General features: G+C 41.2%; 5 protein-coding genes across 13 annotated transcripts; 3 read left to right on the top strand and 2 right to left on the bottom strand.

The window, feature by feature from the left end:
- The first annotated feature begins 30,789 nt into the window (after nt 1-30,789).
- Nucleotides 30,790-31,690, top strand: LOC109408005 (nucleoside diphosphate kinase). The gene is made up of 2 exons (XM_019681216.3): nt 30,790-31,029; nt 31,146-31,690. The coding sequence occupies exons 1-2, from the start codon at nt 30,856-30,858 to the stop codon at nt 31,476-31,478; spliced, it is 507 nt and encodes a 168-aa protein (XP_019536761.1). The 5' UTR covers nt 30,790-30,855; the 3' UTR covers nt 31,479-31,690.
- Nucleotides 31,691-31,840: 150 nt separating this feature from the next.
- Nucleotides 31,841-38,126, top strand: LOC134288430 (uncharacterized). Its single transcript, XM_062853290.1, has 2 exons — nt 31,841-35,982; nt 37,428-38,126. Exons 1-2 carry the CDS (start codon nt 34,924-34,926, stop codon nt 37,470-37,472), a joined length of 1,104 nt encoding a protein of 367 aa, XP_062709274.1. The 5' UTR covers nt 31,841-34,923; the 3' UTR covers nt 37,473-38,126.
- Nucleotides 38,127-38,397: 271 nt separating this feature from the next.
- LOC134286838 (uncharacterized protein K02A2.6-like) lies at nt 38,398-42,145 on the bottom strand. The gene is made up of 2 exons (XM_062848523.1): nt 40,889-42,145; nt 38,398-40,755 (listed from the first exon to the last, which is right to left on the bottom strand). The coding sequence occupies exons 1-2, from the start codon at nt 42,143-42,145 to the stop codon at nt 38,398-38,400; spliced, it is 3,615 nt and encodes a 1,204-aa protein (XP_062704507.1).
- A 10,588-nt stretch (nt 42,146-52,733) lies between these two features.
- Nucleotides 52,734-93,476, top strand: LOC109408006 (oxidative stress-responsive serine-rich protein 1). Of its 4 annotated transcripts, none has more exons than XM_062853289.1 (3): nt 52,734-52,893; nt 74,980-75,456; nt 86,466-93,476. In XM_062853289.1, the coding sequence occupies exon 3, from the start codon at nt 86,466-86,468 to the stop codon at nt 87,537-87,539; it is 1,074 nt and encodes a 357-aa protein (XP_062709273.1). In that variant the 5' UTR covers nt 52,734-52,893; nt 74,980-75,456; the 3' UTR covers nt 87,540-93,476. The 4 variants fall into 4 exon arrangements, with proteins under 4 accessions (XP_062709273.1, XP_029735226.1, XP_062709272.1 ...); XM_029879365.2 differs by having other exon boundaries at nt 52,757-53,257; XM_029879366.2 differs by lacking the exon at nt 74,980-75,456 and having other exon boundaries at nt 52,745-52,893.
- Nucleotides 93,477-102,714: 9,238 nt separating this feature from the next.
- On the bottom strand, nt 102,715-122,404 carry LOC109408007 (uncharacterized). Of its 6 annotated transcripts, XR_003899082.2 has the most exons (7): nt 122,046-122,404; nt 120,975-121,109; nt 109,112-109,869; nt 108,125-108,756; nt 107,946-108,058; nt 107,506-107,687; nt 104,052-104,190 (listed from the first exon to the last, which is right to left on the bottom strand). XR_003899082.2 is itself a non-coding variant. In XM_029879359.2 (6 exons), exons 2-6 carry the CDS (start codon nt 121,105-121,107, stop codon nt 103,925-103,927), a joined length of 1,902 nt encoding a protein of 633 aa, XP_029735219.1. In that variant the 5' UTR covers nt 121,108-121,109; nt 122,046-122,404; the 3' UTR covers nt 102,715-103,924. The 6 variants fall into 6 exon arrangements, 5 of the variants coding, with proteins under 5 accessions (XP_029735219.1, XP_062709270.1, XP_029735221.1 ...); XM_029879359.2 differs by lacking the exon at nt 107,506-107,687 and having other exon boundaries at nt 102,715-104,190; XM_062853286.1 differs by lacking the exon at nt 107,506-107,687 and having other exon boundaries at nt 102,715-104,190; nt 122,081-122,404.
- Nucleotides 122,405-136,205: the final 13,801 nt, after the last annotated feature.

The following is a 136,205-nucleotide window of genomic DNA, read 5'->3' as shown; positions in this document are numbered from 1 at the left end:
CTTTAAACTTAAAACAATTTATATAAAATAACCATCATCTGGCTCAAGGGTTATTGAATGATGAGTTTACATGTTTTACAGCCAATTAGTCACATATGTCTGTATTAAGTTCAATATTTTCTGCGTATTAAGACACTTTCAAACGTCTGTTACCGTAGCTGTTTCGCACATGGAATAAATATTCGAATGAATGTTTATAGCTACCAAGTTTTCACTAAGCTCGATTTCGTCATCAAAATTTCTATTAATATTGAAATGTATGCATAAAACTGTACTTTTCCTGAAGTAATGTTTAGTATGAAAATTGCATACTTTCAGGCGTTTTCTTTGGATTTATTAAACTTCCAACTTAAATAATTAAAATTTAGTAAACTTGTATAAGTTTTGCATAGCTTTTCGCATTCTGAGGTGATTAATTCAAATGGAAAAAGTAATTTCAGCACTTACAATGGCATTTCACTGACTGATCAATTTCACCCTGAAACTAAAATTTCTAATATTTCATTTTTAATAATATTTATTGCAATAAAATGATTTGCAGTTAAAGTTTTAACCTCGTTGACTGATGAAAGCCATGGTCTTACTTGTTTCAAAGCATTGAGTTTAACCATAACGATAACTATTCAAGAATTAGAAATCAAAAACTGTGAAAAGTGTTAAATTTCACCCGAAATCACGGTACCTGTTGGAAACCTCAACAGGGAATACCTCTACACTAAGCCAAATAACCTTAAGATTTCCATAAGGCCCAACTTATGAAACGGCCTTTAAACAATTCATAATGATTCGGATGAATTTCATAAGGTCATACTATGACGTAAAATCGTCTCACAACTTGGCTTTTATTCATGTTTAGCAACATGGTGTTCTCAAGCGTCGGTAGCCGTGTGGATAAAACACGGGCTCGGTGATCCCGTGTTCATTGTTTGCCAAATGGTATGCGTTCATGAATCGAATCCAGTCTGCATCATTTTAAGATTTTTTTGTTCTTTTCATAAGTCAAACTTATGAAATTTGTCATAGCAAGCACAATCAATTTGCATGTCATCCATAAGAATTAGTTATAGCAAATTTTCATAAGGTATTTCGCTAGTTTTTTTTCGCTAAGTGTATTGTTCGGTTTATTCATCGCTTGATGAACCATCCCCTACGAATGGTTTCAAGCATATCATCGTATACTGCTCTTCAAAAGGCCCTCCGTTAATTGTTGACAGTGACGCTAATGCTCGCCATCTGGGCCAACTTGAGGGGCTACATTTTGATGGAATACTTAAGTAGTACAGATTACTTAACATAGGCAATCGCTCAACCTTCATGGTATCTGACAGAGAGGAAGTGTTAGGCATAACTCTTTGCTCTAGTGGAATTGGTCATGAGCTGACCAACTGACATGTTTCAGATGAATAACCTTTATCAGATCATCGCTACATCTTTTTTGATCATTTGACGGCTACTTCGCAAACTTACTGATTTGGTTGCGGCCAAATTTCATGGATACTAACCATCCATTGACACTCCAAGTGATTTAGATGATGCCGTTGATACTACAACGTCCTTCATTATAGAGCTTTTGAAGAAGCTGTGGTATGTGACGACCATAAGGATGCAGCTCTGATCTGATCAAGCTCAGAAAGAAGCTGTAGATTATCTACAGTAGATAGAATTGGAACAGACGACGATCAGAGGCTTTCATATGGCCTCCGCAAGGCCTACCACACAGCTCTTCGGTCTACTGAACGATCCGGCTCGAGAAACCTTTGTACACATGTTTCATTTCAACAAAATCCTTGTGAAATCTAAGGATTGTTTGCCAAATGGTATGCTAATTCAGTGCACACTTCCCCGGAAGGATGGATATTTCATCTTCAAATGAACCTCATGTCTTTTCTTGTAGTTATAATTATCTGGCTTCGGCTCGGAGTATTGTAACTATAGAATCGATTGAGTGGGCACTAAATAGCTTTGCTCCTTTCAAATCTCCTGGGGAAGATGGGATTTATCCTATTTTGCTTTTTTAGGATTTGATTATTTCAAACATGTTTTGAAAAAAACTACATGTTTGCAGTTTTGCTACAGGGTATAGGGGTTGTGTGCTAGTAGTGGACCCTGCGCCTATAGTGGACCCCCTTCAGAAAAACTGCCCAAATCAACTGTTTCCAGATAACTTCCACCGGGGGAACAACAATTACATTACTACACAGCAGTTCCTGGCAAACAAATGACCCAGTGGCCGCAACAATCGATTATTTTAACTATTTAATGAATGTAAACACTCAAAAGGGTCCACTATACGCACACTCCGGGAGGGTCCACTATAGGCACCGGCGGCGGCGTGACAGCTAACATGGAAATTAAATGGGGGGTCCACTATAGGCGCCAAGATATTTGTAAATAATCCTATAATGGACCCAGTTGGTGCCCATTATAGGCAACATCGATGCGTATTTTCAAATGCGTATTTCACTGGAATAATTTAATAATGTTGTATGTTTGACGGTCTTAACATAAAGAGGGGACGTGAAACTTGTTTAAAAAATCCACTTTGGAACAATCCACTGCCTAAACATAGCTAAAAAGCCACAGAAGTAAATTTCGATTGCTTAGGGGGTCCACTACTAGTACCCAAACCCTACTCCGAAATCTTGGCGAGATATTACTGTAAAGTTTATTTCGAAAGTGAGTCCTGCTCGTGCGTCGCATGAAGCATCAAAGCAGTATTTCAGACATATCAGTTTGACTTCTTTTCTTCTGAAATGCTTAGAATGCATTATAGATCATCACATCCGTGATGCTCATCTGGCCAACGTGCCTCTTCATGTGAGCCAACATGCTTACCAAATACCAAATAAATTACACAAGGCTGTTTACGATATCGAGAAGGCATTCGCTCAAAAGCAATCTTGTTTGGGTGTTTTCTTAGATATTGAGGGTGCCTTTGACACCAAAGGCTCAAAAACCGATATCTCTTCTCGACATTGCGTCTAGCAGGGATTAGTAAATTAAGTGTTTGTGGATGTCCCCAAGGGGGAGTCTTGTCATCGCTTTTGTGGAATCTCGTAGCAGATACGCTATTGAGGCAACTCAATAATAGCGGTTTTTCTACTTATGGTTTTGCCGATGACTACTTAACATTGTTAGTTGGTATGTGCATCAGCACCCTTTTCGAACTGAAAGCGTTCTTCAGGTAGTTGAGGGTTGGTGTCGCCAATATCAATATGGGCTTTCGGTTAATCTCAGTAAAACATCTATTGTTCTTTTCACGGAAAGACGAAACCGTAATGGCGTTCTATCTTTGCGTCTCTTGGACCAAGGTTGTTAACCGCTAAATTATCGACAGTTAACTCTTCGCAAACTCGATAACGATAAAGGTTGCTCGATAACGATAATCAAACGATAAATCAACGCGAAGATCAACGTACCTTCGATAATTTTGCGATAAATCTAGTTACCCTAGTGACGGCATCAACAACGGTTCAGATCGCGAAGAAAATTTTTCGGAGACGTTATCGAGTCGATAATTTCCACAGTTAACTGTATCGCCGATGACGTTTCCGCCTGAAGACGTTATCGTTATCGACGATAAACAATAACAAACGTTAACTTTATTGCCGATAACGATAATTTATCGATTAACAACCTTGTCTTGGACTCTGAAACCGTTGTTACTGAACAGGTAAAGAACGTTGGAGTTATTCTTGATTCCAAGCTTTCCTGGACACCTCTCATTGGGTTTAGAATCAAGAAAGCTTGTTTGGTATTCGGGCAATGCCGGCGAACCTTTGGTACATAACATCCATACTGGAACACAGTCTTCTTTCAGCCATATCTTTGAAGAAACCTCTGTTAGGGTATCAGATGGAATTCCTAGGGATATCCATGGAGAAAATCCTGAAAAAAAGTACTGGGGAAATATCTGGAGCAGTTCTAGGAGGAATCACAGCAGAAATGGATTGATAAATCCCAGCATCAAGTCCAGGAGAACTTCCAACAAGAATTTCTAAAGGAGCTACACCAAGAGATTTTCATATAGGAATGCCATGAGGTAACCCTGGAAAAATCCCTACAGGAACCCTCGGGAAATTCATTAAGGACGTCCAATTGGGAAATCTAATAGAGGAATCCTAGTGAAATCTCTAGAGGAATTCTTATATGACTAATAGCTGAAGGCATTCATAGAGGAAAATTTTAAGAAATTCCTAGAAGGATCCCTGAAGGAATCCTAAGACTAATTTCTGAAAAAATCCCTAGATTTATTCATCAGTCGATTCAGCTCCAGATGCACGTTCTCCTCCATTTGAAAAGTTTGTGCCGTCCGTAGATTTATTTACGGATGAATGCACGGAATAATTCATAGAAAAATTATTGCAGACATATCTGAATACATCACTAAAGAAGTTCCTCCTACAAGAAAACCAGCAAGAATTTCTGGAGGAATCCCAGTAGGAGTTCCTGAAGGAATCCCAAGAAAAGCTTCAGAAGGACCCAAGCAGGATAAAATAGCTGTAGAATATCGTACTCAGTTATGCAAAATCCAATACCTACAACCTAAATAACGTTTTAAAGATCCCTGCATTTAAAGTAAAATACCTAAAATAATAACTTGTGGGTTTCTAACAAATACCTCAATAATAACCGATGATTTTTCCATAAAAAATAGTTATTTTCCAAAAACTGAATAATACCTCAAGCGATCCTCAATACCAAACCAATAACTCGTTGAGGTATTTTTGATCAAAAACTGAATACCTGTACAATACCAAAATAAGCTATTTTTAATAACAGGATACCCTACCAATATCTTGTTTTGGTATGATACCTGATGTTAGTATCCTGCAGTTATGTTTCAGTTATTCGTTCCTGGTCGGGGAATGCCTGAATAAACCTTATATGGAAACATCTGGAACGATCGTTATAGAACCCTCGCAAGAATTCCTGAAAAAGTTTCCGGTGGAATTCTTGGAGAAACACCAGCAAAAATACTTACAAGAAATGGAGGAAAAAATATTGAAGGATTCGCAACCCGAAGGGTTTCTAATGGATACATCCCTGGAAGAATTCTGACAGGATGAAAATGCCCGGAACAAGAAGTTAATTGGTAGACTTGTAATCACAACAACCAGGCAATGTTCATTGTTTGTTCTGTTCAGGGGAAAATTGGGCGCTGTCCATAAACTACGTACTCATTTTTCGGCCATCTCAACCTTCTTGTGTAAAAATATTTTCATAACTTCCACACGATATACATATGCAAAATAGCCAGCAGGGAATCTCAGTTAATAATTAAGAAAGTTCTCATAAAACACTAAGCTTAGGAGCAGGCTTTGTCCCAGTTGGAACGCTACGCCAAGAGAGAACGAGTGAGAATCTTTCAGCAATTTAAAACGACATTGATTTAAGACATTGGCTAGGATTGGAAGCTGTAACAGCATAAATGTATTAGTTCAGCGTTTCTCAAACTGTGGGTCGCGACCCACTGGCGGGATACTTCAAGAAACTAGATTTTACCATGATTCAATTATTTTTTTCTATTATGACTCTCTGTCCGGATAATATTGAACATTGAACTACTGTCTGCTCTCTGAGTCCAACATACTGATATCGATTCCGAAACAATGAGTTTTCAATTCAAGTGATGAGACGACAAGCCAACGGCTGAAAAGTGAATTGAATTGATTTCAATCCAATCGAAAGGTGTAAGATTCTAGGAAAATTTTGATTTTTGTTCTAAAAAATTGCTTCTATGACAGATTTTAGAGTTTGACAATTGAGTTCAAGTTGTTGCTTGCAATTGGCTTCTTTAATGGTGTTGAGATAAATCCATATTCTGAATCTGCATGCCAAACTGAGCCGAAATCCAATTTTTCATGAATTTTGGTGCCCGGGAACGATTTGTCGAATCACTCCTCGTCGCATTTTGTACTGGGCGGAGTTGTCAAGCAGGTGATTTCAAAAAATCTCTTTGAACTTAATTTTAGGTACCAAAACAAAGTTCTAAAAATCTGTAAAAAAAATCATAGTTGCCCAGAAAAAGGTGCTCTTTAGTATAAATTCAAAAAATCAATACATTTTTCAAAATTTAAAAACCTAATTTGCATTTTTAGATAGATATATTTACACGCTAAGTTCAATAGTTTGAGTTTCAGTTTCAAATTTCTCAACAACACCAATAGCAACGAACGTTAATCAAACGAATATCCCATTTACTGCTTACTGCATTTGTTTTCATGGTTTGACAAGCTTTGCCATATGAAGTATAGAATGAGCAGAAAAAATAAAGCAGTTTAAATTAAATGTGTTCAGAAAAGCTAAGAAAGCAGAGTTTAAAATTTTCGTTTTCAATGAGTGAAACTCAACGTGAATTTTGAAAATTCTCAACTGAGGGATCATAATAAAATTCATTTTGGTGAATGAATTTTTTCATCTATTCATTCATTTTTTTGTCACTGACAATTTTTACTGAGAAGTATAACTGGACTGTAACTCCCGACTATACTACCAATCACCTCAAAACTTGTGTATAGTAGTTAATTAGAATATCAATTATCTTCTCTATTTGTCCATTAAGTCGGATTGTGCGTCTGTTAACAGAAATTGGACATTTTACGACGTGCGAAAAAATATTCCTGACATAAAATTGAATGAAAACAAAGAGGCATTCAGCTGGCAATGAATGTGGGCAAATACGAATGAGAAAATGAGAATGTCTTCACTTTCAATTTTCGAATTTTTCACTCTCTGTAAGAAACTATGTGCTAGTTATTGTTTTTTTTTTTTTTTTTTAAGAGTGACCAGGGGCCTGTAGCATAATGAAAATTTTACTAATAATATTAGTCTTGTAGCTTGTAACTTATAATTTTCTGTTGCATAAAAATACTACAAGTACAAGTTACAAGTCCAATACTACAAGTCGGATGGACTAATATTATTAGTAGAATTTACAAGTGTATGTTGCATAAACAAACTACAAGTATAAAATATTAGCTATGACTTGTACTTTTGATTACAAGTCTCAAAGGTCTTGTAAAATAATTTACAAGTTAGATTTAAAGAATTGCAGAAGTCATATTTAGTTTGGAATATATCGATTTACCATTTTGATGAACTCAAAAGATATTATTTATCTAACATGTCAACCTTAATTCCAGTTTTCGACGATTAAATTTGGCAGTATGTATTCGAAACTCATTGAAGAGAAAATTGCGTTGATGTACACTTTGTATCTAAAATATAATTTCTGCTGAGTCTCTCAAGTTCTCCAAAGTTTCTACAATACCCATCTTTGGGTATTGTATGGTTATTATGGTCATTATGGTCACTGCATAAGCACAGGTAAAGTTGCAGATGCGAAATAAATTTGAATCAATTGCTTGTATTGCGCATCATTAAGTTAATCAAGAGCTTCAATATACATACACTAACTCGAATCGAGTTGCGACATATAAAAGTAGGTAAAAGCTCAATTTTTGCATCCCAGATCACTTGGGATTTTAACAAGAAGCATAATACATGTTGCTAAATCTTTATATATTGTTTTTCAACCATTACTATCAAATCTTTGGGACATTTTACTAAAAATCTACCCAAGTAATCACAAGCATTATAACATTACACGAATCAGACTGAATATCAACCTTTGCAATGCGAAATGCAGTAATTCCACATTTGTCATGCAATAATCCTTTAGATTGGCATTATCAGTGTGATGATGCATTACATTTTTCTTTACATTCGGGTTTATTAAAAGGTGATATAAGATAATTCAATAATTCAACACTGCAAAAACTGAATAAATGCAATGTACAAACTAGCAAAGTTTGCTCTAACAATACAATTATAAAAGCTTGACTCTAATGGTAAACAAATGAAATCAAGAAGATTGAACAACTTTACGGTCAACTCTAGCGGTCTTCAACATTTCTGGTTCGACTACCGACCAACTGATTCCCCGTTTGAGCCACCGATCGACGACAGCAAAACCTATTTAGAGATGAACTTTTCTCTTTTCTGTAGGCTGCTATCACATGCCAATAACGATGGAAATCACAATTAGCATATGAGCAGTGTGCGAAGGGTGTTTCAATCGAGGTTTTAATTTTCTTTTGTTGATTAAATATCTTTTAAAATGCATTATGTATTTATCAGGAATTTATCGGAATGTGATAGTTTACTGTATTCTATTACATATGGCATAGTCGTTTTACCCTCTGCTACAATAATTGAGACAGAAGAACAGTTTCCTTTAAGTTGATGAAATATCTGTTGTTATCACTGCAGCAGAAACGGTCCAAGGCGCCAGCGCGTATGGAACTCATCTAGCGGTCTTCAACACTTCTGGTTCGACTCCCGATCCGACGACAAAAAATAATGGTTAAAACATTCATGTGTGGGGCATCAGTACCGTCGATAACGAAACGGTGCTATAAATAGATTTTTGTTTTGGTTTTTCGTGTTGCACGTATCAAGCATGTGAAATGCAAATGTACAGCACATGCATTTATATTACTTTAGCAATGGCTGTCAGCGTGCTGCAATATGTGGCACTAATTTGATTTTAGTGGGGCCCTTTTCCACTTTAATATTGCTTCAATGAGGTGTATAAAGTAATGCAGTATTATATTCATAATTTTTATTATCAATATATAGCAAAATTGATGCACTTATATACGGCTTCGTGGTTACTTGGATAGGTACTTGCAGTGCGATACTTTGTAAAAAAATGTTTCGTCAGAGCGGCCGAAAATTATCCAAACAGCATATGCTTTTCTTCATCTATCGTATAAAGAATGCAAAACTTTGGAATAAATGAAGTTATTTCCGGATGTTACGCGGAAAATGCAGAATATAAACAAACATCAACTGCTATTTCAAATTAATAGTGAACTGTCGGATGAATTTTGACAGGTAAATGAACCAAAACAACTTGTATTTTCATGGTCACTAATATTGCAAGTGCTAATAATATTAGTGGAAAATTGAGCCTTTATGCAACACAAATTATTAGCACTTGTAATATTAGTACTTGTAACTTGTAACTTGTAGCTAATATTATTAGCCCGATTATGCTACAGGGCCCAGGTGGAGCTGCAGGACAGCTAATAGCAAAGCCTGGACCCTTTCCCAACTTTCCCCCTACTAGGACCAATACTCACGATGGACTAGACGATGTCGTCAACTTGAGCAAAGTGTGTAGTAATTAGTATTGGGTCGTAGTAGTTTTTGAAAAATGCTCTGTTTTAACTATTCCCATCGCACTAGTGTTTTGCCCGAATGGAAGCTCCAAAGATGAATTGATAATTGAACAATAATTCAATAATCGAAAATCTCCGTGGTCACTGGACAACATTCAGAGAAAAAAAGGCTGTCTACGTTAACGCTTCAAAGTACTATTTCTAAGAAATATTACAAAGAAGAGCAAAAAAATATATGTCATAGCTAATTTTTAAAGATTTGATATTTCTGAAAATTATTCGGAGACAGCTACCAGAGCTAGCGTTTTTGCCGATATGGGCAACTAGTTTTTCTGACAGCTTCTTCAAACAACAATCAAATAATATCCTAAGTTATTTTATAATATATTCTGAAAATTATTTCAAGCAGATTACCAATAGTGTCAATAACCGATGTTGGTCATTGACAGCACCAGCATCATCCCCAAATAATTTTCATATTAGTGTTAGATAACACTTTTTGAGCTTCCATTCGATGTTGCAAATCAGTCAAACCCTATATGTCAAAATATAGTCTATAATGTGTCAAATTGTGTTCTTGATTTTGCTAGTCGTCTTCTGCATATCTGTGATCATCTCAGTCCGAAGTATTCTTATATCCACCATAACCCTTTACATTGTCAACCGTCCTAAGTCCTAAAGAAACATGTAACTAAATTCCTGCTTTCTTTTTGGTCAGTGTTATAATACCGTCTAGGATATAAAAACAAAAAAGTTCAGTCAGCTGATCTTTGTGTCAAAAATAAAAATGATAAAGATTATTTGTCTACTTTTATATATTCATCCCTACAAAACCTATAAAAATAAGAAATACAAATATAAACTCATTTCTAAAAACAACAGTTTGATCTATACCTAATCAGTCCATAATTTTCTAATGGTAATGTATTTAATTGTTCACATAACCTAATCTGTAAGGCTGTAAGTCAACTTATCCTAGCGTCCCCTGTCCTTGGTACTTTCGAATTCAAGTGATGAATGAAGAGTGTAACGCAGAGATCTCCCCTACCCACTCTTGCGTTACATAAAATTTAACAATTATCAAAAATTCAAAGAATGCAAAGAGTAGGTCTATGCAAGCTGAATTATAACTTGTGATAAATGCACAACGGATACTCCTTTGGTTCCCATTAGCACTTACGGCCGATTCCTTCACTTGCGCTAACTCGTAAACCAGATATATCTAGCTCAAACTCCAAGCGATGGTGAATAAACTGGCGCTAAAGTGCTAATGGGTTAAGCCCTCCCATCGCGTCAAGATCGAATATCCAGGGGGAGGGAACTATGTGCTAGTTATTGTTTTGTAGAAAACCTTAAAAAATAAGAAACTTGATCTCCGAAAAAAATGTTCTATGCCTCTATCGATTTTTCCCAAGTTTTGTTTAAGACATTTCTTAGACAACTTGTTGAGAAAACGAATATGACAAAAAGTTAAATAATTGTTGGTATTTAGTGATAAATTATGTTGAAATAATTTAAGAAAACACCTTTGTGCAAATTCAAATTTAATGAATTAAGGTAATTGTTAGAGAACTCGAGTGCACTTCAAAACATCATGTCAATTGAAGGGAAATACAAAAATGGGGAGCACAACATGCTGTATTCTGAAAAAAGTTGACAGTCTATATTTATGGTTGATTTCAAAAAAATTCGACAAAGTAGGTGAAAGGTTTCATTTTTTTTTTAACCGAATCGATCGGGTAGATTGATTATGACACAAATCTTCTAAAATGTATGTTTCCGTCTCTCACGAAAATTTTCCACAATGTCATTATACTTTTAAAAACAAACCTCCTACCAATACATTCATTCGTAGCGAGCAGCCACCCAAAAGGGGAAGCCAAGCAACAACAGTTTGTTCTTCTTTCGCTAGAGGTAGGTACCCTACTGTTTGTTTCACCATGATGGAACGGCAGGCACACGGGTATGCTGCTGACCGATTGGTGATGGGGCGAATGACGTGAGCATCAGAGAGCATCGACAGTCTCGGCCCGGAGTACCAAACAGTAGCCGCAAATGCAGTACCGTAATGTTTGATAATGCAGAGGCAATCTTTGATACTGTGGGAGTATTGCGAAAATTAATGAAACACTACAAATGCATAGCATTTATAATCTTATAATGGAACACTACAAATGCGTGATACACTAGGACATCACATTTTTTCAATACAATCAAATTTACCCCGTTGTACAGTACAATATACGTACATGGCGGTGTGTGCAGCGTTGAGAAAGCGCAAATTCGAATGTGTGCAGATCGAAACCGATACCGATACGGAGGTGGAACCAAAAGGAATTCGTATGAAGTGATAAAAATGAGTTCGTTAAGAGAACGCACTTCAGCTAGTAATGTATAAAATATGTATTTTTTATGCATCACACTAATTTCCAGAAATTAAACTTTATTACCATGTTGACTTATACGAAGTATTGTGACTAAAGTTGAATACTTAGCAACATGCTCAAGGAATAAGTAAACAATGAATAGTAATAGAGTATCATAAGGTTCGTTTTCCCTGCACTCTTCACCAGCAAACAGAGGAATGGGGGAAAACCGTGTATTTGTTGCGGTTTATTGCGATGCAACGCAGAAATTGGGAAAATTTTTGCCACCATCTCTCTCTCACATCGAGCCACAGATATAGTCTGTATAACCGCAAGCGCAAGCTCTACTACTACTGGTGACCAACATAACGAAGTCAAATCGAAATTTAACGAAACTAAGAAGTAATAGCAGGGTAATGGCTGCAGGTTGACCCTGGCGAAGCTATGCTAGGAAAATGACAAACAACGACGGCAGTGGAACTTTCCAGAACTGCAGCAGTGTGACCTCTGATGGACGATAGATATCCATTCCCCGTGGATCTTTTGCAGGTTTGTCATGTGACAGTGGCCTGATAGATGTTTTTTTTTTCGTTTATTTCTTGTGCACCATTACAAACAGTTGTCTCAGTTAGAGAAGGTAGGAACCGTAAACTGGGGTAACATTGATCAATCTTGTGTTTGCTTTACTCGAATATGTTATAGGTGTACTGTATGTTCACTCCAAAAATGACTTTTTGAGAGAAGGACTAAATGGTCGAATTACCAATCAACTCAGTTCAGCATAAACATAGACTCACATCACTTTTTAACAGTATATTTCAACTGAAATCAACCGATGCTAATGATCGTTTATTTTACCGGGAATCTGGTGCCATTGTTTCCTACTGAAAATGGTTCGGATCGGTCCAGTCGTTCCGGAGTTATAGCCATTTTCGTGTTCCGGACAGGCTTCGTAAATAATTTGTACCATCAATATTCATTTGACACAATCTCTTCAGTAATTAGATACTTCATGGACAAATTCCCGCAGGATAATTCTCCAGAAATTGATCCAAAGCCTCTAAGAACTTCTCCTGGGATTCATTCAGAAATTCCACCGAGGGTTCTTCTAGAGATTTATCACTGTAAAAAATGATTCATCGAGGTATGTCTTTTTCAGAAGGTTCTTCGAACATGAAGAACACGATTCCTAAAGGGATTCAATGATCTTTGTAGTGATACCTCAAGAATTCCTTCAACAATTCATTTACGAATTCCTCTACGGATTTTTCAAGGGTTCTTCTAGAGCACGGGTTCCCAACCGGTGGTCCGCGGCCCCCTGGGGGGCCGTGAAGCCAGTCCAGGGGGCCGCGATGTTACCAAAACACCCCAAGAGCCACAATTTGGGGAACAAATTTTCAGTATAAAACGCTCTTAGATAGAAGAAAACAAATTTTCGGCTGCGCCGCTATTTTTAACCCACAACTTAAATTGAAGGTACATGTTGACATGTACGTCGTTGTTTACGAAATGTAAGTGTCAAATATAAAAAAAAGTATCATTGATGTTTGAAAATCCCTTCCACAGTAAATTTCTGGCTATGCCATTGTACCCGAATAACTCGACTTCGTTTATTTAATTCATATTTTTTTCTAAAAATTTTCATTGGGCCCCAGATGCTTTGACAATTCTTAAAAGGGGTCGCCACCACAAAAAGGTTGGGAACCCCTGTTCTAGAGTAGAGGTTTCTTCAGCGTGTCCTCCAGGAATCCCTCCAGTGATTTTCTAGGGGATTATACGAGAAACCAGTCATGAAGCCCAAGTAACATTTAGATGACCAATTAGTCTAGTAGATGTTTTGAGTACCGTCATAAAGCTAACACTTTTTATTTTGGTTTTATGATGGTTCTAAGAACCACTTATAGTCTGTTTGACTAGAAAATGTTACTTGGGAGTCTACTTTAATTTTTTTCATAAGATTTCTTCCAGGGATTTGTTTCCGCAGTTCCTTCAAAGATTCGTGCTGAAATCACGTTACACCTTCCTCCTTGAAATCTAGAAAAATATGAAATCTCCATGAAATCATCTAGGCAATCCTCTAAACATTTTTGGAAGTTTCTTCCAAAGATTACTTAACCCTAGTAAGATGTTGGGGTCAATATGACCCAGACAGACACGCTGAACGTACACTACGCCATCGTTGTGTGAAAATCCTAACATCCAAGGAAAGTTAAGGGTTACTTCAGGGACTCGGGCAGAAATCGCCCCTCCCCTCCAGGAAATGAAACGAAATAATGACTATCTGTCAATTCATCTACAGATATTTGGGGAATATGTATTGACAAAGATCTCTGCAGAGTGTTTATGGTATTCCTTCGAAGATTCTACAGAAAATCTTCCAGGGATTATCCAGGGATATCTCCAAAAAAATTTTCGGGATTTTTCAGAGGTTCCTCTCCCCCAATGCCATTTATTTTATGCCTCCAAGAAATGGATTGATATGATGGCTACCAAGAATTTCTGGTGCAATTACATCATAAACTACATCAGGCAGAATTTTTGACAATATGGCAACCGTGACGTGCAGGGTAAAAATCAATTGCTGCGATTTCCATAACCAGCTGACCAGGGCTGCAATTTTTCGACAGGCCTTTATGATAGCGATATTTTGCTTTTTTTCATTTTCTCCGTTTTGGTTTTCCTGTCATTGTTGTTTTCCGATCAGCAACACGGGAGCGAAATGAAATAGGTTACTCACACTCGCACGCAGCGTGTTGAAAGCGAGAGCTAACAGGGCTAAATTTCCATTCAATTTTCTGTAGTTGAGTGTTTTCACTCGTGGTAACGTGTAGGGCACTCACTCTCACAAGCCACCGCTTTAGACGAATGGCCTGTCAGCATGAGTAGTGTGTGGATGATTGGAAATTGATCTTGTTGGGTCGCTCACGAATGGAGCTTTCGGACTCTGTCAGTTCTCACATCGAGGAACTGAAAACGATTGCCGCAGTCATTCATTTTTGGCTGAAAAACAGGCACTGAGACTGATATTTAGCAGTCCTGCAGCTGACACACAGTTACTGTGGAAGTACTCAAACACTCAGTGAAAAAAACTAACGAAATTCATCGAAATACCTTATGAATTTTAGCTATAACTCAAAATTATGGGTGCCATAAAATAGACTTATGAAAAGAATAAAAAAATCTTAAAATGATGCAGACTGGTTTCGATCCATAAACGTCGGAATCACTAAACTCATGTTCTATCCACACGGCTACCGACGCTTGAGAATAGCATGTTGCTAAACATATATAAAAGCCAAGCTGTAAGACTACGTCGTAGAGCGACCTTATGAAATTCATGCGAATCATCAGGAATTGTTGAAAGGCCGTTTTATAAGTTGAGCCTTATGCCAATCTTAAGTTTATTTGGCTGAGGGCAGTGAGTTAAACAGAGTCAGACCTAGTTCCAGTGGAAACGTAGAATTACAAAGAAGAAGCAGGAACGGGCTAGGGATTGAACCCAGGACTATACGAATCAGAAGCGATAGCCACTAGATCACCAAGCCCGTCGACAAAGCAGAAGCCTTCTAAACGATAAAAAAAATCTCATTCATTGTGACTTTTACCCAATAGATCATCTTGATTGCTTCTAGCAGTTCCTTCTGAAATTCGCCCCATTTCTTCTGGAGTTTTTCTTCCGAAGTTCTTCCAAGAATTATTTTCTGAAATCCTGCAGAACTTCTTGCTAAGTTAGTTAGTTAGTTAATTTATTTTCGACACTTTACAGACTAGTGTGCATTCATGTTGGTTCCTGCTAAGATTCCTTCTGCGATTTCTTTAAAAGCTTTCCTGAGAGTGCTTTCTATAAATCCTCTAGATGTTAGGTACATCTATCAATCTTCAGCAGTTCCTTATGTGAATCCTCCAAGAGTTCCTTTTGGAATTTCTCTAGGAGTTACTTCTATAAATCTTCAGAAATCCCTTACGGAAATCCTCGATGAGTTCTTTCTGGAAATCTTTATGAGTTACTTATGGATATCTTGCAGGAGTTTCTTCTGGAAATTCTCCAGGAGTTCCTTCTTTCTGGAATGTCTAATGAGTTTTTTTTAGGGAATCTTCAAGGATTCCTTATGGGAATCATCCAGGAGTTTTATTACAAGTTTTATTTATTGTGTTATACGTACTTTTTTAACTTGTAAACTTTTACCCAAGTTTAATGCACATTTATAGTGCTCTGAAGTGATAGGGCACTATGAGAAACGAGTGATATTATTTTGATGGCCTACATTAAGGTAACTTCGGGCGATTAATAACTGGAAGACATGTGTAGACCCTTCCCTAACAGGGACATCAAAGTGTAGATGTCTCACATTAAAATCTGATTCATGGTGCCCCCTTAGGATTAGAAATTCCTAGACCAAATTCAAGCTATAAACGCAACTAATGCTGCGAACTAAAGGCAATCTGCCAGAGACAATACGATTACAGGAGTGACTGATGGACCAACAACATTTATGACACCTCGTCATCTTGAAATGGGAAATTGTTATCAACTTGGGTAACAGAGCAAAATGTATGTATATGTCCACATGTGATATCGCATTTTATTACGCATTTGTAGTGTTCTACTACAACATGTTCTATTTTAATATGCATTTGAAGTGCTTCATTATATTTTTCGTAATAGTTTCTTCTGGAAATCGTCCAGCAATTTCTTTGCGGAAGAAATCCATGAATTTATTTAGGAAACCTTCAAGAGTTCTTTATGGGAATCCATCAGGAGAGTCTTCTGGGAATATGCAGCAGTTCCTTATAAAAATTCTCCAGGAGTTTCTTCTAAGAATCCCCCAGAAGTTCCTCCTAGAAATTCATAAGGAGTTTGTTCTAGGAATCTTCGGGAGTTTCTTGTAGAAATCCTTCAGCAGCGATGGAAAATAGTGAGGATTGCAGCTGAGCAGGCACAAACGCAAAGCTAACCTACTCGTGAACAACAGAAGCCTGAATATATTCGCACTTCCTTCACTCGCGAGCTAACGAAGCTGGTCGCACTCTTGATTAATTCGAGAAGACGCTCTGAACATTTTTCAGTTGATTGAAAAGCGCATTGACACGGCTGATTGTTCTGCTTTTTAGCAACAATGAAGCATAAAGCATTACTTTCTGATGGATAATTACTTGTTTTGCTATTGAAATCGCACTAAAATACACTTCCAGCACCTCCACAAGTTCTTCGCGAATAAAAACTCATGAGTGTTTTTGTTTTGCTTCATACTCATGAAACAATCGGGTGCGGGTAAACTCACACACGGCTTATTCTCGGAACAGTGAGTAAACCGTTTGTTGTTTTTTTACTCACGAGTTGCTTCATGATGAGAGCAATTCCATCCCTGTCCTTCAGGAGTTCTTTATATGAATCTTTATTAGTTCCGTTTAGAAATCCTCAAGAAGTTTCTTCTTGGAATCTTCATGAGCTCCTTATGGGTTTCCTCAAGGAGTTCTTCTTGTGAATTCTCAGGAGTTCGACATTCACAAGACGCGATACGAGACAAAGTATAACACTTATCGTTAATTTCTTTTAGGACTCTTCAGGATTTACTTATGGGAATCCCTCAGGAGTCTCTTCTGGAAGTCTTCACGAATTGATTATAGGGATATTCTAAGAGTTCTTTCAGGGAAGCTTTTTCCTTACACGCTAACGCCGCTCAGCACCTAAGTGCATAATTTCCAGACTACACCAAGAATGTGTAGAAAGGGCCCATATAGCCGAGGCGGTAAACGCACGGGTATTCAGCATGACCATGCTGAGGGTGACGGGTTCGATTTTCGGTCGGTCCAGGATCTTTTCGTAAAGGAAATTTCCTTGACTTCCTTGGGCATAGAGTATCTTCGTGCCTGCCACACGATATACACATGCAAAATGGTCATTGGCAGAGGAAGCTCTCAGTTAATAACTTTGGAAGTGCTCATAGAACACTAAGCTGAGAAGCAGGCTTTGTCCCAGTGAGGACGTTACGCCAAGAAGAGGAGAGAAGAGGACCAAGAATGTGTAACCCTTGCACATTTACAAAATCAGCTCCTGTGTCCGCAAAATCGTTAAATTCGCAAAAAAAGTTTGTACAGCAATCTAGCTAGGTTTACTAGTGACCTTGGAAACCAAAAAAAATATCGACATTTCGCATCTAGACGAGTGTACGAGCTGTTTTTGAGAATGTGTAACTGTAACACATTTTTGTGTGGTCTGGAAATTATGCACTTATGAGTAGTGCTTACACATTCTAGGTGCTGAGTGGTTTTAGCGTGTATGGCTATTCTCCAGGACATCCTTCTGAAAATTCTCAAGGGACTCCTTATTGGAATACCAAGGAGTTGGTTATAAAAATTCTTCAGCGGTTTTTTTTTGGAAACCTCCAGATGTTACTTCTGGAAATTCTCCGCGAGTTTCTTATGGGAATTCTCTATAAACTTCTTATTTAGGAACCTTCAAGAGTTCTTTGTGGGAATCCCTCATGAGTATCTGCCAAATATCTTTGGGAGTTCCTTGTGGGATTCTCCCAGGTGTTCTTTCTGGGAATCTTCACATTCTCCAGGACTTCCTTTTGGAAATTCTCAAGCAGTTTCTTCTTGGAATCCTCAAGAGTTCCTTATGGAAATTCTTTTACGAGTTCCCATTTAGGGAATATCCCAGGAGTTTCTGCTGGAAACTCGCAAGGAGTTTCTACTGAACATTTTTAGGAGTTCCTAGTGAAAATTCTTTAGAATTCTACAGGTGTGTCGTCTGAAAATTCTTAAGGACTTTCACAGAATTTTCATGAGTTTTTTCTTGTAATTTTTAAGCAGTTTTTCTGTGAATTTTCGGTAGTTACTTATGGGAATTCTCCAGTAGATCTTCCTAGGAATCTTTTGGAGTTTCTTATTCAGAATCCACCAGAAGTTCATTCAGGGAATTCAGTTCTTTAGGGCAGTGGCTACTCACTTTTTACCTGTTCTACGATTCAGGAATCAGTAATTCCGGTAAATGTTTGAACAAAAACAGAACGGAAAAAATCAAAATCATTATTTCACATCATCCTACACCCATTACAAGCTCATTTACTCATGAAATTTCAAAATAAGTACTCGTAGAGCAGATAGATTTGAGCTTAGGGAATTTCTAAACTTTCTTATGGGAATTCTTAAATAGATCCTGAAAATCCTTCAGAAGTTTCTTCTGGAAATAATCCAGGAGTTCTTTCTGGGAATTCTTATGGAGTTTCTTCTGGGAATCCTACAGGATCTCCTTCTGGATATTCTCTAGCAGTTCCTTGTAGGAACCATGAGGAATTCTTTATGCAAATTCTCCAGGAGTTTTTTTTCCTCAGAATCTTCCAGGAGTTCCTTCTAGAAACTTTTAAGAAATTTGTTCTAAGAATCTAAAGGAGTTCCTTACAGAAATTCTTCCGGAGTTCTTTCTGGGTATCTTTAGGAGATCCTTGTGTGAATCCTCCAGAACATTTTTTTGAGAATCCTCCAGGAATTCCTTCTTGGAATCTTCATGAATTTCTTAATGGTAATCCTCCAGGAGCTCTATCTCTATCTATCTAAAGCTTCAGGAGTTCTAAATTCACAAGACGCGATGCTATACAAGACATAACACTTATCGTTCTTACAATCGTCAAAGAATTAAAATTACCTTTGTTCCATATGGAAATTCTCTATGAATTCCGAAAGGGAATCTAGCAGGTTTTTATTTTACTTTTCAGGAGTCTTTTCTGAGAATATTCAGAAACTCCTTTTGAGTATACTCCTGGACATCCTTCTGGAAGTTCTCAAGGAGCTTCTTATGGAAATGCTCCAGAAGTTTCTTCTGAAAATCTTTAAGGAAAATCTTCTGGGAATTTGAACGAGTTCCTTATGGTAAATCCTCCAAGAATTCCTTTCTGAAATCTACAGAAGTACCTTATTGGAATCTTCCAGGAAGCTTCAGGAGACGCGACGCGAGACAAGACGAAACACTTATCATTCTTACAATCGTTAAAAAGGGTTAAAATTACCTTTGTTGTCGAATGGATTCGCGTACTTATCCTCGGGACAATGTTGTTTTTTGGGATCTTTCAAGAATTCCTTACGGGAATCCCTTAGGAGTGTCTGCTGGGAATCTCCTGGAGTTCCTTATGGGATTCTCCCAAGTGTTCTTTCTGGGAGTCTTCAGCAGTTCCTTCTGGAAATTCTCAAGGAGTTCCTTATGCAAATTCTTCAGAAGTTTTTTTTTCTTGGAATCTTCCAAGATTTTTATCTGGAAATTTCTCAACGAGTTTCTACTAAAAATCTTTAAAAGGTACTTGTGGAAATTCTCGAAGATTTCCTATTGAGAATCTTCAAGTGTTCCTCATGGGAATGCTACAGGCGTTTCGTCTGGAAAATCTGAAGGACTTTTACGGAACCTTCAGTTTCTGCTAAGAATTTTCGGGAGTTTCTAATGGAAATGCTCCTAAACACCCTTATGGGAATCATAGAAGGATTCCTTCTCAGAATCCTTCATTTAATTGTTCCCCAAAAACCTTCAGAAATCCCCTTCTTGGGAATTCTTTCAGAAGTTCCTTCTGGAAATTCTTAAGAAGTTTCTTCTGGGACTCCTATAGGTTCTCTTACTGGAAATTCTTTAGAAGTTTTGAAAATCTCCAGAGTTCCTTATGGACAGTTTCCAAGAGTTTCTTCTGTCGATTCTAATAGAAGCTTATTGGAATCCTAAAGAGCTGCTTTTGGAAATTCTTTAGGATTTTCATCTAGGAATACTCTAAGAGTTTCTGCTATCAACCCTTAAGGAGTTTGTTCTGGGAATCTTCAGGAGTTCCTTACGGGGTTCCCAATAGGAATCCTCCAGAAGACTCTTCTGGGAATTATCCAGAAATTCTCCCTTCGAATCTTCAGGAGTTTATAGCAGTTTATATGATAATCCACCAGCAGGTCTTTCTGAAAGTCTTCAGGTGTTCGAAAGACACGGAACGCGATGCGAGACAAGACATAACGCTTATCGTTGTTAAAGTCATCAAAGGGTTAAACCTTTGTTTCTCCTGGAAATCCTTTGGAAAATGGTCAAGGGGAATCTTCCATTAATTTCTTCTAGGGCTTTTTCAGAGTTACTCATGGGAATTCCTCAAGAGTCTCTCCATGGATATTCTCCACCATGATTTCCTTCTGGAAATTCTGAAGAAGCTTCTTATTTGAATTCTAAAGAGTTCCTCCTGGAAATATTTAAGGAGTTTCTTCAGGGAATCTTAAGAACCTTTTTATAAAATTCTCCCATATGTTCTTTCTGGGAATCTTCAGCAGTTCCTTATGGACACTCTCCAGGACTTCCTTCTGGAAATGCTCAAGGAATATGTTTTTGGAATCCCCAAGAGTTCCTTATGAAAATTATTCGGTTTTTTTTTCAGGGAATCTCTCAGGAGTTTCTTCTAGATATTCCCAAGGAGTTTCTACCAAAAACCTTTAGGAGTTCCTTATCTATGGAAAACTTGAGGTTTTCCTTTTGGGTTTCTTCAAGTGTTCCTTAAGGGAATCCCATAGAAGTTTCGTCTGAAAATTCTGAATTATTTTCACGGAATCTTCATGAGTTTCTTGAAAAGGTTCTTCTGTGAATCTTCAGGAGTTGTTTATGGGAATCCTCCTACACTTTCTTATGGGAATCTAAGAAGGATTCTATTTGAGAAACCTTCATTAGTTATTTCTGAAAATGCTTCAGAAGTTTCTCCTGGGATTCTTCCTAGTTCTTTAAGGAATTTCTTCTGCGAATCCTGCAGCTTCTCCTTCTGGAAATTCTTGAAGAAATTGCAGAAATAATAATCAATAGATGAAATTTCTGGAGGAATACTTCCTTTTGGTAAGTTTCCAGATAATCTAGTCTGACCTGTATAAAAAGCCTTTTCCTTCTGTTTTTTTTTTTTTTTCAAAAACGCATAGAAAGAAAATATTTGTTGAAATATAATTAATTGCATTATTAGAAATGTCAATAGCATACTATCTTCCGATCATCTGATCAATGTTCCCCTATTCCACGGTACGAACAAATAGGTTTATTACAAATACATAACAGAGTCGAATCGCAAATAGAAAATCGCCACTCGAGAGATCATTGTTCGGAAAAATGAACATTTTGCTTAACTGGCACACACCATCGCCGCGCGACCGCCTTCGTTGTTCCCTTGAAGGCGTTACATATAGAATTCCGAGGGACCTGATAGATGAGAGGGCTACAACGATCGTACTGTGTTTTTACGAGACAGGTTGATGATAGTGAAGTGAGGAGGGGAAGGTGAGAGTGAAGAGTCACACAGAATATGCCTAATATGTAATCACATGCTCGCTTGCTATAGATGGAGTGGGGGTACTACCTCGGGGACCACCGTTTGCACTTGGTAAATTTCCGTCGAAGAACCGTCGTCGCCAATCACGGCTTCACCAGCACCGTCGGCCACAATGTAGTACACTGTCTGATAAGGCTGGTATTTGGCAACGTCCGAATCCAGCACGATTTGCACCGATGACATTGTCACGTATCACTCTGAGGGGGATTCAATTTTCGCCTCGATCACTTCCGTCCGCGACGTTTATTGTTCGAATCCAAGAAGATTCCACTTTCCTCCCGATCACCACGATAACAGAAAAAAACAATATGGACTACTTTGCGGAACTACGTGTTGAAAACTGAAATACGACGGTCGTATCATTTACCTCTTCCTAGCAGCTCTCTGCTGACTGTCGATAATAATGACACACAAAAAGCACTCAGCGATTGTTTTCTTCTTTTTAGCACTTTTTTGCCGATTGCATTTGCAGCTGATTATTATTTTTGTTTCTATTCCTCCCCCTAGTTTTTCAATTCCACTCGCACACTACTTCAAACGGTTGCACTTTGCATTTGTGTTGGTGAGGTGATGGTGAATGCACCTCTCACCTTATCTCTTTCACTCTCACGCACTTGATGGCTCAAACCATCTCGCTTTTACGATCTCTTCAACCACTACTCCTTTCACGGGAACAAAACCTACTTCTTTTTCCGGAAAAAAAAGAATTTGAAGAAATGACCCTCAATATTTTACCCGTGCCAATAAAACTTCTTTGCAATTATCGCACTATTGCACTTCTTCGTTCGTTTTCAGCCATTTGCAATACAATTTTTACACGTTTTTTAAATTTTCACCGAATCCACGCACGCAGCGAAGCAAACACAACCCGAACACGAGTATAGAACAACAGGAATGAGAAAATCGCAGGAAAACACGCGTGTGCGTCTCGCAAAAAAAGCTTCAACTCAGCTGTTGGCGCGGTTCAAGTTCAACGGCGGTTGACGCAACGGGTAGCCGGCGTCGTGGAAAATTTCTGGAGCTTTTTCGTGATCACACACACACACTAGTATAAATACAACGCGGAGCTTTTTAGCTATCACATGTCCGGAGTTATTCGCGAATAGGACGTAGCTGGACGTAGCTGACAAAGCAATAACAATCCACTACCGCCCGAGTAAAAATTACAGTAGAAAAACCGAACGTTGTATTGTAACAGTACTATTTAGAACCATATTTTTACAATAGACACCACTGTAAAAATAAAAAATACAAAAACAATTAGATGTAATGTAAACACCATACCGTGAATTGTAAATAAGATTTTTACAATATATTATACAGGTTGTTAAGTATCGTAAGGCCGTTCGCAATGCTGTTTTATTTTGTATGGCGAGTTTTAAAAATTTTAAAACTCGCCATACAAAATAAAACAGCATTGCGAACGGTCACAATATAAAAAAATATTTTTCTCCATATATATTTTTTTGCAAAACCATACATTTTATTGTTAATGAATTGTTCCAAATACTGATACGTGGGTTTAAATATACCGTACATTGTATGGTACATGAATGGTTTCAAACAATAAAATGTACCGCAAATAAATTGTTTTTAATTGTAATTTCACTACTGGTTATACATTTAATCAAATGGTTTTGGAATGGTTTTCTTTTGTTATGTTGTATTGTTTTACATTACATAAACCATACATACATACATTTATTTGTTCAACATCATTAAGACAAGACATAATCAACAATAGTACGCCACAATACTCGGTTTGTGGCTGCCGCTCTCCATCCTCGGTCGCGCCCAATGCTCGCCAAGTCACGCTCCACCTGGTCCGCCCATCGTGCTCTCTGCGCTCCACGCCTTCTTGTGCCAACCGGATCCGTTGCCAACACCAGCTTTGCAGGGTTGTTGTCCGGCATTCTTGCAACATGCCCTGCCCAACGTATCCTTCCGGCTTTAGCCACCTTCTGGATGCTGGGTTCGCCGTAAAGTGCAGCGAGCTCGTGGTTCATTCTTCTCCGCCACACACCGTTCTCCTGCACACCGCCGAAGATCGTCCTTAGCACGCGTCGCTCGAAAACTCCGAGTGCTTGCAGGTCCTCCTCGAGCATGGTCCATGTCTCGTGCCCGTAGAGGATCTCCGGTCTTATCAGCGTTTTGTACATGGTGCATTTGGTGCGTGGGTGAATCTTTTTCGACCGCAGTTTCTTCTGGAGCCCGTAGTAGGCCCGACTTCCGCTGATGATGCGCCTCCGAATTTCTCGGCTCACGTTGTTGTCAGCCGTCAGTAAGGATCCGAGGTAGACGAATTCCTCCACCACCTCGAAAGTATCCCCGTCTATCGTAACATTACTACCCAGACGGATCCGGTCGTTTTCGGTTCCGCCTACCAGCATGTACTTTGTTTTTGAGGCATTCACCACCAGTCCGACCTTTGCTGCTTCGCGTTTCAGGCGGGTGTACAGTTCTGCCACCGTTCCAAATGTTCTAGCGATAATGTCCATGTCGTCCGCAAAGCACACAAATTGACCGGATTTTGTGAAAATCGTTCCCCGGCTGTTGAGCCCGGCTCGTCGCATCACACCTTCCAGCGCGATGTTGAAGAGTAGACATGAGAGTCCGTCACCTTGTCGCAGTCCCCGGCGAGATACGAATGAACTGGATAGTTCACCCGAAACCCTTACGCAGTTTTGCACACCGTCCATCGTTGCTTTAATCAGTCTAGTCAGCTTCCCAGGAAAGCCGTTTTCGTCCATGATTCTCCATAGCTCTGCGCGGTCGATACTATCGTATGCCGCTTTGAAGTCGATGAACAGGTGGTGCGTTGGGACCTGGTATTCACGGCATTTCTGGAGGATTTGCCGTACGGTAAAGATCTGGTCCGTTGTCGACCGGCCGTCGATAAAGCCGGCTTGATAACTTCCCACGAACTCATTTGTTTTCGGTGACAGACGACGGAAGATGATCTGGGATAGCACTTTGTAGGCAGCATTCAAAATAGTGATCGCCCTGAAGTTCTCACATTCCAAATGGTCGCCTTTCTGGTGAATGGGGCAGATTACCCCTTCCTTCCACTCCTCCGGTAGCTGTTCGGTTTCCCAGATCCTGACTATCAGCCGATGCAGACAAGTGGCCAACTTTTCTGGGCCCATCTTGATGAGTTCAGCTGCGATACCATCCTTACCAGCTGCTTTGTTGGTTTTGAGCTGGTGAATGGCATCCTTAACTTCCCTCAGCGTGGGAGTTGGTTCATTTCCGTCCTCCGCTGCACTGGCGTCGTCGTTCCTTCCGTTGCCGTGGGCTCCCGTGCCTACGTTCTCCACGCCGTTCAGGTGCTGATCGAAGTGCTGCTTCCACCTTTCGATCACCTCACGTCCGTCCGTCAAGAGGCCTCCGTCTTTATCCCTGCATATTTCGGCTCGCGGCACGAAGCCGTTGCGGGCTGCGTTGAGCTTCTGATAGAACTTCCGTGTTTCTTGGGAACGGCACAGCAGTTCCATTTCTTCACACTCCGCTTCTTCCAGGCGGCGCTTTTTCTCCCGAAAGAGGCCGGTCTGCTGTTTCCGCTTCTGTTTGTAACGTTCCACGTTCTGGCGAGTCCCTTGCTGCAGCATTACCGCCCTCGCTGCGTTCTTCTCCTCCAAAACCGTTCTGCACTCTTCGTCGAACCATTCGTTACGTCGATTCCGTTCCACGTACCCGATGGTGCTCTCGGCTGCGTCGTTGATGGCTGCTTTCACTGTACTCCAGCAGTCCTCTAGAGGGGCCTCATCGAGCTCGCCCTCGTCTGGCAACGCGGCTTCGAGATTCTGCGCGTATGCTGAGGCGACATCCGGTTGCTTCAGTCGCTCTAGGTTGTACCGTGGCGGTCGCCGGTACCGTACATTGTTGATGACGGAGAGTTTTGGGAGCAGTTTGACCATCACCAGATAGTGGTCGGAGTCGATGTTGGCGCCACGATAGGTCCTGACGTCGATAATGTCGGAGAAGTGCCGTCCGTCAATCAGAACGTGGTCGATTTGAGATTCCGTCTGCTGTGGTGATCTCCAGGTGTAACGATAAGGGAGGCTGTGTTGGAAAAAGGTGCTACGTATGGCCATATTTTTGGAGGCGGCGAAATCAATGAGTCGTAGGCCGTTTTCGTTCGTCTGCTGGTGGGCGCTGAACTTACCAATCGTCGGTCTGAATTCCTCCTCCTGGCCTACCTGAGCGTTCAAATCTCCTATGATGATCTTGACGTCGTGGCTTGGGCAGCGATCGTACTCGCGTTCGAGCTGCGCGTAAAATGCGTCCTTGTCATCATCAGTACTTCCGGAGTGTGGGCTGTGCACGTTTATTATGCTGAAGTTGAAGAATCGGCCCTTGATCCTCAACCTGCACATTCTTTCGTCGATCGGCCACCAACCGATCACGCGCCTCTGCATATCACCCATCACGATGAAAGCTGTTCCCAGCTCGCGTGTGTTGCCGCAGCTCTGGTAGATGGTATGATTACCTCTAAACGTTCGCACCATGGATCCTGTCCAACACACCTCCTGCAGCGCTACGATGCCGAACCCGCGGTCCTTCAGTAGATCGGCGAGTATGCGGGTGCTCCCAATGAAGTTGAGAGATCGGCAGTTCCACGTACCGAGTTTCCAATCGCAAGTCCTTTTTGTTCGCTGGGGTCGTTGCCGTTGGTCTCGGTTCGTATTATTCTGTTGCTGATTTTCCGTTACAATGGTTTTTTACGGCTGGCTCGTAGGGCCTGACACCAACCCCCTACTTTCCGGAGGACCATAGTGCACAGTTGAGCTTAGAGTCCTTCCCTGGCACTCGGACGTAGATCAGCCGCCCCTAACATGGGGATCAGACGCTGTTGTGAGCCGCTCCTCCTGGAGAACAGACGCTCAGGTTTGCCGAAGCAAACCCCCCCTTCCCTGTCAGCCTACGACCAAAGGTCCCACCGGGGTTGGTTACCCGATCTTCCCTAAGGTTGCTCATAGTTTCCGGCCGGTACCGCGTGGAGGTAGGGATAGGAGTTGCTGGGCAGAGGCTAGTGGATCACAATGGGATCTGAATTGCGCAGCATACCCAGCCTTTACCGTGCCATTACATAAACCATATATTGTTATATTATTTTGCCATTTTCCTCTTGTTAATGGCATCTTAGGCTTATTAGATTTATTAGATTGCGCTTTGGGAATTCTCCAGAGCGTTTTGGATAACCCTTCATATATAGGATTGCCCACGTCTAAGTCTGAGTAGTCTCTGATTGCATTAACAGTTGAAGCTTAGGCTCCCATGCCCCACCAGCCACATAACTGGGTTTTGCAAACTTAGCATTATTTGTGGCAACACTTTGAGCGGCATGATGGAACTATGCCGAGCGCGCTAAGTGTTATTAGACCACTAAATGCAGTTGCATGAAGTGGGTGACGAGGTACATAAGTATCATTACAGCGTGCTTAACTGTTATTGCAATATTGAGGCACCAGTTTGACTAAAGTTTGAAATACATAACAACTCATGAGATAACTGTCAAGTTCGATTCAAATATAACCCGCATAATCATGAACTGTAAATGCAGCGTTTCTCATACTGTAGATGACTATTAACAATTGTCATTTAACCATTTTTCAAACTGCCCGAGATAACAGTAAGCTAACCATACCACGTACAGATTTGCCAGTTTGACAAATGGTAATCTGCCAAATAACAGTATGTTGAATAGGCGGTTAAGATAGGTTACCATAAAAAATCGCTCGTTTTCTCGAACAAATTTTTCGCAAAACAGTAAATGATATGGTCAATTTATTATCCAGTTTTTCAGTCAATTCATTGCATGGCAAATAGTTAGAGAACAGTAAAACAGTAAATCTGGAAGGAAAACGAACGATGTATGCGGTATTCTTGACTTATGGTCATCTATGGTAAATTAAGCTTATGGTATATGGTTCTTCTGCATTAAAACCGTTAAAATAAAAAAATCTGTTATGCGTTCACCGAAGATTTTTTTTATTTAATAAATATTCCATCTCGACATAATTCTTAAGCACATCACTTTTAGCGACCTCCACGCATAATACTGCTAGAATCACCCGACTCTCGAGGCAATCCTGGATCCGGTAGCTCCTACGATGATTACTGGGGTTCTCTTCCGGATGGGGGCGAATTTCATACAATTTGCGGAGCCTCCGCAGTCGCACAGAGTCAGGCGGAATGAGACTCATGCTGTTGGAGAAAGTTCACGAATTCTGCAATATAATTAACACCCGATGAGTTATAAGTATCACTACAATATGGAATAATCATGCAAAACTTACCCCTGACTAATCCGGACCGCTCCAGAAACTTCAGCTCGTTCACCTCAGCAAGTTTTACGTTGGGGGTTTTACACAGCTCACAAGCGACTTCACGAAAGATTTTGTTTTTTTTCTGAAAAACAAACCGCAAACTGAGAAGTTTGGGATTTACAAACACCAATGTGTGCAACAGTTTGGCAAATTGTTCCATTTAAGTGGCCTACAGTGACACATGTATAAGTGTGTTGCGCAAATATGATCACAAACCATTTGAGAAATGGCCAGTCCGTATTTCCACCATGTTTCACTAGTTTTCATCGCTATAATATTTGACAATTTCTGCACAGTATAACATACTGTTACAAATTGGTATGCGTTACATGGACCGTAGCTGATGGTCGAATGCTACGAGCTTCATAGTTTTCAACAGAAAAGTAGCTGATTGTGGTACAGTAACAATAACAGAAACAGGAGACATACTGTTTGGAACATAATACAAATTGTAATTGTCTATGCGGGAAGTTAGGTTAAAAAGCGAACCCGCAGACGAACCTATATTAAAAGTCATTTCAGTGTTCAGTCCAGTCCATATGTTAAACATGGCTCTACGTCAAAGATAAAGTTTGTCAATCGCATTTGATTCGATTGTGGTCCAAGGCAAGTTCACATGAGAGAAGAGAAAACTCCCCTAAATGCAAATACAGCAAGTATAGTGTTGAACTCAGCCACTGATGTACGGTAATCTGACCTGCATCTTTCCGGGTTGGCCTACATTCGTATTTCTCCCATCGCACTCTACACACCTAGCCTGCCATATCTCTTGGACCCTTGCTTGGACCTGCAGTTCTTAGGACATCTGGTTTACCACTGATTTAAACATATTATCAAGGGGAATGACATATCCTTTTCTAACCGGAATATCCACATTTATCCGTGTCTAACCGTCGCTAACCGCGTCTAACTTCTGCTCACTTAGCAGCTCGCTTAGCAACGGTTAGCGACGGTTAGAAACGGATAAATGTGGATATTCCGGTTAGAAAAGGATATGTCATTCCCCTTGCTGCAAATACTCGTCTCTTGCGCAAACCATTTTGTTTTCGTGTTTAAGTTTGTTTTGAAATTTCGTCTGTGCTGAGCTATTATTTTTTATGCTGTTACACTTCGAATGCATTCTATTCATAATGTATGTTAAAAGTCTTACTAATAATTTCTATTACTTGCACATAAACGGACTTCGCCAGCGATCTATGTAGTTTGTGCACATAAAATTTATCAGTCATTTGATTTGAGTGTAGCTACTTTCGGCTATTTTAGGGAAAAGAATGCGAAAAACCCTAGATCTCAGATTATCTTAAAACTAGTATCACAGATGTTGAGGAGAGAGTGCTCCGATGAGCGGATTCGCTGACATCTCACAGGAAGTCCTGAAGGATCTCTACACTGGGAAAAAAATCTTCATTCTTTCTATGTGTCCGGGACATGGATTTTTGCAATGGGGGTAAACAAATGTTTTCCATTAGTGCGACTCATACTTTTGATAAGGCACCATACAGCAGCGACTCATACAATTTAGAGCACATACTATTCATGTGCTAATTTGCCTGCGTAATCGGGTATTGGTTGCATATACTTTGGATGTGGTTTGGCACATGGATATTTGCCATTAAGTATGAGGCAATTTTCCTGAGTGTAGGCTCGTTCAATGCTTGCATCGACGGTGTCGACTCCGGCCAGCTTGTGGAGATCATCGGTCGGATACCGAGGGTTTAAGTTGTGAGCCATCTTGAGCAGCTTGTTCTGTTTCACCTGCAGCCTTTTGCGGTAAGATTTAGCACAGTTTCCCCAAGGGAACGCAAGGGGAATGACATATCCTTTTCTAACCGGAATATCCGCATTTATCCGTTTCTAACCGTCGCTAACCGCGTCTAACTTCTACTCACTTAGCAGCTCGCTTAGCAACGGTTAGCGACGGTTAGAAACGGATAAATGTGGATATTCTGGTTAGAAAAGGATATGTCATTCCCCTTACCGCCGATGCACCTATAGGGCACCGCACTGTTTTGATTTTGTATGGGATTTTGAAGTTTCGTGGCCTTGTTGTTTACAAGATTTCTGTTAGAGTGAAAGAGAAGGAGAGAATTTCATGCAGTTCCCTATAGGTGATCATTGGTCGGATGACGCACTTGACCACCAGCAGCTTGTTCTTAATTGATTGATGCACCAAGCGAAAAGAAGAAGAAGTGTTGACATCCAAGCGGTGTGCCGTCGATTAGATCCTCGTCGCTGATTGGTCGATGGATGTAAACGGCACACCGCTTGGATGTCAAAATTCTTCTTCTTACCGCTTGGTGCATCAATCAATGTGCAGCTTCGACCGTCGATTGGGGGTCATTCGAATTCTTCTGTTCCGTGTTTACTTTTATTTCTGAGTGTACCGAAACTTTTGGAGTCCGTAATTTTTGATCGACGCCCTTAATGTGTCACCAATCACTCACACTACTTCCAAACGCCGGCTTCGAAGAGCTAAAAAGCTTCACGCAATCACTCACACACGCAACACATCCCGTATCTTTGAGCTAAAATCCCGTTACGTGTCGTCCGATTTCCTCATCGACCCGAACGGTTTTTTTTTCACTTCCCATCATCAGCATCAGCAGCTAGCGAGCGGAGACGGACGAACATTCCGTGTTGTGCATTTTATATGATCGGATCGATCCTTGCATTTTTCTCATTGTTTTCAACAGCCATGGCCGCCAACAAGGAACGTACCTTCATCATGGTCAAGCCGGACGGTGTCCAGCGGGGACTCGTCGGCAAGATCATCAAGCGCTTCGAACAGAAGGGCTTCAAGCTGGTCGCCATGAAATTCATGTGGGTAAGTGGTCGTATCGATTGAATCTCCCATCGAACGAAGGCGAGAAGGAAACCTAACCACAAAATGTTCCGCTAGAATGTACCGCGTGGTGGTAATACTTTCTAATCTCATTACAGGCCGAGAAGGAACTACTGGAGAAGCATTACGCCGATCTGTCGGCCCGCCCGTTCTTCCCCGGACTGGTGAGCTACATGGGCTCTGGCCCGGTCGTCCCGATGGTGTGGGAAGGTCTCGGCGTCGTCAAGACCGGCCGTCAGATTCTGGGTGCCACCAACCCGGCCGATTCCGCCCCCGGAACCATCCGTGGCGATCTGTGCGTCCAGGTCGGACGTAACATCATCCACGGATCGGATGCCGTTGAGTCGGCCAACAAGGAAATCGCCCTCTGGTTCACCGAAAAGGAACTGGTCGCGTGGACCCCCGCCAGCGAAGGATGGGTGTACGAATAAGCGTTGCGCCGATTGTCCGTCGCCTTATTCTTACGCTAGAACTCCATCACTACCTTATTAAAAAAAAGTACTGAATTAAGAGCATTTTTAATCGATAAGAAAGTGAGCATTCGTCGTCGTGGTGTGGTTTTACAATGCAAGTGTTGTACAATCTACGCGAAAGGTGAACCAGGTTGAAACAATAAAAAAATGATAAAATGCAGGAACGATAATCCAATCCAACTTTTAATTTGTTTGATCAATTCATCCTTGTGGTGTCCTTGGGAAAGTAAGAAAGGTCAATGAAGCAAAGCCAAGGGAAATGTCTTCCCGGCTTGTTCGTGTTTGTCAACTTCGTTGATAAGATCGCGGTTTATTGACTTGTCGTGCACGTAATGAGTACTTCATTAGTCCTGTTCAATGAAGTAGGTTGAACTTGCTTGAAGTTACTGCATCCTGCGTCTGGTTTATATGGTGCAAGTTGTAGGATATTGATGACATGTGCTCGTTTTTAGGGGCAACGAGAAGAAACGGTCATAGTAGTCGGGGACCTACATGGAAGGGAGAATTGACTGAGACGTGGTGACATAAACACGCTGTTTCAGAGCGCAAGTAATTGAAGAATTAGATTTTCCGTTCATCATCTGATCGTGGTTTATTGAATCCAGGATTGAATCTTACTTTGAATTCGAGCTAGACCCTACACAAGTGACTTGATTCAAGTCAACTAAAAATGCCAAATGGAATGTGAATTACACGTACAAATCGTATAAACGCAACCATTCATTTCAGTTGAGCAATTTTCAAATGTTTTCACACCCCATATTGTGGCTTTAGTATAAAATTAATTTTATTCTGTTATTCTGTTATAATCAACGCACCCCCTGGCCGTGGCCAATCTGCGTTGTTTCGCTGGGCGATACGTCTACCAGTAGACTTGTATCTGCCCTATGCTAAACCGATTAGCATATCAAGTCCTTTCCACTGATGAGTAGGCTCGAATGTCCCGCCCCTCCCTATAACCCATAGGGGGAAATAAGGAGTTTCCAGTTTCAAGTATTGTATTGATTATGACACCAACTCTTTCTATTCCTTGGGAAAAAATCACTAGACTTGGATTATCAGACTACTATTAATAATGAACATAATTAAGATACAAGTTTACATACACAATTGTAAAAGCAGTGTCAGATACTTTAAAGTGAATTGAAAAATGTGAATAAGATAAATTGTAAACTATTTCGCGGCGACACGAATGCTTCAATAGTGTCATAAATAAAGGCGCAAACAAACAAATAATTTATATTGAAGTATGCATATTGAAGTATTTATCTATTAGCAAAGTAGTAGAAAGAGTTGGGTGCCTGATTATAAAATTGTTGTACTTATCTTGTGTGTTTCGGACAAGTCCCGTTTGTGTTGGCCATTAGGACACTTCTTGCTTCAAAACGGTCGTTTCTGGAATGGAAAGAGAATAATTGGCCGCACAACTCCGTAAATGGGCGGCCCGCACATATTAGTATAATGTTGCAATGATTGGAAATAATAGAGTATAATTGTTAATCTATATGAATACTGCTACTAGTTCAGGTTTCTCACCCTCCACGATTCTCTAGATACTGTTATAGCGTGTTTGTTGTAAATTTGTTAATAAGTGAAGCCTCCAAAACAGTTACGTGAAGTTGTATCAAAATTCTACAGAGTGTTGGGAAGGGGAGGGGAAATAAACATACTTCTTCCTACACCTAGCAGTTCGGATCTTCTGTTCACACTGTCATTCCAACCTTCTTTCAGTGTGAAACGTTTCTGGATCTGGAACGGGTGGTATCACTTTACGCTACTCTTCTATCATGAACATAGATAACTACTTTTAAAAATAAAAGTTTTGTCCTACTACCTATTTTATACCTGAAAGATGTTAATTGGTCAAATGTTTCGTTCGGCAAGTCTATGTCCATATTGATGATACAACCTTTTATTAATGAGTAATAATGTTGCTCACAGTTGTGAGGCAATATAACATTCAACTCGTTGAGGGCAAGTTATGAACCTACAGAAAATTTCTTATTAGGCTGTTACCTCTAAAACTACTAAACACATATTGAAACGTGAAATTGTATTGTAATAATTGATCCTAATCTTAACCCTATCACTGGAACGCGTTTGAAGCAAATTGATATTGCTAATGATTTGGTTGGGCATTAAAAGTTTTTTTGGTTTCGACAATAGTCACATACTATGCCCTACGACATTGACGATTCTATTGTCTATGGCTCACCTATTTCGTGCCACCCAGCAGGGACTTGGTCTGGTACCCAATTCAGTATATCCGCTCCACGTAATATACCGCACCTCTTTTGATTTGTGATATATTACGCGGAACATTACTCTCTTCATTCGGATAGCGGCTATGTAACCCATTGGATTAAAAAATAGAGGTAATAAACTATAGAGGGAGAATGTCGCTGACGTCGCCGTCGCAACATCTCTTGCTGGCAAAGATAGGGAGGGATATAAGTGTCAAAGCGAAAAAGTATGCAGTTTGACAGATAGATACCCGGGATGTTTGCGAACGAGAACAAAGGGAACAGCAGCGACATTCGTCCTCTATAGTTTGTTAACTCTATTGATTAAAAGCCTCCATCAAACATGAAGCGATTAATCGGAGACTGAAGACTCTATACCAAATTTGGCTCAGAGACAGGTAATCAGTGAGGTCAGTTTTTCTCGTTTGTCAGAGACGATTGATACGTATTAAGACAAACTTTCCACTGCATCTGCCAGCAATAATCGGTGATCGATCAACATTCCGAGTACCCCAATTTACACAAGAATGCCAAGGATCACCGCTCATGCTTTACAATACAGTTGGAAAAACTAGAACAACACCTGGCCACAATGATGCATAAAGCACTAAAGCGGACCGGAAGTGTTGGTGAGCCAGCCCCCACCAGTATAAAATTAATTTTAAAAGTCCAAATTTATGCTATGCTCTCACTTAGCTTTTATTGGTGTAATCGACATCGAAGACACCATTGGTTACGTTTACGTAGACGTAGCAACTTTCCGCATAGAGAAATACAGTTTGTCCGTTTGTCTTAATCTCCAAACAGTAAATTTCTTGTATATGTTGTTGTTAATGTATAACAAATAGTTGCTATTATGTCTGTTGTTATGTTGATTACATTTTTAAAGCCTTTTGACTACCTGTAAACGAACACCGTTATTGGACCCCTTGAATAAAATCAGTTGAATGATTGTTAGCGTAACAGACCAAGTGTGTTTTATTTCTGAGTACCGAAACATGGTGTCAGAAGTGGAGAAATCAGCCAAATAATTCTATTTTGAGCTGATTCGTTCGAACAGTAATCGAAAAGTCATCGGTTTTTAAGTTCGTCGTCGTAGTTGCGCCGCGAGTTACGCGTAAATATCGCGGTTCGTAGTTCGCAAGGGAGGCCTCATCAAGATGGCGGAAGAAATTGCTCAGCTGCTAAAGCAGCAGAATCAAATTTTCGCGTATTGGGCAGAGCGAGTCGGAAACTTCCAGATTACCATCCCGAACCCAGCGTCGCCTGCACACCTAACCTCACAATCGGTGCCGCTCCCTCCACCACTGTGTTTAGAAGGAGACATGGAGGAGAACTATACTTTCTTCGAATCCAATTGGAAAAACTATGCAGTCGCCGTCGGCATGAATGACTGGCCCGAAAGTGAAAACAAGAAAAAAGTCAGTTTCCTATTGTCGGTTGTTGGGACAGATGCACTGAAGCGCTACTTCAATTTTGAGCTCAACGAGCAGCAGAAAGCATCTCCGGAGGCTGTATTAGATGCAATCAAGGCGAAGGTGGTGCCAGTTCGGAACATTATTGTTGATCGCCTTGAATTTTTCTCCGCGATCCAGATTCCGACAGAAACAATCGACGAGTATGTGAGCCGTTTGAAGTTGCTAGGAAAACCGTGTCGCTTTGGTGCATTGGAGCAGGATATGATGGTGTTCAAAATAGTTACTTCGAACAAGTGGCCCAATCTGAAGGCGAAAATGCTCACCATGCCAGATGTGAACCTGCCGAAAGCCATCGACCTTTGCAGGATGGAAGAAATAACGGCCCGTCATTCAAAGCAGCTGTCTTTGGAACCATCAATGGATGTCAACAAAGTGACCGATCAAGTTTGCAAGTTTTGTGGCGGTCGGCATCCTTTCAAGCGAGGAGCGTGTCCGGCCTTTGGAAAACGCTGCGATAAGTGTGGTGGAAAGAATCATTTTCAACGAGTCTGCAAATCAAGTGGATCATCGGGAAATCTGAAGCCAGGCAGAAGGGTGAACATCGTACGCAGGTATCAGGATGTGTTCGAAGGATACGGGAAAATGGAGGGCCCCGTCACGTTGGAGATTGACCAAGAAGTGAAGCCAGTAATTCAGACACCCCGTCGTATCCCGATTGCCTTCAGAGAGGATCTCCGGCGCAAGATAAATCAGCTGGCTCAAGACGGTATCATTCAAAAGGAATCTCAACACACCGAATGGGTGAGTAATTTGGTATTAGTCAAGAAAAACACTCCCGGGTTGGATTCACTTCGCGTGTGTCTTGATCCTATTCCTTTGAATAAAGCCCTCAAGCGCCCAAATCTCCAATTTACCACGTTGGATGAAATCTTACCAGAACTTGGTAAGGCCAGGGTCTTTTCGACGGTTGACGCCAAAAAGGGATTTTGGCAAGTCGAATTAGATGAAGCCAGTAGTAAGCGAACGGATTTCTGAGATCATACGTCATACTGCAAGGGACGACGGTCTGCAGCGTGTAATGGAGTACATTCGCAGAGGATGGCCAAAATCGATTGATGGGTTACCTGCTCATGCAAAAATGTATTTTAAATACAGACATGAATTGGCAACTCAAGACGGGTTGGTATTCCGAAACGAAAAGATAGTCATTCCTCCTATACTGTGGCGTTCCATGATCGATAGGGTGCACACCGCACATTCGGGCATTGAAGGAACATTGAAATTGGCACGTTCGAATATTTTTTGGCCTGGTATGTCAAATCACATCAAGCATGCCATACTGCAGTATGATACTTGCGCCAAATTTGCTGCTTCCCAACGCAAACCGCCTATGCAAACACATCCGGTGCCCGTGCATCCATTTCAGTTCATTTCGATGGACGTTTTGTCGGTTCCTTATAAAGGAAGGACAAGGAATTTTCTCGTAACGGTAGATCATTATTCCGATTTCTTTGAACTGGATTTACTACCGGATCTTACGATGCACACGATGGTGGATGTTTGCAAACGGAACTTTTCACGGCACGGGAAACCACAACGGATGTTGTCCGATAATGGAAGCAATTTCGTGAACAGCGAGATGGCACGGTTCGCCAAGGAATGGGACATTGAACATGTTACTTCTTCGCCTTACCATCAACAAGCGAACGGGAAGGCGGAATCCGCTGTAAAAATAGCAAAAAACTTGATCAAGAAAGCGGAAGATTCTAAGCAGGATTTATGGCAAATGTTGTTGAATTGGAGAAATACTCCGAATAAGCTTGGATCCAGTCCGGTATCCAGGTTATTCGCCCGCAACACAAGGTGTGAGGTTCCAATGTCGGCTGTGAACCTTATGCCGTGTACCGTTCCGAATGTACCTGAAGCTATACACACCAATAAACGAAAAATCAAGTATCAGTACGATAAGTCTACTCGCCAGCTTCCTTCTCTTGAAGTCGGTGATCCTGTATTCGTCCAACTGAATCCGGATGTCACTAAAACGTGGGTGCCTGCAGAAATTAGAAACAAACTCAGCGAGCGCTCATATTTGGTAGAAAGGAATGGGACTATGTATAGGAGAGACGCCGTCCACGTCAAACCGAGGACTGTTGTGGATCCTACGTCTTCGACTGCCAGATCTAATTCTTCAGACAAGCCAGCAACAGATGTTTTCCAACAACTATCGTCTTCATTACCATTCGCAGAAACATCGGAATTCGAAGACCCTCCGCGGAACAGGTCCGTGGTAGAAACGTCGGAGAATGTCGATACAAGCTTTGGAGACGCAGACATCGACGTTCCTTCATCGAGACGAAAAGCTTGTAGATCACCTGTCATCGAACGGGCTCCGCGACCCAAGAGAGAAGTTAAAATTCCTACTAAGTTTAAAGATTATGTAATGTGATAGTTAATTTTCTTTTGTTTGGAAAAAAGGGAAGATGTTGTTATGTTGATTACATTTTTAAAGCCTTTTGACTACCTGTAAACGAACACCGTTATTGGACCCCTTGAATAAAATCAGTTGAATGATTGTTAGCGTAACAGACCAAGTGTGTTTTATTTCTGAGTACCGAAACAATGTCAAAGATTATGAGGTTACGCATTCGACTATAAATCACAGTCTTTACAATCCATACCAATTGGTGACATTATATTATACTGTGCAGATGTTGTTGAATATTGTGGAGATAGAAACTGGCAAATAATGGTGGCAATATTAAATCACCATATGTCAAACTGTTTGTGCTTATTTTGTACAACACACTGACACACATGCGTTAAAACTGTAAGTTACTAATGTTGAACAATATAACAAACAGTTGCACGCATTAGTATTTGTGAATCAATGAAAGTCGGCTGAAGGCTGCAAACTTTCAAAACAAAGGGTAAAAATTGAGAGCTGTGTAAATTGTCCGTTTTCTCGACCGTCCGAGCTTTAACCGAGCGTAGCGTCTGACCTGCTCCAGTGTCTCTCGTCCAATGATCCTGTTTCCTTCGCTGTCAGACGTAGCAGTGCCCCCATCAACTCCGGTACTTACCTACACTGAAAGTAAAACTTAAGTTCAAACCATCGCATCGTTACATCCCTCCTATTTTTAGATAGAAAATCCGACCCTCTAACGAGTTATCAAATCAAACATCTTTATTTATAAGTTCCGTAACTCACATCAATCCTTAGCCTTTCTGCTCGTCAATATTCATCACAAAATCCTGAAACTTATTCGGTAGTCTGCTGGCACGTTTGGGTCGCTGATCACATTTGTCTGCAGTGTCATCCGTATTCGAATCCACCTGTCCGGCAGCCTCACATGATGTTCCTGAATATCTATCATCATCCTGTGGGCCACCCTCGTTTGAACCATTGTAGTCATTTGGCTGTGCCGTAGCATCTTCCTCAGAGCAGGCGTCCTTAAGTTTCTTAAGATGTGTGCTGTTCCGCAAGTATACCTTCCCAGTATTCGTCGATTTCACAGTGACTGCTCCCTTATCCACCTGTGTTACCTGAAACTCTTCCTGTCTGAAGTTTGGCTGCATGGCTCCCGGATTGAGATCACGCATCAGTACAACGTCTCCCCTCTTCAGATTATGCTCCTTTGTATTACGTTCTTCATTAGCATATCGTTGATGGTTTTCTTTCATCATCATGTCCCTATCCTTTGCTGCTTCCCATCTCAGTTTCGGTGGTTGATAGATCGAAGGTATGCGAGTCCGTATATCTCTACCAAACATCATCTGTCCAGGAGATAAACCGGTGGTCTCCTGTGGAGTTGCATGGTACAGTGTAAGGTATTCGTATAAATCCGTCTTCCAGTTGGTATCTTGTATCGCACTGATCTTCAACCTTTTGCCAATGTTCCTCATTTGGCGCTCCACAGCACCATTTTGCTCTGGCCAGTATGGTGTTGATAGGTTGAGATGAATCCCGTAGCAGTTACAAAACTTCGAAAACTCTGCAGCTCTGAATTGCGGTCCATTGTCTGCCGTAATTGACCGCGGGATTCCAAAAGAACTGAACATTCTCAGTAATGCTCCAATGACACGTTGTGTTGTCACTGGTTTCATTGGTTCAACTTGAACGAACCGACAAGTATAACATACCACTACCAGCAACGACAAACCATCCGGCAGTCCTTCTTTAAAATCTATGGCGAGGTCCTGCCATGGCTCCGTCGGAAGTCGTCGGGACAGCGGGTTCGGCTTATCAGGGATCGATGTCATGATGCAGGGCTTACAGTTCCGGACAGTCGACTCTACTACTTTGTCCATCTGAGGAAACCAGACTTTGGCTCGAAGTTGAGCTTTCATTGCAGTGGAGCCCTGGTGTCCCAAGTGGGCAATGTCAATTACTTTTGCTTGTAATTGTCCGGGAATCACGATCCTGTCGCCTCGAAGCACTAGGTCATCATACAAACTAAGCTCACTGCGAACAGTCGCTGTCTTATACTCGGCTGGTACACCTTCCCAATCCTCTGAGCAAATGGCCTCCTTCACTCTTTGCAGCTCGTCATCTTCAATGGTTGCTTTACCGATTTCTTCAATTGATATCGCCGATGGTTTGATTTCTTCGGATAACCAAGCGATCACATCCGAGCCTTCTTCTGAAACATGGTCTATCTGCGAAAGTCGGGATAGAGAGTCAGCTAGATTGTTTTCACCCGGTTCGTATCTAACCGTGAAGTCGAAGCTTTGCAGTCTGAGAATCCAGCGCTCAATCCTAGCTGACGGTTTAGATTGTGCCCTATTAAAGAGGTACTCCAGGGGCTTACAATCAGTGATGAGTGTAAAATGTAGTCCGTAGAGGTACATGAACAACTTCTCCATAGCCCAAATAATAGCGTAACACTCTTTTTCAGTCTGACAGTACTTTTTTTCGCATGCTGTCAAACTTTTGGATACACACGATATTGGTCTAGGAGAGCCATTCTTAATCTGGATCAGTATGGCACCAAGCCCAACTGGACTGGCGTCGGTAACCAGTAAGGTTTCGTCTGTCGGGTCAAAGAAGGCCAACGAATCCACCTTTCCCAGAAGTTCCTTTAGTTTGTTGAGTTCCTGGTCGTGTGATGCCTTCCATTCGAATGGGGTACCTTTCACAAGCAGCTGGCGCATGTGAAAAGTCAAATCTGCCAAATTAGGAACGAATCTGCCCAGGAAATTGATCAATCCCAAGAGAGATCTTAGGTCAGAAACAGATTTTGGTGGTTGCAAATTTTGTATGGCCTGGATTTTATCGCCTGTGGGTCGAATGCCATCTTCGGAGATGTGGTATCCCAGGAAAGAAAGTTCGCTCACGCCGAATACCGATTTCTGCTCATTAATTTTCAGTTTCATCTCCGCGATTCGCTTCATCACTTCCTCCAGAGTACGATCATGTGCTTCCTCAGTCTCGCCATGTAGCAACAAATCATCCATATAGACGATTAGACCCTCGATGCCCCTAAATACGGATTCCATCTCACGTTGGAACAACTCTGGAGCAGATTTTATCCCAAACATGAGGCACCACTTCTTGCTACAAACGTAGTAATATCTCTGCTCTCGGGATGTAGTTCGAAGTGGTAATATGCTGCTTCCAGGTCAATTTTTGACATCTTCACGGCCTGTTTCAAATTTTTTCATAATCATTTTTTTTACCCGAGAAAATAAAGTAGAATCAATTCCTTACCTTAGTAATCGTTGCCATTGCGCTGTCAATATTTGGCATGGGATAATTCTCCCTTATGACCGCCCGATTAGCCGCTCGCATATCCACGCATAGCCGAATTTTCCCGTCCGTCTTTCTGATGGGTACTAACGGAGACACCCAGGTCAAAGGTCCATCCGCTCTTTCTACGATCTTCTTTTTGACCAAATCGTTAATCGCATCCTCCACATCTGCTTCCATAGCGATCGGAAATCGTCGAACTGGTTGGACTACGGGATGAACTGTTTTGTCGACCTGGATTTTCAGCATCGTGTTCGGAATTTTCGGAAATTCGTCGGTGCAGGTGATTGCTGAATCAGTTAGGCGATTCACCTTGTAACCGATCTTAAGAACTCCCAGCGCAAATGCCGTCCCTTTGCTCAGGAGATTAACTTGGCCTTCTGGAGCTACTAGAACATGGGCCCAAATTCCACTTTCTTCATCCGGAACCTTTATTTCAACTTCGAAGACTCTGCTGAACCGTATTTCCTCATCCGATGCAAAAGGTTTCAGCTTCAGTTCTTCCTGTCGCGGTGTTCTGTCATTCACCATAGCTGCTCGGTTTGCTTTCAGATGTGTATAGGTCTCTAGGTTGATTATATTCGCCGGAGATCCGGAGTCCACTAGCATTTTCGCTCGAACTCCTCCCAGATCAAGCAACAGAACCTCGTCAAGTTCTTCTCCTGTACGTACAAAGAAAACTCCATCTCGTTTATCCTGCGGTGACACGATAGCGTGAACTCTAGCCTTTTTCTCCGGAATCGTGGAAGGTCCTGGCTCGTATCTTCGTTTCCTACAACATACGGCAAAATGTCCTACACATCCGCAAGAGTGACAAGCTACATTTCGTGCTGGACATTTATCGAGATCCTTCGCTACGTGGCCGGCTTTGTTGCAGTTATAGCATTTTCGGGTGTTTGTAATCGATGTCCTCTGCTTGCTGGCAAACTTATCGTTGATCTTCTGTACCGTTCCTTCCAGGCTAGACAATCCAGATGTCGACGGTTTCGCGTATTCTTTTGTCTGCTTTTGAACTTCCTCCAGAGTTTTGCCCAGGACGGTTGTTTCGTGCAAGTTGAGATCTTCAGTCAACAACTTTTTCCTCAGCTCCGGTGAGATGCAGCCTTCTATGATCTGGTCCACGATCGCATCGTCCACGTCACTAAATTGGCATCGGTTTGCCTGATCTTTGAGGCGGAACACGAATTCCTCAAAGGGTTCCTGGCTCTCCTGCTTCATAGCACGAAAAAGATGACGCTCAAATCGTTTGTTGAGTTGTGGTGCGAAATACGCGTCCAGTGACGCTATGGCCGACTCATACTGCAAAACCACAAACTCATCACCAGTATCGATTGTAGCTCAATCGCCCCCAAAACAAGCAGTAAATCATATTTTTCTTCGTCAGCTTCAACCTTGTTAACGCGCAAGAATCGCTCCAGAGCTTTTTTCCATTTTATCCAGTTGTTTCTCGGATCATCTCCCGCTTTGAACGGTGGCATTGCTGCCGCATCTATATGAGAAGAAACACAAACAAATATTTTAGAGCTATCAAGATAGACATTACCGCTCCTTGTTGTATCAATGAAAAATACTATTTGTTTTGGTATAGTAAGCACTCTGAAGCACGAAGCTTTTTTTTATATAAATACAAACACGAAAAAAAAAACAATTTTTCCAAACTATGTTCATTCCAGTTTAGATTCTAGTACTACGACCACCGACAAACCGACGTGACACTCTGTTTCCAAGATTGGCGAGAAATTCTAACCTCAAACCGTTTAGAAATCGTAACTCGTTCTGTCATTTTCGTCTTTTGACAAAAGAAACCTTGAAGAAGATGTCATAAAACAGCGCAAAAATTTCCAGCTGATCAATGTAAACATCACATACACTCTTATTTCTATCTCACCAATAGAAGATACAATCAACCATGCAATTAAGCTATTCAAAGAAATCCTTCGATACAGGAAGCAAAATAGTCAATAAGTCCGAAATAAAATTTCCCAAACATAAAAACTTTCACCGGATGAAATTTCATTCCAACGTTCATAACGAAATATCTTCTTATTGCGCAAAACATTGAATGCAGGTTATTACTTCTAAATGTGTAAAATATTATGACAAGGTAAAGTTCCTGTACGCACGCACACATAAAGAGGAAGCTGTGTAAATCATCGCACAGATGGAGCTAGTGATTAAAAGGAGAATTTTTTTGCCAAGAAAAATTGGAAAAGTTGTATGAGCTGGCACGTCGGTTTGTCGGTGCTACGACGTTACATTTATTTTCATTCCAGCACGAAGCTTTCTAGTGCAGCACGGAGCTATCTATTTCAGCACGAAGCCTTTTTCCGACACAAACCTCTTTTCGGTACGAAGCCTCTTCCGGCACGTAGCCTCTTTCGGCACGTAGCCTCTTTCGGCACGAAGCCTCTCGTTTCAACACAAAACCTCCCCTTCGGCACGAAGCCTCCACCGTATCGCTGAACGTTTGTAAAAATCAACTAGGTGAAACAATGGATTCCTTCTTTTTTCCCCGCACCACACTTTTCAACATCCGCCATGTTTGCACTATCGTGCCAACCCGATGGATGCCCATTCTGCCATCAACGTTGAAATATTCGTTTTCCATTTAGCTGCTATAGTTTATTAAAACTGTCCCTTCTTTTTTGCACGCAATTCTTACCAATTAACATCCTCGAAGCCATTGTAAATTGTCCGTTTTCTCGACCGTCCGAGCTTTAACCGAGCGTAGCGTCTGACCTGCTCCAGTGTCTCTCGTCCAATGATCCTGTTTCCTTCGCTGTCAGACGTAGCAGTGCCCCCATCAACTCCGGTACTTACCTACACTGAAAGTAAAACTTAAGTTCAAACCATCGCATCGTTACAAGCTGAAAAATGTAAAAATTGAAAATTTGATCTGAAAACGTTTGGTAAATATCTGCCGCAAGTAATCGCTGCATTGGACCAGCAGTAGTTAACGTGTTGGTAGCGGTAAGTATTTCATTCAATGGAAAAAAGATTCGTCCACCCAGCTAAAAACTTACACCAAGGTTGCAACCATTCATTTGCAAAGATTTACATTCATTTGCTATTATCTCAGTTCTGAAGCAAGCTATCGAAAAACAATGTATGGATGAAATTTACCTTGTACCGTATTACCCCGCTAATACGACACCGACTGTTGTCGTATGACCGGGGTAAACTTTTAATTCGACAAACTGGTCACCCTACACTACCATGCTCATTGAAATTTGGCAACTCTATTTTTGTTTTTGTTTTGATTTCCGGATTTGTTATGAACCATAATTTCATCAAATATTGCGGTGGCGCAAATGAAAAGCTTGTTCTTTCTACGATTGTTGCCATCCTCAGTTTATTCCGGTTGGTCTCCAGGCGGTATGGGTGTTGAATAGCACCAACTCAGAACTTCCGAAATTTGCGGCTGCTGTATAAGTACAATATCAAACTGTTTTGCATTTACAGTGTACATCGCTGTGACATTTAAACACTTTTTAATTCGACATGTGTCGTATAAGCAAGGGGAATGACATATCCTTTTCTAACCGGAATATCCGCATTTATCCGTTTCTAACCGTCGCTAACCGTTGCTAAGCGAGCTGCTAAGTGAGCAGCGGTTAGACACGGTTAGCGACGGTTAGAAACGGATATATGCGGATATTCCGGTTAGAAAAGGATATGTCATTCCCCTTGCGTATAAGCGGGGTACGAATTAAAAAGTGTCGTATTAAAACGTGTCGAACCAGAGGGGTAAGACGGTAGTTTTATCTGAAAGTTTGCCGAATAACATTGGGGTCGCACACGCATTCCAAAGTCGTGAGCGAACTGTGAAGGCAACTTCCCACAGCGTGAGTGAAATTTACAGTTTTTCGATAGCATGCTTCTGAACTGAGATAATAGCAAATGAATGTAAATCTTTGCAAATGAATGGTCACAACCTTGACTTACAGTAATCATTTCTCTTCATAGATGGAAACGGTTTTCACCAGGAGGCGTTTATAGTCGTCCTCATTGGGGGCCTACAGCTGGTCGTGGTATACGGCATCACTCCGGTGACCAACTTCCCTTTCATTTGGAACTTCTGCCGTCTGTATCGCGTATCATGCGGACGGTTCAGCAACGAGCCATGAGGGTATCAGTGAGAAATCTACTTGGAAATGTATTAGCAGGAAAATTCTGGTTTTACTACGGTTGAACAGTGAAGCCTGCTGACACCGGTATGCAACGAACGACGGCGGAGTTGGAGAAGCAGAACGACACATTTTATATAGGCACACGATTGTTAATAATAAATATAATTGTTTTATTAATTATTATTTAATTTGTTCCTTATTTACGGTATTATGGTACAAATACAAATGAACAGTACATACTATATGAGCACTAATCCGTATACAGTTATTCTACTATGGAGAACTATAAGTCACTAGTTTTACATACATTATACGTGTTTCTTTCAAATTAATGGTTGAACTGTTCTCTAACCATTTCCTATGCTATGAGTTGTCTGAAAAACTGGATAGTATATTGATCATATGCTTTACTGTTTTGCGGAAAATTTGTTCGAGAAAATGAGCGATTTTTTATGGTGACCTATCTTAACCGCCTATTCCACATACTGTTATTTGGAGGATTACCATTTGTCAAACTGGCAAATCTGTACATGGAATGGTTATCTTACTGTTAGCTCGGGTAGTCTGAGAAACGGTTAATTTACAATAGCTAACAGTCATCAACAGTATGCGAAATGCTGCATTTACAGTTCGTGATAATGCGGGTTGTTGATTGTTACCAACTAAGAAAAATTTGTTCATTCCAATTTCAAATATACCGCTACTTTATGAAAAATTTCCAATAAAATCACCATAAACTACCATTGAATGACGATGTATTTGACTATTCAACAACAAATTATATTGTGTACGTATTTTCCTGATGAAAATGCTGTATTGGAAGTTGGAACTACAATACGTGCACAATAACATCAATGGCACTAGAGATTTCACTAATAAAAATACCATAAATTGAATGGTAGTCGACTTGAATTTGCTCCAGAAAATTTGGATTTTTTATGATGAAGATACATAACAACCACCATTTTCTATTGTAAAAGTGACATTCACAATAGGACATACGGTGAAGTACTAGATTTGTAGTAATGAACTTTGGGCAACAATATTGTTGTTTTCTCCATTTCTTGCGATATAAACAACACAGTTATCCAAAGTTTTGCTCAAACAGCATCAAATTAGGCAAGAAATCATAATACCCACCCTTCTTGCACCATTTTATTGCAGAAACGGAGAACTCAACTAACATTTTCAACGCTATAAGCTTCAGTCATTTGCTTTCTGTTGTGTAACCATCGAGTAAAAGCAGTCAACGCTGAATAAAAGGAAAGCTAGTCAAATATAAATCATAAGCTAATACACGACTGCAAAACAAGCACCCCTGCAAGCACCATACAGCTACCAAACTCGGTTTTCAGAAATCCATTGCTTGTCACTGGGGCTGCCTTTACTCCACTCTATTCCAACTCCGGGAGATTTCCCGGAAGATGTGAAAACTTGAACACATCGAATAGGAGTCCCCGCTAACAAAACAGCTGCTACTATACAGTACAATTCGTTATTCTGACAAATCCCCAAACCAGCAGCGCTTTAAAGGCCGTTATGCGATTTCATTACGGCTAGAAGCTGTAATAAAGAAACTGTTGGTTTACCAACACGGCTTGTCGGATATAAACATTATTGTCAAAACAAACTTTAAGCGGGATATATAGCTACTACACAAATTCTTTACAGCTATCCATGTATGTGCTGTGAAATTATTTGGGTTGCTTTTATTGCACTTTAATTCAATGCCGGAAGATTTGCCGGAAGATGTGCAAATCGAGTAAGAGTCCCAGCCACTACAACAGTTGCTTTTATACAGTACGTTTTGTAATGTTGCCAAAACACAAAACAGCAGCGCTTCGTAGCCGTTTAAAGAACACTCTTTCAGCTAGAAGCTGTGAAGAAGAATCTGTTGACGCAACCACACAGCTTGTTCAATGTAAACATTATTGCGTTTGACGTTTCACAAGCTTTTACAGCTTGACCTTCTTAATTAATTGACCTTCTCACTATACTAAAATTCAGCTCATTACTACAAATCTAGTACTACACCGAACGTGCCCCATACATGCTATTATGGAAAACCATAGGGTCTGTTGTTACTCTATCGTTTTAAACAATTGAATTAATGGTAAATACCATACAGGTCAGCGTGTTGTAACAATACATTCTGTTGTATCTCTATGATTGTTTTATCCGAGTACCGTGAGGTCATCCAGTAATAATGTAAGGTCGTATGGTTATCTCCAGAATTTCCATGGGAATTTTAAGGTTTTTTTTTCTGAAAATTCTTAAACAAGTTCCTTGGATTTATTTCCACGAGTTCCACAAAAAAAATCCAGGAATTCCTAGAAAATTCCTCCAGAAACTCCTCACGAATATCTTCAGAAGATCCCTGGGAATTCATCTTGAAGTTTTCAGAAATACCTCCAGATCATCCTCGGAAATTCTCTCAAGTGGTCTTAATGAGTACCTCCAGAAGATCCTCAGGAATTCCTCGAGAACTCCTCTAGGTGTTCCTTCGGAATTCTTTCATAAGTTTCCCGAGAATTTCTTCAGGAGTTGAGTTTTCCGAGAATTCTTCCAGGAATTTCTCTACAAGTTCTTATTCTACAGGAGTTTGTCGGCAATTTCTTCAGGACTTCTTCGGGAATTCCTCCAGGAGTTCTTCGGGAACTCCTCAAGGAACTTTTAGGAAATTCTTCCACGAGTTCTTCGGGAATTTCTCTAGGAGTTCATCGGAGATTCCTCCAGGAACTCTTTAGGAATTACACCAGGAGATCCTCGAAAAATCCTCCAGGAGTTTCTCAGAAATTCCCTCAGGAGATCCATGCCCAAGTAACACTTTTCAGTCTAGAATATACTAGACTAGAAGAGATTCTTAAAGCCAAGATAAAACCAAAATAAAAAATATTAGGTTTTATGACGGTTTTCAACCTCTCTACAAGACAAATTGCTTATCAAAATGTTACATGGGTGGAGATCCTCCAGGAAGTCCTCGACAATTCTTACAGAAGTTCCTTAGAAATTCCTGCCAGAGTTTTTTAGAATTTTTTTTCGGAAGTTTATCGGAAATTTCTCATCTTCGGGAGTTCCTACAGAATTCCTCCTGAAGATCCTTGGGAATTCCTCCAAAAGTTTCTCAGGTATTTCCTCTATAAGTTTGGAAAGAATTCCTTCAGAAGTTTCATGAGAATTCTTTCAGGAGCTCATCGTCATTTTTTCCAGAAGTTTCCCGGAAATTCCTCCAGGAATTGCTTGGAAATTCTTCCAGGAGTGCCTCGGAAGTTTCTACATAAGATTCTCGGGAATTCCTCTAGGACTTTATCGGGAATTCCTCTAGGAGATCGTCAGGAATTTCTGCAGAATTTGTCTAGAAGTTTCGGGAATTCCTGCAGGAGAACCTGGAATTGCTCCAGGAGTTGCTCGGGTATTACTCCAGGAGTTCCTTGGAAAATCCTCCCGGAGCTCCTCGGTAATTCTTGCGGGAGTTCCACGAGAATTCCTCCAGGAGATACTCGAGAATTCTTTCAGCTGATCATCGAAAAATGCTCCAGGAGTTTCTCAGAAATTCCTTCAGGATATCCATGGAGATCCTTCAGGAAATCAACGGAAATTTCTCCAAAACATCCTCAACAATTCCTCCAGGAGTTCCTTTGGAATTCATTCAAGCATCCTCAGGAATTCCTCCAAGAGATACTTCGGAATTTCAAAAGGAGACCCTCGGTAAATTAATTCCAGGACTTCCTCGGGAATTCCTCCAGAAGTTTATCGAGAATTCCTTCAGTAATTCCTTAAAAATCTTCTCGGGAAAACCTCCTGGAGTTCCTTGGGAATTCCTCTTGGGATGCCTCGAGAATTTTCCGAAAAGTTATATGTTTCTCGGGAATCCCTCCAAGAATTCCACGAACAGTTCTTCATAGTTTCTCGAGAATCTTTTCCGGCAGTTCCTCGGGAATTCCTACTTGGTCCCCGGAAAACCTACTCCAGGAGTTTCCTGAGACTTTGCTACGATTCATAGGTATATCCAGATTAACTTTTGATAAACTCCTGACACATTTCTCGAGAAAATGCTAGAGGGATTCTCGATGAACTTCTGGAGGAATTTCCAAGGAGTTCCTAGAGATATTCCCAAAAAAAAATCCTTTGAGAATTATCTAGAACTGCCTCAAAATTTCCGCCAATATGGAGGATTAAAAGTTTAAAATTTTATTTATCTACAAAAATTGAAACGCATTTTATCTAAAATTGTTCCAAGATTTGAATTAGGCCGGATTTTTTTCATTTATTTAGTTCACATCAAATTCATGATAATACTGAATCAACAATTTGCCGCCATAATACTCGATTTGCAGCTCTCCATCCTCGGTCACGCCCAACACTCGCCAGATCACGCTCCACCTGGTCCGCCCATCGTGCTCTCTGTGCTCCACGCCTTCTTGTACCAACCGGACGGTCAGCAAACACCAACTTTGCAGGGTTGTTGTCCGGCATTCTTGCAACATGTCCTGCCCACCGTATCCTTCCAGCTTTGGCCACTTTCTGGATACTGTGTTCGCCGTAAAGTGCAGCGAGCTCGTGGTTCATCCTTCTCCGCCACACACCGTTCTCCTGCACGCCGCCGAAGATCGTCCTTAGCACCCGTCGCTCGAAAACTCCGAGTGCTTGCAGGTCCTCCTCGAGCATCGTCCATGTCTCGTGTCCGTAGAGAACCACCGGTCTTATTAACGTCTTGTACATGGCACATTTGGCACCGACGAACCGACGTGACAGTGATGATTCAAAAGTGTCCCCCTCAAATTTAACGATCGACCACCGAAGCGAGCGATCGCTTCTGTCAAATCAGTGCAGACGCGAACCGTTTCCTATATGAACACACGGGGGTTCGGTGTCGAGCTATCAAATCATCGCGAGCCGTTATAGAGGTGGCGATAGTGTTTGGCTTTTTTTCATCATGGCGTCGCGGACCAAGGGGAATGACATATCCTTTTCTAACCGGAATATCCGCATATATCCGTTTCTAACCGTCGCTAACCGTGTCTAACCGCTGCTCACTTAGCAGCTCGCTTAGCAACGGTTAGCGACGGTTAGAAACGGATAAATGCGGATATTCCGGTTAGAAAAGGATATGTCATTCCCCTTGGTTTTAGCTGTCACGTCGGTTCGTCGGTGCATTTGGTGCGGGGGTGAATCTTTTTTGACCGCAGTTTCTTCTGGAGCCCATAGTAGGCACGACTTCCACTGATGATGCGCCTTCGTATTTCACGGCTCACGTTATTGTCAGCCGTTAGCAAGGAACCGAGGTAGACGAATTCTTCTACCACCTTGAAAGTATCCCCGTCTATCGTAACATTGCTGCCAAGGCTTGTCCTGTCTCGCTCAGTCCCACCTACCAGCATGTACTTTGTCTTAGCCGCACTCACCACTAGTCCGACTTTTGCTGCTTCACGTTTCAGGCGGGTGTACTGTTCTGCCACCGTTCCAAATGTTCTAGCAATAATATCCATGTCATCCGCAAAACAGACAAATTGGCTGGATTTCGTGAAGATCGTACCCCGGCTGTTGAGCCCGGCTCGTCGCATAACACCTTCCAGGGCGATGTTGAATAGTAGGCAGGAAAGTCCATCACCTTGTCGTAGTCCCCGTCGAGATTCAAATGAACTGGATAGCTCAACCGAAATCCTTACGCTGTTCTGCACACCGTCCATCGTTGCACAAAAGCATAAATAAAAAAAAAATCTTAACGGATCTTCGACTGAGCATGAGTAGATTACCTGAATAGATGCTGTGAATGCACCATGTCCAAGACCATACCGCACCACATATTGTCATACAATGTTAAAGATCGACATTTATTAATAAAAATAAAAACATTTTCATATCGTAATTAGTTCGTCTGGAAACAATATCTTCAATAAGGATCAACACTTTTTGGCCGCATTCAATACAAGTTTTCTCACCGTGCGATAAAAATACTGACAACGAAATCAGAATGGAAAACACGTGTTTTGAGTTGAACAGCGGTTGAAGTATAAGGCGTTGTTCAGTTGATTACCACGTGCTGTGCTAATTCACCACTGCCTTGCATGCTAATAACTTTTTTCACAAGCGTCGGGTCACTTTGCGATTTTCGGCAAAGTTTTTTGGCATATCCTAGGCTATACTTTAACGTCAATTGTTTCATGGTATTAGACAAAAGAATTCAACTTATGAGTAAAATGCAAAAAAGTACGTTTTCCCATACTAAATTCCATACAAATTTCAATCGCAATGCGGAATACGGGGACGCAACCAATCGCTCCCAAATTTTGCACAGTTCTTTTGGACGCTAATATAAAGGGGAATGACATATCCTTTTCTAACCGGAATATCCGCATTTATCCGTTTCTAACCGTCGCTAACCGTTGCTAAGCGAGCTGCTAAGTGAGCAGCGGTTAGACACGGTTAGCGACGGTTAGAAACGGATATATGCGGATATTCCGGTTAGAAAAGGATATGTCATTCCCCTTGGCTAATATAGATTTAAAAAGCTTTGTTCCGGGTTGATACGATCAAATTTAAAGTTTCTCCATATAACGTTGACCCAAGGGGAATGACATATCCTTTTCTAACCGGAATATCCGCATATATCCGTTTCTAACCGTCGCTAACCGTGTCTAACCGCTGCTCACTTAGCAGCTCGCTTAGCAACGGTTAGCGACGGTTAGAAACGGATAAATGCGGATATTCCGGTTAGAAAAGGATATGTCATTCCCCTTGCGTTGACCCACTCTAATAGATATATAGATAATCCATTTCACGCGCCATTTTTATCAAGGGGAATGACATATCCTTTTCTAACCGGAATATCCGCATATATCCGTTTCTAACCGTCGCTAACCGTGTCTAACCGCTGCTCACTTAGCAGCTCGCTTAGCAACGGTTAGCGACGGTTAGAAACGGATAAATGCGGATATTCCGGTTAGAAAAGGATATGTCATTCCCCTTGATTTTTATGAATGAAATTTTGGCAAGATGTGAAAATCAAGGGGAATGACATTTCCATTTTTAAGCCTAGTTTGGTGTTTGAAAGGAATCGCTCAAGAAACTTCTTGACCGATTCCTGGCAGAAACTTTCCACGGCCATTTGAACTGTCATTTCTTCGCAACTGCGTACTGTGATCGAAGAAAAACGGTTTCTTGGAAGATTTAGGCAAGGAATTTCCCATGCATCAAGATCAAGATCAAGATAGGCCGAAAAATTCCTTCTGAACTGCAAACAACGCTTTAACCGGAAAAATCCGCATTTTATCCGTTGTTAATCGTCGTTAATTGCGTCTAACTGCTACTCGGTTAGCGACGGTTAGGAACGGATAAATGCGGATATCCCGGTTAGGAAAGGAAGTGTCAATCCCCCTGGTGAAAATCAAAATCGGTTTGTAAAATGGCTCATTTCCGCCGAAGCCACTGCCGAAAACTGATGCTTCACCCTACACAGAATGACGAAGCGCTCGGCAAAATGCGTCGTGCTAGTGTGTGTCGTCACTGCGTGACGACTCAAACTGTCCACAACAGTGTGCGTGAGGTGTTTTGTTTTCGTTTTGACACCAGCAGAAGAAACAGACGTACGTCGCTGTCATCGCGGTGTAGTGTGTGTGTGCAGCGCACCCGCGCTCGCCGTCGTCCGTCCGCCCTTCCACCTGATCCAACCAAAGTCGACCAGACGTCTGACGAAAACAGTGAACCAGATTGTGTACATCGCATCGTCGAACCAACCGCGCGGATGAGGATTTTCTGTGTAGTGAAACAGTGACTGACAGCAGCCATACAGAGGCAGACCAGTGTAGAAAAAGCAGCAATTCCGTTCCCCAAAGAGTAAGTTCTCTGCGATTCTAGTTTAGTGCAATTATGTAAGCATAATTTGTGGTGCAAAGTGTAGTTTAAAGTGCAGTGCGCATAATTTGACCAGAAAGTGCATCGTCGGAACGGAAGACGAGCTGAAAAATACGAAAAAATATCCCATCATCCCTGCTACGCCATGACATTTTCTTTCGATTGTGGCTCCTCCTTGTTTGTGGTGTCGTCGTCGTCGTCATCGTCGCTTCAGTAGTGAGTGGAGCGCAGTGTACCCAATAATACGCAAAAAAATCCCCATTCATACAATCTGATGGTCTCGTGCGTGTCATGTTGTGATTTTGGCGATTTAAATCTCGGTCGGGGAAAACTTCCGCAAATAACGGTACGTACCCACTTGCTCCCTGTTGTAGGTCATCATCGCCGCCGTGTGCTTTACTTGTTGTGTTCGATCTAACGGAATCGTAACCCGCTGAACCCACCCAAAGGACAACCGCCCCCGTTTTGCGGTCGGTCACACAGTGTCAGTAGCTGCTGCGCACACAGGAGGGAAGAGCGAGCGATGTATTGGATGGGTGGACGTGAATGTTTTCCTTTTTAGGTTGTAGAGGAACAAGTCTTGTTTTGTTGCTGTCCTTTTCTGGAATTTTCCTTTCTTCCGGGTGCTCGGACGGTGCATCGAACAATGCAGTTAGATTGATGCATACAATGAGTCTAACATTTTCTTAGAAAAGGATATGTTTTATAATTATTATACCATGATTACCTGTAAACTGGTTCTATAATAAGGGCTGTGATGAGTTAATATTCATCATATTTATCGATAATGTCGATATCGGTTTCACGGAGAAAAAAACTTAGTAAATACAGCCAAACCTTGGTTTATTTCAACCAAAAATCTGCATTGATATTTGCACAAACTAAAACTAAATTTGACTCCACTATGTGCATTGGTTGAAACAATCTAAAATATGGCGTTGATTATTTTGTGGAGTCTTAGTTGAATACAACCAATTTTTTGTCGGAGGTACCAAATAATTGATTGTTTTATTTGACAGGTGCAAAATCAACCAAATTTATAGGTTGTTTTGATGTAATGAAATTCGTTTGTTACTACCAAAAGATACTTAGTAAAAAACGAATATTTTGTTTGAAAATAATATTCGTATGGTTGAACCTAGCTTATCCCACAGGTTCATTTATTATTGTAAACAAAAAATGCATATTTATATTCTTATAAAGTTTATTATTAAAATATATTCAATAATTTTTTGCGCAACACATGTTTATGCACATCACATCATTATTAAATATCTATAAAACGCCAGCTGACTGACGCCTGATACATCGGTTATATGGCTTTTTAGTATTTGCGGCAATCGATGAACGACACAAGAGGATTCTGGCATGATCCGCTTTTATGCTCTATATTTGATCCGCTGGACAACGTACCCGGGGCTTTCGTGTCCTCACCCGTTCCATATTCGGATTTCACGAACATCCCAAAATTTCAATTGAAGTCAGATGGGGGAATCTTGGGGAGAATCACCATTTGAAGAAACACCTACAATATGAAATAAATATGGTTTTCAAATTTTGAATGAATTTTTAACTTCTCCCCTTACCTTCGATGCCGACGATAATTGTAGCGAGATTCATAGATTTTAAGGGACGACTCGAGAGACGAATAACGAAGATGTTAACAAACGAAAACAGTTTATTTTAGAAACACGTCTGTATGACTTGAGGTTTGGCTTGTGAATAACAGTTAGGAAAAAATAACAGTGGTTGGTCACCAAGGGCGTAACCAGGGTGGGGCATTAGGGCGATTGCCTACTGCGTCAATACCCCCTCTCAATCGTCCGTTTGGTGATCCTCTGGTAACTCATAAATCGGATAGTCCAAAAGTCCTACGAAGCGGTTGAAATCCAAAACCTTCGTGAGAATATCGGCAACTTGGTTTTCCAATGTGTGTTCCAACAGCGTGGAGATTGTTTCAAACCGGACGACTTCAACGGATTGCAAACTGGTCCTTTCTTTGCACGTACACCATCCGGAATCTGCATGAATATGCCTTTCTTAAGTTCTCCGTGTACAAACGCTGTCTGGCCATCCATCCCACTTGACCCTAATTCTTCTGAATCGATTCCGGGGTGCTGAAGGTATCCTTTTTCTACTAGTCGTGCTTTGTGCTTCACCGGCTGGCCATTTGTCTCCTCTTTCATGTGGAACACCCATTTAGTTTTCAAGCATCGAGCTCCTTCAGGACGGGTGACGATTGTCCAAACGCTATTTGAATCCACGGTAGGCAATTCGTTCTGAGCGGCCTTCAACCAGTAATCACAGTCGTCTCTCATGTGAATGTCAGCGTAACGTTCAGGAAGATCAGAGAGCTTGCGCTCCCGTTCGCTACGCCTCAACACTGCATCCTTTTCAGGCTCATGTTGTTCTAATTGCGAAGGGAGCGCAACTGGTGTCGTCCCGCTCGATTCTTGTCCACCGGAGACTTCATCTAGGATTTCATAATCATCGTCGAAATCTTCGGGATCCTCGTCTTCAGAAATCTCCTCCGTCAGCTGAATTGCTGCATCCGCTGCTTGCTGTGTCATCATTGGAGAACATTCCCCCTCTTGCTCATCGAGTGGTAGAATCACTAGAGGAACACATTTCTCATCAACCGGACACACATGATAGGGATAGCAAGATTCGTCCAATTTTACGTCATTGACTATTACAGTCCGTCTTGGCAGTTCACATTTGATGCCGTCCACTGTGTCATTCCGCACCAGCATAGCCATTCCGTGCTGACTCAGGTGTTCCATTCTTCGATTATTCGGATTACTTGAACACATTCTCGCAGAAGGTTTCTCCAGCTTGACTTCCAGCTCGTATAATCCACCTTTCATCTGCGCGGTTCCAATAATCTTTCCGTCTTTCTTCAGGACAGCCACGGCACCGGAAAACGTCACGTCCACTCCTGCGTTGGCAAGCTTCTTTACAGACATCAGATTGTCCCGCAATTCCGGAACGAGCAGTACGTTTTCCATCCGTAGTGGCATCCCTCGATTGCTGCAGCCAGTAATTGTTCCTGCAACCTTCGCTTCCAATGTTACACCATCTTTGGCCACGTTGATGGCAATTGACTGTCTCAGCTTCCCGTATATTGCGAAAACATCTTGACGATTCACCAGATGGTCACTGGCACCGGAATCAAGCTTGAAAATAATATTGTTCTTACTTGGCTTCCTGCTTGACCGATCTGCCATGAAGACTACTCCGTTTTCCGCATTCTCCACTTCAGCATTCGCTTCATTGTCCCATTCCTGCCTACAGTCTCTCTTGAAATGGCCACGTTTTCCGCATTGGTGGCATCTCCCTTGAAACTTCTTGGCATCATGCTTGGGCTTCATCCATGGCTTGGTCGCAGCTCCCGAAAACGCCGCAGTGTTGATTCTCCCCGAATCCTCTTGCCGTTCCGTTTGTTTCATCTCTTCAGCCAGTAAACGCTGCTTCACCATTTCAAGAGTGAGATTTTCCTCAGCGAGATTTTCGAGGGCGGTGACCAACGGATCAAACGAATCTGGTAGAGTCTGGAACAAGGAAATGACCGCATCCGCTTCATCAATCTTGGCACCAGCTGTCTTCAACTGCCTGATGATATCTTCGAATACCAGCAGATGGGCTCGTACAGACTTCCCTTCTTCCAGCTTCAAGCGGTTCAACTGCTTCCGCAGTAGATTTTGAGTTCCGATGGATTTCTTTGCGAAGGTGTTTTCGAGGGCCTTCCACATCTCTCTTGCTGAGGTCTTCTCGCGTACAACTTCCAGCACTTCATTTGCCAGGAAACTTACAATGTGGGCTTTGGCTTTACGGTCGGCTTCATCAAACTTCTCTCGTTGTCCAGCAACCTCAGGGGGGTTCTCTGTCAAGGTCTTCAGTACTCCAACGGAATCCAGGAACATTTTCACCCTGTAACTCCAGTTCTGGAAGCCTTGTCCACCATCGAATTGAGGTATTCCGTGCGTCGATTCACGTGTTGAGGGACCCATAACCTTTTAAGGAACGACTCGAGTGACGAATAACGAAGATGTTAACAAACGAAAACAGTTTATTTAGAAACACGTCTGTATGACTTGAGGTCTGGCTTGTGAATAACAGTTAGGAAAAAATAACAGTGGTTGGTCACCAAGGGCGTAACCAGGGTGGGGCATTAGGGCGATTGCCTACTGCGTCAATAATAGAATTATAATTGAACACGGGGCTGATCACTCTAATAATATTAAGAACTTTTAAATATATTTATTCAAATCTAATAAATTTTAATGCTATAAAACTTCAAGTACTGAACTGAAATATTATGCTTCAATCACAGCAATCACTGACTCCTTACTTATTTCTTTGATTGTTTGTGTCTGTCATTTTGAAAGTCAGATATTCTAAAAATTATTTCAAGGTAAAATTTGTTCTTGATTCCATTTGATATCCAGGTATATTTTTTATTCTAGGGTGAAAATATTCAAAGTTGTTGAGGTGGGACTCTCCATTAGTACTATATAGGATCTCCAAAGACTAGGATCCCGAAGGACTCCATAGTGCCCCTAAAATGCCACCTTCGAATCATCAAGACACACACTTGGGATCCTTCGCAGTTTAGACCCACACATCACATATTCTGGAATATCGAGGATTCCAGGACTTGGAATTTAATCTCAAAGTGCTCGAAAATGTGTAAAAATATACAAAAAATATATGAGTACAAAAATAGTTTATTTTCGCCCAATTAGTGGATGGCGTTATGTATGAGGCGTAGTAACTGCATTCCGTCATCAGCCGGAGATACCAACCCCATTTAATTCTGGCGAATTTTTATTTTTTCCATTATGTTTTACACGTTAAGTTGATAGTTTTTCTGTTTGACTTTAGGGACAAGGTATTTGGAGTACATTGCTCAAAATTTCTAGAGCACCGTTTTTTGGAACCGTTGAACGGATTTGGATTAAAATGCATCACGCTGTTGACAACCACTGAACAATTAGCGTGATGCATTTTCATCCAAATCCGTTCAACGGTTCTAAAAAACGGTGCTCTAGAAATTTTGAGCTATGTACTCCAAATACCTTGTCCTTAGCTCTACACATCAAACGCTCACATCAAAAACCAGAAAAACGATTTTCTGAATTTTCAGTAATATTTTGCTGTGGTTCAGCACAACTTTGTGCCCTATCAGCAAAATTGCTGGATGTTTCAGAAAATTGTGCTGAATTTCAGCAGTATGGCGAAAACTTGCAAAATTTGCTGGTAAGCTGTCAAAAAGGTTTAGAATGTAGGTTTAGCTCAATTACTTTTCCAATATTAAAGTGTTCATCAGCTTTTGAGTCGTTTATTAACTACACATAATTTTGGGGTAATTATGGAGCTGACCAAACCTCGAACCAAACTTCATGCAGGAGGAGGGAGAGCCACCATCGGTCTACGAGGAAGTTTTCCCACATCTTTTAGCAAGTTGATAAACGATTTTGCTTCACTCAGCCATTTTTGTCACATCCAATAGTAAATTAAAGCCGGCATTGTTGTTTTAACATATTTTTGAAAGAATCCTGAAAAGAAACCTGATACCTTGTTGGCTACAGAGTAACTTTACTCCAATGCCGAGCGTATAGTAGAGCACCATCTTTGTCGGTCTTGGGCGATGTTCCTCCAGTTTCCCCGAACGTGTAGGGATCGTAGATCTTCTTCAACCGCGTGCAGCCAGCGAGTTCGCGGCCGCCCACGAAGTCGCCTACCTCTACCGGGTTCTCTGCTGAATATTGTTTTCGCTATTCTTTCTTCCGACATTCGCACTACGTGTCCAGCCCACTGAAGTCTGCCGTATTTTATACGTTTCACAATATTCGCCTCTTCGTACACTTGGTACAACTCGTGATTCATGCGTCTGCGCCACACTCCATTTTCTTGTTTCCCACCGAGAATTGTCCGCAGCACTTTGCGCTCAAAAACTCCAAAAGCTTTTCGGTCTACCTCCTTTAACGTCCACGCTTCGTGACCGTAGAGGGCAACCGGAAGAATCAGCGTCTTATACAGAGCGAATTTTGTTTGCGTTTGCAAGTTACGGGACCTAAGCTGGCTACGCAATCCGTAAAAGGCCCTATTCGCAGCTGCAATACGCCTTTTCACTTCACGGGAAACGTCATTGTCACATGTCACAAGTGTTCCAAGATAAACAAATTCTTCAACAACTTCAAACACTTCCCCATCAATCACTACCTCAGCACTAACACCACTAGGCCTGCTTCTGTCTCTACCCGCTATCATGTACTTCGTCTTGGTAGAGTTAATCGTCAAGCCTATCCTCGCTGTCTCTCTCTTCAGAGGAGCATAAGCTTCCTCCACTGCCCTACGATCGATGCCGATGAGATCAATATCGTCCGCAAAACCGAGGAGCATGTGCGACCGTGTGATGATAGAGCCGTTCCTCTGCACGCCTGACCTCCTAATCGCTCCTTCGAGTGCAATGTTGAACAATAAATTTGAAAGAGCATCCCCCTGCTTCAATCCATCCAAGGTCACAAACGACGTAGACACTTCGTCCGCGATCCGAATACTTGATTTTGATCCATCCAACGTTGCGCGTATCAGCCTAATTAGTTTCGCCGGAAAACCATGTTCTGACATTATCTGCCAAAGCTCATTTCTTTTCACTGAATCGTACGCTGCTTTAAAATCAATGAACAGATGGTGAGTCTGCAAGTTATATTCCCGAAATTTATCTAGGATCATCCGCAGGGTAAACATTTGATCCGTCGTTGATCGGCCCTCACGAAAACCAGCCTGGTATTCGCCGACGAAGGACTCCTCAAGAGGTCGCAGTCTGTTGAACAGGACACGTGACAGTATCTTATACGCCGAATTTAAAAGGGTAATCCCTCTGTAATTGGCACACTCCAATCTGTGCCCTTTCTTGTAGATTGGGCATATGAGGCCATCCAACCAACTAGTGGGCAATTCTTCATCCTCCCAAATCTTTATAATAATCTGATGGATTGATTGATGTAGCTGCTCGCTTCCGTGCTTAAGAAGTTCGACCGGGATCTCGTCCTTCCCAGCAGCCTTGCTGTTTTTCAGCTCCTTAAGGGCCTTTTTAACCTCATCCAGTGTTGGTGGTTCCACTGCTTGACTGTCATCCATTATGTTAATCCTGTTCCTGGGTGCTCCTTCGCTGCTACCATTCAACAAATCTTCGAAGTGCTCCTTCCACCTGGCTGCCACCATTGTTTTGTCTGTCAGCAAATTTCCTTCCCGGTCATTGCACATGGCGGGCACTGGCGCAGTCTTGTGCCGCGCGCCATTGACAGTTGCATAAAATCTCCGCATATCGTTCCTGTCCATACTTTCCTGCGCTTCAGCAATAACACTCTCTTCGTGTTGCCGTTTTTTCCTGCGGTGGATTCGTTTCTCTTCTGCTCTTGCAACCCTGTACCGCTCTCTGTTCTGCCGGGTACCGGCCACTAGCATTCGACTTCTGGCGGCATTCTTTTCGTTCGTCGCTCGTTGGCAGTCCTCGTCAAACCAACCATTACGTTGGCGTCGCTGAGCGGTACCAATCACCTCTTGCGCTGTTGTCCTGAAAAGAAAAAAAAAAGAAAGAAAATATTCATTAAATAGCAAGAAATCACTAAAACGTAAAATTAATTTAAACTTTTCCGGTGACAACCAAATAAATAAAGGAAAAAAAATGTCTGAGTTTGCTATGATCGAAATTTCAGTTCACTGACATTTTTATAGCATCTACAAATGGCTATAAAATTAAATATATTTAATTACATTAATACTCATATTAAATATAATTATTGAAGTGAGCAGCCCCGTGTAATTGAATCACAAGATTCGCTCAAAATCACGCACAAACGACCAAACGACAAGAAAAGATGCAGCAAGTCGAGAAAACAATGCAATACAGAGGATTAAACGGCTTGCATGACCTAGCTGGCAGTGACGGGGACAAACTAATAATTTAGTTTGCTTCGAATCATTTTTGAGGTTGATTTTCACCCAACCAATATTCCAGTTTATTTGCAATGAACTCATTGATTAGATTCAACCTAAGATTTGAGTTAGATGTGCGCGCAGTGAACTTTTTTGGTCAACCTAGTTTTTGGTGAAAACAAACATGCCATCGTTTGTAAAAAGGTGTAATTTTCATTTGTGTCAAAGTAAATATTAGATAGCAAGAACCAAATGCTTTGAATAAAAACTACTTGGAAAAATCACTAGTTGTAAACGAAACCCCAACATAGGGACAAATATTTGATTATTTTAAAGCAATCAAAATCAGAATTAGAACGTCAACCATAATTTTGGTTATTTCGAACTAGCTCGATTTCTCTCCGTGTTGGGAGAATATCACCATAGACTAATTTCACTTCGATATCGGATTAGTCTCAATAATAAATTAAAACACACATTTTGTACGTCCACTAGGTAAATTTTTATCTTACCATTCTTCTGCATGTGAAATACCTAGTTTATCTATCGATATGCTGAATATAATTATTTCTGCACAATGCAATTCGCTTCCTTGATCTGGCAAATAGTAACAGAGAGGACACGATTTTGTCAGCCCCTTGGTAGCCTTTTGGGCTGACAAAATTGGATTTTTTTAAATCATTAACCCTCTAATACCCAAATTTTCGATTTTGATCTAAATATCATTTTTCGTCACCTAAAATCGATTTCAACATGTTTTGGAAGATGATTCTTTTTAATTTTCGATTTTGTGATTTTCGGTTTTTGATTTTTCTAATTTTTATTTTTGAACATCCACACACTTTTATATTTTTGGGATACGGATTTTTTGAGGCGAAAACATTTTGAGATTTGAGGGTTATTGTTGAAATATTTTTATTATTTTTTTTCAAAGAAAATTTTTTTCTTCGTGTAATTTTAAGGAAAGTAATTTTAGAGTGTATTCGACTCCCTTAAACTATTCTACTAAGATAGAATGATTTGGGAAAAAATCTAAAATATGTTAATTTTAGTGATTCAATACAAAATAATCAATGATTAAAACAAAATAATCAATGACTAAAACATCAATTGTTCAATGATTTAAAAAAATGTAAATACGCTTTAGAAGACACCAAAAACCATTTTAAGATATACAAAACAGTCCTAAATATCACCCAAAAATATAAAAAAAATTTTCAGACTCTAGTTTAATTTAAAAACACTTCACTAATACTTTACTTTTGCAAAAGAAAAATAAAAAATGAATAACTCTTTTAAAGAAAAACTAGAAAGGACGAGCAAATTCCTTTTAATTCTACTACTGTGCTTATCTTCGGACAGATAGGCCTATTTCGTCTGTGACTTACAGACTTCTTCAGTGTCAAGTGCTCGACTGAAGAAAACCTCGCATTCGTTGTGGTATTTATACTAGGAGTGTATGTGTAGGTACGTGTGTGGGTAAAAGTGTAGGTATAAAAATGTAGGTACAAAATTGTAGGTACATATTTGTAAAAAAGGGGGGTGTATCTGCCTGTTAGAAAACAGGGTGTCAATAAGATACCTAAAGCTAGGAAAATTCCTACCGATTTGGTAGGTAGTCAATTGGTGTTTGTTGTGTTATTTTTTCCTGCCGATTTGGTAGGTAGTCAATTTGTGTTTTGTGTATTGTGTAATGTTTTGTGTGTGTTAGGTAAAAATTTAATCAGCCATGTGTACCCATTGCCCTGATCCTTGTTAAGTAGTTTTTTATTGTTTTGTTTGTAAATTTCTAAACTTTCTGCAACATCAAGTTTCCATGGGTTTGTAATGTGTCGTAAGAGTTTAATATTTGAAGTATTCATAAAATGTCCTTCATTGAAAATATGTTCAGCAACTTTAGATTTAAAATGATGAATGAGTCCCTTGTCTGTGTCTTTGTGTGCTTTTGATACTTCCGTTATGTGTTCTTTGAATCGTGTGTTGAGTGTGCGTTTTGTTTGTCCTATGTATATTTTGTCACAGTGATTACATGTTACTTTGTAAACACCAGATTTTGTTAAGTTGTCCAACGGGTCTTTCGTAGATCCTAAGAGAGTTTGAAGTTGGTTAGCTTTGCTTGTGAAAACTAATTCAAAACCAAACTTTCTGAGAATTGGTCGGAGTTTTTTGGTGTCATTGTTGTAGTTCACAGTTATCCGTTTAAGTGTAGGTTCTGTCCGTGTCAGTGTAGTCAAAGAACGTCTGTATTGTTGTTGTGTCTTTTTGTTGATGATCTGTTGTATTGTTTGTTTTGTGTAACCGTTCAACTGTGCTGTTTCGAAAATGTAATTAAGTTCTTTCGTTTTTCCTGTTTCACTAAGTGGAAGTGTCTGCATTCGGTGTATCATGTGATTGAAGGATGCAATTTTGTGTTGATGTGAGTGATTTGATGAATTTGGAATAGTGCGTTGAGTGTGTGTCGGTTTTCTGTAAATTTCGAAGGAAAGTGTTGATTCTTGTTTTACGATGAGTATGTCCAAAAATGGTAGTTGGTTGTTCTGTTCAATTTCACAAGTGAATTCGATGTTTTTGTGTGCATTATTGATATTGTGCAAGATTTCAGGTAAAAGATGTTTCTTAACAATGCTAAACACGTCGTCAACGTATCTCCACCAGACTTCAGGAAGCTGTTTGTTGTTTTCTAAGCGTTTTTCCAAATTTGCCATAAAAATTTCACTTAAAAATGGAGAAAGTGGATTGCCCATGGGGGCACCATTAAGTTGTTTGTAGGTTTCATTTCTGAACGAAAAATAATTTTCTTCCATACAAAGTTTGGTTAATTTGATGTATGTACGAACTTTCTTAATCCAATCTGAATTTGAATCTTCATATTGGTTCAGAAGCCAATCTTCTAGTAGGTTAATGGCCTCTTTAACTGGAATGCTTAGAAATAGTGATTTAACGTCGAATGAAACTAAAATTTCATCGTCGTTAACGGATAAATTCTGTACTAGTTCTGTGAATTGTTCGGAATTCTTGACAGATCTACTGTGAAATTTTTTAGGCATGTTTTGGAATTCTTGTACTAAATATTTGGCAATTTTGTGTGTAGGTGAACCAATGGCTGAAACAATCTCACGCATTTCATTTCCAGGTTTATGAACTTTGGGAAGTCCTTTTATTCTTGGCAATGAAGGGTTAGATTCTTTCAGGCTTTTAATGACGCTTCCTAAAACTGGTGTAGACTCTTTGAGAGTTTTGTCAACACGTCTTACTAATCCTGGAAGAGGATCAGTACGTTGTTTTCGGTAAGGTCCATTTTGAATCTTGTTATTCATTATTTCATCATAGTCCTCTTTGTTCATGATTACTGTTTTGTTTCCTTTGTCAGCTTTCAGATAGAAAACTGGTTTCTGGTTAAGTTCTTTGATTATTCGTTGTTCTTTCAGGTGTTCTTTGTTCAATTTGTTTTGTTGTGTGTTTTGAATAGTGTTAGCTGTTTGTGTTCTGATTTCTTGAATCTGTGGTGTCTGTAAATTGTTCGTGTTGATAGCTGTTTCAATGTCGATTATGGTTTGTGTTGAATCTGGTTTAGAGTGTACTGCGTAGTTAAGACCTTTGTTGAGAAGGGTCAACTGTTCTTCCGTAAACTGTTCGGAAGAGCGATTGACCACTAACCCAGTTAGTTCTTGTGACACCACAGATTCAAGAAATCAGAACACAAACAGCTAACACTATTCAAAACACACAACAAAACAAATTGAACAAAGAACACCTGAAAGAACAACGAATAATCAAAGAACTTAACCAGAAACCAGTTTTCTATCTGAAAGCTGACAAAGGAAACAAAACAGTAATCATGAACAAAGAGGACTATGATGAAATAATGAATAACAAGATTCAAAATGGACCTTACCGAAAACAACGTACTGATCCTCTTCCAGGATTAGTAAGACGTGTTGACAAAACTCTCAAAGAGTCTACACCAGTTTTAGGAAGCGTCATTAAAAGCCTGAAAGAATCTAACCCTTCATTGCCAAGAATAAAAGGACTTCCCAAAGTTCATAAACCTGGAAATGAAATGCGTGAGATTGTTTCAGCCATTGGTTCACCTACACACAAAATTGCCAAATATTTAGTACAAGAATTCCAAAACATGCCTAAAAAATTTCACAGTAGATCTGTCAAGAATTCCGAACAATTCACAGAACTAGTACAGAATTTATCCGTTAACGACGATGAAATTTTAGTTTCATTCGACGTTAAATCACTATTTCCAAGCATTCCAGTTAAAGAGGCCATTAACCTACTAGAAGATTGGCTTCTGAACCAATATGAAGATTCAAATTCAGATTGGATTAAGAAAGTTCGTACATACATCAAATTAACCAAACTTTGTATGGAAGAAAATTATTTTTCGTTCAGAAATGAAACCTACAAACAACTTAATGGTGCCCCCATGGGCAATCCACTTTCTCCATTTTTAAGTGAAATTTTTATGGCAAATTTGGAAAAACGCTTAGAAAACAACAAACAGCTTCCTGAAGTCTGGTGGAGATACGTTAACGACGTGTTTAGCATTGTTAAGAAACATCTTTTACCTGAAATCTTGCACAATATCAATAATGCACACAAAAACATCGAATTCACTTGTGAAATTGAACAGAACAACCAACTACCATTTTTGGACATACTCATCGTAAAACAAGAATCAACACTTTCCTTCGAAATTTACAGAAAACCGACACACACTCAACGCACTATTCCAAATTCATCAAATCACTCACATCAACACAAAATTGCATCCTTCAATCACATGATACACCGAATGCAGACACTTCCACTTAGTGAAACAGGAAAAACGAAAGAACTTAATTACATTTTCGAAACAGCACAGTTGAACGGTTACACAAAACAAACAATACAACAGATCATCAACAAAAAGACACAACAACAATACAGACGTTCTTTGACTACACTGACACGGACAGAACCTACACTTAAACGGATAACTGTGAACTACAACAATGACACCAAAAAACTCCGACCAATTCTCAGAAAGTTTGGTTTTGAATTAGTTTTCACAAGCAAAGCTAACCAACTTCAAACTCTCTTAGGATCTACGAAAGACCCGTTGGACAACTTAACAAAATCTGGTGTTTACAAAGTAACATGTAATCACTGTGACAAAATATACATAGGACAAACAAAACGCACACTCAACACACGATTCAAAGAACACATAACGGAAGTATCACAAGCACACAAAGACACAGACAAGGGACTCATTCATCATTTTAAATCTAAAGTTGCTGAACATATTTTCAATGAAGGACATTTTATGAATACTTCAAATATTAAACTCTTACGACACATTACAAACCCATGGAAACTTGATGTTGCAGAAAGTTTAGAAATTTACAAACAAAACAATAAAAAACTACTTAACAAGGATCAGGGCAATGGGTACACATGGCTGATTAAATTTTTACCTAACACACACAAAACATTACACAATACACAAAACACAAATTGACTACCTACCAAATCGGCAGGAAAAAATAACACAACAAACACCAATTGACTACCTACCAAATCGGTAGGAATTTTCCTAGCTTTAGGTATCTTATTGACACCCTGTTTTCTAACAGGCAGATACACCCCCCTTTTTTACAAATATGTACCTACAATTTTGTACCTACATTTTTATACCTACACTTTTACCCACACACGTACCTACACATACACTCCTAGTATAAATACCACAACGAATGCGAGGTTTTCTTCAGTCGAGCACTTGACACTGAAGAAGTCTGTAAGTCACAGACGAAATAGGCCTATCTGTCCGAAGATAAGCACAGTAGTAGAATTAAAAGGAATTTGCTCGTCCTTTCTAGTTTTTCTTTAAAAGAGTTATTCATTTTTTATTTTTCTTTTGCAAAAGTAAAGTATTAGTAAAGTGTTTTTAAATTAAACTAGAGTCTGAAGTAACAAGTTCTACTAAAAGCTCTAAAGTAATAGTAAAGATAAAAAATTTGATTGTCCACGAAACAAAAATTACAAAAATGCTCAAACTATACCCCGTCTAAAGGCGGGGTTGGGTATTAGAGGGTTAAATGATTTATATTATTTATATAATAAATTTTATTACTTTTGTGCTCATTCTACGAATGAAGTGACGTGACACAGCTTGAAACGAAAATCGATGTGAGAAACCTTGAGTCGAATGAGGTGACTCGCCGTGTGAATCAAAAGAAGAATCACCTCATTTGAGTCGCGTTTTCTAACCTCGTCAATCCAAGCCGCTTTATTTGGGATTCTGGTGGGCCAAGGTTCCGTCCAGTTTCTATTGTATTTTATACTGATCGATCTATGTAAGTTGGGTGAAAATACTGGTCCTGGTATGTATAAGTAAAGCTATACCAATAGGATGCAGTTCCACTTTGTTAGCGTTAGCGTTAGCGTAGTTACGATATACTTCGTAGATTGGATACTAAAAACATTCATGTACCTTTTGTTAATCTTGCTCGGATTGCTTTTCGGAACAAGGCCGGGGAGTTAACTTTGCTCCGATCTTATGCAAGAATACCAAAAGCACAAATGTCATTATTCCCGGCCACGCCCATCTTTACCGTAACTTGGGATAGGGGAAGGGGATGCAGTTCCACTGTGTTTCCAGCAGAAATTCAAGCCCTATTAGAGTGTGCCAAAATATGTTTAAAAAGAAATTACAGGATGGCAAAAATCAACAGCTTCTCTGACAGTCAAGCTGCTCTAAATGCGCTAAAGGCATTCACGTGCCAGTCCAAGCTAGTGTGGGAATGCATTCTTTCTTTGAAGGAGTTGGTCAGTAGAAAAGAAGTAACATTATACTGGGTGCCCGGTCATTGTGGAATTCAGGGAAATGAAAACGTCGACAAGGGTGGAGCATTGAGCTTCGTAGGCCCTGAACTATTATGTGGTGTTCCTGAGTGTACTCTTAGGATGAAACTAAAAACATGGGGAATGTCTGTGGTAGAATCCAATTGGAAAACACGGATACATCCAGACAAGCAAAAAGATTTATAAGACCTAGTGAAGCAAAACCCAGGACCATACTAAATTTGAACAATGGTGCACTGCACGAATTTATGCTGGCCTGCCTACTCTCACACGAAATTTGACGTTTGAGAGGTGTCGGCACTGCTCAAACGTCAAATTTTCTGTGAGAGTAAGCACCCGAATAAAAAATACAGTAGAAAAACCGAACGTTGTATTGTAACAGTACTATTTCAAACCATATTTTTACAATAGACACCACAGTAAAAATAAAAATACAAAAACAATATAATGTAATGTAGACACCATACAGTAAATTGCAGTGGCGTCGCGTAACCTCACTTTTTACCTGTGCACCAAGTATAAATTCTTGAATTCTTTGAACTAATTTGCTTGTAATAATTAGAAAACGACAAGAATAGCTGCTTTCACTCATTTCTATTTCGATTTTGATCATAAATCCCCTGCAATTGCAAGTTTTAGGGTTGGTGCACAGGTAAAAAGTGAGGTTACGCGACGCCACTGGTAAATTGTAAATAAGATTTTTACAATATACTGTACGGGTTGTTAAGTATCGTAACAATATAAAAAAAATTTTGTCCTATATATTTTTTTGCAAAACAATACATTATATTGTAAATGAATTGTTATAAATTCTGATACGTGGGTTTTAATAAACCGTACATTGTATGGTACACGTATGGTTTCAAACAATAAAATGTACTGTTAATATATTGTTTTGATATGTAATTTCACTACTGGTTATACATTTGATAAAATGGTTTTGGAATGGTTCTCTTATGTTATGTTGTATTGTTTTACATAACATAAACCATATAATGTTATATTATCTTGTCATTTTCCTCCTGTTAATGGCATCTTAGGATTACTAGCATTATGAGAATGCGCTTTGGGAATTCTCCAGAGCGTTTTGGATAACCCTTCATATATTGGATTGCCCACGTCTAAGTCTGAGTCGAGGTCTGAGTAGTCTCTGATTGTATTAACAGTTGAAGCTCTAGGCTCCCATGCCCCACCAGCCAGATAACCGGGTTTCGCAAACTAAGCATTATTTGTGGCAACACTTTGAGCGGCATGATGGAACTATGCCGAGCGCGCTAAGTATTATTAGACCACTAATGTAGTTGCATGAAGTGGGTGACGACGAGGTACATAAGTATCATTACAGCGTGCTGAACCGTTATTGCAATATTGAGGCTCCAGTTTGACCAAAGTTTGAAATACACGGGGAAATATATAACAACTCATGAGAAAACTGTCAAGTTCGATTTAAGTATAAGTTAGGTTAAAAAGCGAACCCACAAACGAACATATATTAGAATTTCTTTCAGTATTCAGTCCAGTCCATATGTTAAAGATGGTTCTACGTCAAAGATAAAGTTCGTCTATCGTTTTCCTCTCATCGCACTTTACATACCTAGCCCACCATTAGTGTGGGTCATCGGAACCGTTTTCTCAGATCAAAGCTTTTTTGGTTCCGTTTCGGGTCCTGAGTATCTGTGCAAAATTTGAACACGATCGGTTGCGTCTACACTTTGCGCATTGCAATTGAAATTTGTTTGGGATTTTGTATGGGAAAACAAACTTTTTTGCATTTTTGTCATAAGTTGAAAAAGTTTTGTCTGAAACTTTTTAACCAATACTGTAAAATGATGGCCTAAGATGTTCTGAAAAACTTTGTCAAAGACCGCAATAGCAACAAAATCATGCTGTTTCGCCAAGCAATGCCAACGCTATAACTTTTTTCATGAGCATCAGTTCACTTCGCGGTCTTCGACAAAGTTTTTCAGGACACCCTAGGCTATGTTTTCACTTTATTGGTTACATGATTTTAGACAAATTCGAACTTGTTATAAGAGAATTGCAAAAAAGTGTGTTTTCCCATGTAAAACCCCATACAAACTTCAAACGCGATGCGCAAAACGAAGACACAACCGATCGTGCCCAAATTTTGCACACTTATTTGGGTCCTGAGATGGGATCAAAAAAGCTTTGATCTGATGAGATACCATTGAATTTTTCATTTTTCCATATAAACGATGACCCACTCTACCCACCATATCTCTTGGATCTGCAGTTCTGGTTTACTACTTATTTAAACATTTTATTGACTTTAAATTTATGTTTCTACTTATTCACTTTTTTCTTTCCTTTCCTTTGCATCAAAAAATTCACAAACATCAAAAAAACAAAGCACGGAAAAAATCCAAAATTGAATAAATAATTAAAAATGTACGGAAAAATAATATTTCGGAAAATTGAATGGTTCAAACGTAAGAAAAACAGTATAATAAATTGTTACATAAAAATCGAATGTAAATGTATAGTAGCTACAACGTGCGAAGCTTTTAGCGAACCATTTCATTACAATATACATTATTGTAGCTGGTACACTGTATGCTGCAGGCATGGTTTTCACCAAACACCCTATGGTTAGTTTTTATCCGGGCAGTAAGCTTTTGTCAAGGTGAAAACGAAACCGCTGAACATTTACTCTGCAGCTGTGGAGTACTGTCCAATCAAAGGTTGTCAATTTGAAAAAAGGGCTATTAGAGCCCTTGGAAATTTGGCGTAATAGGTACGAACAGGGTAATAGACTTTATAAAACGAGTTGTGCCTAGTTGAGATCGAATGCTTTATCAACCAATGTCCATCACAGCTCAATTGTGACAGGATAATCGATTAGCACCAAACTAAATATGGGTCATACCACAATATTCCTAAATAATGGACGCAGTAGTTAAAAGGCACTACAGATAAGGGAAAAAATAGGGATTCATATCCGCTTTAATTTCCAAAGTGTTGTTACGTTTGTAAAGTTGTTGTGACGTATGTAATTTAATTTTAGGAATTTTTCATGAATTGGAGAATGCAATTCGATTCGATTGTTGCATGGAGTGTGTGGGCCCATATAGCCGAGGCGGTAAACGCACGGGTATTCAGCATGACCATGCTGAGGGTGACGGGTTCGATTCCCGGTCGGTCCAGGATCTTTTCGTAAAGGAAATTTCCTTGACTTCCTTGGGCATAGAGTATCTTCGTGCCTGCCACACGATATACACATGCAAAATGGTCATTGGCAGAGGAAGCTCTCAGTTAATAACTGTGGAAGTGCTCATAGAACACTAAGCTGAGAAGCAGGCTTTGTCCCAGTGAGGACGTTACGCCAAGAAGAAGAAGAAGAAGAAGATGGAGTGTGTTACGTTTACATTTAGTCGTATTTTTTGTATCGTATGCTATACTCTGGCTTGTGAAACTGTCCCTAAATTTAATGTGCATTTGTAGCGCTTCAAACATTTCAGGAGCGATCTAGTACAAAACACACAAGCCGTCCCCTAACACGGACATAAAATTGTAGACGGTCTTGTGTTGTTGCTCAAATCAGGATGCCCCCTTAGGATTAGAAATTCCTAGACAAAAACAAGCTATGAATGCCGCAACAGATGCTGCGAACTAAAAGGCGAACTGCCAAACAAAATACAATTCTAGGATGACTGATGGACCAGGAACAATTATGAAACCTCGTCATCCTGGGCTCGGACTTAGTTATCTATTTAGATAACTGGGCACAATTAATGTTATCTGTTGCATTTTTGTGTGCATTTGTAATGTTCCATTTTATGTTTCATATCTAATTTCCCAAACGAGGGGCCCGATACGGAAAATAAAATGTGCATTCATAAGGTTCCAATTTTTCCGTTACCGGCCCGGCTAGCTCAGTCGGTAGAGCATGAGACTCTTAATCTCAGGGTAGTGGATTCGTGCCCCACGTTGGGCGCCAATGTAACGGAAAAATTGGAACCTTATGAATGCACATTTTATTTTCCGTATCGGGCCCCTCGTTTGGGAACTTAGATATGAAAAATAAAATGGAACATTACAAATGCACAAAACACAAACATGCAACAGATAACATTAATTGTGCCCAGTTATCTAAACAGATAACTAAGTCCGAGCCCAGGATGACGAGGTTTCATAATTGTTCTTGGTCCATCAGTCATCCTAGAATTGTATTTTGTTTGGCAGTTCGCCTTTTAGTTCGCAGCATCTGTTGCGGCATTCATAGCTTGTTTTTGTCTAGGAATTTCTAATCCTAAGGGGGCATCCTGATTTGAGCAACAACACAAGACCGTCTACAATTTTATGTCCTTGTTAGGGGACGGCTTGCGTGTTTTGTACTAGATCGCTCCTGAAATGTTTGAAGCGCTACAAATGCACATTAAATTTAGGGACAGTTTCACAAGCCAGAGTATAGCATACTAGACCGGCCCACATTTGTATGAAGCGAAAAAAAAGTTCTCAAAATTCACGGGGCACCCTCTAGAATCGTGCCTTTTGATGAGAAGAACAATCTGTGAAATATTCAGCTCAATCGGTTGAAAACTGAGCTGGCGCAAATGAGTTGAAGGTTTGTATGGGATGTTCAGTCCAAATATATGGGAAATTGGATGACCTCCAGTCTCTCATACTACACGCCGGTTTGTCGAGTTCGATTTGACTCAGAATTGAAAGAATGGCAGTTGATACCCTAATGAACAACTTTGTAGAACACCATTTCATGATAAAACTTAATTTAGTTGCGGTTTTAGCCAACGAAACCAGGATTAGGACATCTTCCCCCGTTTACTCTCAGTTGTTACATGCAGCACGTGTTTGCTGTTCGAAACTTGCTCACTACATCATAGGCGGCTATGTTGTCCTTCATTTCCATTGCTCACGCATGTGGGTGAGTATCGAGACAATGTAGAATTACATAGCTGCCTATGATGCAGCGCGCAAGCTACGGCCGACCAACACGTGCTGCATATAACAACCGAGGGTTAACGGGGGAAGATGTCCTCATCCTGGTTTCTTTGGCTAAAACCGCAACAAAATCAAATTTTATCATGATATGGTCTTCTACAAAGTTGTTCATTAGGGTATCAACTGTTATTCTTTCAATTCTGAGCCAAATCGAACTCGCCAAACCGGCGTGCTGTATGAGAGACTGGAGGTCATCCAATTTCCCATATATTTGGACTGATCATCCCATACAAACCTTCAACTCATTTGCGCCAGCTCATTTTTCAACCGATTGAGTTGAATCTTTCACAGATTGTTCTTCTCATCCAAAAGCACGATTCTAGAGGGTGCCCCGTGGAATTTTTCGACATTTTTATATTTGGGCCGGTCTAATAGCATACAATACAAAAAAATACGACTAAATGCAAACGCAAAAGTGTTCTAAGCAGGAAACATGTTGCCAAATGTCCATGACATACACTCGAGCGTTTAATTCATAATTCAGGAATCCCTGAAAAAATCTTTGGAGGTATCTCTGTAAAAGAATCCTTAGAGAAACCTCTTAAAAATCCCAAGAGGAATCACTGAAGGAATCCTTGAAAATACTAGTTGAAATCCCTTGGAGAATTCGTGGAGAAATTTCCCGAAGGAACGAAACCCAACAGGAATTCTTAAACGAATCCCGTAAGTAATTTCTGTAGAAACATTCAGAGGAGTACTTGTATAAATTTCTTGAGTAATTTCTGAACGAATCCCTATTGCGATCTATCGCCAAATAATCTCTAGAGTAAAGTTTTGAAAAAAAAATCGTGGAGTAAAGCCTTCAGTACACGCTTTGCCAAGTGTGCAAACTTTTCCGCACACATCTACCGTGTGGTATGCACGAAGATACGCTATGCCCTCCTTTCTCAAACTATGGGTCGCGACCCACTAGCTCTATAAGAAATATAGAGGCTTAAACTATTTTGAGAAGGGCTGCTCTATGCCCAAATGAGTCAAAACAAATTTCCTTTACAAAAAGTTTCTGCACCGACTGAGAATCGAACTCGTCACCTTAAACACGGTAATGCTGAATACCCGCGGTTACCGCATCGGCTATATGGGCTCTCAACTTTTATTGGCATAACAACAAAAACTTCTTTACAAATTCCAAGAGATTTCTAAGTGCACGATAAAGGAATTCCAGAAACATTTTTGAAGAAATCCCAGAATGATTCGCTTGGAGAAATCTAGAAGTAGACAGCAAAAATATTCTTGTGATACCGTGGGGTGCCCTAATTTCGCGCGGGTCCAAATTACGCTCAATGATTATATTTAGACATCATAATAATAAAAACAATTGTGCAATTGTCCCAATTTCACTTTAACTATACTACCTAACTAAAGTGAAATTTGGACAATGCAACAATTAGTTCTGTGATTATGTTCTCTAAATATTATCAGTGAGCGAAATTTGGACCCGCGCGAAATTAGGGCACCCCACGGTATCATATCATGTTCATCATTTTCGTCGTGAAAGTGATGTATAAATTACATCCTTGCCACGCAGCAAATTAGCCACCGCAGGTAGAAAGTTGGTCTAGCAATCGCTAGAACCGGATCGATAGATAAATAATATACATATAAGTAAAATAATGTCATGGATTCGTACACAGATCCGTTGATTGTGAGACATGTCGCTTACCTCTCGGATTTTTCAACGAGTTATTTAGAAGATGGATGATATAGGGTAGCGAACCACTTGGGCAGCGGCCGGTATTTTGGGCACTCTTCGCTATAACTCAGTCAATTCCAAACCAATTGACTTGAAATTTTGTGCACGGCTAGATACTATACGTATCTCATCGCGTTCCAAAAATTGTGTCAATTGGTTAAGAATTGGCTAAGTTATAGCCAAGGGGAATGACATATCCTTTTCTAACCGGAATATCCGCATTTATCCGTTTCTAAACGTCGCTAACCGTTGCTAAGCGAGCTGCTAAGTGAGCAGAAGTTAGACGCGGTTAGCGACGGTTGGAAACGGATAAATTCGGATATTCCGGTTAGAAAAGGATATGTCATTCCCCTTGGTTATAGCATAAAAGGCCCAAAATAGGACCCCTGCCGAGATGGTTTCACTTCCCTATGATGCTGCTTCTTGATTTTTTTTTGAATTTATTATATGTTGTTCTGCGTGAAAAACTTTAAATTATCAAAATTTTCTCTTAAAATAAAAAACAGTAAAGTAAATATTTCTTGCAATGTTCTTCCTCACGACTAGCTGAATTAATCTCTATATTCTCGTCTCTTTTCGCACACTTCCAGTTATCACCTAGATCGAACAGTATGTGTTTAGGCCACACTCTTGAGTGAGAGAAAGGAGGTCCACAAAAAAAAACCGATACCATTTAGCGCGGGATTCGTCATTGAAACTCGGTGGAATGTCATTGAACTTCCTGATTAGCTGTGCAGGAACTGAATCGTCATAATCCTCACTCGTACCCCGTGCTTAGCGCACAGTCGGACAGAGCAACACCATCGTCAATCGATCGCGCGGTGGTCGAGATCGCAGTGGATTTTCATTGAGCAGGTTGCAGGTTGTTTGATGAACATATACCTAGTTGCTGATGCGAAGGTATCTGCGTGCGAGCGGTGCGGAGCACTACAGTCAAATCAGTGAATAAACGTAAACGTCGAAAGAAATAGGAATAAGCCAACGCAGTTTATAGTAGAGTAGCATTGGTGATTGCCGCAGATTGTACCAAACTAGCTTGGCGCCAACGAGACCAGTTCTGTGCAAAGGTGAGTAATGCTGATGCATGTGGCTACGCGGGGTTCGTTTTCTTGGTTTTTGTTTTCGATCGCACACAACAAATCTTTGTTATTGACTTATTTGAGATTGGTCAGTCACAAGTTGAGCGCCTACACTGAGCCAATTCTTCCGATCATAGTTATATGTCAGTCCTATATTACTGCACTATTGGAGTATCATATGAATCTAATCTAGGTTGAAAATGGGAAGTGAGAGTTATATGCGACGCATGTGGTTTGACTCTCAAATCGCCATTATATTGTTATATGTCTTGCATTTTGCTTCTATCATTTGGGCTGGGTACGACAATGTATATGCAACTCCAATAATATTCTTCACATTTTGAAAAAAAGTTTCCTTGGGCTCGAGCGGGAATCGAACTCACAACGCCTAAGTGACCGACGCCGCTAGCCACACAACCACGAAGCTCACTTACTGGAATTGCGACATTCTGCAAAACGTATTCCACTTTATCTTCCAATGTTGCTTTTCCTCCCGGCCAAAGTTATATGCACAGCTAATGCATAAATCGTGTTATGTGCATATAACTCCGGCATGCGCAAGTGTCGTTGAGTTTTATTAGAAGGCTTTTCAATCGGAACTGTTCACGATATGATACGTATAACGATGCATTTGATGTGAACGTGTCAGACTACGGGTACAATGTATGTGTAGTGTCTGATAAAATAGGCTCTTAGAATTATTTCAGTGTATTTACAGTGGCAGTCCCGTGATTGATAACACAGCGTAACAAAAATTAACTTTTGGTCTGTCTCCAGAGCAAACTAATGTGTCTCTGACAGATTTTGGGCCGCTGAATCCGAATCCGGGCTCAGATTTGCTCCAGAACGTCACAATTTTGAGCTATACCTCGATTTATAGGGCAAAATATGCGATTTTAGGCTTTTTTGACTGCAAGCCGTTAAGCATGGGACACATTCTACGGGCCCCGTATCATCAATACCAATTTTTCGAAGTTGAGTTATGGCATATTTGACATTTTTATCACATTCTACATTACTTTTGTCATCCAAAAATGTATTCGACATGATATTAGTGTGAAAATAAATATAAATTGAACGACGATTAAGATTAACATTAAAATTGTGATTTTTAGTCTTTTAGGCACACTTTTCATCCAAACTATCGTATTTTAAACACCAACACACTGATTTTTTAAAAGTCTTCCATCATTTGTAGATAAATGTACCGTGGGGTGCCCTAATTTCGTGCGGGTCCAAATTTCGTTAACTACTGACATCTGAGAGCATTATTATCTAATTAACTGCGGAATGATCCAAAATTTGCTATAACCTCAAAACTGCATTTGATCTCAATACAATTCACAAAAAATAAATGAAAAATTTGATATATGTCAAAGATTGAAAAATAAATTGCAAATGTATGCAAATAGCAGATGCTATATTCAGAGATACGAGAAAATCAACACTCACTGAAGTGAACAAGTATTTCGATCTCTAGCAAAAGTAAATATTCCAATTTATGTTTGATTATTTCAATACAATATGTTTTATTATAATACGCAATAAAATTACTTAAAAATGTTGTTTTCTTATTTTGTTTCAACATTTATGTTGTTGGCGAAATTAGGAACCCACAATTTGTATGGGTCCCTAATTTCGTGCACTCTTTTTTATAACTTTGTTTTAGAGGTTCATGTGTACTTGTAGCCATCGCATGATTCGGTTATAAATAATAGTTCTAATAACTATTTTAATTGGCTTAAAATTAGCTAGGGACTGCTCATAAACTATGTAGAAAGTAAAAAAATAAATAAATAAATTTATGAATGTGGGAATACTAAGTAAGCTCGGGATGATTTTGTTTATCCAAACATTGGTAGTAGAAGCTTACAGCCGCTAGTTTCATTCAAGCAAATTATTGCCGTAAGCCTTATTACCAGACCACAAATTTGGAAGATGACACTTTACTAGAACTAACCTCCCGAGGAATGTGCCTATTAATGGCACATAAACTATGTGACATAATAGAAAGGTAAAAAGCTACAATTAGGTACAAAAATGAATTGATTCACATTTTTGACCATCAGTAAAGTTAGTAAACATTTCATTCAAATAGCAAACAATATATTGTTTGATTAAGATGCCAATTAAAGAGTAAAACAAAGGATTTTTGGAAATCTTAATGTAAACATCCAGGACGAACATGTAAAACAGCAAATATTCACTCATATTTCGTCACGGATATCGATTTTATCTACACGTTACGGTTTCATGGGTATTATACGAGTATGCTACGTTTTGAAAATTAACACATTTAGGCGAATTTCACGTATTTTAGAGTGAACGAAATTTGGACCCATTTTGAGCGAAATTTGGAACCCGTGCACGAAATTCGGCACTTTCAAACAAATCAAAATTAATGCTGTAACTATCTTGTATAATGTGAAGTTGCCTAATTTATATTTTTCTTTGGAGCTACTGTGCCAGCACTAAATATTATTGAAGAAAAAAATTTAATATACTTTATGGTAAAATTTCTACAGTTTATCAAACTTTGAGAATTCTTAAGTGCACGAAATATGGGCACCTCACGGTATGTAGATTTTTTAGCATAAAAAGATTTTTAATCGGAAGACTTCACAACTCTGAAATATGGCTGATCATAGTATGGGTTTTTATTGCGTTGTAACGTCACGAAAAATCAACATTTTTAAATTTTATTCAAATACGGAAAACGTTACAAATATGAAATTTTGTATGCTCTTTGTACTCGAAAAGATCTTTCAAATGAGACTAAAAAAAAGTAAATCGGTTCAAGGAAGCCTGAGTTTCACCTGGTTGAAGTTTGCGTTGTAACGTCACGAAAAAAAGTTCTGTGGCAAAGACCAAATCTTTCTGGCTTGGACGGCTTCTGAATCGGACAAACGTAGTTCTATATTCAAAACAGTTTCGTTCTCGTTGTGTATGAGCTCTTTTTCGAGATATCGTTTATAAATTGTGTACCATTGCCGGTTAATAAACTACGTAGACTTTTGAAGGACGGGGAGATGGTGTTTGGCCAAAATCTACGATGTAATTGTGCTGCGATATAATACCACTCAAACCAAAAATTTCTGTGATATGAGTGGCCAACAGATGTGGCAGAAATTAATACCATACGACTATTAAACTGAAAGTCTAGTGATCTACCAAACAACTATAATGAAGCAACCATCTTTTCAATTAATCACGATCCTGAGATAAGTAAAACTAAAAATGTGTATGCCCTCTAGCGCCTCCTGGTGGAAGGATTTGAAATCATACGGCCCATCAATTGAAAGTTCTTGACCAGCCAAACAATTTTGTCGAGGACACCAATTGTCTAAATAGTTAGGATCTTGAAATCTATGGGATGGATATTACGTCAGTGTTACATCTATTTTTGATATAACAAAAATCACCGACAAACAGACGTATCACCTACGGAATTGAAACTCATATATCTCGGGACTCTAATTACTTAGATTTTAGACTTTTAGAATGTTGATGTTCTTGGAAAAGTTGTTTATCTTGTCAAGAATTTTCAGTTTAAAAGCCGTTTGGTTCAAGTTTCTAACTGACTAGTGGTAGTTGAAATTTATATTTATTCAAAAAATATTCAACATGTTGTAACTTCTTATAAAGTGCACAAAGATTTTGCCAAAAAATAGTTTCTCAACTAATCAAAATTTGTTGAAAACTTTTTGAGAAATTCTAAACTATTGTAAACTTTTAATAAGCGTCGCCCAGTGTGTGTCTGAATCTCAGCTGTAAGTTTTTGACTTATCAAACAACTTTGCCAAAGACACTAACTATCTAAGTAATTATGACTCTGACAGTCTGACATATATAGGATGGATTTTATTTTTGTCAGAATTAGGTCTATTTGTCACTGGAATTACAGAAATTGATGCCCTAAGTGGTATGCAGATCCTCAGGTATGTCTTTGGTTCAATAACTGCTCGCACATCTTAAAGCGTTTTTAATTGAATCAATGACATTGCATAAATTATTGAAAAAATGTTCAATTTGACGGCGTAATTAGTTTTATGCTGCAAAATCAAAATATCTGGCGGTGCGAAGTAATGAATATCAACGGTTCAGTCTTTGGGACAATATTAGATGAATATGGGTGGTACTAGGCCGAAGATGGGTACCATTAACCTTCTTGAAGGAGTTTTCATACTGCTGATAGCAATAACTTGGCCCTCCGAGCCATTTATCACAAAACGGACTTTGAATACAATAAAGTTGCTCTTGGAGCAGTAAAAATAATGCAATAATATATTCACAAATTCGGGCAATTTTGTCTGATTATTCTGATTCAAAAATGATGCGCATTTTTGTGACGTTACAACGCGAGCAGAACCCTGTTTAAAACTGAACGGGCGTTGTAACGTCACGAAATGTAAAAGTCGATTATCCAAAAACGAATACGAAATGTATATGTTTTATTTCACTGCATTGAAAAACAAACCAATACATTTCAATGGTGGGAGAAATTTTCAGTTTAAAATAAAAATCCGAGCAAATTTTTCAATATGTTGTTTGCGCGGTAGAGGGGGTCGAATTCTATCGCGTTGTAACGTCACGCTACAAATACGTATTTTAAACAAGTTTTTCTAATGAAAACTAAATGTTAAACAGGTCAAACATATCGGAAAATTTTACAAGGAATCTGATTATGATAAAATATTTTGAGGTTTACAGTCATTTTATTGAATTATAGTGAATACGAATGCGTAGAAACGTTGTAACGCCACGGTAGAATGTGCCTTATCTCGACGGCGTGATGAGTTATATGCTGAAAAAATTAAATATCTGGCGGTGCAAAATAATGGATCTCAGCGCACTAGTCTTTGGAACAAAACTAGAAGAATATGGGTGATACTAAACCAAAGATGGGTGCCGGTGTCATTATCCTTCATGAAGGAGTATTCATACTATTGATAGCAATAACTTGGCCCTCCGAGCCATTTATCACAAAACGAATTTTCAATAGAATAAAGTTCCCCTTGAAGCAGTGAAGATAATGCAATGATATATTCACAAATTCGGATAAATTTGGCTGATTATTCTGATTCTAACATGATGTGCATTTTCGTGACGTTACAACGCGAGCAGAACCCTGTCTGAAACTGAATGGGCGTTGTAACGTCACGAAATGTAAAAGTCGATTATTCAAAAACAAATCGGAAATTTAAATGTTTTATTCCATTGAATTGAAGAACAAACCAATAAATTTCAATGGTGAAAAAAAAATTCAGAATATCATAAAAATCCGAGCAGATTTTTTAAGATGTTGGCAGCGCGTTAGAGAGGGTCGGATTCTAGCGCGTTGTAACGTCACGCTACAAATACGCATCTTGAACACGTTTTTCTAATGAAAACTAAATGTTCAATAGGTCAAATATATCAGAAATTTTACAAGGAATCCGAATATGAAAAAATATTTTGCGGTTTACGCTCATTTTCATGAGTTATAGAGGAAAATCTGACTACGAATGCGTCAAAACGTTGTAACGTCACGGTAGAATGTGTCATGGAATTATTTTTTTCAAGCAATCAAAAGGTAAATTGGTCAATTAACATCTAAATTAACGACTCATGCAAAATATTTTGTTTTAACAAATCGAATTTGATAGTTTTAAGCGATTTATGTTAGGTACGATATTTCCCATACAAGTCACCCTTCAAAAGTTGTATGCAAGTTTACATACTAACATAAAATGCTTGAATCTATCAAATTTGATTTGGTATAACGAAATATTTTGCATGAACCGTTAGTTTAGATGTTAATTGACCAATTCACCTTTTGATTGCTTGAAAAAAATAATTCCATGCTTAACGGCTTGCAGTCAAAAAAGCCCAAAATCCATATTTTGCCCGATAAATTGAGGTATAGCTCGAAATTGTGACGTGCTGGAGCAAATCTGAGCCCGGATTCAGATTCAGCGGCCCAAAATCCGTCAGAGACACATTAGTTTGCTCTTGAGACAAAAAAATGTTGCGCTGTGTAATTTATTGTTACTAAAATTAAAATTTATTGTGTACCAGTCGATGGCTTCGCTATTATTATCATTTATCTTTACGAATCTCTTGTTCTCAACTTCACATTTAAATCACTCTTCCAAAAATAGGGTAGCGAACCACTTGGGCAGCGGCCGATATTTTGGGCACTCTTCGCTATAACTCAGTCAATTCCAAACCAATTGACTTGAAATTTTGTACACGGCTAGATACTATACGTATCTCATCGCGTTCCAAAAATTGTGTCAATTGGTTCAAAATTGGCTGAGTTATAGCAGAAAAGTGCCCAAAATTAGGACCCCTGCCGAGATGGTTCCATTTCCCTATTTGAATTTTTGTAGAATGATACAGTTAGTTTACCGTATATACATTCATTTATTTAGTTAACATCAAATTCATGATAATACTGAATCAACAATTTGCCGCCATAATACTCGATTTGCAGCTGCAGCTCTCCAACGTCGGTCACGCCCAACACTCGCCAGATCACGCTCCACCTGGTCCGCCCATCGTGCTCTCTGCGCTCCACGCCTTCTTGTACCAACCAGATGGTTAGCAAACACCAACTTTGCAGGGTTGTTGTCCGGCATTCTTGCAACATGCCCTGCCCACCGTATCCTTCCGGCTTTGGCTACCTTCTGGATGCTGGGTTCGCCATAAAGTGCAGCGAGCTCGTGGTTCATCCTTCTCCGCCACACACCGTTCTCCTGCACGCCGCCGAAGATCGTCCTTAGCACCCGTCGCTCGAAAACTCCGAGTGCTTGCATGCAGGCTTTCCAAATGTACATCCTTCTCGCAACAGCCCGCGCAAGACTGAATCGACATTCTCTTATGTGTGCAGACCATCTCTCGTTACCGTGTGCAACACTATCAGTGAGAAATGTATCGCCAACAGCACGCACACGCATGAGCGAAAGATGTATTGAAACAGCCGCTGCTTCGGCTGCTTGCCTGACAGTTGCATACTCGAGTCGTATCGAGCCGAGTGGGAAACGTCGTCAGTATTGTTGGCCGCATGGCGATGACAATCTTCGGCTAACCAAGCCGGCTGTCGCTTAAAGGGTGTCATATGCTGTCACGGGAGCACATGGCTTAACGCTAAAAGTTATTCACAAAATATGTGCTCAATAAATATTTCTTTACAAAAATGATATGCCTTTAACAAGATGCCCCAGGGGCGAAAAGAAGTTTGTGCCAGCGCTTGTCAAAATTGTAATCTGGCTAAAATATACCACTGATGTGAGATTCAACTCTCTTTTATATTGAAAACATGGCAGTGCATTTCACATGCCAATAAAAAATAATGCTATGCAAAATACTCTACTAGAATAGGACTTACAGGTACATATTCTCTATTTGAAAAAATACATAATACATGAAACGCGTCGATAATTTTGAGCGTGCGATATACCACGATACTCGACACGTTCAACAGAAGTAAAATGCTCGGGCCGAGCGCAGCGATTTTCGTCACTTCGTGTCCTGCCAACGAGAGACGGTTTGGGCTAGAGCCGAGGTTGTCATCGGCAAACGAACGCACAGCGAAAGCAGACAATGTGAGCAGTTCCCGACAGTGATGTTGTAGGTCGCATGAGTTTTATTCTGTGGGCTGTCATGAACCATGCATTCACAAGGCTGTCATGGGAATAAGAGTGTGACTGCCATCAAAATGCTATCATGATGCGGTACTTTTGGGAAGCCTGCTTGCATGTCCTCCTCGAGCATCGTCCACGTCTCGTGCCCGTAGAGAACCACCGGTCTTATTAACGTCTTGTACATGGTACATTTGGTGCGGGGGTGAATCTTTTTTGACCGCAGTTTCTTCTGGAGCCCATAATAGGCACGACTTTCACTGATGATGCGCCTTCGTATTTCACGGCTCACGTTATTGTCAGCCGTTAGCAAGGAACCGAGGTAGACGAATTCTTCTACCACCTCGAAAGTATCCCCGTCTATCGTAACATTGCTGCCAAGGCTTGTCCTGTCTCGCTCAGTCCCACCTACCAGCATGTACTTTGTCTTAGCCGCATTCACCACCAGTCCGACCTTTGCTGCTTCACGTTTCAGGCGGGTGTACTGTTCTGCCACCGTTCCAAATGTTTTGGCAATAATATCCATGTCATCCGCAAAACAGACAAATTGGCTGGATTTCGTGAAGATCGTACCCCGGCTGTTGAGCCCGGCTCGTCGCATAACACCTTCCAGGGCGATGTTGAATAGTAGGCAGGAAAGTCCATCACCTTGTCGTAGTCCCCGTCGAGATTCAAATGAACTGGATAGTTCACCCGAAATCCTTACGCTATTCTGCACACCGTCCATCGTTGCTCTTATCAGTCTAGTCAGCTTCCCGGGAAAGCTGTTCTCGTCCATAATTTTCCATAGCTCTGTGCGGTCGATACTGTCGTATGCCGCTTTGAAGTCGATGAACAGGTGATGCGTTGGGACCTGGTATTCACAGCATTTCTGGAGGATTTGCCGTACGGTGAAGATCTGGTCCGTTGTCGACCGGCCGTCGATGAAACCGGCTTGGTAACTTCCCACGAACTCATTTACTTTAGGTGAAAGACGACGGAAGATGATCTGGGATAGCACTTTGTAGGCGGCATTCAAAATGGTAATCGCTCGAAAGTTCTCACACATTAATTTGTCGCCTTTCTTGTGGATGGGACAGATTATCCCTTCCTTCCACTCCTCCGGTAGCTGTTCGGTTTCCCAGATCTTGACTACTAACTGGTGCAGACAGGTGGCCAACTTTTCCGGGCCCATCTTGATGAATTCTGCTGCGATACCGTCCTTACCAGCCGCTTTGTTGTTTTTGAGCTGGTGGATGGCATCCTTAACTTCCCTCAGCGTGGGAGTTGGTTCGTTCCCGTCCTCCGCTGCACTGGCGTCGTCGCTTCCTCCGTTGCCGTGGGCTCCCGTGCCTACGTTCTCCACGCCGTTCAGGTGCTGATCGAAGTGCTGCTTCCACCTCTCGATCAACTCACGTCCGTCCGTCAAGAGGCCTCCGTTTTTATTGCTGCATATTTCGGCTTGCGGCACGAAGCCGTTGCGGGATGCGTTGAGCTTCTGATAGAACTTCCGTGTTTCTTGGGAACGGCACAGCAGTTCCATTTCTTCACACTCCGCTTCTTCCAGGCGGCGCTTTTTCTCCCGAAAAAGGCGGGTCTACTGTTTCCGCTTCTGTTTATACCGTTCCACGTTCTTTCGAGTCCCTTGCTGCAGCATTACCGCCCTCGTTGCATTCTTCTCCTCCAAAACCGTTCTGCACTCCTTCGTCGAACCATTCGTTCCGTCGATTCCGTTCCACGTACCCGATGGTGCTCTCGGCTGCGTCGTTGATGGCTGCTTTCACTGTACTCCAGCAGCCCTCTAGAGGGGCCTCATCGAGCTCGCCCTCGTCTGGCAACGCGGCTTCGAGATTCTGCGCGTATGCTGAGGCGACATCCGGTTGCTTCAGTCGCTCTAGGTTGTACCGTGGCGGTCGCCGGTATCGTACATTGTTGATGACGGAGAGTTTTGGACGCAGTTTGGTCGGAGTCGATGTTGGCGCCACGATAGGTCCTGACGTCGATAATGTCGGAGAAGTGCCGTCCGTCAATCAGAACGTGGTCGATTTGAGATTCCGTCTGCTGTGGTGATCTCCAGGTGTAACGATAAGGGAGGCTGTGTTGGAAAAAGGTGCTACGTATGGCCATATTTTTGGTCTGAATTCCTCCTCCTGGCCTACCTAAGCGTTTAGGTCACCTATAATGATCTTGACGTCGTAGCTTGGGTAGTGCCAGCGGTCGAACTCACGTTCGAGCTGCGCGTAAAATGCGTCTTCGTCATCATCAGTGCTTCCGGAGTGAGGGCTGTGCAGTGCACGTTTATTATTTTGAAGTTGAAGAATCAGCCCTTGATTCTCAACCTGCCCATTCTTTCGTCGATCGGCCACCAACCGATCACGGGGCATATCGTCCATCACTATAAAAGCTGTTTCCAGCTCACGTGTGTTGCCGCAACTCTGGTAGATGGTATGATTACCTCTAAACGTTCGCACCATGGATCCTGCAGCACTACGATGCCGAACCCTCGGTGCTTCAGTAGATCAGCAAGTAAACGGGAACTCCCAATGAAGTTGAGAGATCGGCAGGTCCACGTACCGAGTTTCCAATCGCAAGTCCTTTTTGTTCGCTGGGGTCGTTGCCGTTGGTCTCGGTTCGTATTATTCTGTTGCTGATTTTCCGTTACAATGTTATTTACGGCTGGCTCGTAGGGCCTGACACCAACCCCCTACTTTCCGAGAACCATAGTGCACAGTTGAGCTTTGAGTCCTTCCCTGGTACTCGGACGTTAATCAGCCGTCCCTAACATGATATTCAGACGCTGTTGTGAGCCGCTACTCCTGGAGAACAGACGCTCCACTCTTCTAACTCTAATCTCTTGAGAAATTTCCGGTGATTGTCTCGGCACATATTGGTTGGTGGAAAAAAACCTGTTTGTAGAACTTTCGTATGATCTTTACGCGATGCAGTCCTTCTATCGCTTCGAGATGTCATTTCTCTCACTGGCTCCTCCGGAAAACTGAGTCATATGATATTCGTAATGGGAGTTTTTACGGGTGGCTTCCTACGCCAACTCTCCTGTCTTGCCGTAGCGCCATCGTGCCAGTTTTGTTTAGCGTCCCAACACTGCGTTCTTCTATCCTGAGCAAGTGGTCTTCCATGTCCTCATTTTTGTTATACTTTGCAAACACGAACTTGCGCAATACGCAGGTTCTTCCAGACTATCATATTGTCGACTTGGAATCACCAGGTTTTGTGTTCCACCATCAATCGTAATCTTCGCAATTGATCTTTTCTAGGCCTATAGCTTTATATCATATGTGTCGTAATCTATTAGATCAGATTTCCCAGAAACGTTATGATTCCAGTTTACACCACATGGACCTTCTCTGATGCATGTTATTTCGTTTTTCTTTGCAGATGGCGACCGACGCGGACGACCAGGACTTCGACGAAACGTTGAAAAGTTTTCAACTGCTGACGGGTCTATCCGCGGCACCGGCCGTAACCGTACCATCCGGTGGCAACCCGTTCCAACTGGGACCAACCCCACTGGAGGCCTTCCGCAGCAGCGAAACGGTCGTGAAGCAAATTTTCGGAACGCATTGCGAGTGCGGTGCCGAAAGGATGCTGCAGCCAGTCTGCAGTTCCACAGCTACCGCAGGAAAACCCAACACAACTCACAGCAAGCACACAACCACTAGTCTAGAGCACGGTATTATCAATCCAACTCCGTTCAAACACAAGGCCAAGGGCGAGAAGAAGACGATCGTTCGTGAGTCGATGCTCAAGAACATCGGAAAATGCGTCCACCAAACTCTGGCCAAACAACAAAGCAGCAGTATTCCCAAACAGCCCGGCAGGCAGCGACAATGTTCCGGCACGTTACTCCCAGTGGCAACGACTGCGGCCCAGCTGAAGCCATCGCTCTCGGAGAACAATTTGACCAAATGTTTCAGTAACGAAGACAGCGATGAAATGCTGGACTTCAGGTTACTCGTGGCCCAGTGCAGTGAGCTGACACTGTCTACCAGCAAGCCGCCGGACGGTGGTCCGAATTTCTCGCAAAGCAGCTTCAAATCCCTACGCCATTCGCACCTGCCCAGTTTCCAGTTGAGTCGCCGTTCCACGGGAAGCAATGCCTCCTACTCGCGCCGAAGTAGACGGGCCCGGCAGCTCAAGCGCAGCAACAGTACCTCGTCGCTCGAATCGGACAGCAGCAGCAGCAACAGCGGCGTTCCGTTCGGAATTGGACCCCCGCTGGTGGCACCCCTGGTGGGATCGTCCGCCGCCAGCAGCAGCAGTAGCTCAGCCCAATCACAGCAGCAACAATCTCCCAGTGCTTCGTCGCCGTCGTCTTCCTGTTCGACGCAGGCCCGGCTCAACAACGTCATGCCCTGCGACATCACCATCGACGAGATGGCCAGCTACTTCGAAACGCTGGTGCACATCCCGAAGAAGATGTCCAGTATGGCCGAGATGATGTACATCTAAGGGCGCTAGGGATCCTAGTTGGTCCTAGTACACACACACAAACACGTGTTAAACAGGGTGAGATTTGGAAAGCGCTCTTCACTTGTTGCGAAGGAATGCGATCCGTCGGGCTGTGCTCATACATACATATTAGGTGTATAACATACGTATAATTAGATTCGGTTAGGATCTTAGTCACATACATACCACTGCTACATATATTTTTCTATAGGTACCACGTAAGGGCAGATCTTGCGCAACCAAAAAGCGGATTGCATTCGAATGTTTTAGGATGTTATAGCCTTTGGAGGAGAGTTAGTGCATACTTTTATGATCGTAACACATGTGTACGTTGATACTAAATTCACTAATGAAGTTTATCGCAAAGGATTGTGTTTCCATTATCGATTATATTTAGAGCGGGCTTCGGGATCAGAACCTACAGGATTATACGAACGCTTCTAATGTACTCCTAGTTACTAATAATGTGCTCTAAGCTTTGTGTAGTAATCCCTCTCTTCAATGGAAATCTATGTAAATTCAGGATGTTTTGGGTGTTCAAAAGTAAGTCCCCCACCATCGGAAGCGCAATAGGACATGAATGTACTTTCGTTGGGCCTCAGCATGAGGAGCAAACTCTCTCCACTACTAGCAAATCTGTTTTTGAGTGACTTCGAAGTTGGATTGGATAAAGATAGCTGTTTCTCTCGAGTCTGGAGACGCTATGTTGAGGATGTCTTCGTAATAGTCTAAGAGCGGTATTTATCCCAGATGCTAGAACTATTGAATTCGCGATATAGAACTTTAAAGTTTACGGAAGAACCAGAAGCGGAGAATATAAACTACCCTCTCTTGACTTGATGATATCGAGGAGGGAAGATATAAATTGAAGTTTGTAATACCTTCACGGATCGGTATATAACATCAAACTCCAATCACTTCGGTAACCAGCAAAAAGTACTCGACGGCCCATCGTCTCTACAGCATATCCACGGAAAGAGATGATTTCATCGAGAGAGGAACAGGATCCACAAAGTTGCTTAGTTAAATAGGTACTAAAAGGAGTTTGTGGAAGAATCTTCAAGAAAAAAACAAAGGAAGAAATACAGCAGCAATGCTGGAAAGGCGGATGTTAGAAGGCGGATGTTAGAAGGATAAGCACCTTTTTTATCTAAAGCTCACCATACCTATCCAAACAGTCCTCAACCATCACAGATTCCAGGTGGTATACGAGAGCAGAGCAGCAACACCTGGAAGGATGCGTTGTGCAATCTGCACGACAGGAGTCCCAGCAGACGAAAAATCCGGATCTAACCAGATACAGTGCCAAAACTGCCCACCGGTGTACGGGGTTTACCAGCTATCGTGCCGAAACTGCCCAGTGGTGTTCATTGGGCAAACACGCCGTAAGTTCAAAACTCGGTAGAGCATGGAAGAACTTGTGATTCAAGTATACAAATGCACATCATGACGCTAGGACATACAGGAACATACTACAGAGCAAGTGCTTAAAAATGTCCTAAAAGTTACGCAACTAGGATAGTGTTGATTGCCCATTAATGAATGAAGACGATGCCCCAATTATGTCCTCTCTTTCTTGACTTGACTAAGCTGAGAATTCAGTAAAATACAAAGCTTCAACACGAACACTGCATACAGTAGGATTGTAGTGTATTAGTTATCTATGTAGTCAGTCGGACATCGCCTTGTCGATGGGCAACAACGAGCTCGAAATCGTTGTGGAAATAATAAGTGTTATATCCTCGCGTCGCGTCATATAAGTGTTGTCGAAGTTCTTACGTTAGCACAAATCCCAAGAATTGAAGCTTTCTTGAGTTGATCAAAAGTTTTCTTTGGTACTTGGAGTTTCTTTTCTGTATTTCTTCAGGAGTTTCTCCCAAGGTTCCATCCAGAGGTTTTTTTTTCGGGATTTTCTCCCAAAGTTCCTTCCGATTTTTTTTCAGATGTTTCTCTCAGTATTTCAGAGAGTTGTTCCTGGGATTTCTACTAGAGTTGCTCCCAAGATTTCTGCAAAAGTTTTTCACGGGAGTACCTCCCTGCATTGCTCCCAGATGCGTTTCTGATATGTTTCCAGAGTTTCTATCTGATTTCCTTCCGGAGATCCTTCCAACATTTATCTTCAGTTACTTCAGATTTTTTTCTTAGTGGATTTCCGGGATGGCTTTTCAACAGATTTTTGATAGATTTTTGTGAGATTTCTGAAGGAGTTCTTCCAGGGATTTCTCCCAGAGAGTTTTCCAGGATTTATGTTAGATTCATCGGCATATTTCTCTCAAAGGTTTGCCGAGTTCCTCCTGGAATTACGCCAATATTTTGTTCCGGGATCGCCACCAGATTTTTGGTCCCGAGGTTTCCCAGTTTTTCTCACGATTTCTTCAACAGGGCTGCCCGAAATTTCTCGAAAGATCTCACCTGGATTCTTGCCCATATTTTCCCGGATTTTCTTGCAGGGGATTTTGTAGGATATTCTAAGAAATATTTTGAGAAAAGTTCTTGGGAAAATCCCTTCAAGAACTCTTGGTACTTGTCCGAAAGCAACTATTAAAGAAATTCCAAAAGGAACACTAACAATCCTGGGACAATTTCCGGTAGAGATCCTGGAAAGAACTCTGAGAGTAATCCCGGGAAAATCTCTAGGAAATATCAAGAAGATTGTGTCAAAAAGATCAGTGCGAGAATTCCTGCAAACAACTACGAGAAAAAAAAACCTGCAAAAATACCAGCAACAGCTCCTGTAAAAATCGCAAAAAACGAAACTCGAAAAAAAAAATCTCGGGAGAATGACCAGGTTAGGTCCTGAAAACTCTGAGAGACATCCAGGGAACAACACCGGAAGAAATTCTTTGAAAGCAGTCCCGGGAGAACTTTTAAAAGGTATCCCGTGCAATTATGGAAGAAAGCTCACGGAAATTTTTTGAGGAGATTACAGGAGGATCTACGGAAGAACCACGTGAGGAATTGTGGAAGTAATACAGGGGAAACCTCTAGAAGAAATCCCGGGGACAACTATAGTAGACATCCGAGCAATAACTCCTGTATAAACTCTGGGGGAAATTCCGGGAAGAACTCCTGACAAAATTCCAAGAGGGACAGCGAAAAATTATTCAAGCAGAATCCCAAGAAAAAAAAGATATTCCGCGGCAACATCTGAGAATTACGGAAAGAACTATTGGAGCAATCCTGACAAAATCTCTAAACAAATCTCGGGAAAAGCCTGGAAAACCCTCTGACAAAAATCACTGGAAGAACTCCATGACAAACATCAACAAAAGCTTCTGCAAAACTTTCCTAAAAGGAACTCCAGAAAAAAAACTGCTTTAACAATCTAATAAAACAGCCCATGATAAATAAAAAAACTCTGGCACCCCGAGACCAACACCGAAACAAAGCTCATGGGAATTTCTCGTAGAAATTGCAGGAGGAACTTCGGTAGAAATCCCCTGAGGGACTATGGAAAACTTCGAAGAAACCTCAGGAGCAACTCTAGTAGGAATCCCAGGATTGACTCCTGTACAAACGCTGGGAGAAATTCCGTGTGGAACTCCTGAGGAAATTCCCGAAGGCAAGAAATTGCGAAAAATCATTCAAGAGGAATCCCAACATCTATAAAATGTTCTGTGAAAAACTGCGATAAAGATCCAGGAATATTTCATGTTAAAGCTACTATAGAAATGTCAAACGGAACGGCCATAATCTCGGGACAGTTTTCGGAAGGGCTTCCAGAAAGAACTCTGGAAATAATCTCGGGAAAATCTCTAAAAAATCTCAGGAGGATCACTGTAAGAAATCCTGCAGACAAGTACGTGGAAAAACCTGAAAAAATCTGTGAAATAAATCGTGATGAAAACTCAATGAGAAATATCAGTAAAAGCCTGTGGAAATCCCAAAAAAAATAATCTGTGGAAGAAACTCTGAAAAAAAACTGAGAAACATTCCGGGAGTAACACCGGAAAGAATCTTCTAATAGAAATCCCTGTAGAAACTTAGAGAGAAATCTCAGATGTAACTTCAAAAGAAATTCGTAAGAACGTTGAAGAAACATTCCGGGAGAAACTAGCTAGAAGAACGCCCACAGATTTTTTTTGGAGAAATAACAGGAGAAACTCCGGAAGAAATCCTTCGAAGTTGTGTGGAAGCAATACAGGGGAAACCTCTGAAAGAAATCCCGGGAAAAACTCTATTAGAAATTCCTGGAATAGTTCCTGCTGTAGACATTTCGGAAACTCCTGGGGAAACTTCGAAGGGAATTGCGAAAAAACATTCAGCAGAAATCTCGAGAGAAAATCTGATAAATCTCGCGCTTAGTATAATATTGAAACACGCCGAGAGATCATCCGAATATTGGTCATATTTCCCGGAATAATCCGAAGAGAAAATCGATGAAGAGAAACCGATCATTGTAGATACGTCTGTATGATACTAAACGCGATAAATGCTCCTGTAGTCTTCCCGGAATAAATCTTCGGAGAAATCCCACTAATTTCTTTGGATAAAACGCAGGAGAAACTTCGAGAAAGTTCGGCAAGGGATTCTTGGGGCATTAGTGAGAAAACATCTGGAAGAAATTCTGCAAGATCCCTGCGAAACATTTCAGGAAAAATCGGTCACAATTAAAGAATCCTCAAAGATTATGCAGAAGGATTCCCGGATGAGAATCTTGAAAAATTCCAGGAAGAATTTCTGGGATTAATTCAAGAGGGAATACTAAGAAAAATTCCGTATAAAAATATTTACGGAAATTTCCTTCCGTAAGAAGTTCTAGAAGTCATTTCAAGAGGCCTCTCTAAAGATGTTGCAGATCGAAACCCTGACGGAGTCTCTGCAGAAATCCTTGTTGATAAGTTCTATAGCGATGGCTACCCATCAAATAGGCAGAATTAAATAAAAGGATTAGAGACAAAAGGAAAGGCATGAACAAGAGATCGAAGGAATGTTTGGTAAAAAATCTTCGAATGTCGCCTGTAGTTTTCTTATAGAAACCTTTAGTAATGGTTACTGAATTAGGTTAGGAAATTTCTAGGCGAGCATCCAGAAGGCTCCCCTGGAAATTTCCTAGGACATTCCATCAGGAACTCCCAAAATCGTTCTGAAACACCTTAAGATACAACAATGCTAGAAATGCAGACCAGCGAAAGTACACTACTGTCTTGTTGCGTTCCGGACCCTAGAGAATCGCGCGTGGTAGCTTTACGTTTTACGATTTAGTCTATTTAGGCATAACATGTGCTGTGTTTATACTTTTATGTTCCCTTTCAGGATGCTTGGAAGTTGTTTTCGACCCTATTTTTGTCAGTAGTATAAATAGGTGTATCCCATTTGGTATAATGGTCGTTTGGTATAACATAATGTATGTTCCTTCTTTTGCAATTTGCTTTTCTTCATTTTATATGCCAAACGGCATTATGTCACCCGGGGTACTCCCGTATAAATGAATCTTTTACTAAATCAAATAACCTCTTTGTACCCTACACGTGTAGAAATTTAAGATCAAGAGAAGCTAGGAGAAAAACCACCCATACGGTGTGGTACACCCTCACATAAAAGTAAAACTTTTATATAAAACACTTAGGACAATTCCTAGATAATGAACTTTGGACAAGTCAAAATTTCGATCGATGTAAGGATAAAAGCGGACTGTGAAGACCTCTGAACACATCTCACCTGTGGAGTCTTATACTAGCAAGGTAAACCGTAGCAGCCAGGGTTTTTTTTCTGTTTTCGTAGGCTAAACTAAACAAAATTGATCGGTATCATACACAAAGGCATACAAAACAGCAGCAGAGGTGGAAATCTGTGTGCTTTTTTAACGACTAGGTATGATGTGAACTGTTGAATGTGCATGTAAAAGATACACCGATCCAAACATGTGTCGAGTGGTGTAGTACTACATGAGTTGAAATATTTTTCAATATAAACAGAATTTACTGAAAAAAATGATTGCCCTTGTTGTACTTATGAATAGGAAAATGAGAAATCCCTTTCGGTTAGATTGGAAGCAAATCAACGGCGTACATACCGATGAGTTTGTTACTAGCTAAATGATCTCTGAAGAGATCGATGATGCCTTTTTTTATCCGAAACATTCCTGCTAATATGACCGCACTTTTGTTCACTGCGCGTCTGGATGACCGCGCCTTAATCGACAGCGAGTCCGGATGACCGCACCCTTATCCACATCGCATCCGGATGACCACACCCCTGTCGACAGCGTGTCCGGATGACCGCATCCTTGTCCTCCACTTGTCCGGTTACCCTCGCCTTTGTCCACACTACATAGCGTGACAGGATGACCGCACTCTGGTCCAGAACGTGTCCTATGACCGTACCCCTGTCCACAGCGTGCCCGGATGATCGCACTCCTGCCCACAGCTCGTCCGGATGACCGTACCCTTATTCACAGCACGTCCTAATGACCCCACCGTTTCTTTTACAGGAAATTCTGTCTTATGACGACAGTTAACGAAAACTGTTCACAGCGTATTCAAAACACCACGCCATTAGTAATCCTAGCTAACCATTAATGAAAGCATCCTGGACAATTTGTGTGTTCGAATGACTGCAGCCAAGTTCATTAGCGTGTCTGGATGACCACACCCATGTGGAGAACGTGTTCGGATGACTACATCCTAGTCCAAAAGCGTTTCGCAACTTAGTCCGCTGCGTGTCTGGAATCCCGAAAAGAATCTCGGGCGGAACTCCGGAGGAAACCATGAGGGGAGTCCCTGAAAGAATCTTGAGAGAAACCCTAATACAATCCCAGGAGAACTCCTTGAAGGAATACCGAGTAGAATCGATAAAGAATCGTTGATGGCATCTCTGGAAGATCCTCTGACGAAAACCCAGGAGAATATTGATGTATCCTGGTGGAATTCATGAGAGGAATACTGAACAAATTCCGAACAAAATGTCTGAAAGATGTCCGGGAGGAATCAATGAAGAAATTCCGGGAGGAATCCCTGGAAATTCCCTGATAGAAATCCCATAAGGATTTGTAGAAGGAATCACAAAGCCCCTGAGAAGTCCCTGTAGGATTACCGAGAAAAATCCCAGAGGGTAGCATGGAAGTATTCCTTAACAGTAATTTTAAAGTAAAAGTGAAGGAATTCCAGGTAAATCCTGGAAGGAATCCTGATAGAAATCGCGGGATGAATTGCGGGAGGAAACTCGGGAAAAATACCGGATGGATTTCAGGGAGAAATCTCTGAAACTCTGAAGGATCTTCAACTGAACTTTTGTTTTACTTTATGAGATTTTTAACGCCAGGCTAGATAAAATCGGGGAAACACAAAAGATTTTTTTGTGAAATCACTAAAGAAAACCTGGTAGAAATCCCGGAGAGAATCCACAAAAGAAACTCTGAAGGAATCCCTGAACAAAAATCTGGAGGAATCCCTGAAAAATTGTTGGAGAAATCCCTACGAGAATTCTGGAATGGACGCCCGATAGGAACCTTCTGTGAAATCCCAGGTTGGTTCCAGAAAGAATCTCTGAAGGGATCTCGGGAAAAAAAATCCTCAAGCAAGCGCGAAAGAAATCTCAGTATTAATTATAGGAGGAATCAACGAATGGATAAAATCAATTCTCAGAAAACATCCCGGAACAATCCTAAGAGAAACAATCAAAGAAAATCCCTAATGGAGTTCCAAACAAGTATTCCGGACGGATTTTTTTTAAGAAATCTTAGGGGTAATCCCCAAAAGAATGCTTGAGGAATCCCTGAATGATGAATCCATGGAAGAAATTCTTAAAGATTCCCGGAGGAACAAACTTCTTGCGGGTATCCCGGGAGGAATCAATAAAGAACACTTTGATGTTCCTGTTAGGGAAGGGCACACACATGTCTTCTAGTTAATCGTTGCCCTACATTACCTAAATGTAGGCCATCAATATGATGAGATCTCATGATGCTGTATTACGCCAGAGCACTATAAATGTTAATTTAGCCAGGGACAATAATTGCAAGTTAAAAGAGCACAAGTAACACAAAAACAAATCTTGTTACAAATCAGTTGCCAACGGTATGCTGCACAAAGGCGTGAAGTGAATCTGTCCGATAGCTTGGAAGTTTTTTTGAAAAACAATAGAGAATCCGAATTGAAAGTTCTCCAATATGTTAGAAAAATTGAGGTTATAGCAAAATTTTAGTTTAGAAAAAAAATAAAGCAACTGAGATAAATGCCCTCTAGGGTAAAATCTCAAAAAAATGTTACAAAACCCAGGAGATTTCTAAAAAAAACCTTGAATAAAGAATCAATTAGGGTATCCAGAGAGAAATCACTGAAATAATCATTGGTAAATTTTTGACTGAACGCCTGAAAGAATTGTGAGAGGAACAACTTTAGAAATTCCAAACAAAATCTCCTAAAGATACCCAAAACGAATCTTTGAAAAAACACCGGGACGAATCACTGGAAGATCCCGGAAGAAATCCTGATAAGCATCGTGGGAAGAAACTCGAACCAAATCCCGGATGGCTTTCAGAGAGAAATTTCTGAATCCCTGCACGGGCGGCTGCAGGAATCTTCAACGGAAACATAGAAGATTTGTTAGCTATCTCAAGTAACCCATGACAAAATGCACTTTCAAGTTCCACAAAGTTCAGATAAAGTTCCGAACGGAACTTTCTAGCTGCTTAAGAAGCTAACAATGAGCCTTGCTGGAACTTCTCACATAAGTTCCAGCAAGGCTCATTTTAAACCTCTTAAGCAGCCAGAAAGTTCCATTCGGAACTTTAGCTGGAATTCGTGGAACTTGTAAGCTGCTTAAGATGCTACTCAGATCTTTGTTGGAACTTTCTAGTTCCTTGAAGTTCATTTCAGTAACTTGATGCTCTAAGGATTTATTTTTTGTCATTTTAGCAAAACCATTATAAGCAAATTTTCATAGACAACTACATTAAATCCACCAAATCAATAACTATGAAGTGCAAATGAAAAAAAAAATATGACGTCCACAAGATTCGAACCGGTAGTCGCTGCGTTAGAGCCCTACACTCTACCCCGTGCGATAAAGTGCAAAGCGAATGAAATCTAACATGAATCAATCCTCTGTCGACATCTAGGTTTGCACACTTGTACAGTAGGGAAGTTAGCTTGTCCATATTATTTATCTGTAGCAGCGCAGCGGTATGACGGCAGCTTATCACGCAAGAGGTCCCAGTTCAAATATACATAGGAGTGTCATATGCATAGGTAAATAAGTATGTAAAGTAAGTTTGAGCATGTTTCTCAATAATACAAGTAACAACAATTATCACATGAAACTGAAAAGTACATTTTTGTTTTCACATTCATTTTGAGGAAATTCCATCAGAAGCTGCTTAGAAGGCTTTTCGACTACCTTATGTGAACTTTCAAGTTCCGAAATTACTTAAAAATGAAGCTGCTTAGAAGGCTACAGAGCAACCTACAACATGCTGGTTAGTTTACAGTCTGTTTATAACACAGTCCCGCAAAGAGTGAAACCAAATCTACCTATCGAACTGTCAAATCGGCTACCTATCGAGCACGCCAGCAAAATTGTGAAAACAAAGTCGGGCGAAGAAGAAGAACAACACTCAAAAGAAGTTGTCTTTGCGTGTCTCTACATATACAGTCTCTAGGTTAGCTTATAAAGTACCCTCTGATCTGAATTTTTGTTTACTTGGGATATTTACGAGATTTTTGACGCTACGCTAGTTCAACTCAAGAGAAACACAGAAGAATTTTGTAAAGCAACCTCAGAAGAAATCACTAAAGGAAATCCGGGAGAAATCATTGAAGAAATCCACGGAAGGAATCGACAAGAGAATCTATGGAGGAATCCTTGAAAAAAAATCTGGAGGAATCCCTGTAATATTTTTTGGAGAAATACCTGAGGGAATCTCCTAAAGGAAGCCCGAGAGGAATCCCTTGAGATTACCAGGAGGACTCTGCGGGGAAATCCCATAATGAGTCCCTGGAACTCGAAGGAATCCCAACAGAAATTCTTTAAGCAAACGCAAGAGAAATCAGTTTGTGAATCCCCAGGAAAACCTTGAAGCGATTCCAGAAGAAATCCCGAACGACATTTTTGAAGGAGTCCTTGCAGTAATTCTAGGAGGAATCAATGAATAAAAGATGCAATTTCTGAAGGAATCCTGAAAAAAAAATACCTGTAAGAATTGCATATCTCTGAAGGAATCCCTCATAAAAATCCAGAAAAAATCCCTAAAGGAATCTCTGAAGGATTTCCGAGTGGAATCCTAGAGAAAACATTTGTAAAGGAAATCCGATGTGTATCAATGAAGGAATTCCAGGTTGAATCCCGGGAGGACTCCTGAAGAAATCCAGGATGAAAACTGGTGCACGCTATGTCTGAACCAGCAGATTATAAAAACTGAATGTACATCGGGTTTCTCTTCACCAAACATCACTATTCGAGCTTATTTTCATTTGCAGAAGGTTTTAAAATATTCTATCGGTGAAAAATTTTCCATACATTTTGTATGGGAGAGAAATAGGCCGAAATGAGAATCTCATGCAAATTTGTATGAAAAACAGCCAAAAAGATGAAAAAATCAAAATTTCTCCGATGAAATATTTTAAAACTTTCTGCATATGATAATATAGCATGAAATCTGACACTCTATGGAAAGAAACCCGATGTACATTCAATTTCTATAATCTGCTAGTTCAGACATAGCGTGCGGTGGAGAAAATCCTGCCGATATTTTAGTAGCCAAATAGCCACGCTATGTCCAAAGGGAAGTATTATGAAAAGTGAATGTACCTTAAAATTTATTAGCTAGAACCATATTTTTAGACCTCTACATTCAGAAAATGCGTGGTTTAATGTAATCCATCTTGGGTTTTTTCCCATACATTTTTATATGGAACGAAATTGACCTTAAAATTACTTTTTTCGATATTTGTATGGGAAAATAGAAAAAAATAAAAAATATAAAAACACCCAAGATGAAATGGTTTATACCGCACAGATTCTGAAACTAGTGGTCCAAAACTACGATCCTAGAGAAAAACATTTGAGGTACATTCGATTTTCATAATACTTCCCTTTGGACATAGCGTTAGCGTTGGGCAATTCGTAATCGATGTTCTCAACATCCATGTTTTTGTTCCGATTAATCGATTTTTTGGATCGATGTTGAAGCCCCACAAAATCGACCGAATCGATTTTTAACATTCGATTTTTTTTTCGATTGAAAAATATTAAATTTCATTTTTTTTTCAGAATGCACTGTAGAATTTTACCATTAAAAAATATATCTCAGGTTTGTTGGGAAATCCCTCCCAGGAGTCTAAGCGAATCTTTCTCAGGATTCTGGAGGAATCCTTCTTATGGTCTAGAGAGTCCCTTTCAGGATTCTAGCGCATTCTTCTCAGGATTCCAGGACATTCCATCTCTGGATTCCAAACATTTTTTTGAGAATCCCTGTCAAGATTCTAGATGAATTTCTCTTAATAATGTGGAAGATCCCCTCTTAGGATCCCTCTCAGGATTCTGGGGCAATCTCTTTTAGGATTATAATGGGATGTCTTTCAATACTGTATGATAACACTAGTTTACAGCATTTTTGAACTCGGTAAGCTGATGATCATTTTTGGTGTAGAATCATGCCCTGAGTTCGAAAACGCAAAAGAAAAAAATTACAGTAGAGCGGAATTTTTTTCGACTTTCCATACAAGGTTGATGATTTAAAATCGATTTTTGTTCTATGTTTACGCAAAGTCGCTCATTTCAAACATCTCATTCTCCGTAATCAATGCTCCGATTGAGCTGAAATTTTTACTGTAACTCGCCTACATATGATATGTCAAATAAACGTCGAGAAAGAATTTTTAAGTTGGTTTTTTCTTATTGAAAAAAATACATTTCTTCAAAAAAATTTGGGAATTTTGCTAAAATTTAAGCAGATCGTCCCTAAAACTCGCCAATATCTTGAATTTCATCAATCTGACGCAAAACCTGTATTCAGATGATCGAATGGTATTGTATTCAGCTTTTAATTTATGGAAAAAGATTTAAAATTGGTTGAACAAAACGCAATTTACTTAAACTTTAGTAAATTACATATTTTGAAAAGTTGCAGAACTCGATATTGAGCTAAAACTCAAAAACTGTTCTACTTAAATTTTTTTGAAGGTCGGTTTCGAAATCAGCACTAAATTGTGCTTCAAAAAATTTGGTCGTTAACAGAAGTTCACGACTTTCATTTTATTTTGTAAACTTGTGTAATTTCTCTCAGGATTCTAAGAGAATACCTCTCAGGATTTTGGATGAATCCTCTAGGGAGATCTGGGGATATCCGTCTAAATATTCTGGGAGAATCCCGAGGAAAAACTTCTCTCCAGATTCTGAGGCAATCCATCGCAGGATTCTGAGACAATCTATCACATGATTCAGAGAGAATCCTTCAGGATTCTGGAAGAATTTCTCTAAAGATTCTGAGAAACTCTGGAAAACTGGAGTTATCTCTCCAAAGATTCTAGGGAAATAGAATTCAGGGAGTCTTTCTGTCTTTTCTGGGACAAGGTATGTCAGGATGATAGTTTTCAGCATTTTGAAGGAATCTCTCACAGAATTTTAGAGGAATCCGCAGAATTATGGAAGAGTCTCTTTAAAAAATCTGGAGGAATTTTTCTCAGCAGTATTATATGGGAATACCTACCTATTAGAACTCTAGGGAATCTAAGGGAATTCATTTCACGATTTTGGGGTATTCCCTACCAGAGTTCCCTACCAAGGGAGGATTCCAAGAAATTTCTGGATGATCTTGGTTGATTTCTCTAAGGATTCTGGAAGACCCTCACTTAGGATCCCACTCGGAATTCTGAGGAAAACTTTCTCAGCATTATCAGGAACTCCTCTCAGACTTCTTGGAGAATAATACTCGGCATTCTCAGAATTGTGGCGAAATTCCTCTCAGAACTCTGGGGGGATCCCATACAGGATTCTAGTGGCATCCTTCTCAGGATTCTGCGTAAGATTCTTTTAAAAATCTGTGGGAATATCACTAAGTATTCTACGGATACACTTTCCAAGATTCTCTGAAAATTCGGCTTTCTGGGGTAATCCCCGTCAGGATTATGGGGTAATTTTTCTCAAGATTCTGGGGAATTTGTCTCATGATTCTGGAGAAATTCTTGGGATTCTGGAGCTATATTTTTCAAGATTCTAGGGCACTCTCAATCAGAATTATCAATTATTGAAGAAGAGATCTCTGGGCAGAGTTCTCTAGATAAATTTAGATTTTGGAGAATCCCTTGCATAGGTTTTGTGATCCCTCTTAGGGTTCGCAAGAAATCCTTCCCAGCATTCTGTTTTCTGTATTCTGGAGCAGTTGCTCAAAGAAATCCTGGATCATGGAAGAATCCCTCTTAGTAATAAGGGAAAATCCTTGGCATGATTATGGGAAGATTCTCTTGAGAATCTGAGGTATTTTTTCTGTTTTATTTGGGAATACCTCTCAGAATACCAGCGAATTCTTCTCAGGATGCTGGGGAAGTCCATTCTAGAAGTTTTCGTAATCCATTCCAGTGAGAATCCTTATCAGATTTTCGGAAAAATCCCTCTTAGGTTTCTAGATATATTTCTCTCAAGAATCTGGAAGAATCCCTCTTATGATGTCTCTCAGGATTCTGGGGGAATCACTCGTAGAATTCTGGGGAATACCTTTCGAGATTCTGGCAGAGTTATTGACAACATTATGAACGAATTCACCAAAGGATGTAAGGGAAATTCTGGGAAAATATTTGAAAAAAAATCTGGAGGAATTCATCCCAGGATTCTGGAGGAATCCTATCTCCCAGAATTCAGTAAGAGTATATCTCGGGTTTCTTTGGTAATTCCGCCCATTATTTTGAGGGGATTCTGGAGTAATCCTTCTTAGGATTCTAAGCTATCCTTTTCAGGATTCTTTTAAGTCTCATGGGGAATTCCCATAAAATTTAGAAAATCCTTTTTTTTTGTGAGAATCTCTCTCAGTATTCTAGTTGAATTTGTTTGAAGAATGTGGAAGAACCGCCCTTGGATTTCGTCTCAGGATTCTGGGATAATCCCTTTGAGGATTCTGGAGCATCCCAAGGGAAAACTTCTCTCAGGATTCTGGGAAAATTCCTCTCGGGGCTCTGAGACAATCCGTCTCATATATATGGAATAATCTCTCTCAGGAAAATCAGAGAGAATTTCTACCAAGATACCGGAACAGTCTTGCTTTCTTTTCGCTCAGGTTTTCAGTGTTATCATTTTCAGCATTCTGAAGAAATCTCTCTCATAATTCTAGAATTTAGAATTCTGGAGGAGTCTCTTTAAAGATCACGGGGAGTTTCTCTCAGCATTCTACGGGAATTTATCTCAGTACTATATTGGTATACCTCATCGGAATTCCGAGGAATCTCAGGATCTCAAGATTTTTCTTTCGATTCAAAAATATAAAATTTGATTTGTTTTGCAGAATGCACTGTCTCGACGTTATTTCTATTTTCGAATCAGAGTCGCGAAATGTTCGATGTAGAATCTCATATTTTGATATCAAATTTTTTAAGACAAATAAAACATACCATGCAGTAAACGAATCATTTCATTTTTTTATATTTTATAATATCGAATCGATGTGAACACATCGATTCAAAGCATTCGATTAAATCGGTGAATCGATTCTGCTGATCCGATTCAAATCGATTCACAAAAATCGATGTCTCAGCTCAGCCAGATTTGCCCAACAGCGTGTAGTGGGCGATAATATACACAAAGATTGACACGGCTTCACGGATCATGAAGACTAGTGCTGCCATGCAAGTTTAAACCAGTGAAACTTGGCGTGTATCAGTGGAGAACACTCAACGGCTGCAGGTGTTCATCATCAGAGACCTGCGAGCGGTATACATGTAATTTGTGGACGGTAGCCTCACAACTGACTTGCTACCGCATTTTGATGATCAATTAGTTTTGTTCAGGTTTTGAGAGCCACCATAAAACTTAATACCTTTCATTTCGGTTTTATGGTAGTTCTCAGAACCTCTTCAAGTCTATTTGACTGAACTATGTTACTTGGTCTGAGCTGCATCTTCGATATCATGAAAAGCCAATGACAGAAATTCGGAGAAAAAAAGGAGCTGCATCGACCAAACTCTCTGCAGAAGCGACCAGGGAAGTGATATTACGCACTTACTTGACAAAACTAACTCCATCTACATAATTCTCAACAATGATTGCTTATTTTGAGCCTAAATTTATCTTCTACATCATCATCGTCTATAAATAAATGTGTCTTCGAAAAAAAAAAACGAATATTCTTCATTTGACAGAGATTCTTTGTTTCTAACGATTTATAGCTTTCACTTGTCATCGGCTAAGAAGGCTGAGCTACATAGAAGGACGTAGGTACGCCGTAACGGATTTGGTGCAAAAAAAGAGAAAGAGCTAGTTACGTCCCACAAGTGTAATATGTACGATAAATCTTACTGAGTAAAGTTAATTTTTAACGATTCAAAGGTTTTCATATGTAGATAATTGCGAATGTTAAAAAGTTCAAGAGAGTGCCATATCTAGTAGTTTAAGTATAAAAGTCGATTGAATGTTTCTTTTCTAACAGTCGATATTGCAACAAGTCATAAAACTTGGCCTGCTCCCAAGTAGGTATGTACGTACAAAGAGATATGTGTCTGTGCAGTTCTGTTTCCTAAACAACAACGGTTAAAGCTTTATTTCCGCGGATTTTTGTCTTTTTTTTTTTTATTTCTGTCATAAGTTTTACGGGACCACGCATTGTCATAGGGGTTCACAAAGGGTGTGTAAATGTTTCCTAGAGGGAATTACTATCAAAAATATTAGTCATCATCATCCAGATGTAGAATACTGAGTGTGTCTGGTTTGTCGGCTGCGCAGGATCTTCTTTATGTTCGGACAAATTTACACCGAAGCTAAATCGTTTATGTACTTCCTTTGAGATTTTCTGTTGAAATTTTCCGATTTTACTGAGAACCACTAACTTAAAAACAAATCCTAACTCATAATCCTACCATAGAAGTAGGTTCAACAAGAATATTGTCAAGAAGTAATTCATTTACGAATTTATATTCATGGACAAATTTACATTAAATTCACAAACGCTACAGAAAAATTGTCCGAAAACAAACAAAATCCACTGCATCAAGGATGTAAAGGAATGTTACGAGAGATAGGTGATCTAGAATGCAATAGTACAGTATAAAAGTTCTTTGATTTGATATATCAAACCACAAAATTAAGTATATAGTGGTGGAAAGATTCCGAAGCTCGTTTCAGTGTGTCGGGCATGACGCCCATTGTATATAATAATATAGTTAAAGTCTTTTAGAGATAGCTAAGTCTACCCTTTTAAAATCGAGGGAAACAAAAAAAACAAGAGGGACCGGAAAAAACAGCTAGACCCGTCCTTCTGAGGCAAGAGATGCATGGCGCGGAATTAGGATTGGCGAGGGGGGCCCCGACGAGTTACGGCTTTCGATGTGGCCTCCTATTCCTACCCCTCCTAGGCCGATGCCGCCGCCACCGGTGGGTGCTGAGGTGGACATTTCGACAGAGGTTCCGTAAGCCAGGGTGCTAGTGCGTACCAGTCGGCCACGTTCGTTCTCCTGGAAACGCTCCATTATTTTGGCGACTATCATCGATGGTGGAATGTGAGGGTTTCCTGAGGAGTTGATAGGATAACGATTAGTGGAAGGGCAATTCATACGAGGAAAAACTACCAACGGTAGAGATGTGTCAAGGACAAAATAATCACACGGGATGCAAACATTTAGATTTGAAACCTTCAAAACGTAGGTGAAATGGAATGTGCATGCAATTTTTCAAGGCTATGAGGCATAAGAGAAAAACAATTTGATTTTAATTAACAAACTAATTAAAGAAGATCATGGAATTCAATGAATGAATACTAAGCTAACATTAACTAAGTACTTATTTGTTAATGAACTACTTATGAAAATAATAAATGAATAATAGTACAATTTTAAATGTATTTCAGATTGTAAATGCAAATCAGAAACAAAATTAATATGCTGAAAAAATAGTTTTTTATGTGTCAAGCGTCGATGTTTCTTTCGAAGTTTTGTTCAAGTTTCATCATTAAAACATAATTGAACAGGATAATTCGTCAATTGTTGAATAGTGGGGGGGTCACCAAATTGCGCTTCTCCAAAAGTTTGATAGCATTCGGCTCTCGATGGCCGAACCGTCTGTGCCAGACGTGCTTGCAGTTCACGTTATGCTGGCTCTTCGCTACCGAAACAACCTCGTTTGGTAGCCTTAGCTGATATAATCTCTGCCTGAGACTGGCCACCGCTACTGTTTCGTCACCTCGCTTGATTTTGCAGCCACTAGCGTTGAAAACCACTGTCGCTTGCTTCTGTGTGAGTGCCGACACCGAAAGCAAATTCATCGCTAAGGTTGGCGTGTACAGTGCCGCACTCAGTTGCATTTTTCTTCTTTCACCCTTTTCGTTACAACACTCGATTTCGCCACGACCCTGACCTTCCACTTTGGCCACTTTTCCGTCCGCCAGCTTAACGTACTGAACATCACTACGGCACAGTTCAACAAAAAAGTTTTGGTCCGCGACGGTGTGGCTGGAAGCGCCAGAGTCAACAATCCAACACTTATTGTTTATGTTTTCACTCTCGGTAGCACAGGTTACGAACGCAAACGAAACAGTGTCTTCTTTCTTCTTCGACGGCTTCGGGTTAGGGTGGGTTCGCTTCTCGGATTCACGAATAAACTGCCGGCAAAACCTTTGTTTATGCCCCGGCTGCTTGCAGAAATGACAGACGATGACCTGCTTCTTCCTTCTGCAATCCTCCTTCACCTTCAGCGCACTGAATCCGTGGCTGCGCCTTGACGTTTGGCAGCCTCGTCAAGAAGTTTTCGTTTTACCAGCTCCAATGTCAAGTCGGCTTCGTCCCGACTCTCGAGTGCGGTTGTCAAGGCGTCGAATGAGCTCGGAAGACTTCGCAAGATCATTGCGACTGCGAGGTTTTCTTCCAGCTCCTGCCCGGCGTTGGCAAGTCGCGAAAACAGCTCCTCCATGTCGAACAAATGTTCTTCCATACTGTCCCCTTCCGAATAGCGTTTATCGCAAATGCGTTTCAGGAGGGAAACTTTGGAGGTTAGGCTGGTTTTTTCATGGTGGTTCTTCAGTGCGAGCCAGGTGTCCCTCGCGGTTTTTACGGCTCGGATCAGGCTATGCTGATTATCGTCAATCAGGAGCCCAATTGTTGCTCTCGCCTGCTACAGCTGCCGGCTTGACTCCTGGCTCGACATAGCGCCAGAGCTCCTCGCGGATCAGAAGCAGCTCAACTTTAAAACGCCAGCTGGGGTAATTGCTGTTGTTTAATTTCTGGATACTAAAGCGGGATCCATCCATTTTGCTGCGACGACGACTTTTTTTTTTACGACGAAATACTCGATCGCGACGAATCACTCGACCGCGGCCAAAAAATTCGAACGAAACTAGTCTTTTTGCAAGATGGCGTCACTTTTTCTTTTCTCCGCGCACAGGCCCATAACCTGTTGTGATATACGCAGTACAGAGAAAGAACGTGTGGTACGATTAACAAACGAACTTGGAATGAAGTTTTATTTATGCTTCGTGTGGTTTACAGAGTTAGTGTAATAGTGTGTGTATGCGTGTTTGATATATAAAATACACTGTACTAAAAAGGATATTGTCTTTGTTGTAATTCAATGACATAAGTCTAACACAAAATTCCTCTGGAAGTCTAAAAGTATACGAGAGGGAATCTGGAAGAATACGGGAATATTTATAAGGAAGTAAAGCAAAGTAAGGTAAAAGAACATACCTGGAAAAGGTTGAAAATTAGAAGACACAGAATGTTGATTAATTGACAAATTGAGAAATAAATTTGTGAAATAATGACGTTCTGGTCGGACTCGAACCCACGACTCCGTATTCGCTATACTGGCGCTTTAATCAACTAAGCCACATAATAGGTAACGATTCTACGGAATAGAAAGCCAAACTAACTCCGATGACGAACCATGAACACTCATTTTTCCACAAATTCATTGCTTAGAGCAAAGAAAAATAACTTTTGAAGCATCTCAAGAGGAATTTTGGAAGGAAGCCTCCTAGAAGGAATACAGAAGAAATTGTGAAAACATCTTAGGAATATTTTGTAACCATGCCGGAAGTGTTCTGAGAACAACTGATAGGTTCATGCATCCTAGGTAGACTCAGGAAGCATTCCTGAACGATTTTGGAAGCAAAGGAACTTTGGAAAGATCTCAAAAGGACTCTGCAAGCAATTAACAAGCATTCTGGAAGCATCATAGAGGGACTCTGGAAGCATCCCAGTGAGATTTTAGGAGCATCCAGAACGGTTCTGGAAGCGTTGTAGAGGCAATTTAAAAGCAATCCAAGGCGAGGGAGCAACATCCCAGAGAGAGGGATTTTAGAGAAGCGCTCCATAGATATTATTTAAGGCTTCCAGAAGTATTATGGCAACATTCCAGAGATATTTTGAAAGCATCCCAGACGAACTCCGGAAGGGAAAGAGATATTTTGAAAGCATCCCAGACGAACTCGACAAAGGGAACTCCAAAGGGAATCTGGTATCAGAAGGACTTTGGAAACATCTCAAAGGGATCCTCGAGTTATCACAGAAAAACTTTGAAGACATCTCAGGAGATTTTGGTAGCAATAATGATTGAGAATTCTACAGAATAAATCGTGTGTAATGCAAGTTTGGTGTAAGAAGGAATGATTCAAATTTTTATTAGGTAGGATTGATAAGAAAATATTTCGAAGATGGTTTTGCCTGTTGTGAGTTTTTCTGAATATGATAAGTGCAAAATGTTATTATTTTGTTTATGATGGATAACTAACATGCATTACATTTTATCTAGCAGTAGAAAACAATAGAAAAATCTCTAATATTCAGTAAACAATCAATTCAAACGTGCATGAAGTCAGAAAACGTTTCATTACCCTTGCTACTACAGTGATTGACTAAGTCTTGTGTCGTTCGTGATCGTGAGTGATGGAGGTGAATTTACTTTCAGAGAAAGGACAATAACGGCGTTCTGTGTGATCTTCCTCGATCCTACTGATCTAGCTTTACATCGGTCTCTGCTGAAAACGCTGAAGAATGTGCAACTTTTCATAGTCGCCTGGTGGTGTGTTACGAACGAATAATAGTTGAAATGGGGGTATGATGTGACCATGACCATGACCATGAACCCGGACAGTTTGAAAGATGCACGAAAAGAGAAGAGAAATGACACCTTTTAGTTAGTAGATTGTTACCTCTTCCGATTGGTGATAGTGTGAACCCTTAGCCCGCAATGATGGTATTAGTTACCAGCTGTTACCAGCGCGGTCATGATGAATTTACTGGGTGTGAAAGTGAGAAGGAGCAAAGGACTTACCAACCAATCCACGATAGCCGAGTACGCTATTCTCGTGAATGTGCATTGACAGTTGCTGTTGGCGCAGAAAGGCTTCCGTATCGACGCCCCGCACTTGCGATGGCTTGAGGAATCTGTGAGAAGTTAAAAATATTTGTAAGTGAGTTATTTAAGTACATGAGGGAAACTTTGACTTCTACCTTTTGGGAATCTTTGACAGAACATCGGTGCTGTGGGGTGCCGGCCCGAAACCCAAATTCAACAGTATCCGTTCGGGGTCCGGCTTTCGAGCATTCAACAGGCTCTCAACGCTGGAGCATCGGCTGGAATCGGACTGCAGCGAGCTTTCCTTCATCAGCATGGCGCTTCGTCGTCGAGGCGATTCCGCTAGGGAGCTCTCCTGTTGAATACTAATCTTGCTGGACGTCCTCGGGATGGGACTGACCGGAACGGACCGTGCCAGAATGTTGCTACTGCTGTTGTTGATGCTGGAACTGGTGTTCAGCGACGACGGATTAGGACAACTGTTATTGCACTCGCTGATCACGAAATTGTCGTCATCGTTCATTTCGCTGAAACTCCGACCGATGTCCAGCAGATTATAGCGCTTGTTGTTGGCGCGAGGATTTTCACTCGAACTGCGACCAATCTTACCGATACCCATTCGGTGATACGCCTTCGGTGGGTTCAAGTAGGTGTCGTACACCGGCGTCGGCAGTTCCAGATTTTCCTTCTCTTCGTCCTCGCTGACGTCCGGTAGATCTTCGTCCTTCGGGAACGATTCATCGAATGAAAACTCATAAATGTCTCCGGTACTGAGCTTGCTGCTTGCCTGTAATTTAGAAAAAAAATGCATATTGAAACTAGCTAATTAAACATTGTTGTTATTGTTGGGATCTGTGTCATTTGGCATAAGGTCGTTTAGTATAAAGTCACTTGGCATAAACTACGGTTGGTATAATGCAAACCTAACTTTACAAAACACCCTATGTAAATGTCCTACATGCTCAATTATCAATGTGTATCATTCGAGAGTTCATAGGACCGCCTTACAATCATCAGAGAAGGAAACAATTATGTAATTTCTTTTCGGGAAGGAAAGTAAAGCCGTGGACCCCAAAATGAACTAACCATAGTCTAACAATTTTGTCGATACAGATAAAAAATAGATAACAATGCTCACTCACCTCTGATTGTTGTTGCTTCAAGTCACTCCCGTCTTCCACGGTAATGGACTCCACAACAGTTGCTTCCATGTCTTCCTTTTCTTCATCAGGCCTCAAAACTTCCGGTTCCGGTTGTTCTCTTTGCTTTGCGACACTGTCCTTACCAGCCCCAAGCATGTTACGGATGTCGATCTTCTTGGCCTTCATCAGATTGTACTTTGCCTTGTTCATGCTAAGCTTGTCATAGAACTCGTTGATTTTGATCTTACCGATGGAGGCCAGCGACGCGCTTTTGCGCGGTTCATCCTCCGCTGGATGGTCAACCGAGTCTTGCCCAGCCAACTCCTGTTCCTGCAGATTGGTGTGACTGCGACTAAACTTCTCCAGTAGGCTCTTCTTCGAGAGCAAACTCTTTATGGACATGGCCGAACCGGCGTCGCTTCGGTGTTCCACTTGGGGACTTGTGGAGGGCATAAACTCCTCGTCGGAGGTAGTAGACACAGGAACATCAACCCTAAGTACATCTTCATTGCTTTCGCGATCCAGCTCGGAACCGGATTCGCCGCCCGATTCGGCTAAGCCGGACGGTTCAGCCGCATAGGCGTCGTGATGGTGGTGTGACCCTCCTGCTAGCTCGGCCGAGGATGTCCCCGGTTCGGCACTGGGTCCGGCCTGGCCAGGGATCTGTATCGAGTCGACCCATTTCTGGACCGAGGCGGGACTCTTCTTGCGCATCTCATCGACGATGTCGTTGAGCCAGTAGCGCACCCGGGACCGAACTGCAAAAAAAAGCAGCGATTTAGCACGTGATTCGGAAGATACGATATGATTAAAAGTAAGAGAATAAACTAGTGACAAAATCGTACGTGGATCAGGATGGACTACCATTTTACGCCGGTGGCGTTTCGTTTCCAGCGAAATAAAGTACTCGATAAGGTGTTCCACCTCGATCCTTTCGACCATAGTATGCCCAAGGAGCATGGTTCTGTGCACAGTACTAGACACAATACACTCTATAATGAACTGAACTTAACGACTTGCAATCCGGATTCAAACTGAGAGAAAAGATAGATGCAAAACAAAAAACGCGAATATTAAGTGCACCAGCTAGTGCATTGCATACTACAGTTGTGATGTAGAGTGATTGTACTCTACAAATACAGGGGATACTCAAAATAACTGGGACAGGTAAAATTTTCACTTTTCAAAAAACGTTCAACTCGCTGTAACTTTTTGAAAAGGGCATCAAATATTCTCAAATTTTTACTGTAAGTTCATCAACTAGTTGTGTATCAGTGGTTCAAATTTGGAAAAGATCGGGCTATTCTTCACGAAGATATAAAGATTCTTGAAAAGGGTATAATTATTCGATAGCCAACTTTGAGCTTTTATATCTCCGGATTCAATGAACTGATTGCAATGAAATTTTGACCATTCATGACTTATATGATGAACTCTTAAAAACGTTTAACTTAACTTTAAATTTTATACAAGAGCAAAAGTTATAACGATTTCATTCATTTCACGATTTTTTAGTAAATTCATCAATTTCTAATATGCATCCCATTACTTTCTCAATTTATTAGCGGCTATGTTGTAACTTTCCTTCAAAACACATTTATATATAAGTCATTTAGAGGGAAATTAATTGAACTATAATTTGCATCTTGAATTTTGAAACGATGTTGAAGTTTTGGATAATTTGGTGTTTTATTAGAAAAATAATCTAATCGTTATAATTTTCTTCCGTGTTAAGAATTTTAAGCTAAGTCAAAGGTTTTTCATAGCTCATTATACAAGTCATGAATGGTCAAAATTTCATTGCATGCGGTTCATTGAATCCGGAGATATAACAGCTCAAAGTTGGCTATCGGATAATTTTACCTTATTTCTAGAATCTTTATAACTCCGTGGACAGTGGTCCGATCTTCTCCAAAATTGGACTACTGTTACACAACTAGTTGATGAACTTACAGTAAAAAATTGAGAATATTTGATGCACTTTTCAAAAAGTTACAGCGAGTTGAACATTTTTTGAAAAGTGAAAATTTTACCTGTCCCAGTTATTTTGAGTAACCCCTGTAATAGACTGTGTAATTTGTCTCTTATAACGGTGCTACTAACCCATTCACAGATAAGGAGATGAAAACACGAAATATTTGTTCAGAGTTTACAGACAAGATATACACACAACGGATTTACAATAAGTAGATTCATCGGATTGATATCTAACCCGGTCAGATAGAAATAACAAAATTATAACTGGCGGAGTTATTATTTGAAAGATGATTTTATAACAGAATTAGAATCTTAGCAAAAGAAGGTGTTAAAAAATCAATAATATAGTTGAATCTATCATAGTTCTCTCTCCCTCTTCTTGGCGTAACGTCCTCATTGGGACAAAGCCTGCTTCTCAGCTCGAACCCGTCACCCTCAGCATGGTCATGCTGAATACCCGTGCGTTTACCGCCTTGGCTGTATGGGCCCTATCATAGTTATAACAGGTTTTGATTTAAATAATTTTTACAAACTTATAACAGAGTAGAGTGAAACGTAAAAAAAATAGAGAAGTTGTTCCTCAGCCAACAAAAATTGACATAAGATGTTGAACAGAATGACAAATCGAAATCCTTGGAGGAATTCAAAAAGAAATCTTTGGAGCAAATCCCGAAGCAACCATTGGATGGACTGCGCAATTATCCTTTGGAGAAATTCTCAAAGAAATGGTTGGATGAATCCTTAAAGAAATTCTTGAATATTTTTTTTGGAAAACTTCTTGAAGGAAATTTTGGAGAACTTCATGATAGGTACATAATCATTGTAGGAGTTCTTTAAAGAATCCTTGAAAGTTAAACCGGAATCAATATGTGGAAGATTTCTCCGGTCTTAAATGAATCTGCAGGATTTTTTCCATAATTTTTTGAAACATTTATGGAACTATTTCAGAAGAAATCTTCGGAAACATGCTTGAAGGAATCTCACAATAAATTACTGATGTAAACCTTGGAGCAATACTTGTTGTCCCGGAAAAAGTGTTACTCGACATCTATGTACGTACATATATGTATGCTTCGCTTTGTTTCCGGATTAGTGATTATTCCTGTACAGCCACGATTGTCTTTTCGAATCATCTGGTGGCATAGCAAGGGGGCGCGGTCTTTATCGGGCCCCCGAATTCAGGGGGCCTCCAAATCAGAGAAGGTTACTAACACTAGTTTGAATAAAGTTCTTTAAATAGCGAAAGTTTCCTATAAGTTATAGGATATACTTGCAGATCTGCTGTAAGGTATGTAAGGGCCCAATGTTCTAAATTTCACCAGGTTAGGCCCATCGGGCAAAGTGGTGTTTGTGATATGATAATTTTGAAGTAGTAGTCGTGTCATGTTAACTTCGGCAAGTCGAAATCGCACGAAGTTGCCGAAGGTGACGTCACGTTCCAGAAGCTGCGAACAAATTTTCTGGCGAACGTGACGTCGCGATCAGCTGATCGGTTTGTTTACATATTTTTATCGACAAATACAGGCAAACATATACGTTCACCCGGACCTGTGAATAATTGACATCGGTAAGGGCCCTTTCGTGATTATCATGAGGTTTTGGCTAATGTCGTCCCCTTAATGCTAGAATTAGGTAACTAGTTTTGCGAAATCGCTAGAAATTTGTTTATATCTGAACGTACACCACAATAAACACAAGTTTGTCAATTGAAAACTCGAAAACACATATTAATTCAACTTTTAAGACCAACAAAGAGTATGTTTTATACCAGGATAAGTTTTACCAGCCATTTTTATCCGCATTTTCCAAAACGCGTTACCTAGTTCTAGCATTAAGGGGGCGATTTGAAGTCTTATTATATTAACAATTATTGTAAATCTGCACACTTTATTCAAGTAGTTTAGTTTAAAATTATTAAAGTTTATGAAATTCAGTACCGATATGGAAATAAAATTTATGAGCAATAAGAAAGCGTCCCTGATATCCTAACCACAGGATCAAACATAGCTGTTGACTTAGCTTAAGGTAGCAGCTGGAATTCATGGGTCCCATTTATGAAAATCAAGATCTGAACACATGTCACGCCAAACCCTAAAAACATTAGTTTGTCGATTATTTTTGCCCTCGTGTAAAAAAATAAGTGAAATCAACGCATTCCAACTATTTTATCAAGTATTTCTTTCCAAGTGTTCTTTGAAGCGTTTCTGCGGGAATTCCTTCGGGCAAGGTAAATACTTACCTTGCCTTCGGGGATATGTATTACGATTTATCTAGCAGTTACTTCAAAGATTTCTACAAAAAAAAATCCTCTATGATTAACTTCCGAGCTTTTTTCAGGGATTGCTTCAGATATTCTTCTACGCATTGATTTAGGAATACTTACAATGATTCCTTCAGGAACTTCTCCAAGCATTTCTTCAGGAACTTTTCAAGAAATACTTCTGGAATTCTTTCAAGGATTTTTTTTAGGAATTTCTTCAAGCACTCGTTCAGGAATGCCTTTTCGAAATCCTTCATAAAGCCCTTCAAGCATTATGTTATGAAGTCGTTCAAGGAATCCTTCATATGAACCTTACGGAATTTCTCCAAGGATTTCTTCAGAGATTTCTCCAAGAAGGAATCTTGCAGGAGTTACTCATGGAAAATATCTTTCATGAATTTCTGAGATCATGCTTGAAGCCATACCGGAATGGATCCTTGGGAGGGTTTCTAAGGGAATTTTGGAGGAATTTCCGAAGAAATCCTTGTAGAAACGCTTGCAGGAATTTTTGGAGGAATTTCTAAAGGAATCTTTGAAGAATGAAGATTAATTCCAAGATGTACTCGGAAAGAATTATTGGGTTGATTTTGAAGGTAGCTTTGATAACATTCCTAAAGGATTACTACAGTACTATGAAGTAGTACTAGAAGTACTAGGAGGAGTACTTTGAAGATTTACGAAAAGGATTTCTGGAGAAATTTTGAAAGCAAAAGGGATTTTCGGATGAACTAGTGATGAAATACACAGATTATTTCTCAAAGAAATCAATGACGAAAGCCCCAAAGAATTCCTCTCAACTTCATTAGAGCAAATCAAAAAATAATCTTCAAAATAACTCTTATTTATTTCATTGGTGCGATTGCGAAAACGATTTTGAGACGGTACTTTTGGTGAACGACGATAGTGATTATCCGTTCAAGTGTTTCGATTGCGGGTGAAAGAAGCAAACTTTCGAAACATTTTCTACCGTCGGCAAACGTTTCGTGTGAGTGGTTAGCGTGAAGAACTATTTCGCGCTTGAGAGTGCACTAAGGCGAGTGTTACTCTGCAGTGAAGAGGAAGATCGGACTTTGTGAACTGTTCGTGGCCATTGTGGAAGGTGAATGAGAATGATCCTGTGTCATCGTCTTCACCATCTTCAACGCGTGCTTGCGTGGATTGGGAACGTAACACGGTGCCATCATTCTGGAGCCATTGGATCCATTTGGCGCAAATCCATCGAGCTTTTGGATAGCATCCGCCCCAAGGATTGCTTCCGGTGAGTCCGTTCCAATTTTTTGCATCTGGCTAGCAGTAGCCGTGATAGAACGTAAGAAAGTGGGTAGCTATTTCGAATTGCTATTGTGACTTGGTGGTTAGGCGGCCGCGAATCGAGTTGGAAGCCGTCGAATTTTAACGTCGCGAAAGGGTTTTGACACCGCGACGGGAAGGAGCAAATCGTTCGATTGTGTTCAACCCTCGCCGGTTCGGTTTCGCGTAGAAACGGTCAGTTGCGCGCCGGGAAGGATTATTCGTTCGACTTCAACCACCGTTTTCGTTCGCGATGCCCAGCAAAGAGGAGAAGCTATTGGCTGACAGCCTATCGCGTGATCAAATTGCTAGATGCACTGGAGCGATTCATTCGCGACAGCTGTCAATTGTGTGTGCGTGTTGAATCGCTGGACAAGCTGAACGAAGATTACGGGGAATGTCAGGGATTCCTGCTCTTGAAGCGCGTGGCTGACGCAAACCAGTCAGCGCTCAACGATTCGATGCAAGATCCACATCATCATCAGCCGAATTTCCAACCCCGCTTACCCAAAATCGAGATGCCGAAGTTCAACGGTGATTTCTCGCGCTGGATCTCATTTCGGGACACGTTTACTTCGATGGTCCACGTGAACGGAGACATTCCCGCGGTAGCCAAGCTCCAGTATCTCCTTCAATCCCTCGAAGGTAGTGCCAAGAAACTCTTCGAATCAGTGAACATCGAGGCTGACAACTACGCGACGACATGGGACGCGCTGCTGAAAAGGTACTGTGGTAAATTTCTTCGTTCGGCTGAATGTGGTAGAGTAAGCCTACAACGGGTACGACAACCGGAAGTACCTTAAGAAGCAGCTCTTCAGGGCTCTCTACGATCTGCCAGCAGTCAAGCAGGAGTGTGCAACGCGCATCCACGGCTTGGTCGACGATTACCAACGTCAAGTTCGCGCCCTATCTAAACTGGGCGAACCCGTGGATCATTGGAAATTGCCACTCATCCTCCTGCTCTCCTACAAGCTGGATCAAGCGACACATTACGCCTGGGAGGAGATAACCAGCCAGAAGGACGACGTTAAGTACGATGAACTGGTCGAAATTCTATATCAACGGGTACGGATTCTACAGTCCGTAGGACCAGAGACTCATTACTCCGCCTAGTAGAAGGTGGCCGGCAATCCGCAGAAGAGCTTCAAGGAGAAAATGTCAGCCAACGCCGCAACAGCATCCCCTCCAAGCTATTCGTGTCCACTTTCGTGTTCGGACAGTCATTCCTTACGAACTTGTGTTCCTTGGGAAAAGTGTCAGCCAGCTTCGTGAACTGGTTTCCCAGAAGCGGCTGTGTTGGCACTGCCTCAGCTTCGGTCATCAATCCAAGAAGTGTGGTTCCAAGTTCAGCTGTCGTACGTGCCGTGAGAAGCACCACTCGGTTCTACATGATTCCGCTCCAGTGCAAGTATCCGCTACTCCAGCAATCCAAACAAGTTCAGCCGAGCCAACCGTAATATCGGAGCCCGCTGCTCCAGCGGCTCCATTGGTTCATCAACCGCGCCCATCCACTTCCCAATCTGTGGATGCTTCGGGTTGCCGTCAAGTCAGCATGGCAGTCCAAACTGGCATCGGCATCGATGTCGAATTTCATTTCGAAACTCCTGGCGAAAAATCTCTATAGTCGCCGGTCTACAATAGATGTGTCCGTCGCAGGTATCGGATCATCCACGCAGAAAATCAGTAGTGCCATTACTGCCACCATCGAGCCGGGAGATCGAACGATCTTGATGAAACTGCTGTTTTTGGTACTGAAGCAGCCGTCGTCGGATCTACCAACAATGTCGATAGACATCTCGGCATGGAAGTTGCCCAACGTACAGCTAGCAGCTCCGCAGTTCAGTGTTCCCAGAAGTGTTGACCTCGTCATCGGTAGTGAAACCTACCTAAGGTCTTCCGTGGGTAGTCGAAACTCCATTTGGTTGGGCGGTCACTGGTCCCGCCTCTTGATCGGCTACCTGTATTCCACGTATCTGCTACCTCTCTACCGCTTATGATCGACTGGAATCCGCTCTACGAAAACTCTGGGACATGGAAACAATTCCATCGAGTCCAGTTAGATCGTCCAAAGAAAACCGCCGTGAAGAGCTGTACGCTGCAACGACTACGCGCGATCAAATACTCATGAAGTGCTGCAGGATGGTCCGCCGGAAGATCTGAATGTCCAACCACTTCACGAACCGCCATCCAGCCACTTGAAGATCACCACTCCCGCCTATTTCTGGTCAGTTCTTCCAGTACCGTGCTGCAGTGGCTGCGCGCTTCATCATTCGTCGCCAATCGGGTGTCTAAAATCCAGAACACCACGTGCACCGACCACTGGAGGCGTATCGCTGGCTCCGAGAATTCTGCAGACGACATTTCTCGCAGACTCAATCCAACAGACATCCTCAACTCGTCTCGCTGGTGGCAAGGACCATCCGGGCTTACCCTGGCGCCGGACTGCTGACTCAAGATCACCATCCACGAAGCCAACTGTCCTATTGCGTCCGAGGAAGGGCGCAAAACTTCAGTCGACACGATGACAGCTGCGCAAACTACATAGGCCTTTTCATGTGACAGATCCGTGCATGCATTTGTTTACAAAGCTTGAACAACAGCTGCTAGTCATCTTCATAGAAGAACTGTCAAACGCCCGAACAATCAGCTGATTTAAGACGTCAAATGAAAAGGCCCATTCTGTGGAGATTTGTTTTCCCGCTGTTGCGGTTACAACAAGCTTCGCCGAGTAGCAGCATCCGCTGTCGCTATCGGCACCGTCTGAAGGTGCGTGCACAGCGGCGCCGTTCAAGATCGAACATAGCTGAGTTAAGCGGCAACAACAAATGGAAACCATCTCTCACCACCGCCGATTTTCAGCACGCTGAAAATTCCTTCCGCATGGCACAGCACGAAGCATTCTCGGATCTAGGACACGGTGATCGTGTCGCCAAGTCATCAGCGCTCAAGCTGCTGAAACCCTTCATCGAGGAAGACGGTATTCTCCGCATTGGTGTTCGCCTACGTAATGCCGCACTATCCACCGCCAACAAGCACCTTAGGGAAGATTCAAATATTACGTCCATCGTTTTTCGGGATTTCTAGACCCCCCCTCCCCCCTCTGTCACGCACTTTTCCTATACCCAATACACGGACTGTCACACTTTTCTAGACCCCCCCCCTCCCCCAAATGTTGGACGTAATTTTTGAACGTTCCCTTATCGTTACACCGAGAAAAATTTCTACTCAATGACTGAGTGGGCCTTACTCAGAAATCGAAAAATCCTTTGTTTTCTTACTCAGTTTCGGCTAAAAGTGGGACAACCCATTGGCAATGGGTTGTCCCACTTTTAACGGAAACTGAGTAAGAAAACAAAGGATTTTTCGATTTCTGAGTAAGATCAACTCAGCCACTGAGTAGAAATTTTTCCCTGTGTATGTTCGCCAAACATCCGCTGTCTGCTATAGTGGTTTCGCAGCGCGGCGTCACGAACACTAATGCAAATCTACTGGTTGAAAATATGCCCATTTGATTTTGCCGGGAACAGCTGATTTTTGTTTATTATTTTCAACCAGTAACTCAGGTAGTGTTCGTGTAATGCAACGTGTACGTACACGCAACACCACTAAAAGCAGAAACCACTATGCTGGCTAGCAGTTTACATGTATCTGCATGTAGGTACCAGAAACTTTGTAAAGTCTGTCTTCCACCAATGCCACACTTGTTTCCGATCCAAGCCCACTCTAGTCCAGCCAACGATTTAAGCATTTATCTTTGGACCAGCGCCGCTCTCGCAGGTTTCGCCGTCGCGTCTGTTTATTGTGTATGGGGTCGACTACTATTGATCGTTCTACGAGAAGGCAGTAGCTCGAAAGCGTGGTCCTACCGAAGTCTACGTGGTCATTTTCATCTGCTGCAATCCGCCAGTCGTTATCGAGATCGGCGCCTTCGTCAGCAACAAGGACGACAACGTTCCACCAGAAAACTGGCTGCTGGGGAAAACCATCAGACATTCCGGAAAGGACGATATCGTCATCAAGTAACAGAAACTAGGTAGAGCAATCCTTAATTGGAAAACTTCTCAATGCGCGCCTGTGTTTCTGCAAAGGTAATTGCAGGTCTAATATTTTAACCCATCCACGTATGATCTACCTGGTCCTTTTCTTTGTTCCCGGTCGTCGACTACGAATCAACTACATCCGAGGTACACCCTGGATTCCCGTGTCAGCGAAATGGCACTTACCGACACCGTAAACTACTCAGTCATACATCGCTGGACGTAATCAATGAAATCGAAATAAGATCAACAATTTCATCTCTTGCCTCAATATGTAAAGCACACTGAGAGCGAAAGAACCAGAGTTGCTTCCTGTCACTATCAAAGGTAGGCAAATAGCCCATATTGATAGCTAACTGCGATCCAAGACAGCGTATACTCTGTTGAATCACTGTCACTTTGCTTACTCCATCACAACTGAACTGATTGTGATGGCGTGTTGATATCACTGATAGGCCATCTTTAAAATTCGTTCAAAAATCGAAATGAACACCTACCTATAGTGATACTATTTTAATATGTGGCATAAAAAAATAAGTATCACTTGTTGATCATTTGAAATTTTGCGATTTGGCTAGTAGCGCCAAAATATCAGTTCAGTTGCAATGATAATGATCTGAAGTGCGGGTCAGTATCATGTCGTTGCCTGTCATTGTCGTCTTGATATTGATCGGCCTGCAGTGATAGTGATGGCAGTGCAACACCAGTAGTCAACTGACATGACTGATATTATAAAGCTCTGGAGACTTGACCGATGGTCATTCGGCAGCGCTGTACATAGCTAAATTGTACATAGTAGAATAGTAAGCATATATACTTTGAACTCGACACTACGTTCGATCTTGTTCTCGTCCCGTTTCCCTGGTCGGTCGATGACACGTTCCCAAGTTCGTTACCCTCGGCGCGTGTGATCAACGGTGTTAAACACAGAAAACGGCAAAGTCCCCCCCCCCCCCTAAAAAAGGACGAAGAAAACTTCTGTGCTTGGCACTTCCGCGAGTGAAGTGCCAATCGGTGCTAGTCTAGGACTAGCGAAGAAAGTCCTTCGAAAATCGGCATAGGCGCGTATCGCCAACAGTTACTTATAGGGTATCGCGCCACTTGGGCGGTGGCTTCTATATTCGTCTGTTTTCCACTATAACTCAGTCAATTTTGAACCAATTGACTTGAAATATTGTACACGGGTAGACACTATACCTATCTCACCATATTCCAAAAGTTGTGTCAATTGGTTCAAATTTGACAGAGTTATAGTGGAAAACAGACGAATATAGAAGCCACCGCCCAAGTGGCGCGATTCCCTACATTGCTTGTTCAAAACTATAACTAACTATGACTGAGTTTGTCATAATATTGATATAAAGATGATCAAATGGCATTTTAATTTGAAACATATAACTACTGATCTTGCTATAATTATGGTATAATAAAACATGTTTTCGGACCTATTCCATCAAATATGCCTAAATATAACAAACGTTGATATAGCTATCAACCTTTGATATTGGTAATTGTATTACAAATTTGTTATTCCTTTTTGATCGGGAAACCTCCAGCCAAGGTTCAACTTGTAAGATTTTTTTCCGACTTTCTTGGCATTAGAAAACATGTGTAGATCAAGTGAAAACGTAATATCATTAACATGTTGTAGGGTAACGTTCGAATTTTGGACCCGTAAAGGTGAGTTTGACTTATAGTGAAAAACAGTTAATTGCAGAGAGTGTTCAACATAATTTTCAAGTTGATATGACGACACAAGCGTCTTCTTATTTACAATTGATTCACATGCAACAGGTGTGTGACATCAAGGGAAAAACGAAAAAAAAAATGTAGTAATATTTAAGAACAGTCGATATTGACAAACAAGGAAAAATAAAACATCTAATAAAAGTTATAAAAATTAATAAGTAACATCGCAAGGTTGTAGAAAGTAGTGTAAAGAAATCAATAACAGATTATAAAGAATTTGTAAACAGCAGACATCTAATCGATCGCCATCCGATCATCACATGGAAGGTAAATGTGCATCGAGACACTATAGTGTATATACTATATACTATATATGTATGTTCAGAGAGATAGCAGAGACAGAGAGATTCATTCCGGAGGGATGGAAGCGCCAATGTGGAAGGCCATTAATGAGTGACATATGGAGGGTACAACGAAAAGAGGCAAGAGGAAAAAACATTCAATAATTTGTTGCCACACATCGATCACGAGGGAAAGTGCTCTTGAAGTTATCATCAAACAGAGTTGTGAGGGGTGGGTGCTATGCTAGATGCATCTGAATTGAACAAACCATTGGCCGAACCGGAGCCCGTGGCAGTGCCAGCCGCACTACTGCTGGACGGATGATGCAGTGTATTGTCACATTCGACGGGGTCGATTCCGGCAGCGGCGCAGTTGTCCCGGTCATGCCCATCCGATTGCATTGCTTCATAGCCGGTCGGAAAGCGGAAATGTTTATATGGGGAAAACGTGAATACCTATCAGAATAGAACTCGAAACGAGCGAAAGGTTCATGTACACCGTGCATGCGATCGCCGTTCTGTAAACAGGTTTCGTATTACCGCTTTACAGCGTACTATGGTCCAGTGAGTCAAATAAGACTAAATCTAAAAGGCACGAAACTAAGGCCTCAAGTAAACAGGTGAACTAAAAATCAAACATCTGTTTGACACTTATGAAAATTCGATCGAGTCAAACAAGATGTTTGAGCATTGGTTTCTTTTTGGATAAATATTTGACTCTGAATACTGGGATCTTAACAGACAAGAAACCTTGCTCATCGTGCATAGGGAACTGCATGAAATTCTCCCCTTCTCTTTCACTCTTACAGAAATTTTGTAAACAACAAGGCCAAGAAACGTCAAAATCCCATACAAAATCAAAACAGTGCAGTGCCCTATAGCACATGTTTTCAAGTATTTACTGACTGGACCATAGTGCAATGTTCCCTGAGTCGAAACGAACGGTGTACCGTACCCTATAGCGAGCCTGATGTATACTCGTTCGTTCTGGCACGTATTGATCATTTGACGATATTTTTTTTTTACTTTGTACGCCAGCGTCCTCCAAAATCTCGTCCAGACTGAGAGCATTGGAAGGAAGCTGTAGCACGTATACATCTACCATCTACCATATTGAACTGGGTAGAGCTACGCAATGCCCTCTCTTGATACGTTCAAGGTTGAGGCGCGTAATAATCATCTGATCGGGATCGTCGTGGGGAAGGTGCGGGCGAAGAGTAAAGCACCGACGTTCATCCCCCGCCACCACCACCAGCCCGAGTGGTTGATTGACCCCAAAGGTGATGCCCAATAATTACCTATTGCTTGCTGTTACGATTTATCGAACACTGATCAATTACCTTGATTTCTTCGATGACGATGATGATGGATTTACCTGATGCCAGCAGCGCAAACTGTTTTCTTGATTCTGCCAACAATCACTTCCCTATGTTGAGCGTTTATTGCTTCTCAAATTTACGCAGCTTGTTGGCCAAAAAAATAAACGCAATTTACACAAATTCCAGCAAGCGCTGCACTGATTCACTACGTGGTTTCTGTGCCAGCTACATTCAGCTGTCGAACTTGAACCAAAAACACAATATTTTTTGCACAAAATCCACAAATGCACAAGAAAACATAAAAAGAAGCGATGGAAAAATTTCTGTTTTGATCGCACGCCAACCACTTCACTCACTCACTGCGATGGATGCATTTTGACTGATGGTCCACTGCACGAATTTCTGCTGGCCTGCTTACTCTTACACGAAATTTGACGTTTGAGCGGTGTCGGCACCGCTCAAACGTCAAATTTTCTGTGAGAGTAAGCAGGCCAGCAGAAATTCGTGCAGTGGACCATACACGGAGGGGGGTCGATGGAGATGAAAAACAAAAACAAAACAAAATCCCCAAAATCCTGACAGATATGACCCATGTGGCAGATTTTTGAAGAGTTGCCAGAAACGTACACGGAGAAACTGAAAAACTCAAAATTAGGTACTTTTAAACTCAATTTTGAGTTCTTTTTCATCTCCCTTTTCATGCGCTCTTTCTGTTGTTGTCAGAGAGTGAAGAGAGAAACAGCCCAACTTTTGCAGTTCCGTGCGTCAAGCCAACATTGAGTTTCTAGCACAGTACTCAAAATTTGAGTGAATACAACCTAGTCAAAATTTCGGTTGGGTGGAAAAAACTTAAAATTAGGTGTTTCTTTCACATGGAAGCAAGCGGGAACAACCCAACAAAAACATCGATTCCATCAACTCAAAATTGGCTTGACGCACGCAACCCCGAAGTTGGGTGGAAAGAACTCACTTTTGGGTAGTTTCGTCTCTCCGTGTAGAATAAACCCAATCTGGCGTTCGATTTGAATAGGTCCTATCAGTATAGGAGTCAGAGCAAACATACGACCTATTCAAACCGAACGCCAGCTATGAGCCTTTTCACAAAACGACAATATTCACGCTCAAATCGATCCACTCAGAAATGTGTAACGATCACTCATTTGCGCATATTTTCCAGACCACACTAAATTTGTGCAAAGCGACCTTACCCCAGACAGACATGTGATATGTGTTGGAGTCTTTGAATCCGGAACGTCCTTCCCGGTGGAACACGACGACGAGCAGAGTATCGACGACACGCGGCGGACACTAGCCAAGAACCCAGCGGACGCAGGGAATCGGAATCTGGGATAAATAATTAGAAACTCGCGAGGAAAAACTACGATTTAACAAAGAAAGATTTATTCGGTAGCGCGGACACGTTTACAACTGAGTGTCGCGGACTGACTCAATATGCTCTCTCAGCGGGAGCCAAACATTGGGAGCCAAACATTGAAGATAGAGGTTATGTTAAACCTTGTTGTACCTGTGTGCTTGATTGAAGAGTATTGTTATCTAGGTGCTGCGGATATAATCAAAACTGTTGTGACGATATCTCCATTTGCCACTATCAATCCGTTGGAAAGCGAGGAGAAGAATAAACATTGTTTTGAGCCCATTTTAGCTAATTTTGTAACAACTATCCATCCAAATTTCCATCGCGAATGGAAAATAATAAACTTTGAACACGACAACAAAATTGGAATAATGGTGGATTGATCATGTTTACCATTTCCGAACAGCGTCGCGACGGCATGTTTGACAACTGCGCTGAGAGAGGTGTTTGCAAGAAAATTGAACGCTCGTGCGTGTTTACAAGCTGTGTGCCGGGAGTGTGTTGGTATGTGTTGGCTAGCTTGAGAAATAAAACCGCTTCTATCCGCAACACCTAGGTTTACAAGACGCGGCAAACTTTGTTGTAATAATAATTGTGTTTTGTCTCTAGTTGAGCGAGGGGTGTGCGGATGTCTAGTCGTACAAATGGAAAAGGGCGTAATCATTGCCTCCCGACACTCCTCCTCAATGTGCAGCATCTTTACATTGTAACCCCGAGCATTTCCCGGAATCGCTCGAGTTTGATCGGTCCCAACGGCTTGGTTAGGACATCAGCAGCCATAACGTCGGTCGGGCAGTACTCCAGGGATAACTGTCCAGTCCTGCAGAGCTCCTCCACGAATCGCTCCTTCGTGTCGATGTGTTTCGACCTACGACTTGATCTACCTGTCTTCACGAACGTTATACAACTCTGGTTGTCCTCTCTCAGAATCGTCGGCTTCAGCTGTTCCTCGTCCAAATCCTTCAGGAGGTGTCTCAGCCAAATGACGTCTTGGCTGGCCTCGCAAAGCGCAACATACTCGGCCTCCATCGAGCTGAGTGTCACGCACGTCTGACGTCTGCTAGCCCAAACTATCGCTCCGTCGCCGTATTTGAAGACAAATCCCGACGTTGATCGGCGGGTTTCAACATCGTCAGCCCAGTCTGAGTCGCTGTATCCCGTCAATACACTACCAGAACCCGCTCTCAGGTGTAGGTAGTAATCCTTCGTACCGCGGAGGTACCGTAATACACGTTTGGCGGCGATCCAGTCACGTTCTGTGGGCTTAGCGAATTTCCGACCAAGTATTGCTGCGCTAGCAGCGACATCCGGTCGAGCACATACCGAAAGATAGAGAAGGCCACCCACCAGGCTTCGATACTGCGTCGGATTCTCGAGTTCATTGCTGGCATCCACGGTTTTGGCGTACTCTGGATCCATAGGACTTTTCGCTGCTTTGGCCTGGCTCATCCCGAATCTGTCGATCAGCTGATCAATGTAAGCCAGCAACCGAAGTTTGAAAGCTCCTTCTTCGCGCTTCACCTCCATGCCTAGGAAGTGACTCACGTCTCCCAAGCAAGTCAGCTCGAACTCTCCGGTGAGAGCATCAATCACCCGCTTGATCTCTCCATCATCAGCCGAAGCGACGAGCATGTCGTCAACATATACTAATAGAAAAACAGTTTTACCACGTACCTTTCTGATGAACAGACACTGGTCTGCCGTTGACTGTTGGAAACCAAGCCGGCCAAGAACTTCCTTCAGCTTCAAGTTCCAACACCTTGCCGACTGTCGCAGGCCATAAATGCTGCGCCGCAGCCGGCACACAAGCTCCTCCTGACCCGGAACTGCGTAGCCCGGCGGCTGCTTCATTAGCACTTCTTCTTCCAGTTCGGCGTTTAAATAGGCCGTTTTAACATCAAGATGTTTAACGGCGAGTCCTTTCTTCGCGGCCACAGCGAGGAACGTGCGGAATGTCGCGTGTTGTGTTACAGGGGCGTACACTTGATCAAAGTCAACTCCGTACTTTTGCGCAAAGCCTTGCGCCACTATGCGGGCTTTACACTTCACCACTTGTCCCAACTCGTTCTTCTTCACCTTAAACACCCATTTTGAACCAATCACTTTCCGGCCTTTCGGCTGGGGCACCAGTTCCCAGGTATTGTTCCGGCGGTGCGACTCAAGTTCATCGGCCATCGCATCCCGCCACACTTTCTTCTGTTTGGCTTCTTCGACACTGTTGGGTTCTTCTTCCACGCATTCCGCACTTCCCGCTGCGATGTCCAGCACGTATTCGTTCAAATATTGAGGCACAACACCCCGGTTCTTCCTCACAGGTCGCCGCACTTCACGAGCCCTGGGCTCTTCATTATCACTCATTGATTCATACATACTTCGGTCACTGTCATCGTCATTGAGTTCATGTTCACGTTGTTGATCACTAAGCGGATCTTCCCGCGCACTTTTCGGTGTATTCACACCCACTGATTCTTCACCATCCTTCTTCAACGGCAGGATCTTCACTTTTTCAACAGCGGCACGTTCTTCCTCCTCAGGAACTACCGGGAACTCCACCGACGACGATCCATTTCCCAGCTCGATGAATCGTGCATCTCGGCTCACTGTGATCTGGTTGGTAGCACGATCGACGAATCGGTACGCCTTGTGCTCCATCGAGTACCCAACCAGAGTCAACTTCCGGGCTTTGCTCTCCATTTTCGACCGCTTTACCGATGGCACATGCACGAAGGCTTCGCTTCCGAACACTCTCACGTGGCTGAGGTCCGGCTTCCGTCCCCACCACAGCTCGTACGGGGTGCGCTGGACGGATCTTGATGGTAGACGGTTCTGGAGGTAAGTGGCCGTCAGCACGGCCTCACCCCAAAAACGCTTCTCCAGACCGGCGTCTAGCAACATACAAGTTGCCATCTCGGTAATTGAGCGGTTTTTCCGCTCTGCGACTCCGTTAGATTGCGGCGAATATGGTGTGGTGTATTGCGGCACGATCCCCTCCTTTTTGTAAAAGCTTCGCAATTCAGAGTTATCGAACTCTCCTCCGCCGTCAGAGCGGATTACGCGGGGCTTGCGCCCGAATATATTTTCCACCCACCGCACAAAATCTTTGATATTTCCCGCAGCCTCTGATTTGCTCTTAAGCAAATACGTTACAGCGAACCGGCTGTGATCATCAATCAGATGCATTACATACCGGTTGCCGCTCGGAGTCGTTTCCTTCATAGGCCCACACAAGTCGGTGTGAATGATATCGAGCACTCGGTCAGACTTTCGCTCTTCAACCGGCGGAAATGGAGAGCGGGCCGACTTCCCCTCGGCACAGCATTCACAAACGATTTTCAAGTTACATTTGCTTACCTTGATTCCAGTCGCCATTTCGTCTTTCACCAGGCGTTCCACTGCCGTCCAATCACGGTTGCCTAGGCGACGGTGCCACTGATGTCGGCAATGCTCCGAATGCTGACCAACAGTAGCGGCCAACGAAGTCGCTCCCTGGCGCAGATGGTACAATCCGCTGCTTCGTTTACCTGTTGCCACCACATCTCCGTTCCGGTTGGATATCTTGCAATCATCCTCACCAAAGGTCACACTCAAGCCCTTCCGTGCCAGTTGGTTCACGGAAATCAAGCTCGATGCAAGTCCCGGCACGAACTGCACGTCGCTCATTTCTATCTTCACGGCGTTCTCCTCGTCGTCGACACCATACAGCACACCACTTCCATGGCCGTATATCTGGGTGCGGTCTCCATCGGCGAGGGTAATCCAGCCACCTTCGTACTTCTCCAACGAGGAAAAGAACGACTCGTCGGAGGTCATATGAGCGCTGGCTCCGCTGTCGATTATCCACGACGAAAATCCACTACCAGCGGTGAACGCGACGCTTTTCGCCTCGGTGTGAGCCGATTTAGCTTTCACGTTCTCTTTCTTCGTTGCTTCATCCCTCTGGGACGCAAGGTACTTCCGGCAGTTGCGCCGAAGGTGGCCGGGCTGCTTACAATAATGGCATGTTCGGGATTCCTTACCTTGTTTGCTTTTCGTGATACTCATCTGGGAGCGCATCGCCTTTTCTGGTTTAGACGCAGGCCCATCTCGCTCCCGGCGACGCTGAAACTCGTCCATCAAACGCGCTTTGACGATGTCCATCGAGATTTCGTCGTCCGCCCTGCTGTCGAGCACCGAAACAATCCCATCGAATGACGGGGGAAGGCTGCGTAAAAGCATACAAATTTTCGTGTCGGCATCCAAACGCGTGCCGGCGGCATCCAGTCGGTCAAACAGCTCATCCATTTCGCTCAGGTGCTGTTCTAGATCACCGTTTTCCCCTAAGTTAACCGCGCACAATCGCTTCAATAGCGATACCCGGACCGAACGACTGGTTTTCTCATGATAGCACTTCAACGCTTCGAAAACATCACGCGCGAACCTCTTGTTTTTAACGAGCGGAAGCTGGCTATCCTCCAGCAGCAAAACGATTGTCGCTTTTGCTTTCCTGTCATCACTACACCAATCTTCGTCGCGGTCTTCTTCTTCAGTTGGGACCGGATCATTCACTATGTGCCAAAGATCTTCACGGCTGAGCAGCATTTCTAGACGTATTTTCCACGTCTGCCAGTTTTGTCCATTTAGCTTTGGCACAGCAAATCTCGCGTCAGCCATCGTTCACTTTTCGCGCACTACCCCAAGCACTAACCGCTCACGTTTCCAATGTGAGATCGAATGTAAACAAAACACACTTCGAGTCGGGGGGAACTCGGCTCTTCTTCACTCACTTTTCTTCGGGCGTCGCGCCGACTGCCCGGAACAGCATGGAAAACGTAACGGTTTCTTCACTCGCTCTTCGCAGCAAGCAGTAGCTTTTTCATTCTCCTTTTCACCCGGAGAAGTGTCACTAACACTAATCAATCTTCGCTCCCGTTGCTCTAACACCGAGCGGAGCACTCTCCCACGATTTCTTCTTTCTCCAGCAGAGGGAATAACACAACCTCAAATCTTCCGGCGACGCTTGGGGCTTCTCCCTGGGGCACATAACCTGTTGGAGTCTTTGAATCCGGAACGTCCTTCCCGGTGGAACACGACGACGAGCAGAGTATCGACGACACGCGGCGGACACTAGCCAAGAACCCAGCGGACGCAGGGAATCGGAATCTGGGATAAATAATTAGAAACTCGCGAGGAAAAACTACGATTTAACAAAGAAAGATTTATTCGGTAGCGCGGACACGTTTACAAGACGCGGCAAACTTTGTTGTAATAATAATTGTGTTTTGTCTCTAGTTGAGCGAGGGGTGTGCGGATGTCTAGTCGTACAAATGGAAAAGGGCGTAATCATTGCCTCCCGACAATATGAGTGTGATTCCTGTACAACGGTACACAGTGTCAAGAAAATTCTAACAAGACTATCTTGAACGAAGAGAATTATCAGTGTGGAACTCATTTCAAGGGCAGTTGTATAGTGATTCTTCTATCACATGTGTGTCATAAGTATAACTGTCACACATCGAAGCGTTGGCAGAGTGAATTGAAGAATGTGTAAGGTTACACATTCAGAAAACGTTTCCCTTTGCTTCACAAATATATGAAAGCGACATTAATAGTAGTTTACGCAACAAGGTGTAGAATGAAGATTTTTACAGCACGAGTCGTACATTTATCCAACGAGGCTTGCCGAGTTGGATAATTACGACGAGTGCTGTAAAAATCGAGTTCTGCACCGAGTTGCGTACAACGTTTTTTGCAATTTCATAAATTACCGCTTGTGGTTAGTTTTAACAAAACTTTCCCTTCAAATTGCACACTGATTTTCATAGCCTTGTTTAAGAAAATCTGATCATAGCAGGTTATACTGTGTAGTTGTCACAATTTTCAAAACTGCGTCCACAAAGCATCAAGAAGTTAAGGCCGCACGGGACGACGTGTAATTTTTCCTATCTTCCCTCTCTTTCTAACAATTTGCCTCGCGATTTTAAAGGAGCAAATATCAATTTCCACTGCACTAACGTAGCTAAAACTTTAGTCGATTGTGCACCAAAAGTGAGCAAATGAACGATCAAATTTCTAGTCAATAATATGAAGTAGAAGTTGAGATTTGCATCTTACTAACAACAGAGCAATGGCTGACGATTCAACCACCGTGCCGTCCGGCCTTAAAGAAATCTGAAAACAATGCTGTAATGGTTCATTACGCAACGCAAATCAGTGCTGTAATGAACCATCACAGCACTGTTTATTTGGTGCGGGAAATTAGGCCTTTTCCTGTCAGATTTGCGTGAGGTAAAACCACAGAGAACAGACGATTAAGCTCGTACAAAAATACGTCGAAATCGTTTGTAAACGATTTAAGTGTACCTCAACGCCACCAACGGAGACTGCTCCACTTATAAAGTCGATTTGACCCCACGATGGCGGTGTTCATCGATAAAATACACTAGCCCACAAAGCGACACGAGCGCCAAACGGCCAAAAACGGCGAGCACTGGAAACAAAAATGACAACACAACAATGTAAGTGATGGGGCGCTAGCGCCACGCAACGGGAGCATAACCACCTACTCTGAAATGACCGTTACAACGTTTTACACAAGGCAGAAAGGAAGATATACGTCTGTTCTCTGTGGTAAAACAGCCTATTACGATGAGAAATTGCAAAAAAATGATTTTAGAGCAATGCCGAAAATTATCGCTTCCTTGCGCCCTTCCTGCCTAATATTTAAAACCGGATAAGGACCGAACGTGTGACAGTACATGTATTAGGTATAGGAAAATAGCGTGACAGAGGGGGGAGGGGGGGTCTAGAAATCCAAAAAAATGATGGACGTAATATTTAAATCTTCCCTTTTCTAACCGAAATATCCACATTTATCCGTTTCTATTGACGCAGTAGGCAATCGCCCTAATGCCCCACCCTGGTTACGCCCTTGGTGACCAACCACTGTTATTTTTTCATAACAGTTATTCACAAGCCAGACCTCAAGTCATACAGACGTATTTCCGTAATAAACTATTTTCGTTTGTTAACCTTCGTCGTTATTCGTTACTCGAGTCGTCCCTTAAAAGGTTATGGGCACCCACGCGCGAGAATCGGCACACGGAATTCCACAATTCGATGGCGGACCAGGATTCCAGAACTGGAGCTACAGAGTACGGATGTTCCTGGATTCTGCTGGTGTGTTGAAGACTATCACGGAGAACCCTCCGGCGGCTGCAGCAGAGAGAATGAAGTTTGACGAAGCGGATCGTAAAGCCAAGGCCCATATTGTGAGTTTCTTGGCCAACGAGGTACTGGAGGTTGTACGTGAACAGAACTCCGCCAAGGACATGTGGAAGGCGCTTGAAAATACTTTTGCGAAGAAGTCTATCGGCACCCAGAATCTACTCCGGAAGCAGCTGAACCGTTTGAAGCTAGAAGAAGGAAAGTCCATGCGAGCTCATCTGATGGCGTTTGAGGATCTCATCCGGCAACTGAAAACGGCTGGCGCAAAAATCGATGAAGCGGATGCGGTGATTTCCTTGTTCCAGACCCTTCCGGACAGGTATGATCCACTGGTGACCGCTCTAGAGAATATCCCGGAAGAAAATCTGACTCTGGAGATGGTCAAGCAACGTTTATTGGCGGAGGAGCTGAAGTACACGGAACGACAGGAAGACGGTGGAAGAACCAACACGGCAGCGTTTGCGGGAGAAAAGTCCGGGAAACCCAAGAAAGACCCGAAGAAGTTTCAGGGAAGATGCCACAAATGCGGAAAGCGTGGACATTTCAAGCGAGACTGCAGGTCGAAGCGGGACAACGAAGCAAACGTGGCAACGAAGAACGCGGTAGTATTCATGGCAGATCGGTCAAGCAAGAAGACAAGTACGAGCAAGGTAACCTTTAAACTTGATTCTGGTGCGAGCGACCATCTGGTCAACCGTCAAGATGTGTTCTCGGCCTTCAAGAGGCTAAGGCAGTCGGTTGTCATCGACGTGGCTAAGGACGGAGAGACGTTGGAAGCGAAGATTGCCGGAACAATCACCGGATGTAGCAACCGAGGAACACCACTTCGAATGGAGGACGTCCTACTGGTATCGGAATTGCGCGACAACCTCATGTCGGTCAAAAAGCTTGCCAGCGCAGGTGTGGAAGTAACGTTTTCCGGATCAGTGGCGCTGCTCAAGAAAGAAGGGAAGGTCATTGCTACAGCGCAGATGAGAGGTGGACTGTACGAGATAGAAGTGAAGCTGGAGAAATCATCAGCAAGAATGAGTGCTACGACTTCGAATGACCTGTGGCACCGAAGGTTGGGCCACTTGAGCCAGCGAGGAATGGACACGATGATGAGGAACGGCCTGGTGACTGGTATCAGCTGTAACCCAGATAAGGTGAGTTTCTGTGATGTATGCGTTCAAGCAACCCGAATAAAAAATACAGTAGAAAAACCGAACGTTATATTGTAACAGTACTATTTAGAACCATATTTTTACAATAGACACCACTGTAAAAATAAAAATACAAAAACAATAAGATGTAATGTTGGATACCATACCGTGAATTGTAAATAAGATTTTTACAATATATTATACAGGTTGTTAAGTATCGTAACAATATAAAAAAATATTTTTCTCCATATATATTTTTTTGCAAAACCATACATTTTATTGTTAATGAATTGTTCAAAATACTGATACGTGGGTTTAAATATACCGTACATTGTATGGTACATGAATGGTTTCAAACAATAAAATGTACCGTAAATAAATTGTTTTTAATTGTAATTTCACTACTGGTTATACATTTAATCAAATGGTTTTGGAATGGTTCTCTTTTGTTATGTTGAATTGTTTTACATTACATAAACCATATATTGTTATATTATCTTGCCATTTTCCTCCTGTTAATGGCATCTTAGGCTTATTAGATTTATTAGAATGCGCTTTGGGAATTCTCCAGAGCGTTTTGGATAACCCTTCATATATAGGATCGCCCACGTCTAAGTCTGAGTAGTCTCTGATTGAATTAACAGTTGAAGCTTAGGCCAAGGGGAATGACATATCCTTTTCTAACCGGAATATCCGCATTTATCCGTTTCTAACCGTCACTAACCGTTGCTAAGCGAGCTGCTAAGTGAGCAGCAGTTAGACGCGGTTAACGACGGTTAGAAACGGATATATGCGGATATTACGGTTAGAAAAGGATATGTCATTCCCCTTGGCTTAGGCTCCCATTCCCCACCAGCCAGATAACCGGGTTTTGCAAACTAAGCATTATTAGTGGCAACACTTTGAGCGGCATGATGGAACTATGCCGAGCGCGCTAAGTGTTATTAGACCACTAATGTAGTTGCATGAAGTGGGTGACGAGGTACATAAGTATCATTCAAGGGGAATGACATATCCTTTTCTAACCGTAATATCCGCATATATCCGTTTCTAACCGTCGTTAACCGCGTCTAACTGCTGCTCACTTAGCAGCTCGCTTAGCAACGGTTAGTGACGGTTAGAAACGGATAAATGCGGATATTCCGGTTAGAAAAGGATATGTCATTCCCCTTGGTATCATTACAGCGTGCTTAACCGTTTTTGCAATATTGAGGCACCAGTTTGACTAAAGTTTGAAATACATAACAACTCATGAGATAACTGTCAAGTTTGATTCAAATATAAGTTAGGTTAAAAAGCGAACCCGCAGACGAACCTATATTAAAAGTCATTTCAGTGTTTATTCCAGTCCATATATTAAAGATGGCTCTACGTCAAAGATAAAGTTTGTCAATCGCATTTGATTCGATTGTGGTCGAAGGCAAGTTCATATGAGAGTAGAGGAGAAAACTCCCCTAAATGCAAATACAGAAAGAATAGTGTTGAACTCATCCACTGATTTACGGTAATCTGGCCCGAGATCTGACCTGCATCTTTCCGGGTTGGCCTACATTCGTATTTCTCTCATCGCACTCTACATACCTAGCCCGCCATATCTCTTGGACCCCTGCTTGGATCTGCAGTTCTTAGGACATCTGGTTTACTACTGATTTAAACATGTTATTGACTTTAAATTGATGTTTGAACTTATTCACTTTTTTCTCTTTCCTTTCCTTTGCATCAAAAAAGTCACAAACATCAACAAAACAAAGCACGGAAAAAATCTTAAACTGAATAAATAATTAAAAATTCACGGAAAAATAATGTTTCGGAAAAGTGAATGGTTCAAACGCAAGGGGAATGACATATCCTTTTCTAACCGGAATATCCGCATTTATCCGTTTCTAACCGTCACTAACCGTTGCTAAGCGAGCTGCTAAGTGAGCAGCAGTTAGACGCGGTTAACGACGGTTAGAAACGGATATATGCGGATATTACGGTTAGAAAAGGATATGTCATTCCCCTTGTTCAAACGTAAGAAAAACAGTATAATATATTGGTACATAGAAATCCAATGTAAATGTATAGTATAGCGAACCATTTCATTACAATACACTTTATTGTAGCTGGTATACTGTATGGTGCAGGAATGGTTTTCACCATACACCCTATGGTTAGTTTTTATCCGGGCACTGACCCGAGCTATTCTCTAATTCTAAAGTAAAGATCGAACATTAATTATCTTAATCTTTTATTTGATCACTTTATACTCACGGCTGGGGACACAACACAAGCTCGCGAACACCGCAAACATTTTTTTTTCGTTATGAAATGTTGACAAACACGCAAGTGTGGGCAGTAGGATTTTCTATTCGCCAGACTGTATATATAGTGACTGTACCTAAAACCACAGACAAACGGACGTATCATTCTGATAATTCCCATCGTACAGCGATTTAACGGTTTATTTAAAAAATTGATAATTTGCCAACTGCCCACTCGTTTTTGTTCGAGTATGATGTTTGCCCACTATCGCCATCTAGTTGATGGTTGGCCAAGCTCAGTTCTTTTAGCATTGGGCGAACTTGTTTCATTGTTATTCTGTAGGAGTGATTAGTATAGACACTATATATTCCATAGACTCGCGGAGACGAAGACAACTGTAGCCAAACGAACTGTCAGTTCGTGTAGCCAAACGAGCATGACGTCACGATTTCAATAGCGACAATTGGATTGCGTGACGTCATATTCTCTCGGTACACTCTAATTTGACGGTAAAACACACTAAAATTAAATTGCTCAACCATGTCTCCGCGAGTCTATGGAATCTATAGTGTCTATAGTGTCTATAGTGAACTATAGCAAGAGCACGTATGTGTGTGTCGAACAACGCCTAACTTGGTGTCTTGAAAATTGTTAAAATAGTTATCAACCAGATCTGCATAAATACCAGAACTAGTTCAGTTTGACAGTTTGAAACGCTGTTCTTAAGTTCGCAGTGAAGATTTGTTGTAAAAGTTAGTTGGTTTTTCTTAAAATCATCATAGGCTGATAGACAGTACCGCTTTCGTTATATCGCTGGTGTGCCACATATACCAAAAAGATATATCGTGTTGCTGTTGCTTGTATTGGATCATCGAGTGCTGTTGTTGCTGTTTCGCTGGCTGTTGTTGTTGCTGAAATGGATGACCTCATATCTGTTTCGAAGGCTACCAAGATGTTCAGGGAGCTACTCAAACGAGAGTTCACGGATATGTTGCAGTGTTGCAGTACTACAACGAATGCTATGCAGAAGGATTTCAAAACACTTAAGCTTGGCGAAAACACTCATAATCCTAAACAATTCTGGAATACGCTAAATGAAATAATATATAACAATTCGAATCAACAATCGCATAGTTACGCGATTGATTGTCCAACTGGTCGTGTTACCGATGAACGTCAGCTTTGTGAAATGTTCAATGAATACTTCATCAATAGTGTAGAAACGATAATAACACACAGGCCGCCAAGTGTTTTTGTTCAAACAGATGTTGTTGGACAATCATTTAATTTTTCCACTGTAACTGAAAATGATGTTCTCCGTGCTTTTGATAACATCAACGTAAATGCGTCCACAGGGAACGATGGAGTTCCAAATAAATTCCTGAAAAACTTTAAACACATGCTCGTGCCGAAATACACGGAAATGTTTAATCATTGCATTATTGCAAATCAGTTTCCTAGTTCTTTAAAAACAGCCAAAGTTATTCCGTTGTATAAAGCAGGGTCGAAGTCTGATATATGCAACTATAGATAGACCCATTTCTGTATTGAATTCTGCATCAAAACCATTTGAACGATTGTTACATGATCAGATTAGGGTATTTCTTGATCAGCATAATGTTATAAACCAGAATCAATTTGGCTTCATTCCTAAGTCCAACACGCTTACAGCCTCTATTAATTTCGTTTGCAAAATCATAGACGGATTGGACAGATCTGAAAAAGTAGCAGCAATGTTTATTGACTTTAAAAAGGCTTTTGATTGCGTAGACCATAAAATATTGTTGCACAAATTAACGAAAATTGGATTTTCACCAGAAGCACAAAATTTAATGGAAAGTTACCTCACGAATAGATGTCAGGTAGTGAAAATAAATAACTCAGTTGGACAACCCCGCTACATTAAATATGGTGTTCCTCAAGGATCTATATTAGGACCATTATTGTTTATAATTTTCATTAATGATATATTTGCGCTACCACTGAAGGGTTACCTTCAGCTTTATGCAGATGATGCCACTTTATACTACGAAGCAGGAAATGAAGCAATCCTAGTAAGTAACATGGAACACGATATAAAACTAATTAATCAATGGTGCAAGCAGAATTGCTTAGCGCTAAATGTTGACAAAACATTAGTTATGACATTTAGCCTTCGTGGTCAGTCACCGATTATTAGAGTAGTATGTGATAATACATACCTAAAACAAGTTGAAC

Source organism: Aedes albopictus, chromosome 2 (genome assembly GCF_035046485.1).
Source record: "Aedes albopictus strain Foshan chromosome 2, AalbF5, whole genome shotgun sequence".
In the NCBI taxonomy this organism is placed as follows: domain Eukaryota; kingdom Metazoa; phylum Arthropoda; class Insecta; order Diptera; family Culicidae; genus Aedes; species Aedes albopictus.
This window is presented reverse-complemented; position numbering and strand designations above follow the sequence as displayed.

Bases quoted from the DNA above. Each gene is read 5' to 3' on its own strand.
- LOC134288430 (XM_062853290.1), top strand. From the start codon at position 34,924: ATGGCGGAAGAAATTGCTCAGCTGCTAAAGCAGCAGAATCAAATTTTC. The intron at 35,983-37,427 runs GTGAGTAATTTG...TACCATTCGCAG, and splicing joins AATCTCAACACACCGAATGG to AAACATCGGAATTCGAAGAC.
- LOC109408006 (XM_062853288.1), top strand. From the start codon at position 53,186: ATGGTCTCGTGCGTGTCATGTTGTGATTTTGGCGATTTAAATCTCGGT. The intron at 53,258-86,465 runs GTACGTACCCAC...TTTTCTTTGCAG, and splicing joins GAAAACTTCCGCAAATAACG to ATGGCGACCGACGCGGACGA.
- LOC109408005 (XM_019681216.3), top strand. From the start codon at position 30,856: ATGATCGGATCGATCCTTGCATTTTTCTCATTGTTTTCAACAGCCATG. The intron at 31,030-31,145 runs GTAAGTGGTCGT...ATCTCATTACAG, and splicing joins TCGCCATGAAATTCATGTGG to GCCGAGAAGGAACTACTGGA.
- LOC109408007 (XM_029879359.2), bottom strand. From the start codon at position 121,107: ATGCAATCGGATGGGCATGACCGGGACAACTGCGCCGCTGCCGGAATC. The intron at 109,870-120,974 runs GTTTGTTCAATT...TTTTTTTTGCAG, and splicing joins GGGCTCCGGTTCGGCCAATG to TTCGGTCCCGGGTGCGCTAC. The intron at 108,757-109,111 runs GTGAGTGAGCAT...TCTAAATTACAG, and splicing joins TGAAGCAACAACAATCAGAG to GCAAGCAGCAAGCTCAGTAC.
- LOC134286838 (XM_062848523.1), bottom strand. From the start codon at position 42,145: ATGAAGCAGGAGAGCCAGGAACCCTTTGAGGAATTCGTGTTCCGCCTC. The intron at 40,756-40,888 runs GTAAGGAATTGA...TCCCGAGAGCAG, and splicing joins CAATGGCAACGATTACTAAG to AGATATTACTACGTTTGTAG.